Here is a 144,179-nt window from a genome sequence, read left to right as displayed (position 1 = left end):
TGTTGTTGTTCTAATCTTGGTTGTGCGTGGAGGTACAGTGCATCCACCTATGCCTCCATCTTGCCAGAAGTTCCGCTGGGTATAAATTTTATGTGGTATGACTATATTTATTTATTCATGTATTTCCTGTTAAGGGACCTTGGGTTGTTTCCAGTTTTAGACTCTTATAAATAAAACTTCTGGAAACATTAATGTATATGTCTTTTGGTGGACATATACACTCATGTCTCTTGGGTACCTAGCCAGGAGCCTTTAGAAAATGCTGCCAATTCAACAAAGAAGTTACCAACTTAAACTCCCACCAGCAATATAAGAGAGAGTTCCTGTTGCTTTACATTGTCACCTACTCTTGGTATTTCCCACTTACATTTTAGCCATTCTGAAGGTAGCAAATACTTATTCTTTATTTATTCAGATGGTCGCACAATTTTTCTCCTTTATTCTGGTAATGTGGGGAATTACACTGATTAATTTTCAAATATCAAGCCAACCTTGTATTCCAGGGATAAATTTCATTTGTCATAGTGTATTATGCAAATTCAACCTGCTAAATTTATTTAGGATTTTTCTGTATGTGTTCATTAGAACTATTAACCTATAACTTTCTTTTATCAAAATGTCCTTGTCAGGCTAAGGTGACAAAGTTGTGCTGGTAAATGTCACCAAGATGGCAGGATAGGAATCTTCTGACTTTGATTGTCAACAATTTGACTATTGTGTGTCTTGAGGTATTTTTTTGTTGTGGTTGTTCTGGTTTGGTTTTATTATCTTGGGATTTGCTGAACTTCTTGAATCTATGGGTTAATATTAATCTCTAATTTTAAAATAATCTTTGATCATTCTCTCTTTAGATATTGTTTTTGACCCATTCCCTCTCTCCTCTTTCTGAACTACTTGATTTACTATTTTTTTTGTTTCCATTTATCTATAACTTTAACTTTTTGTTCTCTTCTTTTTTACTCTCTTCATTTTAGTTTATATATTTTCTATTCATCTGCCTCCGGGGAACTAATCATGTCTTCTGCCATGCCAAGTCCTCTCTTACACCTGTGCAATGAGTTCTTAATTTCATGTATTTTAAAAATTTTGGGAATGATGATTTGATTCATTGTTTAATCAGTATCATTTTCTGGTTGTAATTCTTGAACTTTTTCCACTTTTGCCAACTTTGTCTCTATTTTCTTTACATTGTTATTTTGTTTTCTTAAAGTCCCTGAGAACTAATTCCAACGTCTCTATAACCCATGGATCTCCTTCTGTTGACTGCTTTTTTTCTTGATTACTGATCATTTTTTCCACCTCTTTGAATGACTTTTTTTAATGTTATGCTATACATTATGTATGAAAGAACAATAGAAAATAAACTTAATATTATTCCTTAGGGCGTTACCCTATTTGCACTTTCCTGTTAGGCAGACAGTGTAAGGAACTGATCACCTTAATTCAACAAAAAATTAGCTGATTTAGGGCTTAGTTAAACCTTTGTTTTGAGTTAGTTCATTCTGGTTTTCAACGTATTTGACTTTTTTTTTTTTTTTTGCATACTCCCCTTTCCATCAGGACTCTGTGTTCTAAGCATTGTGAAGATGAAGGAGAATTCACTCTATCTTTCCAGCCCAGTTTCTTGACCTCCCATGCAAATATCCTCTAGGCAAAAATGGCTACATGTTTGGGGTGCCTCTATAGTCCATTCTGTCACACAAACCTATGCAGCACGCAAAATTTCACTGTTTTTTCTTTCAACCAGTAGCATTTCTCTGTCTTGGCCAAGCTAAATCTTCAGTCTATTGCCAGACTCACCAAATGGCCTGTCAGGAAGACAGGCCAGCAATCTCTGCTTATTATAAAGGGCTCTTCTTCTCAGAAATTGTATTTCCTCTAGTCTAGTGTGGTACCCAGATCAGCAGCTACAGCAGCATCTGGGAACTGGTTAGAAATGAAAATTCTCTGGACCCAACTTATGCCAACTGAATCAGAACTCTGTAGAGTGGAAGCCAATAATCTGTTTTGACAAGCCTTCCAAGTGATCCCGAGGCATGTTAATGTTTAAGAAAAACTGACCTAGTCCTCTTTTTTTTTAATCAGCTTTCCAAAGTCTTTAAAAATAGTATTTGTATAATTTATCTACTCTTTTCCCTAATTGCTACTGGGAAGAACCATGAACTGCTGCTACCCACTACCAGAAACAAAAGTCCCTACATTTGTTCTTGTTACTCTGTTAGCAAGGTAAAAGACTAGAATATTGCTCTGTGATAATCAATATTATCTCACTGCTCTTTGAGGGCATCAAAGTTGGTTTTAGGAAATTGTTTCATCAACCACGTAGTTTGGGTGATTTAAACTTTATCTGCAAGTTCAGGAATGAACCCTGACTGGCAGAACCAATAAGATTATTTTGTCCATTCATCCATGGTAATTGGCTCAAGAGTGGACACATGAACTCATCAAATTCACTGATGCCTGACTATTACTAGAAGAGAGACACTTTCTCCACTGCCACTGTTTTTTTTTTTTTATGGAGTGAGGATACAAATTTTGAAGCTTGACTTCTTTTGACTAAAAATGAGGAGTATGAAACTATCAGTAGCCACTTTATAAAGCCTGAAAATACAGCCGACCCTAAGGTAGAGCTGAGAGGTATGATCCAAATGACATTATTTGAACCCTGAAGCAAGCCACTCCTGAACCCTACGCTACATATGAACTTCTCATATGCAAGTAGTATGACCAATCATTATAGTTTCCCTGGGGCTATGGGGTTTCCAAAGAAGAGGGGTTTTTAGTGCTAAAATATGCAAAGTACTGGACAAACTGGGGTGACCTAGTCCCTCTAGATGAAGAGGTATTTAAAGTTAAACTATCTTTATATGTTATCATTGGGAATAAGATGCGAACTATCACTACAAAAAGAAGAGTCTTTTGTGATGTAGTTTTTCTCACTAGTTTTTTGTTTTATTTTGTTTTATTTAAGCCTTAGAAAAGGTGATGCATTTTAAACTTAAGCCACAGCCTGTCCATTTTCTGTTTCAAAATTGCTACAGGGCCTTAAAGAGACTAAGCCATATATTAATCTAAATCCATTTATCAAAATGATGAATGAGTAGGAATGTATTTAAAACACATCATTAACAGTTTTATGAAAAAGTACTGGGCAAGTTCATTTCTCTAGGAAACTGTAAACTAAGAATGGTAAAAAAGAAAAAAACAAAGTTAATACTAACAATTTTAATTTGCATAATGTCTCATAAAAAGTGCTTTCAAAATGCCTTCAGAAATGTTTGTGAATTACATAGATGTAGTAGAAGCTTGACTGCTTGTTAAATTAAAGGCTAGGTATATAGTGTACAGCATAGGGAAATAGTCAATAATATCATAATAACTTTGTGTGGTGACAGATGGTTACTAGACTTATGGTGGTGATAACATCATAAGGAATAAAAATGCCAAAAATTACATTGTATACCTATAATAATATTGGACATCTACTATGGCTTAGTAACAAAAAAGGTTAGGGAATACAATTCCACTTTTTATTCTGTTGGCCCATGCGAGTTAACCTTTATCTGCGTTTATATCCTTAGATGTTCAGCAGCAAGAATGTCAATGACCTACTATATTTGGTCATGATGAGAAAAAGACTGAGACTGTGTACTCTAAAACACAAGATGAATATAAATTGCTAACTGATGAATAATGAATGTCTTTCAGCCACATTACTTGCCCTATCCTAACATCTGAGGTTTCCAAAACCACCTTGCAAGAGTTTTTTAGTTCCTTAAAAAGAAAAGACATGGCAAACTCAAAAATGAAGTTGTAACAGCCATTATTTTAAGAGCATGATCCTAACACAGTGGCACAAAATAAACCCTTACCTTAACTCTTCTGTGACACAGCTGTCATCTTAGCTTTTGACCGTGGCTGTTAATTTAGTCTGTGACTACTTCAGTTCCAGCTGAGCAAAAGAAATTGTAGTTCATTAAAATCCATTTCTCAATTCAAACAACTGCCAACCATACAAGCTGCCCCTGCAATTAAGGAAATGTAAAATGATCCCCCAGAGAGAGGAATGAAGTCAAGTCAGAAGCCAGGCCAACAAATCCTTTTCTCCTTACAGCTTCCCAGAAAAGCTCTGGCAGGGGACATGACCAGACCATGACCTAGAATAAGTAGATGAAGGTTTGCTTGTATCATGCCTCTATGTATTCATCACACGAAAGAACTTTTTCCCCTGGACTGCACTAGATTCTAGATCCTGTTCAGACTCTACATACTTTCAATAATTCTGCTGCAACCAAGTTTTATATTATTAAGAGATCTGAAGAGTTTTAAGAGTGATCACAATACTGGGTAGATCACATCTACACTATTTTCCTTCTGAACTCTCTTCATTATAAATTCAAATAAGCCTCAGGCAGCTATGATTCTACTTTTCAATGCATTCTCATAACTGAACTATGAATTTTTTTGCACTTGAAGTAATTCTTTTCTTGTCTTTCAGCATAAGAAAATATGAATTCTACACACAATTATGGCAGTGTTTATTCAAAATGTCATTCATCCTATGTCTTCTTAAAAACAAAATTATTTTACTAAACATCACACCGCTGTCCTTCTGATAGTATTTTTGTGTGTTCTTAATTCTAATGCGTGTTCTCTAGGTTGTTTGCTTGATTTGTTTTAGGGAAAACAGGAGAACCTGAATATAGTTCATTACCATAAATGATTCATTTTGAAACTTTGTTTAAATCAGATATTAATAATCAAATACAAAGTTATGCTCTATCAAGTGTGATGATTCAGAAGCTGCTTGGAACCTGTGGAGTCAATAGAGAAATAATTACAGTACAATACAGCATAATTATTGCATAAACCCCAAACAGTTTATCAGCTCACTGATTTCATCCCAATCCCCCCACAATTTCTCCCATCTTCATTGTCCTTCCTTACCCCACCCTCTTCCTGCCATAGACACCCCACACACACACACTTAGCTTTCATTTGACACACTTAAATCAAGCTAAGAAAAAAATCCTATGCAGAAAATTAAGTGGTTGATTTCTCCTTTCATCATACACACATCATCCTCCATCTTTGTAATAACTTTCAACTCTCTTCTGCAGAATTAATACAATAAACACATAGATGAATGAAATAAAACACAAATCCCCAAATAGATCCTACATGGATTTCTGTTTTCAAATAATTGAGAGAAACATCACAAAGGAAATTATAAACAGCTTGTATACACTAAAGCTCTTGTGTCCATTGGGAAGAGTGTGTGGGAAACCTACAGTTATAAGAGACACGAGAGAGGAAAAGAAATTGCAATGAAACCAATAAACAAAAGATAAACATCTCTACCAAAAACCCTTTAAATTTATAAAGAAAACATCAAGAATTCCATAGATTCAAACAATAAAAATTTTCATCTTAGTAATCAATATTAAGACAACTCTGAAGTACCATTTTACACCTACTAAATTAGTTTCAAAATGTTTTATAAATGCTGGTGAGGCTGGGGCAAAAAGGGTAACGTTAATAGCACTGAAAATTAGTATAAACTCCTGGAAAAGCAACATGATGAAAAATACAGCTAGAATTATTAAAACATTTGTACTCTTGAGCCCAGTAATATAATTTATTGATATTTATTCTAAAGAAATAATTCAGTAGAAGAAAAATTATCTGCTAAATGTGTTCACTTCAGAATTTTTTATACAATAATGGAACTGTGTAACTATAAATAACAATTCAGCAGGTAAAAATTATCTGCAGAAGTTGCTCACTGCATCCTAACTTATAAAAGTGCGGGCAGTCACAAGGATGCAAAACACAGCTTAGGGACTATGGTCAATAATATTGTAATAACTGTGTATGCTACCAGGTGGCAGGTGGGCACTAGACTCATCAGGGGGAACACTTTGTATGCTGTACAAATACTAACCACTATGCTGTACACCTAAAACTAATACAATATTGAATGTCAACCGTAAATGAAAAAAACAATTTTAAGAAGTGGGGGAAGCCCTGGAGAGGTAGCTCAGTTGGTTAGAGTGTTGTCCCTGCTCACCAAGGTTGCAGGTTTGATTTTTGGCCAGGGTGCATAAAGAATCAAACATGAATGCATAATTAAGTGGAACAACAATTCATGTCTCTCTCTCTCTCTCTCTCTCTCTCTCTCAAATCAGTAAACTTTTTTAAAAAAGAAAGCTGAGGGAAGGAAGCCTAGGATCAAATTAATATCCAAAAAGAAGAAATTATGTACATAATATAAGTTCCATGAAAAATGAGATGGCTACTTTAAATGATAATTACAATTGCTGTACATACATCTGAGAATGATATGAGTAAAATGATGTGACTACAAATATATTACAAAGTAGAATTATGGGCTTTTTTCCCTTCAAATTTTCTTTTTTTAAAGATTTTATTTATTTATTTTTAGAGAGAGGGAAAAGGGGAGAGAAAGAGACTGAGAGAAACATTCAATGTGAGAGAGAAACATCAGTTGGTTGCCTCTCGTACGCACCCCAACTGGGGATCGAACATGCAACCTAGGCATGTGCCCTGACTGGAATAGAACCTGTGAGCTTTCCTCACAGGAACTGTTCAAAATATTCTTGATTTTTATACTATTTTTTAAAAAATAAAAATGGGAGATCTTTTATAAATAGATACCAGTCCATTTTCACCTTATAGTAAAAGCAGATTTGTGGTATGTCTATTTCCCTTGAGAAATAAGGAAGTTCTTCACCACCTTGTTTCCTCTTCCACTGGGCACCAGCACCCTTCACTGCTTGCTTTGCATCTTTGAATAAGTTTTTGCCATGCAACATCCATGAATGCCACTGCCACACAGCCCATGAAAACTTCCCACATGCAAATCTGTGTCTCTTCTTCTCTGCTACCTTGACATAGACAATCACGCTGACCCTGAAAGTCATATGTGAAATATGGCACAGCCATAGGATAGAGGGAGCCCAATCACTAGAGTGAGCTGCATACCTGTCCATCTTTGACCACAGGGCGAGCTGCTGAGACTTCTGGATACATTGACATTGGTTAGACTAGCTAGCTTTACTCTACTGCCCCCCAACTTGCAATTTAATGATTTCCGAATAGCTTCAACAAGGAATTCAAGGAAACAAGCTAGAGCTCAGTCAGGCAAAAATTCCCAGTTAGAACTTGGTAGCTCCCACACAGATAACCCTGATTGTTTCTCTTTCAATAAAAACTATTTGTTCTCTCATCTGTCAGCCCCCTTTCTTCCTGTTTAGCCTTTATTTTTTCGCTGAAGCAAAACCTCATAATTTTGGTGTTGGATTATCATATCACTAAGCATTTGAAGACAGCCTACCTGATGCCACAAGGAGGAAGAAGCATAACAGCCCATTACATCAGGTGGGTGTGGGGTGGATATAAGCACAGCCGAAGATCCAACTGAAGACACAGAAGTCTTAGGGCTCATGGCCATGGGGACATGCAGATGGCAAAATTTTGTCCCTATGACTCTTAGGTTCAAAAGTTAATATGGTTACCAGAGTGTTGGTTCAGAAAATTTCTAAGATTCAAAGGCTTTGGCAAGAAAGTGAAGAAGAGTTGTCGAGTATCTTGCCACTGACAGCTGTGTGAGTTGTCAGAGTACATCCTCGTCATCGTTGAGAGCAGGACCTAGAGACACGGGCCAGCGTTGGCCATCTCGTGCCACGCAGGTATCACTCAAGATTTTGGCATTCCTTCCGGCCCATTCTGAATCCTGGGCATAGTGTCCTAGCAGCTGCTAACAAGCAATCAGTTGGTAGGTGACATTAGAGATTCTTGTCCTGTGACAAAGGCTGAGAATTTCTCTAAGGATCTTGCTATTGTAGTTCAAGGCTGTTTGCCCTCGGAGAGTGGGAGGGCCTTATGAAGCTGCCAAAAGCTGCCTTGGAAAAGGAGTGAAAAATCAGAAATATGGACTCTTCAACAGGAAAATGTACATATTTTTAAATCTTAAAAATCACAAACTGTACCATTAATTTCAATGATACAAATAAAACAAAAGTGAATAAATTTCAATCTATAATTATAAATCCAAATAATCTAATCAGAATCGAAGTGTGATCAGAGCCAAAGTTTTGTTTATTCTTAAACTTAACCTATATTACTTGAGGTTTATTTTTTACTTTTTAGAAAAATTACTATTAAATGACACCTGGCATTAAATGTGAATTTAAATAAGGCAACACATGTGCATTGTCAGACTCTCTCCGCCTGACAGATCCCTACTGTATTACAATGTGCCCCTACTGAAATGACCATCATACATTTTTTAGCCTCTTCTATTTTTTTTTATCTGGGCCCTGCCTGTAGCCTCTTCTTTCATCACTTTTTAGAATTTACCTTCTACACCAACCATGCAGAACTACTTGGAGTTTTCTACCACCAATTCCTCCAGAGCTGCCTGCCTCTGCTCAGGCAGTCCACACCTCTGCCCCCACATCCTGCCCCACCTTTTCCATTCACATGGATTTGCATAGTTCTTCAACTCTCACCTGCAGCTTGGCCTTCTTTGCAGAATCTTCTCTGAGTTAGCTGTCCCTCTTCTGTGTCCCCAGAACATAAATACAAAGCACTTGGCACATGCATTTTTAACTATAGGCTGACTTGTCTTTATTATTATTATTATTATTATTATTATTATTATTATTATTTGAACATACTATAAGCCCCTTGAAGTAAGAAACTACCTTTCATCTTTGCATGCCCAGAGCAGTGTTGGCATATAGGTAGCTGTTTAACAAATTTGTTATGTGATTGGGGGAGTGAATTCTGCAGTTTATAACTATTTGGAAAAAACTGCCAAGATCACTTAACCTAACCCCACATCTTAAAGCTTTTTAGTTTGCTAGAATGCAGATGAGTAGCATGGTTACTAAGGTATTGTAGAGATTATATTTGTTGAATCTAGGCTTTTTTGTTTTGTTTTGTTACAGTTTATAAATTGTTTACCAGAAATTCCTAACAAGCTGCTATCTGTCCATGTCAGTTGCTGTATTATAGGCATGCATCTACAATGGGAGCATGTAGTACGCACTTGGGAACTCAGCCTTCTGTGGATAGAAATCATTCATTTATTCATTCACTCATTCAATAATCATTTTAATGCTTACTCTATGTGAAGCCATTCTAGGTGTTGGAGATGCTGCAATAAAAGAAACTAAAAAGATCAATAAGCCTGCCCTCACTGAATTGACATTCCACACAGGGGGAGACACAACGTGTACAGATTGTATTTTGTCAAGTGTTGTGAAAAACAGTAGGTTGGAGTGTATGGATACAGAATGCAATGAAGGGAAGAGGGTTGCTACTACTTTCACAGGGTGGTCAAGGAACACCTCTCTGATAAAATGATATTTTGAACAAAAACTTTACAGGAAGAGAAGGGGTATTGTAAGTGCAGTAGCCCTGAAACCAAGTGGGGTTGGCATTCTCCAGGAACAGGAAGAAGTCAAGGGTGGCCAGAGCAAAAAGTATGAAAAAAAGGTAGAAGGCAACTGAGGAGGTGAGGGAGACAGGAGCTAATGCAGGACTTGTAGGAGACAGAGAGAGCTTTTATTCTAAGTGGAGAATTACTGGAAGATTTTGAGAAGACAAATGACATGATTCTACTTGTATTTTGAAGATTACTGTGCTGTTAAGAGTAGATGACAGGGATCCAGGCAGAAATTGGGGGAAATGGTTTGGGACTACTGCAATGAAACAGGCAAAACAAAACAGTGGCCAAACCCAGAACGATCTCAGCAATGGAGACATGAGATGTCTGTATTCTGGATGTGTTTGGAAGGTTAAGCCAACAAACTGTGTAGTATGAGAGGAAGGACACGTCAAGGACACCTGCAGGATGGGCAAGCAGAACAGACTCATCGTTCACTGAGGTGTGGGATTCATCAATGTGAGTCTGTGGGGAAAATGTGGATCGTGCTTCTGTATTTTCTTTTTCTGTTAGGTGAATCATATTTATAAGTTCTATGCTTAATTTTCTGATTATTGGAGTGTGTCCCTTCTCCTCTTCCCTTTTTTCCCAGTTACCAAACCTTGAAGTTTGTCCCTCAACACCTCAAGATGCCTCAGCCACCTTGACCCTTCCTCTCAAGCCCCCTCAGTTAAGGCTCTCAGGACTTCCTGTTTCAAACAACGCAGCCGCCTCCTAATTCATCTCCAGCCTTCAGTCTAGCATCTCCAGTCTCTCCCATGACAATGGAAGCACAGATGGAATTGTCCCCATCATGTTAAAAAATCGATGGCATTTGCACGCTGAACTGGGCAAGAATCCACAGTGTGCTTTTCTGGCCTTGCATCCCATGCCATGGCCCACCATCGTCCCTGGTTTCTGTTGTATATTCACCCGGCCTCCAAGTTCTATTGGTTTGCATGACTCCTTCTTCCAAAACCTGTCCCAGCGCCAAACTCACTTCTAACTGGGCTCGTTGGAATGTTTCCAATCCTTTAATATCCGTCATTCAAATGAAGCCTTCAAGCTTCATCTAGCAAGAACTCCCCTTTCCTCCTCTACATCCTCACACCCCTCGGGCTTCTGTAGTGTTTATTTATGTATATTTCTGTATCTCCTTTTGGACAGTAGCCTACTGTGTGAGAATGAAGAATTTGTTTTATTAACCATATCTCTACAGTTCTCAGCAGAGTACTGCTCAGAATAGACTGTCAATAAAGTCATAGTGGGTTTAAATAGCAAATTGCTGCTGCAAGAACAGCCTTAATTTTGAGATAGGATTTGCAGAATTTTGGGTTCTCACACAGAGCTAGCATGCACACACACAGACATTTTAAAGTGCATTTTCTTTTATAGGATATTATTATTATCATGGTCTGTTCAAAACAACAATTTCACCAAAACAATTATTTTAAAGGTCACATTCAAATAAATATAAACTCTATATTTAGAGTTTATAAATATAAACCTCTCTGGAGTAATATTTAGAAAACATTGTAAAATAAATTAGTTGTTTTGTTCCTCTGAAGCCAAGAACATTTTCATTTCTGTGTGCAAATAAAAAAAATATTGATTTTTCTCTCTTTCCTGAAAAAAAAAATCCTTTGAAACACACTAGGCAAACTGGATATGTGCTACAGAAAGCCAGATGTCTTAAGGGCACTGAAATAGGTTAGTATCTCATAACTTAAGGATGTCTTAAGGGAAAACTGATGAATGTTGTGATTTGGAAACTTGAGGCAAAATGGGTATTCTGCTTAATATCATGAGTGTCCCCAGAAGCCACTTCATTGCTGTGTATCAACATTGTTGGTATAAATGTCTTTTCCTACTAGACTGTTGTTGCCCTGGGAGTCACTTCATTCACCCCTGTGTATTAAAATTATTGATATAAATATATTTTTCTTCACTAGATTACAAATTCCTTGAAAGAATATCCCCTGAAGTTATTGGTACCTATAAGTGTGTTTTTTCCTCACGACTTCAGTTCCTGGAGGGCAGGAACTCTCTCCATTATGCCACCAGCTCTTACCATAGAGCTTCCTACAGAGCATTCACTCAGCAGGGGGAAACTCATGTTGCCCTTTGGCTAACTACATGTGTGACTTCCTTTCTTTGCTAAAGGACACTTCAGCCTATCCCTGATTTAGAATTCTGTATTACTTGTATTACAGGTTCAGAAGCTAGAAGCGAGATCCAAAAATTTAAACAGTCCAGGAGAAAGCTTCCTAAGACTTCCTCTTCAGTCTAGCCAACCTCTGAAGTTGGCCCTGGACCACAGTGTGTGGCTATGCAGAATGGCCACTACACCGCACCTCCGTGGGCCCAATCACACTGTGGTCTGCAGGCAGGGTGCTGCTGTGCTGGTCAGAGGTACAAGGGCTGTACAACTGTATTCAGCAGTCCTGCGGCTTCTCCATGGTGGTAGAGATTCTGACCCTTTATCCAACTGCCCCCTCTACCAAAATCCGTCATGATCCAGGATGGGTCCCTGCCACCACATCCACATTCTGTAAGAGCATGCTTGATAAGAGCATGCTTACTGAAAGCTGCATGTGTAACTTCCACTCACATTCCATTGTCTAGAACTTAGTCACACTGCGGCGCCCAGCTGTAAGGGAGACTGGAAAATTTCTTTATTCTCAGTGCCAACTTGTAACTCAAGGGCTCCATTACTGCAGAAGTGGAGAACAGATTTGGAAGACAACTAGAGATCTCTATTACAAACCAGAATGCCACCTTTCATTTTGTCACTTACATTTCTATGTCTGTAATTTTTATTACAACTTCCACTTCTTTATTCCTGGTAACCAGAAATACCCTATTTGTTTTCTAAATTTGTACAATATCATCTGTGAATAATGGCAGTTGTGTCTTTCTTTCTCATCCTTGTATACTACCCCCCCCCAACACCTGGCTGCCTTGTTTCACTAGCCAGGACCTCCTGAACAAAGTTCAACTGAAAATGTAATAGTGAACACACTTGTCATGTTATAACAAGGAAAACATGCACAGGACCACCCTGTAGTATGTCTGCTGTAGGCTCTTTGTAGATACTAGTTACTGCATTAAAGAAATCCCTTTTACTTTCCATATGAAGGACAAGGCACCTATAAGTAAGGGTTTTTGAGAGAATACCATATTTTCAGACCATAAGATGCACCTAAGTTTTAGAGGAAAATAGGAAAAAAATGTTGAAGCAAAAAATGTGGTAAAATATTTAATAACATAAAAAGCATAATAGTTCACCAATGTAAATGTAACCAGAACTCAAGAGCAGCTTTAACAACCACAATTCCTCCCAAATTTGGGAGGGGAAAAGTGCATCTCATAGTCTGAAAAACACAGTAAGTATCTTGAAAACAGTAGCATGACTTTCTTACCTGCTCTGAGTTTCCAGGTAATGAGCTGACATCACATGGAGGAAAACAAACAAACAAACAAAAAACAAAAAAACCCCTGTCTAGCTGAGCCCCATCAACTCAGAGATGGTGATGGAGAGTAAAATGACTGTTGTAAAGCCACTAAGTGTTGTGACAGTTTATTAACTCAGAAATATATTATAAAAAATACTTCCCATGTACATTACAATTCACTGCATGCAGTATTGCTTCTGCACCAACACTGCAAACAATCTGTTCCAGTAAAGCTCCTAATTTAACACACGACTGGGAAACCCATCAGACACCGTCCCATCCTTGTCCTACTGAAATTCCTGCCACAGTTGATTATTGACCACTCCTCCCTCTTAATAAACAAACAAATAAACAAAAATATGGCTATATAAAAAAGGACAATATTTCCACATGTTTCAAAATTAGAAAGTTTAAAATTGTCACCAGCAAAAAGTTTCTCCTCCATATTTCCATACATCTGATCAAGACCACTCACACATCTGCTCCCAATGGGTAAAAATTATCTCATTTTCTTAGCTATCTTTCTAGAGTTTCTATATATGCATACAAATATACATTTCTCCTCTTTGTACTATTTAAATAAAATATACATCTTATATTTTGTTCCACCCCTTTGGCTTTCCCCCATTAACAATATGTATTGGGGATTTCTATATTTAAGGAACTTAACTTTAAAACCATATCCCTTTAGAAAAAAATAACTGAGAGGCTGATGTGACCCTCAGTGAAAATGAGTTTGACACCCCTGCCCTAAAGGATTTCTACACGGCCCACTGAAAGTTAAGAAATTTTAGATTAAGAAATGGTCAAATATGCCATTCCTCATTGAAGTCTGCCCTAATAAGAAGAAAACTAATCAACATGTAGATCATAAACGGATTTTTCCTATTTCACCTTATAGCGTAAGTGCATCACAATTAGTTCTGACTCTAATGGAAGTGCATGACACTAAGTTTTTGATTGCCAAAGCGTCCATTTCAAAGACACCCTCTCGAATAAACACCCAGGACCAGCTACACAGTGTGGCCACCCCGCCCATGAAGTTCCCCTTTATAAAGTCCTGGGTAACCTAGATAACTGACCCTTTGACCTTCTCATGTTTTAATTCTGACTCTTGTTTTAAATTCACCAATAAAGCGTGCACCCTCAAAATCCTAGGGTTTTAGCCAGAACCCCTGATCTGGGCTCTCTCTCTTTACTCATGACCTCCCTGAGTGTCCTCTAGGACCTGCGAGGAATGAACTAGGTTTTATCAAACTTCCCTGATGGTTGTTGCTGAGGTGCATCTTGCAGTCATAATGATAACCACCTCACAGGCAGGTCCAACCACAACATCAGCCTCAGGCAGGGTACATTCGGCCCCAGGTGAGTGTCCCAGGCTTTCCAAGAGGCTAGCACTCCATAGGCTGTCACACGAAACATACCTTCAGCAAACAAATATTTCAGTTTCAAGAGACAGTAGATTCATGCTTGTACTAAAAGAGACTTGGATACAAAGAGTGGAGGAAAGAATGGGAAATGAAACACACAAATCACATACACATGTGACAAGTCCAAGAATCTTTTCCTTTGTCTCATAATAGCAATTGTATATTCAGGTAACATTGAAAGGAAAAGTTCCCCTGACACACACAAAGTGAAATAGGCAGCATTTCACTTCGCTGAGAGAAAGGCAGCCATCAGTGAATGCTGTTGGAATGGTATGGAATTCATGCAGCTAAAAATAAATAGTTTCCTACCCTACACCATAACCATCAAAATTTCAAATGAAAAAAAAAATACAACCTATAAAAATATAGAAGTAAAAAAATGTACTGAAGATTATGAAGTAGCTAAGTCTTTTTAAATAAACTGTAAAATCAAGGAAAAGACTGGCAGATTTTTACATAAAAATGTAAATCTCCTACAGGACAAAAACCATCACAAACAAAGGTAAACATAAGTACTTGTTGGGAACATATGACGAAGTATGCACATACATGAAGCAACTTATATGCAGCTACAAATCAATAAAAAAGATGAACAATTCCACAGAATAGTGGGTAAATAATATGAAAAGGCAATTCACAAAAAATACAAATAAACAATAAGCATAAGAAAATAGTCCAATATTAACAATCTCATAAATACAAATTAAAAAATAGTTTTAAGATCTACACAATTTAGTGTAACAGTGTAAGAAAACAGCTGCTCTCACCCTTGATGTTAGGATTGAATTGATATATCTTTTTGAAACACAACTTAGCAGCAACTACCAGAATGTAAAATGGATGTTCTCTTTCTCCTGACCATGTTACACCTGAAAATCTCTCTTATTAATGTATGCAAACATCTGTCCAACGGTATGGTATACTTGGGCCTGCTACTAACCTCTCCAAAATGAATTCTTTGCTAGTAAAATGTTTAATAGTGTATATTTTATTTGGTTATAAATCTTAAATGATAAATTAGCACATGGCCTGGTACATAACTGTCAATAAATATTATCTATCGATACTATTATCATTACCACTTTATTTTGACATGGTTATAATTATAGATTGTAAACAAAAATGTCCATCAATGGAGAAATACAAGACATAACATGTGCATATGTGTATGTGCATGAATCGCCAAGACATAGTGCAAGTCAAACCATATAAAGTACATACAAACTATTCCCATTTATTTAGCTCTGTGTGTGTGTGTAAAGGGGAAGAGAATGAATGAATGTTTGTTTTATAAAGGTCTGAAGATACCATGCTGTGATTAATGCCTGGAGTATTGAAACAAAGGGAATAAGTGAAGAGAAACTTACATTTTTTACCCTGTGTCATCCTATATTGTTTGAATTTGACCTTTCTGAGTGGCCCAAAGAAGTTGCAATGTTCCTTCTAAAACCAATGAACTTGCTGCATCTGAAACTATAACATTTGGACCATATATGACCTTAGTCAATTCTAGCTAAATCTGGCCATCTAGTTTTTCAAATTAAAAATGATAGAAGATAACTTATGATCTATATTTTGCACACCATTTAGGATAACAGAGATTTACATCTAATTTTTTAAATGAGGACATAAGATGAGCATACTTTTTTCATAAATCATCTTAGTGCTAATAATGCTAGATTAATGAGACATTTCTGAACAAAATTATTTCATCATATTCTGATTAAAGAATTCTTCATTTGAAAAACCTATAAATCTTTTATATTCTTCTATTAGTAGCACACATAAAAATTATGAATATTATGCTGACACAATAGAATTCTCTAAAAGGATCTCCTGTTGTAGCGATAGTGGTCACATCCTCCCATCCCTGACACTCCTGTCAGGGGGTCTAAGCCACCTCTTCCTTCACGCAAGCACTGCCCAGGGGCTAGGCTGGCTGGACAGCCTCTCGCCACAGCTTCTACCTTGTTTGAAACACTGTCAAGACACATGATCGTCAGGATACTACATATATCCTAAAGGAGACCAACTTACTGGCAGCTCCTTTCCACTATTCAACTACTAGATCAAACCTTAGCCTTCTGTTTCTAAGTCAAAATAAGAAAAATTGTTCAACATAAGCAATCTTTCAAACCAAAGCAAAAGAAAATGTAGCTATAGAAAATTATACTAATACAATTCTCTATATGTGATATTAAATTCTATCTAAGAAATAAATAGTATGACTTTAGAAACTGCACCTGGCGCAATACAGTTGTTATAAAACCAGTAAAAATATGCATGAACAGTGCGGTGATGCTGGGGAAGGAGGGGAATATACGGTGACTAAATGGTAATATGGGAAAAAAATACAACAAAGATTAAATTTAAAAAAAAAACATTAAAAGCAAAAAGTGTCATGAAGAGCTAACATTTTTTGAACATTTATATTTGCCAAGCTCTGTGCTGCACAGTTATAGATGTTACCTCATTTGCAACTCACACAACTTCTTGCCCCATGTTACAGATGGGGGCTCTGAAGCTGAAAAAAGTTAAGCACTTTTCCCAAATCCAGCACAGGTCTCACTCCCAGGCCCCAGGCCACATGTCACCATTGAAAGAACTATAACACATGTCAATTCCACCACTGAATGTGACTGATGAGGCAGAATTTTATTTGTGTCATCAGAGTCTAATAAAAATGATATCCTAAGATATGGTTTATCATTTTTATTTTGCTAGTGTTTGCCAATAAACAGATTATCTACTCTCTACTGCTAAAGAAATATTTATAGCTTTAATCTGTTTCATTCACTCTAAGCTGAAATTGGTACTAAACAGCTCAGCCTTATTTCCACAAAACTTTTGAATAAATGTGGTAATAATTTATTTTCTCTTAGGGTTTGTTTACCCAACAAAAACCATATGTTAGTCCTGGCTAGTGTGGCTCAGCTTGAATGCCCACCTGTGAACCAAAGAGTCACTAGTTTGATTCCCAGTCTAGGGCACATGCCTGGGTTGCAGACCAGGTTGCCAGTAGGGGACACACAAGAGGCAACTACACATTGATGTTTCTCTCTCTCTTTTTCTCCCTCCCTCCCCTTCTAAAAATAAATAAATAAAGTCTCAAAAAAAACATACATTAATGTAAGACAACTCAATGAGTGTTTGCAAAGTATATACATACCTAAGGTTAATTCACAGGAAGTATTTTTAAAATACTTTCCAAAACCTATGTGAATGCACTTACATAAAGCACTTAACTCCATAAGCAAAATAAATAATTAGAAATTTTCCAGGGCTCAAAATGCTTCAAAACTATGAACATGTACAACCTGTAAAATAACCAACATTTTCACAATATATTTTTAAAAGCCTTTCTTCTCTAGTTGCACCCATACCTGCCTTTTGCTACCTATCACACTGTAGTTAACACTGCTTACTCCAGATGATCTTGACTCCTCTGCAAAAAATATTCTGAACTTTCCAAAATTATAATTTTCATAAAGATATTTATACATTAAATGCTACAAATTTGATTTCTATATAAATTATCTCATACATGTTGGGAATTAAAACAAAAAATAACTCTGTATTTGGGGACAGACATACAAGATACAAATTAAGTTGTAGCTTTGAAAATAATTTAATATATGATGCTTAAAAATGTACACTCTCTCATCTGAAAATTGTTTTAAATTCTTTTTTTTCTTCTTGAGTACACTTAATGTAAATTGATCTTTCATTTCTTCAGTTCTTAAAATTAATTTGTTTCATAAAGGTCTTAATAAAGCTCAGTTAAAGTTTAACTCAATAAAATAGCTTCTGAATTTATCAATTTTGCTACAAATCTGTTTTCATCAGTAAAAATCATTGAGGCAAATTATAATTACTGTCATGCAGATTGCTCAAAAACTGGATCACTTATGTCTTCCATAATCTTGAATTTATTCCTAAAATATGTGTTTTATTTTAAAAAAAGACTAGAGGTTCTGTTCAGTTAACAATATTGACTAGTAACAACAATTACTACTAAAGAAAAATCTTTTAACATACTTGCTAACTATAACCCTATCCATTTATTTTACACCATTAAATTCGGCACAATAAAAAGCCTATTAATCTGGATTTTACTTCTATTATCTGTCTTATGCTCTACTTAAGTGAATAGACAGATCAATTGTTTGGCTATAAAATTGTGTTTTAAAAACACATACAAAATGTCTTACTACTTCATACTATGTAAATATCATGGATTTTTATCTTTATAAACTTAAAACTATGGTGCTCGTTCTGATTAGAATGAGGCAGGAATGGTGATTTTTCAGATGAACAACAATAACTGTGGCATCTGTAAGAAGTCATACCCTCCACCCTGATATTTCTCCAACAGGTGGTCAAATAACCTCGCTGCATGTATCAGGACTGCCCAGCACCTCGCCGAAAATGAAGATTCTTGGCCCCACAGCAACTGGTGCAAGTGCTCTCAGGGAGGAGCTCTGGGTTCTCCAACGGTTCTCACAGAAGCTGTGGTCTGAAACCGTCATCGTACAGTCATTGCCCTCAAGGCAACACCATGCAGAGTGTAAAGTGGATTTAAGAATAATTTTTAATTTTCAAATTGTACAAATTGCATTTTAAATATACAGGTAAGACAGTGTCATAAGTCAAAAAATAAAATGTATTTTTACAGCAATCTCAATCTTGCATTATATATCATTTTAGTAAAGTGGAATACCATGGTAAAGGCGTATAACATAGAACAGAATGCTATAGTTAGGAATTTTAAAGCAACATCAAAGTGTATTAATTACTCAAAAGTTTTACACCCTAGGGGCGTAAAAGCCAATATAAAGCTGAGGTAATAATATGCTTGAAAATTGCATGTGTAAAAAAATTTACTACTTTTTAAGCATATAAAAAGACATTCATCTCCATGTATCAAAGTACAGGCATATTTGGGTTAAAAAAAAATCCCAATACCTCATGTCAAAGCTAAACTCCAATGATTTAGACCAAAGGTGTGCTGTTAGCAAAATACCTATGTGTTACTCTGCAACCAAAATATTAAAAAGCAAACCCTAAAACATTGAAGTTAGCATCACCAGTACATGAAACAAATCAACATTTCTGCCCAGGAATGAATTAAATTTAATAATGAGGAAACATCAAACTAACCCAAATTGAGGGACTTTCTATAAAACACTTGTCCTGTCCTGTTGAAAATGTCAGTCACGAAACCTGAAGAAAAACCAAGGAACCATGCCAGACTAATGAGATGATGACTAAACATAATGCCTGAACCTGGATTGGATCTGGATGCAGAACATAGCCATGTTCGGAACCTCAGGCTAATGAGATTTGAATCAAGTCTGTGGTTCAGATAAAGGTATTCTATCAACATTAATATCCTGATTTTGATCACTGCAATGTGGCTATGTCTGTGAATTTCCTTGTTCTTAGGAAATACACACTTAAGTAGTTAGGGATTAATGTTTTCAACTCTCGATGATTCACAAAATATTATAAATATATATGGAGAGGAAGCAAATAGAAAAGAATGTTAACAAGTGGGGAATTTAAATGAAGGCTTTATACATTTTTGCAACTTCCCTGTAAGTCTGGAATTCTTTCCAATAAAAAAGTGATAAAAACATTGTTGAAAGCTGTAACAAGAACACTAAAAAAATCTCAATTTTTTAGAATACAGGGTCTACCAAAAGTAACACCTGCTTGAGTGTGGTTGGTACAGTAATATGGGTGTAATATAGTTTTAATTTGAACATTTCACCTAAAATGTCACGTGGTATGTTTGAGTGTGGTATTGTTATAGTGAAGTATTACATGCTTATGATTTTGTAATAAAAAGGGGGCATTATTTGTGTGGGACCCTGTATATTTTTAAGCTTCATATCTAGAACAATTAGTTATGTCTACTTAAGGTATGTAAATTTAGCCTAAAAAGATGAACAAACTGAACTTTCAATTCCAATTAATGCTCTAGTAGAAATTACATACCTGTGTTGCTCATACTTTTACCAGTTATATGTATATTTCAGAGCTACATGTGTTAAAAAATACATCTACATTTTGTGCTTTTGAAAAATATTTTAAATGTTGCTTTTTATAATTTAAATGATGCCTTAATGATTTATCAGTCTTCTATTAATAACTGATTTTCATTTCTTTGAAAGCAGTTTGAAATCAGAATGTTATCTATTTAGTGGTGCTCTGGTACACTTATACATATACAAGATAAGTAACAAAGAACTTTGCAACCATCAGATTACCAATGCACTGTGTTTTGTAAAAGCCAGATAATTATTTTTCTATGGGATTTCCTAACCAATTTAACCTAGTAATTGTCAAAGGTTTGGAGAGAGGTGTGATAGGAGCAAGACAGTCATTTCCCTGCAACAGTAATTGGCACACAGTAGGCCCTGACCCTTGTGGCTCAGTGGGTTGGGGGTTGTCCACAAGTGAAAGGGGGTGGATTTGCCCTGGTCAGGGCACATGCTTTGGTTGCCGGTTGAGATGCCGGTGGGGGCGCAGGCAGAAGGCAATGGATCAGTTTCTCTCTTACATTGATGTTTCTCTCCCTCTCTTTCTCCCCACTCCCCTTCTCTCTAAAAATAAATAAGATCCTTAAAAAATGATTTAAAGATAAGTTGAATGGAAGATAGTGAAAATAAACAAAACCTAAATGTATGCATTCTTTCAGTATCTTAATGTATGGAGGACCCCCAAATGCAGAATTTATTTATAAAAAAATTGTGTATTTATTCTTACATGTTTAAACTTCAGTCACCTTCAAAGTACTCTCTATCTGATACACCTATCAAGACATTTTTTGCACTGCTCAAAACAATGTTTGAACTCTTAAACTCGTTGATTTTGATGACTTTTAGTGCTTCTGCCAAAACATTTCCCATTGAGGACTTTTTTCATCTGGGGAAACAAAAAAAAAGTCATTTGGGGCAAGATGGGGTGAATAGGGAGGGTGGGACACAGAGGTCATGCTGTTCTTGGTCAAAAACTGCTGAACACTCAGTGTGCTGTGGGCAGGTGTGCTCATAGATCGCCCATCATAAAATGGGCAAATGCATTGAGTTTAAAGAAAAATTCCCCAAAGCTGAACACAGCCTCTCACACCAGCTGGTCCACTGATACAGATGGGTTCCTAGAACACTTACCTAGCATGGGGAAGCCTGTATGACAAGGGGCCCACCCTCCAAAAGGTAACTCTGTTTTTTGGGGGGTCCTCCTCACTAGTCACTGAATAATTTGATGTATTTTCACTTTTTTCACCATTCTGTAAGAATTTATTGAACAACATTTACACATATTGCAGTGTGGGGCATACAGACTTAGTGTGAGTCATTGTTCCAATCTGTGAGTTTGTACTTTTAGTTTTTAAATTATTTTTATTGACTTTATTGGGTGACATTGGTTAATAAAATTATATAGGTTTCAGGTGTACAAATCTGTAATACATCATCTGTACATTGTTTTCACCACCCCAACTCTCCTTTCATCAATCACTATTTATCTCCCCCTTTACCCTCTTCCTCCCACCACCTTTCCCTCTGGTAATCACCATACTGTTGTCTGTGTCTGAGGAATTTTTTTTGCTTAATGCCATTACATTTTTCACACAGCCCCCCAAATCCCCTCCCTCCTGACCGCTGTCAGTCTGTTCTCTGTATCTATGAGTCTCTTTCTGTTGTTATTTTGTTCATTAGACTCCACTTATAAGTGAATTCAACTAGCTTATTTCACTTAGCATAATATTCTCCAGGTCCACCTATGATATTGCAAAAAGTAAGACTTCCTTCTTTTTTATGGCTTAGTATTCTGTTGTGTAAATATATCACAGCTTTTTATCCACTCATTTACTGATGGGCACTTGGGCTGCTATCGCAAATAACATGGCAATAAACACAGGGGTGAATAAATTCTTTTGAATTAGTATTTCTGGTTTCTTTGGATATATTCCAGAAGTGAAATCACTGGGTCATAAGGCAACCCCATACTGTTTCCACAGTGGCTGCACCAGTCTGCATCCCCACCAACAGTGTACAGAGGGCATTTTCATGCTTCATTAAAGTTAATCACAATTCCTACTTCAAGATATTACACAACTAACTTAAGGGCAGGGGGAGAGAGTATTAGTAGAGCTGCTTAAAGAAAGTACAAGTTGAATTAATGCAAATTTCAGGAAAAGGATTTGAAATATATTTCTGAGGCCAGTATCTAACAAGATAAATATGTGAACATTTTATACTATGTTACCAAAGATAAAATTTCCCTGAAAATTTCTTCCATATAAAAATTCAAGATGAAAACAGGTCAAGCCATGTAAGAAGAGAATATACAACTGCACTTTCAGAATTAGTAACCTAATGCATACTGCTCATTAAAACATTTAGCTGCAGAGGAAACATTAAAATGTAATAAAAGTAGCACCTTTTAAAAATGAACTTAGGTAAAATGAAAGTTTGCAAAACTATTCTGAAGTACAAATGATGTGAAAACATTTGAAAAGGAGGTGATGACAAAATTTTGAAGTGCAATGTTACATGTTGATGTAAATGTAAACAATGTAGAGCAAATAAAGCCACAATTACACCTACATATTAGAGCAGGTACTAGTTCCTTTTCTTTTTAAGTCACATATCTAGTATTCTCTCTAAACTGGGTCAGTAAAAAGCAAACCTTAATATAAGGGGAAAATTCTTAAGGGATTACTTAAGAATTGAAACAGTATGAAGGTATACTTTCGGTGTATTTTTCTATTAAATATGTAGACAGGAGCTTTGTTGTAAGACTTCTGTTCTTCAGTGAAATTCAGATAAAAGGAGTCTGGTTTCAGACCATAGCCCAAAACTTCCTTGTATCTCAGCACCACAAAAAAATGATCATAACATGATTTCGATAGATAATTCCACGCTACAGAGCAGCCTTTCTCAGCCAGAGTTCTGAGTGTAACATTATAAACACAGCTAATGTCACCAGGTTGCCTCACCAAGTGAGGCAAAGTATATACTTATGTTGTTTCTAATTACTTAAAACCCTTGGATTTGAAGAGGTTATCCTTGAATGGCTAATTCAAATAAAGATAAATAGATAAAGATAAAGATGCTTAGTAGTATAAGTAATTTCAATGGCCTAGACATATTTCCAAAGTATATTTTCCAATTGTGACGTCTACATCTAAAGTCTCACAACAGCAATTATATCCATACTTCCAAAAATTGTTAGTAATCAAAATGCTCCCTTATAGCTTGAAAAAATAGATCTTAGGTTCAAGAAACACTAATACATTTATTAAGAAGTTATTATAATTCTGCATTTACTTTCATTTATAAATATCACAGGTTATCACAGCAGGCATATAATGTTAAATCACTAAACTAATTTCTAAATATTGATTTAAAAAGCTTTGAGCATATGTTGCAAAAAATTATAAAACTAAAAAAGAAAAAACAAAAGGTTTTTTAAGGTGCTATAAAATACCAATCATTTTCTTAATGATCATCACCTACCCAAAAGTTGATAAACATTTGTATAGTTCTTATAGAAAATGGACCTGGCACAATGTGAAGACAAATACTGACAAATACCACGTGTCTCAAGTTGTATTTGAAGAAATAATACAATCTGTAACTTTTCATGAAGTTGTTTATTCTTGTTATTAAAACTTGGACTCGAGTGATCCTGGTTGTTCTGGAAAAAGCACCATGTTTGTAGAAGTCATTCAATCATCCTTTTCTACAGTCACCTCTCCATGAAGCACCTTTCTTCTTTGACGTAACATGTGAAAATAGAGTTGTGGAAACACTTAATTGGAAAAAGAAAACAAAGAAAGATAAGCTATTGTTGGAAATTAGTTGTACTTGAAACATCTTAAAGGCAGCAAAGTTTCAGAGCAAGTACATCAGACACCACTGCTACCCCGTAATATTTACAGAGCTCAGGTAAGAATACAAATGGAGGTCCACATAATACCATCTGCTGTGCGGGATTTTAGCAAATTTAAATACCTTGATAAATATACCTTCCTAATAACCTGAGAGACCATTTTTGAATTTAGAATCCTGTAACAATTTGGAGTACTGTGCCAGAAAATTCCAGCATAAGGAAAGCTGCCCACCTGGTCCCCTTTTCTCCAGCCTATTGGCTGGCCTGGACCATGGGGAGTCTTGTGAATGTATGTGTGGAGATGCAAGCCCACACAACACACACCCCTCCCAAACAGCTGCCCTAGCCACCCCTTGATTTCAGGGCTGTGTGTATTGCTGACACGGTTAACCCTCAAGAGAGCAGATTGGGGAAGAAGTCTGAGCAGTATCTAGATGTACACTCAGTGCCACATGGGTGGCATGTCCCACGGTCCCTGGTTCCCAAAGTGTGATCTAGAATGCACAGGGCCTGTGTGGAGAATGACCAGAAGAGGGTCAGAATAGAGGATGGAGCAGAAGGCCCTCTTGGTTGGGTAAGGGCAGTCTGTCAAACACACAGATGTACATGTATCAGACCAGTTAGACACATAGTCACCTGCCCTATCCAATTTTGGAGAATTATTCTGAGTCTATTTGAATTAGTGCTTTAAATTACAGTATAAATGTTAGTGGATGAACAAATTCACATCAACTATCAACGATACAAATGTAAAAGCATCTCTGGAAGTGATAAATAGAACAGCCAAATCAGTGACTTTAATGACAAATAAGCCTTGACTATCTTGCTTAGGCAACTTCAGATAACTATTTTTATTTTACTTATTTTATTTTATTTATTTTTTGCAAGACTAGATAGTTTTTACTTAATCTCTTTTATCTTGCATCTATATAGAATTTGGAGAAAAAATGCACAACAGATTTTACTTTTTTTAATTTTAGTTACTATTCACCTTGATAAATGTAATGATCATATTATATCTAGGAGACTAAATATATTCAGGTCATACATACTTAAAGCTAACTGACCTAGTATTGCAAATGCTTCTCTAACATTCTGAATAGTTTAGTAAAAGTATCAGCTTGAGTTCAAATTCTGGCCTTATTTAATAGCTGGGTGATTTTTAATCCATCTATTTAACCTCTCTAATCTGTAAAGTTCTCATGATAAATGGGAATTAACAGTATTAAAATAAGTATTCAAAAAGTACTTTTACTTAGGAAAGAATTTAGTAAGCAAAGCAAAATTAGTTATTATTGCTAATATTAATAGTCAAGTCAAAAACATCCCCCCAGCTGACTGATCTTCTAGCAACTGGGCCTCTCAGGTAAACGTCAGCTTGATGAACTGAGAAGCTGCTACTGGCAGAGGACAGAGTCTATGTCTCCCAGAACACCTGAAAACACGCAGTCAAAAGTCACTAGTTGGCTGGTTTCACACCGTAACCCTCTGGGTCCTGGGTTTTTGTGCAGATGTCTCAGTGGTCATGAGGAAGAGAAGAACCCAACACCTGAACCTGCAACTATGTATGGCAGACACTGAAGCCAGGTGTGGCTCTGCTCAAGGGGTGTTGCCAAATCCTGGGTGTTGAGAAGCCAGGGGGTGGGTGGGTGGGTATAAACAAATGTTACAGGTGCCCCACCCCTTACCCTTCTGAACTGACTCTGGTGGAACTGTAAAGAGAGTCAGGCTGAAATACTACAAGAGGAGGGGATTAAAAACATTACTTGACCATCAAGTCAATTTTTATCTTGAAAAGCTTAAAAATTGGGGGCCTCCAGGTACTGGCCAAGTTTTACGCTTATCCCCTTTAGATTAAATATTTTATATTGTGGCAATGTAGATTTTAGATTTCATGAACTTTTCTTATTTCCTTTTCTTTTCCCCCATTGACATTAGTTTCTAATTTTAATGAGAGGGTAACTAACCACCTTGTTTTACATTATTCCCTGTTAGTGACTACCAAAATCTGACCTAAACATATACCACTGTTAGTACTTATATGAAGTGAGTAAAAGCCTCACTAATTTATTGCATCTACTGAAGGGTGATGAAAAATTAGTAAAGAGGCTGAATTATTCAATATATTTTAAGAAAAGTAGCTTCATTATTTTCTAGTGCACATAAGACTAAAAAGTACTCCTAGATGATTCTTCCAAGTATGTGCTTAATGAATAGATGAAAATGACCTGAAATCTTCCTGAATAAAATATTTCTATTAAGATCTATAATTCTAAATGCTTACCAATAGTTCAATGTTGCATGCTCTATCTTTTCTTTAAGAATGTATCATAGTAAGCTTGAGAAGGCAATCATTTGAGTATTTACTTACCTTTTGCCTCATAACTAGAAAAAGTCTTTTTTGATTCACTAGCTCTTCATTTATTTCAAATTAATGAAAATATGTGGGACTGAATAGAGGTTTTGATGTATTTGCAAACTGTTCTTTCTCCTTGCCTATTAAGCTAGCAATTATATCTTTACAAAACCTTTCATAGCATATGCTAAATCAAAGTACTAATAAATACATACTTACATGGTATATATGAAGCCATGATTATAAGAAGAAAATAATAGTAGTCAAAAGAGACATTGTATTTATTAGGAAGTCTTATTGAAAACATTCCAGTTTTCTTCACATATGGTAAGGCAGCATATATTGTGAGAAGTTCACCAGCAACTCCAACAGGATATAAGATGATAAAAAAATTGTATCTGCAAAAAGAAAAACCTTAGAGAATTATTTTCTAGAATAAGTATTGGATTGTATATAATGGCTCTTTTGCTACTACTACGTATGCTTGAACTTACAAATTCTCCTTCATATACATATTTACAATAACCTCACAAAAAAGATTTTTTCTACTCTAATCATTTGCTTATTAACTTAATTATCATCCTTTTTCTCACAGCACTTTCAACTTTAAATGAGAAAATTATACTAAAATAAGAAGTCAACTTACTTTAAAGTACTAAAATAACTATATACCATTTTAATGTATATGCAGTTTTTTAAGTATTTCACAGTATGTATGTATTATAAAGCATATGTAAGTATTGTGAAGGTAACTTCTCTGATTTTTTCCCCACTGCAGCTACACATTTATTGTTCAATGCTGTTCTTTAAAAGACTGGTTATGATCCTACTTTACATCTAAACCTTGAAATTACCAAAGTATTTCTTTGGGAGAAATTTAGAAAACTTTTTGTGGCTACTAATTAAATGGAATTAACATTCCAGAAAACTGATAATACTACCTAAAAGTATTAATAACTGCTGAAGAATACATTGTCTAAAACTACTTTCACAACAAAACAAGCCCTAAGACAAGTTGTTTCCTGAATTTCCCCATTAAATGATAGTTTAGCTTGCTTAAAATAGGGCTGTGAAAATTCTATTCAAAATCTGAAAATCACAATTAGTTCACTTAGACTATGGCCAGTTCTCCAACCTGAGCAGGCTGCATATCACCTAAGCCAGTCAGGGGACAGTCTCAGGTATGTACCGGGGCCCCACTCCAGATGCCTCAAGGACACAAAGCAATGACATTTTCCATTAAAGAAAATCATTCTTCTCCAAGTCAGTTACCATACAGCAGAAAATTAAGGTTAAAATTTTGGTGGACAAAAAAAGGATCTATATTTTATTTGATCATTTTGTTGACATTACGAAATATGTGTAAAGAGAAGTCAAATTTGTCAGTATGATAGAAGCTTGGAGACAACCTGAAAATCACCTTATTTCTACATGCCAAGGATACACAAAGATAAGAAATGGTGGATAAGGACAGAATTATTTGCCAAAATAGATTAACTGGTCAAGAAAGAAAAATGATCATTTTACAGCCCTGTGTAATTCTTCCTTTCCTTCAGTCTATCGCTGCTTTCTTTCCAGACTGTGTAGTTATTTGTGTATCAATTAACTCAATCTTTTGCAATATCAATTACTTATCTCAACTTAAAATCATGTAACTAAACATTCCTTTTGAAAGTAAAATGTTCAAACTTATTTAAGTAGTTTTTTTAACTTTATGTGACTCTCAGATATTTTTTGTAGCACTATTCTTTAACAGAAAAAGAGATCACTCCTAGAATAAATTAGTTTAAAGCCTTAAAGTGTGATTATTTTTACTGAAATGGGAATAAATTATATAATTTATTTGACTTCATTTGCATTTTAAAAAGATTACATGTCATCAACTCTCCAACTTCTGATGGCAGCATGATTTAACTACCATTCAAAAAATATATAATGTTCCTTGAAGATTCCTAATTGTCATCTAAAAGTTTTGGAAGGGAATGCCTTTTTGAAACTCAAATGGAAATCAGTATGAAAACAAAATAATACACAATCATCCATTTGGTGGACTTTCTAGGGATATTTCTGACACAAATAGAACCAAATTACATTCACACTGTCACAGTAGGTCAACTAGTTATAAATAAAAAGGCAGTTCTAAAGCAAAGCTTTATATGAGAACAATACCTTCAACATCTGGACATAAGTACAAATATAATTTTAGGTTATTTAAGAGGGTTGGCAAATTTATATAGGCAATTGAGATCTTTATGATTTTTGACATAAAATATATTATTCATGATTATAATGAACTGACATGATGTATTATGCTAACATGTGAATTTCAAAGTTGAAAATTTTATAGTACCTTGTTTAACATTAAGGTCATTGACAAAGGATTTCTAAAGAGCAAATTTTAACATGCAATGAGTGGCAGCATTGTGAACTTCTCCAGAAATTCAAGACATGCAAACGCATTCTAAAAGGCAGAATTAAAGACGATTATCTTCCACACAAATGTTACAAATACAGCAAATAAAAAGAAGGCTATGATCGTGAATTAGTATTTTCAAAGGTGTAGATGTCCAGAAGACAGATCATACAAAACGACACTGACAGCTTTCTAGAGTTAGTGATCAGCCACCTTCCAAACCACCGACCTCGTGAAAGGTCCGGTATCTGAAAGTAAGCTTTTGGGTGCATCAGGAATAAAGCCAACCACACACATATAAATGATAATGCAACCTTCTTAAGATGGACAATATGTTTAAGCTCAAATCATAATTTCAAGCATTTTATTACATACAAAGTGATAAGCCAAATATATTGAAAAAAGAACTAGAAAATATGTTGAGTCTAAATTATTATGTAACAACAGTGATTATCCTTGCTCAGGGAGAAAGTATAAAGAATGTAAAATGTTTTCTTTTTCTTCTTTTAGGTTTACTGGTTTATTCACATATTCTCACTTACTACATTGGAACATGCACAATACATGAGTTACAAACAAGAAATAATCACTGAAGAAAAATGGTGGGCTTTTAATATGAGTCAAAAACAAATTAGACACTAGTTATGGATTACCTTCAAACAAGTTAGGAATTTCTTAATAGGAATAGCAGAGTTTTTAAAAAGAACAGAACTATGGATATGGCAATATTTATAATATCAGAAAACTGAAAATGGTCTAAATTCTAGCAATAAGAGAACTGGGTCGGTCAGGCAGTCAGTTAGTCACACTATGAGCTAAGTCTGTATATACCTGTAGTGACTTAAAAAAAAAAAGCTCCCAAATAGAAACAAAAAGCAAATATAATGTCATCCTATCTATGCTTTTAAAAACTCACACCGTGTTCACATTTTTGTTAATAAGAAAAAGTCCAAATGGGTAAACTCCAAACATTTTCCCTCCAACAGGAAAGAAGTGGGTCAGATAAAAACACAAACTTTCTGTGTTTATTCTACAAACTTCTGTACTGTTTGAGCTTTTTGTAATGAAAATATATTATTTTTGTAGTTTAACAAAAAAAATCTAAAGAAACGGAAATATCATGGAACTCTTTTATCCTACTACCTGGGATAGATGTCTGTGAGATAGACACCCTCACCCTGCATCTCCTTGAACTTGACACACAGCACTTCATGTGGCTGTTAGTGGTTTTATTTTTGTCTTCTCTATCTTGAGAGAACAGAGATTTTCTTTGTTCATGCCTGCATCTCAGGTATGCAGTTGGTGCACAGCATATTAAGTTATTGTTATTGCTTTATTGCGACTATAAGTACTATATAGGGAATAAAATGAACAAATCTATGCTGGTCTGTGGTTTGTCCTCCAAAGAACAGTTTTGTTTTTATAATAATTTTGTAAAATATCAGTTGTTCAAAGAATTCAAACTTTGAAAAGAACAAAACATCTTTTGCTTTAAGAATTGTTGTTTTAGGATAGATATATTTAGAACCTCTGAAATATAAATTTTGTCCCCATTGCAAATAATACAATTTCAAAGAAGTGTGAATTTTTAAAAATTTCTGTCTCTGCTAATTAAAACAAACTTGACATTGTATGTATAAGAGATTTAAAAATTGTGGCTACTAGATTGAATATTAAAATAATTTAAATCGATCAGACAAAATGCTCTATTTTTAGCACAAAGTATACTTAATATAATTGCAAAAATATGTTGCTTTCATAGAAAAATGAATGACCAATTTAGAGATTAAGGAAACTAATATAATTTGTCTTATGTTGACTTCACTGAAAATATTTATTAATATGATTTCTCTCTCATCATTAAATTAAACCTTTAGAATGCAACTTATAACACTGTTAAATATGCAAAACAACAGCATCTGGCATCACAGAGCTGAAACACAAACTTGAATTCTCTAGAGTAAGCTCAGCAACAAAATACGCATGCATAGGACTGTGAGAAACTAAACTACAAGGCATCGCCACCTGGCCCATTTAATGAAGTATGGCAAGTGGTTCAGAAGACTGAATGTGTAGAAGGAATAGCGAGTAATCTCTGTCACAGTCCACGCGGCCAGAAAAAGCACCACACTCTCCTCATTCTGGATCTGCAGAATGACAGAGAAATCCAGTGTCGTTTAAGCTCGAAATTTTTTCTCCATGAAGATATTATATCTTAATTATTTACTGTGTGTCTTTCATTATATATAATGGAATGGTAGGGTTAAACAGATATAACACAGAAAAGTAATGCAGTCACCACTACATAATTCATTATAAAAACACAACGTAAATATGTCCATAGGACAGGAATGGTCACATTTCTGCTGATTCTCTCTCACCCTTCACTGCAGCCAATAACTATCCCAGGACAGCATTACCCCCTCAAAAGAGCACAGGAACCAGCTAAACCTCCAACTTTGTATCAGTCATCAAATCAGAGCCATTTTACTATAGAGCTAGGTATTGAATCTGCCCACTTGTCCTTGGCACTGCTGCCACCTATTTAATCCAGGGCCTTCTCATCTCTCACACGGATTATTGTAACAGCTTCCTAAAAAGTATCTCCACTATTTATTCACTTCATGGACAAAAGTTCTCTTAAAAGCAAAACAAAGAAGCAAACAAAAACGAAACCAGAGGCAGCTAGTCTTGTGATGTAAAAGCTTCAATGGGGGTCAAGATGGAGGCGTAGGTAAACGTGGCTTGCCTCCTTGCACAACCAGATCAAAATTATAGCTAAACAACAGAACAACTATCATTAAGAATCATCAGAAAATAGAGCTGTACGGAAGTCCTACAACTAAGGAATTTAAAAAATCACATTCATCCAGATAGGTAGGAGGGGTGGAGGGGCAAAGACGGTGCTGGCCCCAAACCCACATGTGGTAGATAAAAAGCAAAGGGATATCTATGGAGTAAGGGATCCCAGCCCACACCAGACCATCCATCCCGGGGTTCTAGTGCCAGGAAGAGAAGTCCCCATAACTTCTGGCTATAAAAACCAGTAAGGGTTGGGTCAGCAGGAAGAAACCCGGGCGTCTCCTCTTGGAGAATCAAACGCATGGACTTATTCAGACTCACTCCCTCTGGGCTCCAGCACAGGGGCAGTGCCTTGAAGGGTACCAGTGGCATACGGGAAAGGATGAAGTGTCTGGCATCAGGGCAAGAGCTGAGGGACAGCTTCCTCCCAGAGAGAACTACAGAGAACAGCCATTGTTCCTTTTCTGAGCCCTCCCCCACAGAGCCACAGTGCAGCAGCACCATATCTGATTCTCCATCAGCCTGACTCGCATACTTAGCCCCACCCTGATGGTTACCTAAGGCTCCACCCCATCCAACGTACAGACCCATCCAAGCTGGTAACAGTGGCTTTTCCATAGGAATGGCTGGGCTAGGTGCAGGCTCAGACCTTCCTAAATGTGTTCAAATAAGCAAGAGCTGGGCCCAGCCCCATACTTCTCCTTGAGTGGCCTGAGGCCTGGTACTAGCAGCAGCCATCTGCAGATCTCTTTATAGCTTATATCAAAGGGCCCATACAGAACAAGGTGGTGGCTGACCTTGGCCTGCACCTCCTGGGAAACCCCAGAGCCTGAACACCCAGTGGACAGTTACAGACCACTTCGGTGCACCACCACCCAATGACCTCCACAAGCCACAGAGGGAGGTGGTTGCGGGCCAGAGGTCATAGCCTGTCCTACCAGCTGTCTGGCCTGGTTAAATCTTTCCCATTGACCTGCTGACAGCAATCAAGACTCAACTACAAGAGGGTGTACTCAGCCCACACTAAGGGTGCACCTCGAGTACCCAGCTTAGGGGATAGGGGAGACTGTGCCAATGGACCCTACAGGACACCTGCTACATTAGGTCATACTACCAAGACATGGAGTCAAAACAGCTCTACCTAATACATAGAAACAAACACAGGGAGGCTGTCAACATGAGGAGACAAAGACACACGGCCCAAATGAAAGAACAGATCAAAACTCCAGAAAAAGAACTAAACAAAATGGAGGTAAGCAATCTATCAGATGCAGAGTCCAAAACACTGGTTATATGGATGCTCAAGGAGCTAAGTGAGCACTTCAACAGCATAAAAAGTCAGAAATGAAGGAGATACTAATTGAAATAAAGAACAGTTTACAGAAAATTAACAATGAAGTGGATGAAGCTGAGAATCAAATCAATGATTTGGAATATAAGGAAGAAAAGGCCATCCAATCAGTACAGCAAGAAGAAAAAAGAATCCAAAAAAATCGAGGATAGTATAAAGAGCCTCTGGGACAACTTCGAGCATCCCAATGTTCTCATCATAGGGGTGCCAGAAAGAGAAGAGAAAGAGCAAGAAATTGGAAACCTATTTGAAGAAAATAATAAAAGAAAAATTCCCTAATTTAGTGAAAGAAACAGACATTCAAGACCAGGAAGCACAGAGAGTCCCAAACTACATGGATGCAAAGAGGCCCACACCAAGACACATCATAATTAAAATGCCAAAGGTTAAACATGAAGAGGGAATCTTAAACGCAGCTGATTTCTCAAATGAAACTTTGCAGGCTGGAAGGGATTGGCAAGAAGTATTCAAAGTAATGAAAAACAAGTAACCTAGATTACTCTATCCAGCAAATCTATCATTTAGAATAGAAGGGCAAATAAAACACTTCCCAGACAAGGTAAAGTTAAAGGAGTTCATCATCACCAAACCTTTATTATATGAAATATTAAAGGGACTTATTTAAGAAAAAGAAGAAGGCCAAAACTATGAACATTAAATTGGCAGTAAATAAATATCAACAAATGAATCTAAAAAGGAACTAAACAAACAAGCAGAACAGAAACAGGATCATAAGTATAGGAAACATTGGGATGGTGGCCAGTGAGGATGGGGGTCTGGAGGAATGGGAGAAGAGGTGAAGGGATTAAGAAGTACAAATGGTAGGTACAGAATAGGCAGGGGGATATTAGGAGCAATTATAGGAAATAAAGTTGCCAGAGAACTTATATGCTTGACCCGTGGACATGAACAATGGTGTGGGGATTGCCTTAGGGACTGGGGGATGCTGGGTGGAGAGCAGCAAAGGGGGAAATTGGGACAACTGTAATAGCATAATCAATAAAATATAAAAATTAAAATAAATAACAAATTAAAAATATTCATTGGTGCCCCATTGCTTAACAAGAGGAAAGGATACAACTCTACCACCTGAGCAGAAAGTTCAAGGTTCTTTATAATCTGAACTCAGAAATCTCTCCAATTTCATCTTCAGTTACTTGACCCAACCCACCCCGACCCCCTGCTCTGCATTCCCAATACCTCTGTCTGGTGACACTAAACTTTGTATTATTTCCAAAATATGTTCTGAACATTTGTGCTATTCCCTCTAATGTGAATGCTGCTCCCATAGAAAATCCTTTCTCATCTCCAGAAAAAACATCACATCCTTTGGAAAACTTTTTCAAAGATCCAGCAAAAACACCACATCCTTTGGAAAACTTTTCCAAACCCTTCCTCTCAACCTGAGCAGTTATGCTCACCTTCTTTGTTCTCACAGTATTTTGTTCATATCTGTATTACAACACTTTCCAATTGTGTACTGAAATTGGTCTGCCTGACTCTTGTATACCTGTCCATGCTTGGCTTATACAGGGAGCCTTCCTTCACTCCCTAGCTCAGGCTAAGTCCCCAAGTACACTGCAGTACCTGCTGGTCCCTTGTTTCAAAGCACTAACACTAAAATAATGAAACAATTATTTGTACAACAATTTCTTTAGTATCTCTCCCAATTACAGGCTCTACAAGGCAGGAACTACATTTGTATTACTAACAGCCAGATCCCCAGCACGGGGCCAAGCTCAGAGCAGGTGCATACTAATGTATTTGCTGAATGACTCAACATCTGTATGGCTGCCCCTCCTGGGTCTACAAGAGCCAGGGCACATGTCAGCAGATTGCCTTATTCATTTTGTAAATCCACAAATTAACACACGGCCAGGTGTATAGAATGCATTCAATAAATGTCAGTTGAATTAATTAAAGAGTGGTGAAAAGGTGCCAGTGGAAGCTAATGTTGAATAAAATTAAGTAATAACATGAAGGCAGAGATCCTCTGGAGGATAAAAAAATCAAGCAGATGGCTCTTTTTTCACTTGGGGACTAGTCACCTTGTAGATTGTTTTTATTTTATCTTTTTATGTTTTAACTTTATTTTCATTGTTGACACTATTGCAGATGTCCCCATTCCCCACCCTGCCACTTTGCCTACCTCTGCCCAGCCCCTACCACCACCCTTCCTTCCGGCAGTCACCACACTGTTGTCTGTGCCTATGGGCTACACATACACGTTCTTTGTCTAATCCCTTCAGCTTCTTTCATCCAGTCCCCCCATCCCCTCTCCTCTGACAGCTGTCAGTCTGCTCCATGTGTCCACACCTGTGTTTCTATTTTGTGTGTCAGTTTATTTTGTTCATTAGATTCCACATATAAATAAGATCACAGCTCATTTTTAAATTATATTCTCCAGTTACTGTTAGCCACCCTATCTTTTATTTCTTCTTCCTCAGTCTTCAGACTCTTTGTGGTCCTGGCCCAGCTATAATATTCATTCACTGTTCAGAATAGTCTTTATTTTACTCTGTTAATGTTGGACTCCTGCTTTTAAACTACATGGCAATCTGAATTAAAAGTCTGTCTCCCCACGTGGTATGCACAGATTGCTATCTGTATAGCAGTCCTTGGTTAGGGACCAGGTGGATTAAGCAAGTTGAATGAAAGATAGTAGTCAAGAGAGCTGAACTGTAGAGTAATAAAAGGGCAGAGGGTCAGCAATCTGTCCCCACAAAGACAGGAGGCCAGTGAGTCTTGTAGGCAGTGGGAGGGAGGTTAGGTATCATCCCAAGCAGAAGAGACAAGAAAGGCATCTGAGGAATGGAAAGGAGGCCAGAGATCTGTCCTCAAGTAGACAGGAGACTCCAGAGGCTGTCAAGAAGGTCAGAAGGGCCAATCTGGGAAATGCTTCTGTCATGGGTTTAAAAGCCCTGATGTCTTGACATAGCAAGAATGTGTTTGTTTGCCTAAAAGGGTTTAAGCCATTAGCTAGATTCAGGTCTGCCTCCTGTCACGCCTCAACAAATATTGTGCTTATTTTTCCCTAAGTTCCTTAACCCTTCCAACTTTTAGTCTTTGCCATTTGTTTAGCTCTCCAGAGTTACATTTCCATTTTATGTCTGTTGCTACAACACTCAATGCTAAATGAGGAAAAATAAACTTACACTGACAACTTCAATTATATAAACAAAGACAATACTAATAACTTCAGTAGAAAATAAAATTTTCCGTTAACCAGTTGATAGAGAATATGAATATTAATTTTTAAGATTGGAAAACACTAGAAGACACTATACCATGAATATAAAATGCCAACATTTGGTTTTGCTTGTGTTTCAACGTTCTGCTAATTCATTGAGCCAATGGACAATCACACTTAAATCCAAACCCAACCCCTTTTTGTCTGCTGGTTCTACTTCCTGACACGCTCCAGTGCTAACAGTTTAGATTCCTATTACTACAAAAGCTCTCCCTGCAGGCTCAAGTAGAGGACGCATTTATGCCACTTACTGGTTTTATACTGTGAGTAATGAGCCACACCATAAAGATTCTGGAACTCACTTGGACCCCAGCCACAATCACAGAAGTAGGTACAATTCCTGAATGAGAAAATCAAGTCAACCACTGTCTTCAAGGCAATTCATACCAAAAATAAAACTTAAATAAAAAACTCACCAATTAAACAGTGGACTACCTATAAGCAAATAAAAACAAAATTCACAAGTCAGTAGCACACAACACAAAATAAATTCCCGATAACTTTGGTTTTAAATGAGTCTGTAGGTGTTATATAATCAGTAAAATTGCTTTTGCTCAATGAATATGTTTTCGAATAAATATTACAATCGCAGAAAAATAGCATTATTAAAAACTTACCTCAAGCAAGGCAAATGTCTGGAAAAATTTAAGTGTCTTCTGAATACTTTTATATAAACCTTTGTGTGTTCCTTTTTCCATATAAAAACGTACCATGGCAATAGCTAGAACCAACCACCTAGAGAAAATAGAAGTATTTTATAAAGTTTGATCAAAATGAATACCACTAACCTTCCTAAAAAGAATGTCATAATTTATATATTAAGAGCATGCATATTTTATTATGCTCTCAGGTCATTATTCCATTTTTAAAAACCTCAGGAAAAAATGACAGACATTATTTTACGTTGACGCTTCAAGGGGATAAACAGAACATTCGAGACCAACTACACACCAATGTCAAGCGATGTCCACTCTGTCTTTGGTTTCAGCAGGTAAGTTGACAGACTGGAAAAGTCAGGTTTATTACCCCCCAAAAATGATGCCTTTATAAAGCATTTACTAATTATATAGTGATTTCTTAAGGTAAAAAGTTGTGCGTATGTAAATAGGTACTTTATAAAAGTACATAGTATATAACTATACGTAATTATAAGTAAAATCTTCAATAAGAATCGATTCATATTTTTGTAATTTTCATTGAATAATTGCTGTGCCACAGAAGGGATACACATAGGTTAGGCATGGGCCCACTTTCACAGAGTTTATTTTAAAAAGAATAAAAACCTATGTCTTCCCTTTTTAACTTGTATTTGCACATCGAATATAGATTCGGTACTATGAATTCACAGAACACAAAATACAAACTGCATCTGGGGAGACCAGCTTTCTCACCCTGCTACTCGACCTCCTACAGTCACAATTACAAAGGCACAAATACGTTTTAAAAAGTTCCACTATCTGTGTAGCTTTTTTAAACATTCAATGATATAACCATGGAAATGAGTGGGTACCCCAGGCTTTTAAATCAGTGGTCTCCAAAGTGTCCAGTTAAATGGATTTATGGATTCTAAAATTACTTTTAAAAATAAAACAAAAATATAATCAGATTCATTTGGAACCACAAAAGACCTCGAACAGCCAAAGCAATCCTGTGAAAAAAGAACACAGCCACAGGTATCACACTCCCTGACTTCAAGTCCTACGTGGTATTGTAGGAGGATGCAGCCAAAGGGTCCCCAAAAGAAGGATTTGGAATAGGGTCCAAAACTCAAGGTGTCCAGGTGATTTTAAGATGTCCTCACCCCCACCGCCCCCTAAGTGTGGGTTGAGGGAAGGGACAAGTGAAGCAGGGCCTTTGAGAGCTGTTTCGCAAAGCAATAGCCTTGCAGCTACCCTCTGGTGTAGTCATTTAACATATCTATAACCTTTAACTGGTTGCATAGATATGCTAAATAGCTGTGACCAGCTCTGAGCCAGGGAAATGGAAGTAACTTCCCCGCCAAGATGTAACTAGGGGGCAGGTGCCCCGAGTTACCGCGCCTGCGTGGGAGTTCAGAGAAGACTGGCTCCATGACATGGGGCCACGCCTGCCCAGACTCATGGTGGCAGCCCAGTAAAGCTGGAAAGATATGAGTTCTGGCATGTGAGGCCAAGTGTGGAAGGAGTTGGAAATGGGGCTGCAGAGGAAAATTGACACGGAGATTTAAACCCAGACGTGGCAGCCATTGGAGGGAGAACCATGCAGCTGTGGCAGTGCAGGGGGGACCGCAGCCACTGAGGAGACAGAACCATGCGGCTTTAGCAGAGTGGGGACTCCCACAGCTGCAGAGACACCGTCCTCAATGCAGCCACCTGCGACTCCTCTGCCACCTGGCTCCAAGCCCCAGCCTCCTCTGCAGCCGCAGCCACAAGAAGGGGCCACCAGTAAGTGACTCGGGAGCACCAGGTCACTGCCCGGCCACCGCAGCCACCGCTAGGCCTCAGCACGCTGCGCCCACGCTCTCACAGCTTGGGCTCTCGGAGCCTCAGGCCAACCTTGCAGCCACCTGCCCTGGACCTGGGGCCAGGACTCGATGAGCTCCGCGCTAGCCCTATCCACGCTGCTGCTGTTGCTGCCACCGTCGCTTTCCTAGAAAGGGGGATCACCACTCCCCTCCAACCCCAGGCATGAGAAGAATCACCACGCTGCTTTAGCTGGAGATCCTGGCAACACAACCAATGGTGCTGGGAACTAATGAAGGCCTGCCAGCTGAACACAAATTACTAGGAAAAACCGAGAGCTGCCTAAGCCATGGACTTCTATTTCTTTTCCTGAGATACAGTACCCCAGACTGGGCAAAGGGCGGAAGGAAGGAAGGACTGTGTGTTTGTGGGTGTTTCAAGGGACTTTGGGATTTTGACAAAGACATTAAGTCATTACTTTTAGTCTGTGTAACTTGAATAAATAACTCTTTTCTTTTTCACCAATCTCTAGCATGGAGAGCTATAATTCTCTGGCTTAGGGAAAGGTGAACCTAGTACAGGGGGACCCCAGGAGAAACGGGGGTCAATTCCGTAGCATTGTGGGACTCTCTTCCCTGGTGGCCAGTCGGGGAGGATCATGGGAAACCACATGCACAGTAGCTTTAAAGTAATGCAACTACTTGTGTATACTCAGTAAAAGTCCACTAAAACTAGCCAGGAAGGATCCACCCTATAAGAATAAAGTCCCTCTAGCCCATGAGGTCAATCTCTGCTTGGAGTTGGCCTACTCCCATGTTCTCTTCTATGAACTCTGGGTGTTCGGTTCAATTCTTTGACCCCATCACTAAGAACCTGGTTACCTGTGCCCACCTATGACAGTTTTGGCAGAAAAACAGACACAAAGACCAACGGTATAGAATTAAGAGCCCAGAAGTAAACCCACATGTATATGGGCAAGTGACTTTTGATAAAGGGGCCAAAAACATGCAATGGAGAAGAGAACATTTCTTCAATAAATGGGAAAATTGGAAAGCCACATGCAAAAGAATGAAACTAGATTATAGTTTGTCCCCATGTATAAAAATTATTTCAAAATGGATCAAAGACCTAAATATAAAATCTGAAACAATGAATTATATAAAACAAAACATAGGAACAAAATTTATGGACCTTGGTCTTAAAGAAGATTTTATGAACTTGACCTGAAAGGCAAGGGAAGTAGAGGCAAAAATAGATTAATGGAATTATATCAAAGTAAAAAGCTTCTGCACAGCAAAACAAACCACCACCACCACCATCCCCCCCCAAAAAATGAGGCAACCAACCAAAGACGCGATGGTATTTGAAAACGAGGCAGAGGCCCTGAACAGATACTTCTGCCAAGAAGACATACGAATGGCCAACAGATACATGAAAAGATGTTCAACTTCACTAGCTATTAGGGAAATGCAAACGAAAACTACAATACAAGTAATAACAAGTGTTGTTGAGGATGTGAAGAAAAGGAAACCCTCATTCACTGCTAGTAGGAATATAAACTGGTAGGGCTGCTATGGAAAACAGTATGGAGGCTCCTCAAATAATTTAGAATAGTTACCATATGACCCAGCAATCCCTCCTCTGGCTATCTACCCAAAAAAACTTGAAAACATTTATTCACAAAGATATATGCACCCCTGTGCTTACTGTAGCATTACTCACAGTGGCCAAGACACAGAAACAAAGTGTCCTTTGATAGATGACTGAACAAAGAAGATGTGGTCCATATATACAATGGGATACTGCTCAGCCATAAGAAAAGATGACATACCACCATTTGCAACAACATGGATAGATCTTGAGAATATCATGCTAAGCAAAACGATGATTTCACTCATATGTGGGATATAAAACAAAGCAACAAATGAACAAAGAAGAAAAACAAGCAAAAATGCATAGACACAGACAACAGTACAATGGTTACCAGAGGGAAGGTGGGTGAGGAGTAGCAAAGGGGGAAGGAGGTTAAATATATGGTGATGGAAGAAAATTTGACACTGGGTGCTGGACACACAACGCAATATACAGATGACGTGCTACAGAACTGTACACTTATTTTCCAATATCACCTCAATAAATTTAATTAAAAAGAAAAAATTATGTAGTTTTAACTTTTTAAAGAACAGTCACAAATGGACAAATGGCTTTATGACTCCTACAAATAAACTACTGATTGAATAAGATGAAAATGCAAGCTCAATAGAACAGTAAGAAAATGGCAGAATGACATTTTTACTCTTGGAACTTTTATTCCACTTCAGCACATGATGGGGGAAAACACCAGGACTGTCTCATGAGATATGACAAGAGGTCAAATAAATGTCTGGAACTATCACAAAGGCCTTTGCAATGTGGAAATATGAATGATAACAACAGTAACAATATACACTCAGACTGCTTCCCATGTTCTAGACGCTATTCTAAATACATATTTAACACATTACTATTTCACCCTCACACAACCCTATGAGGAAGCAACTACTATCACCCCACCTTACTGCTGTGGAAATAGGCGGAACGGGTCACATAACCACTGAGCTGGGACCTAAACCCACCACTGAGCTCAGAGTCCATGCTCTTGAACCACTATGCTGTACCGGTCTGGTCCTAAGTACTATGCATACTGTGCCTTGAGATATTTGCTAATTGTAGTAATTCATGTATGTAAATTATAAGTAAATTTAAAAGTCATGTGGAGAGTTATGCTCAAATATTATAACTGATAATAATGTCCTATCAAAAAAGTTTGAAGGCCTCTGTTTTATGAGACAATCACCATGCAGAGACGTCATGTATGTGACTTATCCGAAATCTAGAGTAAGTTATGGTCAAGTCTGAAATGCAGCCCTAGAGCACCCCAACCCCAGTGCTGTTCCCTTTGCACGGGAACTCAGCTGATAGTGTCGCCTCCAGATGGGGGCCACACTGAATTCCGTGCTGGGCCAGCCTGACACCACTGATCGGCACAGTGTTTTTGGTACCTTCCAGGTCAACATATTACTTCAATACCCCAATTCCAAGTCTCTATACTACTTCTAATAAGAAAACAAAAAATTTAGTAAGATGTTTTAATTCAAATTTTCCATACATTTGCCTTTTTAAGGCTTTCAGATTTTTATAGATCAATTTGAGAGGTAATTATTAACCTCCCAAAGAATTCATCACAGAATTCATTTAAAGGATAAGTTTTAAGCCCTGGCTGGCATAGCTCAGTGGATTGAGCACGGGCTGGGAACCAAAGTGTCCCAGGTTCAATTCCCAGCCAGGGTACATTCCTGGGTTACAGGCCATAACCTCCAGCAACCGCACATTGATGTTTCTCTCCCTCCCTCTCTAAAAATAAATAAAATCTTTAAAAAATAAAAAAATTTAAAAAATAAATAAAGGATAAGTTTTATTTATTTTTACATAGCATGATATAAAAATCCATGTATTGTTAACATTATAACAAACTTTACTGTTGCTCCATAGGTGGCAGTGTTGTACCAACTGGTATAGTATTATAATACGAAACACTAACCTGTTTAAAATAAAAGATATTAACACTGTGGGATTAGAAAGAGCCACCCATCCATCTATGCTAACCTGTCATCTGTTTTTCAGTAAACATGGCCAGGAACTCACCTGAACTAGTAAGTGCTCACTTCCTAACCTCCAATCACAAAGTTTCTCCCAAGAGACTGATGTTTACCTAACTTTAGATTTCCTACACCCTAAAACAATTCCAAAAACAATGAGAACTTCTGCATTTAGAAATTCTTTTCTGAAAAGTTCAATGTGTTTAAGAGTATGCCAGAGCCATTGATTAACCAAATGTGCACCCAAACAGACACACTCAGTCTTTGACTAAATACTCTCTGGGAAAAATATAAACATGTGTTCCATTTGCAGAAGTTTCCTTGCTTACTTGCTTAATTCATTTGTTTAGTCATTCATCTTTAGGTTCAACATTTATTTCTAAGCCAGATAGTGTGCTAGATGCTGGGGAATTAGAGGTAAGCAGGGCAGTACTTATTCAAGGAACTAAATTAGTAAGTGGAGGTAACAGAACAGAACAGTGTGGTAACAGGAGATATATGCCATCACTTGCTAAACACAGGGCCTTCTTCTCATGCCAGTACAGCTATAATGACCTGAAAAACCCTATAGAGAGCTTTCCTCTAGCTGTCTTCTCATGCTTCTTTTTCTCCTGAGACTTCTTGGAGACCCCCTGCTCCCTGAAGAACTTGGTTATCTATATTTCCTTTTTTTAAAAAAATTCAATGCTGCTTTTTAAATTTTTATTACCAACAATTTCAAACACATACAAAGATATAAAGAAGGTAAGATGTGCCCATTGCCCGCCTTCAACTGTTAGCTTATGGGCAATCTTGTTTCATTCAAACCTCTATTCACTTCTCTCCATTGTCTCCTCCCCTCATTATTTTGAATCAAATCATACATCCTATAACTCATACATGCTTAATTATGCATCTCTAAAAACATTATTTTAATAAACACAACCATAATACCACTGTCCCACTTTTAAAAATTGACAATAACTTCTTAAATCATAAAACGGTCAGAATATAAATTCCCTCAATTGTCTCTTAATTTTTTTACATCATGATTGAAATAAAAATCATACATTGTAATGAGTTGCTGTGTCTGTTATGCCTCTTTTAATCTCTAGGTTTCCCCTCACTCCCTCCATTTGCTTTTCTCTTACAATTTTCCTGCTGACGATGCTGAGTGGTTTGTCTTGCAGAGTTACCCTCAATCAGGTTTGTGCTAATCGAACACCCACATGTAATATATTATGTTCTTCTGCCTCTTGATCTAGGGGCTTGCTCATATAGGTTCACATTCCAGGTACTTCATAGGCTGTGCCGTGTACTTCTCTAGAGCATACATAACTCCTGGCTGTCCCTCTTGTCTGTGATATTAGCCATCATTGATAATTATTGTCCAGTATAATAATTTTAGGTTATTAAAAATGATATTCTAATTTTATCATTTCTTCTTTATACTGCACCTCCTTTAAAGTAACCATTCGGAGGCTTGTACCGCGATGGTCTTTGACATTCATACCATCTGCAGTTTCATGTATTGTTCATCGGCACCTTTAAATCTCCTTTCCTAGACTAAACTGAAACTTTCATTTAGCAGCCAATGAATGTTTTAACTTATTGTACATAACACACTCATGCCAACAGTTATGCTAAAAGGTTCATAAAAGAAAAAAAAGATAATCTGGACTTTATTAAGACCATCTGCTCTTTGAGAGACACTGAGGAGAATGAAAAGCCAAGCCACAATGTGGACAAAATATTGACAGATCACATAATCTGATAAAGGACTTGTATCCAGATTATATGAAGTACCCTCAAAACTAACAGAAAATGAAACAACCCCATAAAATATGGACAAAAAGATTTGAAGACACTGTACCAAAAAAGATAAACAATTGGTAAGTAACCACATGAAAAGATGCTGTTATTAATTCCTAAGGAAATGTAAATTTAAAGTCAGAATGACCCTGGCTAGTGTACTCAGTGGATTGAGCACCAGCCTGTGAACTGAAAGGTCACCTGTTCGATTCCTGGTCAGGGCACATGCAGGCCAAGGCCCTGGGAACCTGAGAGAGGCAGCCAATTGATGTTTCTCTTGCACATCAATGTTTGTCTCTTTCTCCCTCTCTTTCCCTCCCTCTAAAAATAAAGTCTCTTAAAAACAGAAATGTTCTAAGAAGTAAAAATTAAAAAGAATTAAATCACAATGAGGTAACACACCTATTAGAACATGAGACTATGCAGCAACTGGAACTCTCATTCACTAACTGTTGCACTGGAAAATGGTACAACCACTTTGGGAAAGTTTGGCAGTTTCTTAAGAAATCAAGAATGTGACTACCGTGACTACCATATGACCCAGCCACTTCACTCATAGGCACTTACCCAAGAAAAATGAAAGTGTGTGTCCATATAAAAACCTGTACATGAATGTTCATAGCTTTATTTGCCATAGTCCCAAATGAGAAAGAACCCAAATGTCGGTCAACAGATGAATGGATAAGCAAGTTGTGGCAGATGCATGCATGAATCTGCCCTCCTCAGGAATAAAATACGTATACTTAACATTTTGGGAAACATATACAGGGTGGGGCAAAAGTAGGTTTATAGTTGTGAATATGCAAAACAGAGTTTATTCTTTTTTTATTTATTTGAGAGAGACAGAGACAGGAAACGAGAGGAATGAAGAGAGACAGAAATGTCACCTTGTTGTTCACCTATTCATTAACCAATGTTAATGTGCCCTGTATGTGCCCTGTATGTGCCCTGACAGGGGATTGAACCCACAACTTTGGTGTAATGGGATGATCGAACAAACTGAGCTAGCTGGCCAGTATCAGAGTTTATTCTTGTATTATTATTTATTAATAACTGGATTATTTTCAATATGAGAAACTGTAAACCTACATTTGCCCCGCCCTGTATGCTTGAACCTTAGGTTTGGTCCTCTGATAACTCACACTATGTACACTGTGAAACTACCTTAGTTGCTCTTTCTGCAAGAAGTGCATGTTTAAATTAACCACTATGACTAGGAATTATGATTTTTGAACATTCTCTGTGTGTCAGGAACCCTGCTGGACACTTTATATGCATAATCTGTTTATTCCTTGTAATAATTTAGCAAAGCTTTGTTCCAATTTTACAGATGAGAAAACTCAGGGTCACAGAGGTTAAGTAACTTATCTGAGGTTACTCAGCTAAAAAAGGAGTGAAGTATAACCTTTCATGGACACCTTCCTGCAGTATTTACAAATTAAACCCAAACATTTCAGCAAGGCATTTCAAGCATTTGCTGTGGCCCAAGCCACCCGTCCATCCCCATTTCCCTCCCTACACTTCAGCCCATTTGTTGTTTCCTCATCAGCAGGTCCAGCAATGCCCACCTCTGTGCCCTAACTCATGCCATTTCCCTATCATGCCTATTAAATCCTACTCATCCTTCGATGCCCAGTTGAAATACTATGGTCTGCCCACAGAGCTTTCTCTAGTTCTCCCTACCTGTCTGACCTGGCATCTCTGCAGACAGGTGTTCTATAACATGTTCTATTTCATTTGTCTCTTACAGCCATATATAAATGCTCCAGGTTACACTTCCTCAAGGATAGGGCCTAAAATATTTACCTTATGTCACTTACTTAACTTAGGACAATGTACTTAACAGTCTCAATGGCTTTTTGTTGAAAAGTGGGGGGAGAGGAAAAAAAGCCCTGGCCAGGTAGTTCAGTTGGCTAGAGTGTTGTCCCAATATGCCAAGGTTGCAGGTTAATCCCTGATCAGGGCGTACACAAAAGCAACCAATGAATGCATAAATAAGTGGAACAACAAATGGATATTTCTCTCTCTTTTTCTCTCTCCCTCCCTCCCTCTCCCCCGTTAAAATCAATTTTTTAAAAAAGTACCATAAAAATCCTTTAAATGTGTAATGCTAGTTCTGAGAATTCATCCTAAGCAACTAATTCAACAGAAACAAAAGTAAAATGTCATTAGTGCATGATTTAATCTGTTATTGTATATTAAATCTATATTTTCTTATGTTAACCATGAGTGTATTTATGAAAATTATATAGAAATATTTGACAGAATAGTAAGTGAAAACAGAATATACAATAGAGCAGATACTATAACTACAATGCTCTTTAATATGAACTAACTCACAATAAAATTTCCTGAGTGCTTCACTGAGCTTGCGCTCCAATAGGGGACGATTGACAATAAGCAACACGACAAATTAGTAAAATACATTGGATAGTTATATGGCAATAAGTGGGGTGCAGCAAAGCAGGCAAGGGCAATAGGAAGTATTTGGGTGGGGTTGCTCTTTGAATCAGATAGCCAGGGAAGGCTCCCCTAAGAATGGAGATTTGAATAAAAACCTGGACATTATACTCATACAAAAGGAAAAATTAAAGGTCATGCTAAGCTTATAGAATTAGGCAAGTTCTCTTTTATATTTATGTAAAATTTTTATTTCTTAAACATTATTTTATTGTTTTCTAAACTAAGACCCTCGGCTAACTCTCTGCTATCCACCCCATTAAAATGTACACTTTGGTGTCCTATTTCCAACACAACTTCTCCAAATTTATTTGCCACTATTTGTCAACCTTCCAATTAAATCAAGAGAATATACTAAGCTTTCTTACATCTTGTTGGGGACCGCCCTGCCTGGTATCAGAAGCTGTAACCCCCACCAAGGCTAAGGCTGAGGGAGTGGCCTTGGACCATAAGCCAGCAAGGAGACAGCTTATTTCCCTGGCAGGAGCGCTGCTTCTGCTGCTTTATTCATAACTGAACCCCAAAGCTTGGTCGGTTAGCCAATGACGGGTAAGATTCCCTAAGGGGGGAACGACCTAAGACAGGCACGATCTAAGACAGGCACGATCATGTGGGAGACCCCCAAGAAAGGACTTTGGTGGCTATAGCAAAAGGGGGTGATGGACCCTCGCTCCTCGGCTTTGACATAGCCTGAGTCCTCATCATCTGGGAGAAAATCTCCTTATCTCTTGGGTGCCTTAGATCCCTTGCTCCACCTAAGCCTGAAACAATGACAGGGTGGTGCAGCTGTGTGCTGAAAAGGGCGGGTTCCCCAGGTAATCAGGCCTAAGAAAGAATATGTAAAATCCTGTGAAACCTGCTTTGTTTAGAATGCTCTCAGTTGAATGATCAGGGTCCAAGGAAGAAGTAAGTTTGTTCTTTAAAGTTTTACAGCTCTTTGACCTTGACTCAAAATAGGCCCTTAGACTTCCTTGTTATCTATTGTTTGATCCTTACTTCCTAGCAATGAGTAATGAGCTTTTACCTAAATTCTTATTCAAAGGAAACCAATAAAAAGCCTCTCTGAAGGGGGAATAAGGCGCTCCCCACGTGAGGAGTGGCCCTTCTGTTCCTATTCCCCCACATGACCTGGTTGTCTCTGTGTATGTTTTTGCATATTTCGATGAACATCCGCAGCCGAGATGGATCTTGCTGGCCAGTATCCTTTACAACACCTCATGCATATTTACAGAATTTATCTCACTTGAAATGTCTACCCTCTACATGTGCAAATCCTATTCCTTCTTCAAATCTCAATGGCCCTAGAAAACCTCCACAGAATTAGTTATCTAGATTATTCAATTCGTTATCCTTGCCTTTAAAAAGAGATGAGTGACAAAAAGCTTTCTCACTATAGTTACAGAGACAGACAAGTTTCAGATAAGCAGTAATTTGCTGGGGGAGATAGGAAGGAGATGAATGAAGTGTGAGAACACTAAGGAGAGAGCATTTAACTCTGCTTCAGGTCAGGTCAGAGACCTAGAAAGCTTCAAAGAGGGTAGCTTGGTTAGAAGTCATGGAAGGTACATGGAGAATATTATACAAAGAGAGGACAGTCTGAGCAAAGATGAAGAGAGCCGTGAAAATTAAAATGCATGGTGCTTTGAGGGCATAATGCTTTAGGGGGATTGCAAATGCAATAAAACTGGAAACGGGCATCTGGAAGCGTACTGAGAATGGCCTTCAATGACACACAGCCTAAATCCCAATTATGGTGAAGGTAATAGTGAGTCAATGAAGGCTGTAAACCAGAGTTATGCACTGACTTTTATATTTTAGAGGGTAACTTAGGGTTCTAAAGAAAGGCTGGACTGAAAAGAGAAGGTACAGCAGACCAGTTAATAAATGGCGGGTGTTCTGAAAACGTTTTTTGATTGGATAAGACTACCACAAAGGAGAGAGAATTCTTTCAGCCTCCACTGCATCTAAAGGTATCAGCACATAGAGGGTGCTCAATTGTTCTCCAGATGGTTTGAACACATGAGTTCTCTGCTTTCGAGACCATAAAAGTAAGTAAAGCAGAAAGGCGAGGAAGAAACATGGCTCTGGAGTCAGACTGTCTGGGCTGAAGACCAAGTCTGACAGTAGCTGGTTGTGTGATCTGGAGCAAGCTACTTAACTTCTTTGTGCGTTAGTTTCCCAATCTATCAACTATATCACGTACCCCTCACAGGATAGCAGAGGGCTAAAAATGAGACGGTACCTACACAGTGCCTGACACACAGTAATCCTCAATAAATATTATATTTCTTATGAACTGCGTTTGGTATTCAGGATTGTACACTAAGCTCAGTACTGTGTCAAATCATTTATTAAATCTTCTCCAATCACATTTTTCTAAGCTTTCTATAAAAGCTTCTTAAGCTTTCCCCACATTTATATAGGTTAGTTAACTCAGGCCATATCGATAATTACTTTTTAAAGGCAATGCAATTCAGAAACAGCTTTTAAAACGCAGCCTACACATAAGTCACTTTGACAGCTCTTAAGAGCGATAGTCATTGTGTAACCTTATGTGTAACTCAAACTTAATGCCAGAAGTAAAAGTACAGGGTATCAGTAATGAAGCAAGGGACCATAAGGATACTGGACACGGGCGACACGCTCTAATAAGTTTTTTTTTTTTTTTTTAAATCTTCCCGAGTAAGAAGCTCTAGGACGTACTATTGCTTAAAAAATTGTGGTGACATTAACAGTTAAGAAAACTCTGCCAAGAGATCTGCCACACGAGGAAATGCACGCTAGGGGTCGGCGACCGGGAAACCAGGTTTGGGACACTGGCGGGACAGCTCCGCGATGGCTGGAGCCAGGCGTTTCTTCAACTGCAGGAGCAGCAGCGGCACCCAGGACTGTGAGGCCGAAGCGGCCTCCCCCGCGGGTCGGCCCCGCATTCCTGCCCGGGTCTATACTTAACCTCCGGCCCGCGCTCCGAGGCCGCCGCGACACGCCGTGCACCGTATTAGGCAATGCCGGGTGAACAGGACCGGATCCCCACCCCGTTCCACTCCATTCAACTAGCCGGCGGCGGCGCCCCTCCCCCACGGCCTCTGCCCGCGTCCCGTGAGCTGAGACCACCGCGCTTCCCGGCCCCGCAAGCACCTCCGCGGGCCCCACCCGGGCGCCCCCCCCCCCGCCCCAGCCAGCGCTCCAGGCTCGCAGTATCGGGGAACAGCACCGCGGGGAGGGCCTGAGGCAGAGCCAGGGCTCTTAGGGCGCACGTACCCCGCGGTCATGGCAATGTTGTAGAAGGTGAGCCAGGCGGTAGCCGCCCAGCCTAGGCGCCTTCTCTTGCTAGGGGCCTCCCTCTCCTCGCCGGTCTCCGAGGCGCCGCCGTTGGTGCCGTCCTCCTCGCTGGACGCCATGGTGGCCGTGCAGCTGGGGTAGGTGGCCGAGAGGGGAAGGGGAGTGGGCGGGGACCCTGCAGAGCTCGCAGCTGAAGCTCGGCTGTCCGCTACCGCCGCCTCAGTCAGGCGCCCCATGTGCCGCGGCGCACAGGGGGCTCGGCGCCGCCAGCTCGCGCAGGGAGGAGCAGGCGCCCCCAACCGCCGCCCCGCCCCTGGCCCGGGAGCGCGCGCGAGGGGGAGACTGGGCTGACTGTCCCGGAGTGCGGGAGCTCCTGTTCTCCGAGTCCCCGGGTACGATTTGGAAACTCCCACGTAAAAGCTGTCTACTTCTCTGGCTAAGGGAACCTCATCCCCCAAAATGAGCCAAACGTCGTGTGTCTTGCAACAGGCGCCTTACTAATGCATTCCGTTGGGACAGACAGAACTCACCTGGGCTTAGAGTGGCTCTGCCACACCCAGCTTTTCATAAAGTTGTTTCTGGATACCGAGACAAGTACTGGGATCTTCCCACCAAAGACACATTAAGATATTTTGGGGAAGAAGTCTACTTCACCCCGTTTCACTTTTATTGGCCTGTGGGACATGAATGGTGGGAATACAACAGGATTGGCCCACTTTGTTAATTTCATGGAGCCACGTGTTCTAGGGGCATAATTTCAAGGCAGTGCAGAATGGTGAGTGTTAGAGGGAAGCTGGAGGAAAGAGCACGTGGCAAGATGCCAAGGGAGAAAAGTTTGAACAGATATAAGCAATCCACAGATGTAGGGCTAACAGAACTCTTCCCTACGGGAAAGATAGTATCCCACTGTTCTCCATGCTATCTCTTTGCTTTTTTTTTGTTTGTTTGTTTTGAATCTTCCTCCAAATACGCAAGCTTTCTCCTAATAGGTCTTGCCTATTTCCCCTTAAAGAACACAATTAAGACAGCAGGCTCTGGAGTCAGAGTACTGAAATTCAAACTGCAAATTTCTGGCTCCACCAGTCTTATTTACTATGTGAACGTGAATTTCCTCAATGGAAAAAATTTTAAAACATCATGAGATTATTGTGAGACTTAAGTGAAAGCATCCACGTAAACCACTCACAAGTGTGAAACACCTTGAGTCACCCCAAATCAGCATGTTAGCACTCTCCTGGCGATTCTGGAACTCCAGCTCAAGAAATTCTGCGCAGGCCAACAGAAGCCATCAGCTTGTTAGGCCTTACTCCTGGAACATAAGCCTGGCCCCAGTGGGGACAACCAAGTGAAAATTACAGAGACTCTGGTCTGAGGTCATTCTCTTGCGTCGGAGAGGGTTGGAGAGTGCACCAAAGCGAGAAAACAACCTGGCCCACGTGGTCTCAATCCAGGCTCTTGGCCCATCGCCCAGGCAGCACTAGCAGCCTGCACCAGAGAATTTAGATAATTTTGAGGAAGACATTCCAAAAGGGAAAGGGGGGGAGGGAGAAAAGCTGGAAGGGGGATAGGGAATTTAAGGTACGCCTGGGGAAGAAATAATGGCTCAAAATTGTTCACATTTGATGAACACTATGAACAACTATTTTTAAAAGGCATTTAAATTGAGAAGAAAGAAGTTAAACTACTTGCAATTCACAATATTGTGTAATTAGAAAATCCTAAGGGATCTACAAAAAAGTTACTGGAGCTTGTTGCAGTATACAAGGTCAATGTAACAAAAATCAATCATTTTCTACATACTGGAAAAGAACAACTGGAAATTGAAATTCAAAATAAAACTATATAACGCACATCAGCATCCTAAAACATGAAATGCATAGAGGTGAATTTAAGAACACATGTACAAGACCTGTATGGTGAGCCCTATAAATCAGTGCCAAAGAGAAATTGAAGACCTAAATAAATAGCTACTCCAATGTTCATGAATTAGAAGACCCTGGATTGTTAAAATTGTCAGTTATCCCCAAATACCAGAACAGTTTTTAATTTGACAAGATGTCTCGAATTTATATGGAAATGCATAGGAGGAACAAAGTTGGAACACATTGCATACCTATTTCCAAACCTTAGTATAAAACCAGTTTATAGAATAGTGTGGTAGGTAGCCATAAGGATAGACATATAGGTCAATGAATACAGTCCAGACCCATATGTCAACTGACTTTCAATAGATGTCAAGGAAAGTGTTTTCAACAAATATTGCTGAAACAACTGGATATCCACAGGGGGAAAAAAAAAGTATGATATCCTTAACTTACACCACATGCAAGTATTAATTTGATATGAATCATATACTTTATCCTAAAAGCTAAAACTATAAAATTCTAGAGAAAAATATAATTTTTGTGACCTTGAGGAAGGCAGAGATTTCTTACATACAATTAAAAAAAAGGCATTAATCAGAAAAGACAGATGTAACTTCATCAAAATGTAGAACCTCTGTTATTCCAAAGACACCATTTAAAAAGAGAAAATATTCACTGTGTATCTGACAAGGAACTCATATCCAGGATACCATATATATAAAGAATCCTTACAACTTAGTAATACAACCCAATTTTTTAAATGAGTGAAAGATTTTAATAGACACTTCACAAAGAAGATATAGAAATAAAAATAGAACATGCAAAGATGCTCAGTAGTATTAGGTATTGAAGAAATGCAAATTAAATGCACGATGAGGTATCACTGCATCAAATATTTTTAATTTTATTAATTTTAAATATGTTTATTGATCTTTAAATGATTTTTATTGTATTTTTCCATTACCATTTGGTCCCCTTATACCCTCATGTTCCCTCCTGCAGACACCACACTGTTGTCCATGTTCATGAGTCCTTTACCTTTTTGTTCAATCCCTCCACCCCCATTCTTCCCTCCAGCTTTTATCCTGTTCTCTGTCTATGAGTCTGTCTCTATTCTACCTGTTAGTTCAGTTTGTTCTTTAGATTCCACATATGACTGATATCATATGGTATTTGTCTTTCTCTAACTGGCTTACTTCACTTAGCATAATGTTCTCCAGGTCCATCTGTACTGTTGCAAAGGGTACAGCTTTCTTCTTTTTCTCTGGCCAAGTAATGTTCCATTATGTAAATGTCCCATATTTGGGGCTGCTTCACCAACTGATGGACACTTGGGCTGCTTCCATAGGTTGGTAATGGTAAATAATGCTACAATAAACATATGGACGCTTATGTTCTTTCCAATTAGTGTTCTGGGTTTCTTCGAATATATTCCCAGAAGTGGGATCACTGGGTCAAAAGGCAGATTCATTTTTAATTTTTGAGGTACCTCCACACTGCTTTCCATGGTGGCTGCACAAATTTGCATTCCCACCAACAGCGCAAAAAGTTTCCCTTTCTCCACATCCTCGCCTGCACTTGTTTGTTGATTTATTGATGATAGCCATTCTGACAGGTGTGAGATGGTATCTCATTGTGGTTTTAATTTGCATTTCTCTGATGATTAGTGACATTGAGCATCTTTTCATATATCTATTGGCCATCTGTATGTCCTCTTTAGAGCAGTGTATATTCAGGTCCTTTGCCCATTTTTTAATTGGGCTACTTTTTTTGGTGTTGAGTTTTATAAGTTTGTTATAAATTTTGGATATTAACCCCTTACCAGATATATCTGCAAATATGTTCTCCCATTTTGTGGGTTGTCTTTTTATTTTGTTGATGTTTTCCTTTGTTGTGCAATATCTTTTTAGTTTGATGTAGTCCAATTTGTTTATTTTTTTCTTTTGTCTCCCTTGCCTGGGGAGATATATCAGATAAAATATTGCTACGAGCTATATCTGAGACTTTGCTGCTTCTATTTTAGGATTTTTATGGTTTTAGGTCTAACATTTTTGTCTTTAATCCATTTTGAACTTATTCTTCTGTGTGGTGTAATTCTTCTAGTTTCATTTTTCTGCACACATCTGTCCAATTTTCCCAACACCATTATTGAAAAACTATCTTTAGCCCACTGTATGTGCTTGCTTCCACTGTCGAATACTAATTGACTATAAAGGTGTGGGTTTATTTCTGAGCTCTCTATTCTGTTCCATTGATCTTTGTGTCTGTTTTTATGCCAGTGCCAGGCTATTATGATTACTGTGGACTTATAATATAGTTTGATAATAGGTAGCGTGACTCCTCCAACTTTGTTCTTCTTTCTTAGGATGGCAGTTGCTATGCGGGGCCTTTTGCGTTTCTATATAAAATTTTGAAATATTTGTTCTAGTTTTGTGAGATATGTCTTTGGAATCTCGTTAGAATTGCATTGAATCTATAGATTGCTTTGGGTAGTGTGAACATTTTAATGATGTTAATTCTTTCTATCCATGAACACAGTATTTGCTTCTACATATTTGTACCTTCAGTTTCTTTCTTCAGTGTCTTATAATTGTCTGAGTATGGGTCTTTTAGATCCTTGCTTAGATTTATTCCTGGATACTTTATTCTTTTTGAAGCAGTTGTAAATGGGATTGTGTGCTGCAATTATTCAAGGCCCGACAGGTTCACATGGGATTTGGGCAGAAGGAAGAATATACATGGAGCTGTGGGAATGCCTGGCATGCCTTTATTTAAGGGTGGGGCAATCCATGCATGCAGCAAACCGAGTGTGGGCTGTGTGTCTCCCAATGGGGAAGTCCTGACCCCCTTATATACTAAGTGCACACAAAGCCGGCAGAGGTGCTAAGATACTATATAACAAAGTATGTTTCTGCCCATGCAGGCCGTTCTCAAGGCTATGGGAGTACTGCTTGTTGGGCCCAGTGAGGGACACTGACTGACTCCATTTCCCCTACAGATTGTTTTTTTAACTTCCTTTTCTGTTAGTTCATTATTGGCATATAAAAATGCAACTGATTTCTGGATATTAATTTTGTATCCTACTACTTTGTTGAATTCATTTATCAGTTGTGGTACTTGCTTGGTGGAATCTTTGGGATTCTCTGTGTACAGTATCATGTCATCTGTAAGTAAAGACAGTTTTACTTCTTCCTTTCCAATTTCGATGCCTTTTATTTCTTCTTCTTGTCTGACTTCTGTGGCTAGGACTTCCCGTGAGGTGAAAGTGGACATCCCTGTCTTGTTCCTGATCTTAAGGGGCACAGTCATAGTTTTTGTCCATTGAGTATAATGCTGACAGTGGGTTTGTCATATATGGCTTTTATTATATTTTGGTATGCTCCCTCTGTTCCCACTTTGCTGAGAGTTTTTATCATAAATGGGTGCTGGTTTTTATCAAATGCCTTTTCTGTATCTATTGTTATGATTATGTGGTTTGTATCCTTTATTTTGTTTATGTTTTGAATCACATTTATTGATTTGTGAATATAGTGCAAACCTTGCTTTCCTGTAATAAATGCCACTTGATTATGGTGTATGATCTTTCTGATGCATTGCTGCATTTGGTTTGCTTACATTTTCTTGTGGATTTTAGCATCTGTGTTCATCAGGCCTGTAGTTTTCTCTTTTTTTGTAGTGTGTTTATCTGGTTTTAGAATTAGGAAAATGCTCGTGTTGTAAGATGAACTAGGGAGGCTTCCCTTCTCTTAAATTTTTTGAAATACTTTGAGGAGAGGTGTTAGTTCTTCTCAGAATATTTGGTAAAATTCACCTGTGAAGCCATCTAGTCCAGGGCTTTTGTTTGTAGAGAGTTCTTTGATTAATGCTTCAATTTCATTTGGTGTAATCCATCTTTTCAGATTCTCTGATTCCTCCTGATTTAGCTTTGGAAGATTGTATGTTTCTAGGAATTTATACATTTAATGCAGGTTTTCCAGTTTGTTGGCATATAATTGTCCATAATATTTTCTTACAATCCTTTGTATTTCTTTGATGTTAATTGCTATTTCTCCTCTTTCATTTCTGATTTTATTTATTTGCCTCCTTTCTCTTTTTTATAACAGTAAATCCTTTTCTTCTTTTTTTTAAAGATTTTATTTATTTATTTTTAGAAAGGGAAGGGAAGGAGAAAGAGAGAGAGAGAGAAACATCAATATGTGGTTGCTGGGGGTCATGGCCTGCAACCCAGGCATGTACCCTGACTGGGAATCGAACCTGCGACACTTTGGTTTGCAGCCCGCGCTCAGTTCACTGAGCTACGCCAGCCAGGGGCTCCTCTCTCTTTTTTACTTGATGAATCTGGTTAAAAGTTTGTCAGTCTTTTCAAAGAATGAGTTCTTGGATTCATTGATCTTTTGTATCATTTTTTAAACTGTATTTCACTTATTTCTGCTATGATCTTTATTGTTTCCTTCCTTCTACTCATTTGGGGTTTTGTTTGCTGTTCTTTTTCAAGTTCCTTTAAGTGGAAAGTTAGAATTTTTATTCAAGTTTTTTCTCGTTTTTTGAGGTAGGCTTGTAATACTATGAATTTCCCTCTTACGATTGCTTTCACTGTGTCCCACAGATTTTGGATTGTTGTGTTCTCATTTTAATTTGTTTCGGGTATCTTTTGATTTCTTCCTTGATCCCATTGCTGACCTACTCATTATTTAATAACATGTTATTTAGCGTCTATGTCTTTCTGTGCTTTTCAGTGTTTTTTCTTGTCATTGATTTGTAGTTTCATAGCATTGTGGTCAGAGAAGGTGCTTGATATGATTTCAGTCTCCTTAAATTTGTTGAGACTTGTTTTGTGTCCTAACACGTGGTCTATCATAGAGACTGTACCATGTGCACTTGAAAAGTATGTATATTCTGCTGCCTTGGCATGAGATGCTGTGAAGATATCAGTTAAATCCATTTGAACTAGTCAGTTGTTTAAGCCCTGTCTCCTTGTTGACTTTCTGCCTGCAATATCCAGCCATTGAAGTCAAAGGGATGTTAAAATCCCAAACTGACTGTATTTCTGTGGATCTCTCTCTTTATGTCCATCAAGATTTGTTTTACATATTTAGGTGTTCCTATGTTGGGTGCATAAGCATTTATTAGGGTTATATCATCTTATTGGGTGGTTCCCTTGTGGTTATATAGTATCCTATCCCTCTTTGTCTCTTACTATAGTATTTACTTTCAAGTCTATTTTGTCAGATATAAATATTGCTACTCCAGCTTTTTTCCTTTCCATTTGCATGAAATATCTTCCATCCCTTTACTTTTAGTCTGTGTGTACCTTTCAATCTGAGGTAGGTCTATTGGAGGCAGCATATATATGGGTCATGTGTTCTTATCCATTCAGTTGCCCTGTGTCTTTTGGTTGGAGAATTTAAGCCATTTACATTTAAGGTGATTATTGACAAATACATATTTAGTGCCATTTTATTGTTAGACAATTTTCCTCTGTTGTCTTTTCTTTCTCCTTCTCCTCCTTTTACTCCTCCTCCTCCTGCTTCTCCCCCTCCTCTCCATCACCCTCCTCCTCCTCCTTCTCCTCTTTCTCTTTGTCCTTCTTCTAGCAAGCCCTCTAACATTTGTTGCAGCATTGGTTTGGTGTTAACAAATTCCTTTAGCTTTTTCTTGTCTGGGAAGTGCCTTATTTCTCCTTCAATTTTAAATGATAGCCTTCTTGGGTAAAGTAGCTTTGGTTATGGATCCTTGCTTTTCATCACCTTGAATATTTCATGCTACTCTCTTCTGGCATGAAATATTTCTGTTGAGAAATCAGATGACATCTGATTGGTGCTTCCTTGGATATAAATACCTGCTTTTCTCTTGTAGCTTTTAGGACCCTCTACTTGTCTTTAAGTCTTGCCATTTTGGTTATAATATGTATTGATTGGTGTAGGCCTCTTTGGGTACAACTATCTTGGGTCTCTCTGAGCTTCCTGGACTTGTGTGTCTTTTTCCTTCACCCAATTAGGGAAGTTTTCAGTCATTATTTCTTCAAAAAGTTTCTCAATCCCTTGCTCACTCCCCTCTCCTCCCTGGCAGACAGAAACCTTGGGGCTCTTCACAGCCATATATTATTTAAATTTCTTTCACAGCTCTGGTGCTATCGGTTGGGGAGCCCAGCTTGAGGTTTAGACCCCACACTTCTCAGAGGGAACCCTCAGGCCGCTGAAATATCCCTCTGGAACTTGAGCTGCTGCCTGGAGGTGCCCAGCGTGCTCTCTTGCACCTCCTCTGTATTCCCTACCAGTCTCATTATGGTAATGTGGCTTGTTCCATCTGTCCATGGTTATAAGGCTTCTCCCCAGCTAGTGTTCAGTTGGTTATTCAGGATGATTTCTCTATGATTTACTTGTAACTCCAGTTTGGTCCTAGGAGGAAGTTAGTGAACTTACTCCTCCACTGTCTTGGATCCTGTTTATTGATTTTAAAGAGCAAAAGGGAGCCCTGGCTGGTGTTGTTCAGTGGATTAAGCACTGACCTGAGAACCAAAGGGTCTCAGGTTTGATTCTCAGTCAGGAAACATGCCTGGGTTGCAGGCCAGTTCTCCAGTAGGGTGTGTGTGAGAGGCATCCATACATTGATGTTTCTCTTCCTCTCTTTCTCCCTCCCTTACCATCTGTCTAAAAAATAAATAAAGTCTTTAAAAAATAAATACAGAGAGAAAGGGATAGTGAGAATGAAACATGTGAGAGAGAACTATTGGTTAGCTGCCTCCCATACATACCCCTACAGAGTATCGATCCCACCACCCAGGTATGTTCCCTGACCAGGAATCAAACTGCCAGTCTTTTGGTGTAAGGGATGATGCCCTAACCAACTGAACCATATAAGCAAGGACTACATCTAATATTTATAAATTTTGGCATTCATGTGGAGTAACTGGCATTTTAATACATGTCTAAAGAGATGCAAATTTGGACAACAATTTGGTTATTTCTTAAAAACATCATCACTTACCATATGACTGAGAAATTTCATTCCTAGGTATTTATTCAAGAGAAGGAAAAGATCCACACAAAAACATGAACACAAATGTTCACAATAGCTTTATTCATAGTATAACTCCAAACTGAAAATAACCCATCAAGATGTGAATGAATAAACAAATTGTAGTATACTCATGCCATGGAATATTACTCAGCAATGAAAAAGAGCATTACCATACATGCAACATCAATGAATCTCGTATACTTTAGCTGAGCAAAAAAGGCAGACAGGTAAGATTACATAGCATATGATTACATTTATACAAAACTTCAGAAAAGGAAAATTTATGATGACAAAATAAAAACCCCAGAAAAGTTGATTCCTGGGGCTGGAGATGTGTGTGTAGGTAGAACAAACTGGGAACAGACACAGGAATCCTTTTGGAGTAATGTAAATGTAACATTCATCAATTGTGGTGTTATACATGCATAAACATTTGTCAAAACTCATTGTACTAAACACATAAAACAGATGCATTTCTTTGTGTATAAATTATTACTTAAAGTTGATTTTAAAGTATCATGAATAATAAATATTTTAAATTATAAAATTTACAATATTATTGGATTTTAGCATAAAATCCAAATACTGTGGCAGAATTACCTTATAGGTTACAGTTAATAGTTTCTCTTTCAATTATTTCTTTAAACCTTTGATGATGTGAAATGTAACTTATTTTCACAATGTTTTTTACAAAATTGAATGTGACATTTTGAAAAGAACTTTTAGTGACTTCCGGCCAAGATGAAGGCGTAGGTAGACACACTGTGCCTCCTCGCACAACCAAAACTAAGGACAACAAAAATTTAGAAACAAAAAAACAACCCTGTTCTCATTTCAGAACAGAGAGAAATGAACTGTATGGAAATCTGACAACCATTCAACCAGACCGGTAAGAGGGGCGGAGTCAGAAGCCTACGGAAAGGGGTTGAGGGGTCCCAGCAGGAAAAAGCGGTGGCTGGCAGATGCAGGCACGCAGGGCGGAGGTGGCAGTTGGCGGACCCCAGACACTCAGCTGACGGACATGGTGACAGACCCTGGGCGTGGGAGGCAATGAGCAGAGCCACTGAGGCCCGCAAGGCAGCCGACTGTCCATAGTCGCACATTCACACACAGATATGCCAGGAGAAAACAGGCAGTGACACAGACCATGCAACCCAGGGCCACAGTGCCGGGAAATAAAGCCTAAAAGCACCGATGGAAAACACCTGTGGAGGTTGAGGTGCTGAGAGAATCTCCCAGCCTCACAGGAGAGTTCCTTGGGGAGATCCACAGAGTCCTAGAATGTACATAAGATCATCCGCCTGAGAGCCAGCACCAGAAGGGCCCAATCTGCTTGTGGGAAGTGGCAGATGGATCTGAAGTCCTAGAAAGAGCGGAGCAAGCGCCATTGTTCCTTCTCTGACCCCACCCACACATACAACATCACAACCCAGCATTGGGGTTGCCCCGCTTTGGTGAACACCTAAGGCTCCGCCCCTCAATATGTTAACAGACGTGACCAGACCAAAAAAAAAAAAAAAAAAAAAGGCTCAGACAGAACAAATCAAAGCCTCACAACCAATACTTTTAAGCGACCAAGAGATAGCCAACCTATCAGATACACAGTCCAAAGCACTGGTGATCAGGATGCTCACAGAATTGGTTGATTTTGGTCATAAATTAGATGAACAAATGAAGGCTACAATAAGTGAAATGAAGAAAAATACACACGGAACCAATAGTGATGGGAAGAAAACTCGGTTTCATATCAATGGAGTGGACCAGAAGGAAGAAAGAAATAATCAAACAGAAAAGAATGAAGAAGCAAAAATTCAAAAAAATGAGGAGAGGCTTAGGAACCTCCAGGACATCTTTAAACATTCCAACATCCGAATTACAGGGGTACCAGAAGGAGAAGAGGAAGAGCAACAAGTGGAAAAGTTATATGAACAAATAATAAAGGAGAACTTCCCCAATCTGGCAAAGGAAATAGACTTCCAGGAAATCCAGGAAGCTCAGAGAGTCCCAAAGAGGTTGGACCCAAGGAGGAACATGCCAAGGCACATCATAATTACATTAGCCAAGATTAAAATGAAGGAGAGAATTCTAGAAGCAGCTAGAGATAAGGAAACAGTCACCTACAAAGGAGTTCCCATCAGAGTGTCAGCTGATTTCTCAAAAGAGACCTTGCAGACAAGAAGGGGCTAGAAAGAAGTATTCCAAGTCATGAAAGGCAAGGACCGACATCCAAGATTGCTCTATCCAGCTAAGCTTTCATTTAGAATGGAAGGGCAGATAAAGTTCTTCTCAGATAAGGTCAAACTAAAGGAGTTCATCATCACCAAGCCCTTATTATATGAAATGTTAAAGGGACTTATCTAAGAAAAAGAAGGTAAAAAATATGAACAGTAAAAAAAGACATCAAACTCACAGTTATTAACAAGCACACATAAAACAAAAGCAAACTAAGCAAACAAATAGAACAGGAACAGAATCACAAAAATGGAGATCACATGGAGGGTTAGCAACAGGGAAATGGGAGGAGGAGAGGGGGTCAAAGGAACAGAGAATAAGTAGCATAGACGGTAGGTAGAAAATAGACAGGGGGAGGGTAAGAATAGTATGGGAAATGTAGAAGCTAAAGAACTTATGACACAGGGACATGAACTAAAGCAAGGGGGAATGTGGGTGGGAGGGGGTGGGCAGGGTGGAGGGGAGTGAAGGGGGAAAATGGGACAACTGTAATAGCATAATCAATAAAATATTAAAAAAGAAAGAACTTTTAAATATTTTAATAACAGGCATGCTAACAGACTTGTAAAACCTCTTTAAAAGTAAATAAATTAGTTTGTACAGTGTTCGCAGAGATGATACCAAACTGAATAAAAAAATGGTGGTTGTCCTCATGAAGTTAATACTACTTTGTAATGGATAACAAAGTCATGCAAATAAATATGTTCCAAAATATGTTAGTAGCATACCACTTCTCCTATGCCAGGTACTTCAGCTGATTTAATCCACACAACACTCTTTACATGTAGGTATTAATATTCACATTTCACAAATGGGATAATTGAAGTCTAGAGATATTAAGAAACTTGCCCAAGGTCAGAAACTAATAGGTAGTACTTTTGAAGTTCTGCCTTACTCCAAAGTCCATGTTCTATTATCAAATGCAGAATAAAATAAATTGTAAAAGTGAATGGCAAAGTATTGTGGGATTAAACAGCTATCAGAAAGTGTAACTGGTTTGGAGGCTCAGAAAGGCTTCCCTCATACAGGACATCACTTGAATACGAGTACTTGAAGGATGAGTATGATTCCAACAGACACACTGCAAGAAGTTACTGCAGGCTAAGGGCTTGCCATGAATATGGGAACAGGAAAACGAATAGTTTTAAGGAACACAACATTGTGCAGTTTGACCTCATCTGAAAAGTATTGGGGGAAAAACAATAGAAATAAGTTGAGAACTACTTTATTTATTTATTTATGAAAAGTTTTTAATTCACAAAATTTGAGTATGAGATATGAAACCAGTGTTCATTAATATTTATATCAGTTAGGAATGTGCTCTTCTGAAATCAGAAGAAAACTTATCAGACAATGGCATACAAATAAGGGGTTGATTTTTTTTTTTCATACTAGGTCCAGAAATCATTCAGTAGGACTCTGATACCATCAGGGATCATGTTTCTTTTACCTTGCAGCTATGTTAAAAGGCAGTGGTAAACTTCTGAAGACTTGTGGGAAAGAAAATCATTAAAGAAACCTCTTTTCAAAGGTTTGGCAATGGTGCGTTGATAGATTGGCATGGATGGGGTGGGGGAGCAACGTAGAAAATGAGTTCAGTAGTTTAGGAGAGAATAAAGGCCAGAACTAGGTTGGCGTTCAGTTTTAGTATAAAGAGGGAAATGAATAAAAAGTTATCTTGAAACACAACAGAGTCAAAAATATGTTTTTATTTATTTGCTGAAGCAAAGGTGTCATGAGATAGGGAGAGATTGTCTACGTGAAATAGTCTATTTTATGAAGGAACATCCCTCTGACTGTGGAAGAGTAAAAGATTAGAAAGATAGAGTGGAGAAATTAGGTTTCAAAAAAAAAGACACTTTTTTGGATAGGAATAAAGGAACTGGAGAGATATTTTGAGGTAGAGAAAAGAAAATTGATATAGCTAACCTAATTGAAGGCAAAGAGGGTTTGACTTCTGAAAACATCTTTTATCAATCTATATGTACCAACCCTCACATTTAGGATAAAAACTGATTACTTAGCTTTACCTTCTGGGCTCTCTACTATAACTCGAGCCCAGGGGAGCCAATAGAACATTATTTCTTAGTATGTACTTGTCACTAAAATACTATGATCCAATCAATGAGGTCTGTTCATTGTCCTTGAACTAATCCAATTCTCCATTTTTACCACCCTACCCAAACTGCTATTTTTGCCTTCTTTCTTGTGTGTGTAAGTCTCATTCACTCTTCAGGGCTGCATACAATACCAGATCTTTCAAATGGCTTTCCCTAGCCACCCAAGTTCATCCTGGTTGCTTTTCCCCCCAACTAAAACAGTTTGTATTGATAAAATGGTATTCATTTTAGCAGTTCAGTATAGATTGTCTTCTGTTTTTACTTAACTTACACTTGTGTATGTCATGTCAGACATAGTGAACTGTGTTTTTAAAAATAATTCTCAAAGGTCAGTTAGCTTTGCGATTTTAAGAGTTTTATTGAGGTATAGTTGACATACAGTAAAATGTATGTATTTTAAGTGCATAAGTTTGTAAGTTAGGATGTATGTATCATCTCTAAAAAATTCACCACAAAGTAGTGAACATATCCATTATCCCCAAAAGTTTACCTGTGCTACTTTTTAATCCCTTTTTCCGACCCCATCCCATCCTCTGAGTGTCTCCAGGCAATCAATGATCAGCTTTTCATCACTACAGATTAGTTTGCAGTTTCAATAATTTTATATAAATGAAGTCACAGAACATATACTCTTTTATGTATGGCTTATTTCACTCAATGTAATTATTTTGAGCAGGTTCAGCTTTGTGCATGGCATGGAAGCTGTGCAGTTTCACAGGATCGTCTGCCTAAAAGGGCCTGACACTTAGTTTAATGCTGTCTTGTCACTGTTTTGAAATTCTTAATAATTTATGAGCAAGGGGACCCATATGTTCATTTTGCACTGTCTCACAAATTATGGAGCTGGTATAGAATTAGAGATTCATCCACACCATGGTGTATATCAACAATTCACTCTTATTGCTGATCAGTAAGTACCCCATTGTACAGATATGCCACAATTTGTTTATCCACTCACTACATAATTTGCTTATCCATTCATATTTAGACATTTGAGTTTTTTTTCCAATTACAAATAAAGCATCTGAACATTTGTTGACAAATCTTTGTATAAAGGTATGCTTTCATTTTTCTTAGATAAACACTTAGGAGTGAAATGACTGGGTCACATGGTAGGTAGGTATATGTATGAGTTTTTTAAGAAACTGCCAAAGTGTTCTCCAAAGTGATTGTACCCGTTTTACATTCTCACCAGCTATATATGAGAGTTTCAGTCATTCCACATCTGGGCCAAGAGTTGGTATGGTCAGTCTTTGAAACTTTACATATTCTAGTAAGTATGTTGTACTATCTTACTGTCGTTTTAATTTTCATCTAATGACTAATGATGCTGAGCTTCTTTTCATGTGTTTATTTATCAACTGTATATTTTCTTTGCTTTAGAGACTGTTCAAATCTCTCACCAATTTTCTTAGTGTACAATTGTGTTATTAGGTTTTGAGAGTACTTTATATATTCAGGGTACACATCCTGTATCAGATATATGATTGGCAAATATTTTTTCTCAGTTTGTGGGTGGCTTTTCATTCTTTTAATGGTGTCTTTCGAAAAGTAGAAGGTCTTAATTTTTCTGAACTTCTAGTTACCAGTTTTCTTTGACAGGTTGTATTTTTAATGTCATATCTAAGTACGTTTGCCTAACCCAAGGTCACAAAATATTTTGTCCAGTTTTTTTTTGGTGAAAGATTAATAATTTGAAGTTCTACATTTAGGCCTGTCATCCATTTGAGTTAATTTTTATGTTTAACTATTACAAAAGGTATGATATGCAGACCAAAGTTCTTTTTTTGCTCACACTTATCCAAGTGTTCCAACATCATTTGTTGAAAACCCATCATTTCTCTACTGAGTTACTTTTGTACCTTTGTCAAATATCAGTGTCTGTATATGCATAGATGTAGTCCTGAGATATCTACTCTGCTCCATTCATCTATTCATCTATCTTTACACCAGTACCATCCTACATGGATTATCATAGTGTTATGATAAATCTTGAAATCAGTTTGTGTTAATGACTTGTGTTAGTGATAGTGTTAGTGCCAGTGTTAGTGATGTTAGTGATATGTAATTTATATTTTTAGCACAAGGGAATAACACTTGACTAGTAAAAGCAATAATAACATTAGTGCAAAGTAATACCATTAAGAGAAAAAAATAATTTTAAGCAGTTTTTCTATTTGTCAGTATCACAATTGGGATGAATGTGAAAGAGAAGATAACTGGTGGATTTGTGAGGAGAGTGTGAAATGCAGCAGAAGTAAGTAATGGAAGTACAATTGAAAGTAAACACAAAGCCGCAGCTGGTGTGACTCAGTGGATTCAGTGTCTGCCTGCAAACCACAGGGTCATTAGTTTGATTTTCAGCCAGGGCACATGCCTGGGTTGCTAGCCAGGTTCCTCTGCGTGGGGCTTGTGAGAAGCAACCAAACATTAATGTTTTTCTCCCTCTCTTCTCCTCTCTCTAAAAATAAATAAAAAATATTTTTTAAATCTGCAGTAAAGTATATATAACATAAAAATTTTTAACAAAATAAACACAAAGAAAGGTAATGAGAACTGAAATATGAAGATTGAGAAACCCCTAAATACAGGGGCATTAATCTACAAAATTGAGCACTGTGGTTTGGAAGGAAGCGTGGCATTAATTTAATTTCTCATTGATGTGAAAACAGCGGTACAGTGACATCCTCACCTAGAGTTTATCTAAAATCTCCTCTAAAACAGATAAATCTATACAAATTTGGTTCTAGTTTGCCAGTTGAAAGTCAAATCTTTGTGAGTAAAATATTTCGAATCTGTAGATGTGTTATAAATAAGAACTTCATTCCTGAAGAACCATTTTACACCTTACAAAACTGATCATGAAAATGAAACAAAACATATACATATGCTATCATAAACATCAATTATGTTAGGCTAATCACAATACAAAAAAATAGTATTTAAAATGCTTCTTTGGGGAGCATTTTCTGCATAGACACATACAGTTGTCCTTCGTGGATTTTTTAAAAAACTCACAATACAGTGAAGCCGCAATGAGTGCACCGAGACACAGCGAGGGACAACTGTATACTTCACTGGTGAGTGCCCATATAGAATTTATATGTTGTTAAAATTACATAGGTTTAAGAGTGTAGAAAGTGTTTATGAGCACATGAAGTGTTTATAAGAGTGTGGGAAAGGTTTATAGGAGTGTGGGAAGAGTTTATAAGGCCTTAAAATATGTATAAATAGTAAAATATAACGCCGCTACCTCTCAGATTTCCACCTATAGCGGGGGTCTCTGGAACATAAGTCCCACGATAGATGAGGGATCATTGTATACAGTACAGGTACTTGAGAATGAAGATGTCTTTTTTTTTCTTGTGACTTTTCCTACAGTAAGCACACACATTTTTAATTGTGTCCAGAAACTTTGAATTACCTTCAAAACTGGAGCTACTTGTTTTGAAAATCTGTGGCTTATTTTAAAATCCACGAGAGCCTCTGAAAAGTCTTTGATTGGTAAATGCTGCAGAGGACCAGATTCCTTGGTGAGGTCTTCATTTCCAAAGATCCTTCAGGCTACACCAGCTGCAAACTGAGTCAGCAGAATCACCCTAAACCCTGATGTGCTGGTGAGTGTCACTAGTCCATTTACCCCGTCTTTGGCAGTTGTTAGGTTAAAGAAGATATATGATCATTAAGATAGGAAAGAAGGCAAAAGTGGAAGTCACGGGTTAGCTATAATAAATCAAGGAAATGATGTTTATTGTAAAACTATCATCTGTTGTGGGAGGGCTATTTATAGATCCTGGCATCATGCAGATTTGTCCAACCTGCTCAACAGAAGATGTTACACCAAGTTCATCAGGAGAGTCAGCTGATCCAGAATTGTCTATTAGGAAAGGCTGGTGCGGTAAAGCAGTCTCGTCACTGTGGAAAGGGCCGAGACTGTTGTTTTCAAATATTTTTATGTTCACTCATATTTTTCAGTAATGATCAAAGATTTTTCATTAAATCTATACACTGTTGCAAAGGATATGTTATGATTATTTTAACAGCTCTGTTAAGATATGATTGACACACAATAATCTGCACGTGTTTAAATTGTACAATTTGATGAGTATTGACATAGATAGATATGTCCATGAACTACCACCACTGTCAAAATAATGAAGAGAGCCCATCAACACACCCCACCCACCCACCCCTGCCCAGGGTTATCATACTTCTTTGTAATCTCAAGAAAATCCATGAAGGCTGGAAGTTAATTTTGTTGAAGGTATTTTAAAAGAAATTACATGTGTTTAACAGAAATAGAATTATTCAACTTAAATATGTCTTTCATGAGCTTTAGTGGTTTTGTGCCTTTCAAGGAATTTGCCATTTCCATTAACTTATCCAACTTATAGGTATAAAGGGAATAGGTATAATATTCCCTTATTATCCTTTTAGTATCTGTAGCACCTGTAGTGATAAAACTTCTTTCATTCTTGAAATTGGTAATTTCTATCTTTTCCTCATCAGTCTGACTATATAATTTTATAAAATTTCTTCCCTCAGAAAACTTTTAGTTTTGTTTATGTTTTATTTTTTATCACTTTCCTCTCTGATGTTTATTATATCCTATTTTCTGCTTACTATGGGTTTCATTTGCTATTTTTCTAGATTCTTAAAATAAAAGCTGAGGTAATTGATTTGATCCCTTTCTTCTTTATTAGTATATATGATATGTTATATTATATTATATTATATTATATTACATTATAAATATCCCTCTATCCCTGATCTATATGGCTCAGTTGGTTGGGTGTTGTTCCATAAAGTGAAGGGTCACTGGTTCCATTCCTGGTCAGGGCACATGCCTAAGTTGCTGGTTTGGTCCTAGCCAGGACAAGTGCAAGAGGCAACAGATTGATGTTTCTCTCTCACATCAATGTTTCTCTCCTTCTCTTCTCATCTCTCTAAAAACAAATAAATAAAATTTTAAAAAGTCCCTCTAAAATTGATTTAACTGTTTCCCATACATTTTGATATGTTGTGTTTTCATTTTCATGCCATTCAAAATACTTTCTAATTTATATTTTTGTTTCTCCTTTGACCAATGGGTGATTTAGAAGTGTGTGTGTGTGTGTGTGTGTGTGTGTGTGTGTGTGTGGTTTCCAGGTATTTGGGGCCTTTTAAATATCATTCTGCGTTTATTTTTAGTTTAATTCTGTTGTAGTCAGAGGACATACTTTATATGACTCGAATCCTTTTAAATTTATTGAGATTTGTGTAATGGCCTAGAATATTTTCTATCTATCTATCTATATATATATATACACACACACACACCATGTGACTTGAAAAGAATATGTGCTCATTTTTATTGGATGTAGTAATTTATCAATTTCTTTTTTTTAACGTTATGTTTAATTTTTTTTATTTTAATCATTGTTCAAGTACAGTTTTCTCCCCCCTACTCCCATTCTATCAATTTCAATTAAAGGTTAATAGTATTGTTAAAGTCTTCTACAGCCTTAATGATTTTCTTTCTACTTGTTCCATCACTATTGAGAGAGGAGAGTTGAAATTTCCAACTATAAACATGGAATCATCGATTTTTCCTTAAAGTTCCATCAGTTTTTGTTTCATGTTCTTTGATGTTCTGTTCCTATGTGCAAAACCACATAGATGTGTCATGTGCTTTGGATGATGTGACCCTGTTTTCATTGTGTAGTAACATTCTGTACCCTGGTAATATTCTTTTATCTCAAGCCTATTTTGATATTCATATAGCTATTCTGGATCACTTTTGATTACTGTTATCATGACAAATCTTTATATACCATAATGAAATTTCATATTTAAAGTGGGTTTTTTTTGTGTGTGTGGATAGCCTGGTCATGTTTTATTGGACATCAGACATTGTATATTGTCTTGTCTTAGGTGATGGATACTTTTGTGTTCCAGCATGTCTCTAGTACTCTGCCCTGAAAACTCTAACTGCCTTGGTCCCTGTGGACTCCCAGCTCTGTTTCCTCATCTCAAGGAGACTGATGACACACAATACCATGGCCTGGAAAATCTATCCAGGCAGTAAATCAGGGCACTCATGAGGCTCACTTCAGTTTTGTCCCATCTTTAAATGATCACTGTCCTTCATGGGCTGATGCCCAGTGTTATGACACAGGTTATTTAGAATTGTGTTGTTTAATCTTTACATAAGATGGAATTTTCCATGTATATGTATATGTGTGTGTGTGTGTGTGTGTGTATTTCTGTTACCTCTCTAAATTCTGTTTTAGTCAAGGAACAAAATCTATGATTTTATCCTTTACATTTTATTAAGAATCATTTTAAGGCCCAGCCTACTATCTTTGTTACAGTGTCCTGTGTCCACTTGATAAGAATGTTTACCTTGCAGTGTTTGGATGGCCTATCATAAAGGTCAGGTCGAGATGGCTGATAGTGTTCTCTCAGTCTTCTATATAATTACTGATTTCCTATTTGTACTATCTTTACCTGAGAGAGAAGTGTTAAAATAGCCAGCAAAACTGTATATGTAGATTTCTCCTTTCAGTTTTATAAGTTTTGCTTCCTTTTTTTAAATTCTGTCATTAGGTTGTTACACACTTCATATTATTATGTTTTCTTGATAAATTGCCTCTTTTATCATCACAAAATGTCACTCATTGTCCCTGGAAAGTTTTCTGGGGTTTTTTGTTTGTTTTGTTTTGTTTATTTTGTTTGATAGTAATATAGCTAGTCACTTTCTTTAAATTGGTGTTCTCAAAGTATATCTTTTTCCATCTATTTACTTTTAACCTATCTTTGTCTTTTTTTTAAACAAGTTTCTTATACACATAATATAGTTGGGTCATCTTTTTAAAAAATCTAGTTTGACAATCTCTACTTTTAATTGGAATGTTTAGACCTTTTGTATTTAATGTAGTTATTAATATGTTTGGATTTAAATCTATCCCTTACTATTTGTTTTCTATGTGTTGCATTAGTTCTTTTTTAAACATTCTATTTATTTCCACCACTATTTATCACTTTTGTTTGACTTTCTTTTTGAGGGAGACTATTGCTCTAGGGCTTACAGAATACATTTTTAACTTATTAGTCTACTTTCAAATAATGTTTATATCACTTTATAAACAAGAACTCTTCCACATAAGAACTCTTCCAACAATACATTTTTATTTTCTTTCTCCCATCCTTTGTGTTATTGTTTTTCCTGTATTTTACTTCTTCCTATGTTATCAGCCTCATCATATACAGTTAATATTTTTGTTTTTAAAGAAGTTTAGCCCTGGCTGATATGGCTCAGTGGACTGAGTGCTGATCTGTTCGTCAGTTCCATTCCCTGTCAGGGCACATGCCTGGGTTGTGGGTCAGGTCCCCAGCAGGGGGTGTGTGAGAGGCAACCAATGGATATATCTCTCACATTGACGTTTCTCTCCCTCTCTTTCTTCCTCTCTTCCCCTCTCTCTAAAAATAAATTAATAAAATCTTTTAAAAAAAGAAATTTTAAAAAGAGTAGAAATGCATGATCATTTTGATGCTCTTCACAACTATGTGGGGATTAAAATCATGGATACCATAGTCCTGTCTGAAGAAGTTACTTTTGTTCATTTGTATGTTTGAACATTTCTTATTGTATAGGTCTGCTGGCAATGATATTTTTCATATGTAATTCATGATTTCACCTTTACCTTTTCCCCCCAAGTGTCCAGGGCATGAACCTGGCATGCGCACAGACCCAAAGCCAAGCTGGGATAAACAGGAGTTACTTTGTCCCTGGCTGATATGAGACAAGCACCACCAAACCAGGTGGCACTCTTCCCAGAACAGGGACATCACTTTCATTTTCAAAATTCATTTTGCTGACAGAAAATTCTAGGTGGACAATTTTTCAGTTCAGGTCTTTAGAGGTAATGTTCCACTGTTATTTTTTATTTTGCATAGTTTGATTAGAAGTCTACTGAAATTTGTATTTTTATAATGTCTTTTTGTTTTCTGAATCCTTTTAAGACTTTGTCTTTATTAGGGATTTTCAGCAATTTGACCATGATGTGCTTTGATGTCTTTTTTATTGTTGTTGTTGTTGTTGTTGTTGTTAATTTTGGTTAGGATTCATTTATGTTCTCAGATCTGTGGGAATATAGTTTTCATTAAATTTGGGAAAGTTTGGGCATTTAAAAATATGTTTACTTCCCTGTTTTTTCACTGACTGTGAAACTCCATCCACATGTTACACTGTTTTATATTTTTCTACATGTCCTGTTAATTTTTTAAAATTTTTTTCTTCTGTGTGTTTGTTTGTAGACATCCTATTGCTATATGTTCAAGTTCATTTATCTTTTGCAGTGTCTAATCTATTAATCCTATCTAGTGTAAGTTTCATCTTAGATATTGTATTTTCATCTCTAGAATTTTCATTTGCTTTTTTCCTATTCTTTATTTCTGTTCATTTGTTTGTACTTTTCTTGAGCAGTTAACTATAGTTAAACATTCTTATGTGTTAGTTCAATTATCTCTTCACTTTCTGAGTTTATTTCTAAGGACTGATTTCCCATCTGGTTATTGGTCACATTTTCCTGGCACTTCATGTGTTCAATAACTTTTTATTGTAGTCTAGTCATTGTAGAATTTTACACTTTTGAGTGCCATTTTTTTTTCAGCAAGAGAGTGTTCTTTTTAAATTTCATACTTTGTTCTGATTTTCATATAAGTTACTTATGTGTTATGTATCTTGATCTTAAGAGTAACTTTTTAAATCCTTTTTTTAAGAAGATCTAGAGTGGCTTTTTCTCTCAGGCTACTCCTCACTGCTAAAACATTACTCTTTGTGGGTATTTACTAAACACTCAGGATATTCTATTAGGTATCTTCCCTCTGGAAGAAGGAACTCGATTAGAGAACTCAAATGATTTCCACACTTGAAGGAATTCTTGGGACTTTTCAGATTTTGCTTCCTCAGTAAAACCTCTTACCCTCAAAGTTCTTTACTCAGACTGGCAGAGTTTTACCCTATCCATGACTAGGTTAGCATTCAGCCATAGTCTCAAAGGAACTCCTGGGCAGATTTTTGGAGCGCTTTCTCTGGATGGCAGCACCTTCCTAGTGTTCTATCCTCCAAATTCTAGCCCTTTGTCTTTCCCAAACTCTGATTTTTATTTCATTATTTTTTTTACATGAAGTCTATATAACATCTTGTCTCATAGAGGAGAAACCACCTCAATAGTTTAGATTTTGTTGCTATAGCAAGCTCAAACTGTGTCAGACAGTTCTGATCATCTGCCACAGAGTGTTGCTTGCAGCCCAAACCCTGACTTTTTTATCTTTTCATACAGTAGGACCTTCTGGTTACTTTTGAGTTTCCCATCCATTTGGCATAGTCCAGAAATCGACTCTAGACATGATACAGCAATCATAGGGTTTATTGCATCTTTCTTTTCTCCTTGGGATCACAGTCTGTTGTCCCATGTTTGATATTGTCTTATGTATTTTTCCCAGTGTTCTATTTAGTTATGGTAAAAAGATAAATCCAGATCTTGTACTCACATATGGCTGGTAATGATAGTATCCCATTTTAATCATGTCATATTTATTTACTACATTTAACAAAAATTTATGGAATACCTACTTTGGAAAGCCCAGAAATGTAGAGATAAATGAGTCATGGACTAAAAGTTACAGTATTGCGGTAGCTTTCAGGTATGGTTCTCAAATTCTTTACTATTCCTTCCACAAAGAGGTGAGATTTCGTTCTTTTCCTTGAGTGTAGACACTGTGACTCCCTGACACTATGACTGAATGATGCTGTGCCCTTTTCCTAGCTCAAATCTTAGGAAAATAGTAGTTTCCTTTTCCTGTCTCTTGAAATGCTCAGTCCAATATGCTGGGAGGAACCAAGTAGACCATAGGAGGTCTCATGTGGTTGTTCTGGCTGACGACCCCAGTGATCCAGCTACCTGCCAGCATCAATTGCCAGACCTGTTAAGTATGTGAGTTTTCAAAAGACTGCAGCCCCAGGTGTAGTCATCCCAGTCTTTGAGCCACTCCTGCTGACACTGTGGAAGAGAGGCAAGTTGTGCTTGGAGAGCTCTGAGCACATTTCTGATCTGTAAGCAAAATTATTATTACTGTTACCCTAAAATACCAAGTTCAGAGTGAATTTTATGTGGTAAAAGGCACCTGGAACAAATATAATGCCATTAAGTCTGTGATAGAGATGACCAGTAATCAAGATTTAACAAATATTTATTACATGACTACTGGTCAGACACTGGGACAGGGAAGGCTTTTGAAAAATGAAATGTGAGTGTAGGTTTAGAGAAGGTATAGAATCAGAACAGGAAAGGCAGAAAGACATGCTTGCTTGAAGCCATTGAAAATATGGGGACATCATAAAATGTGATGGAGGTATAGTTAGAAACCCTTTGCTTCCTCACACAACCAAAAGGCAGATAACAACCAATCTAAAATCAATAAAAAACCAGAAGTGCCAGTAAATCCAACTGCATGGAACTCCTACAACCACAGAATTAAAGAAACCGTCAAACAGAACAACCAGACCTGTAAGGTGGTGGATAGAGAGAAATCACAGTGAGGTGGAGGACTGTGGGGGCAGTGCTGGCTATGGAGAGGTGGCAGGCTGCACAGGAGGGGCTGACTTAAGGGGAAACTGAGAGCCAGAGCTGGCTGTGGACTATAGTGGTTGGCACAGTGGGAGACTCTTCCAGTCTCAAAGGAGAGTTCGCTGGAAAGTGTGCTAGAGTTGAGCAGGGAGCCACATTGTTCCCTATCTTGTGCCTTCCCCACAGGAAGTGACACAGCACAGCAAGGAGGGTTGCCCTGCCCAAGTGAATACCCCTTACAACTTAACAGGACCCCCCAAAGAAAGAAATAGGGCCCAAATAAAACAACAGAGCAAAACCTCAGAAAGCGAGCTAAGCAATGAGGAGATAGCTAACCTATATGATGGAGAATTTAAAGCCCTGGTAACCAAAATGCTCACAGAACTGATTGAACTTGGTTGAAAAATGAAAAGACAAATGAAAGATACCCAAAATGAAATAAAGCAAAATATTCAGGGAACAACAGTGACAGGAAGGAAACCAGGACTCAAAGCAACAGTTTGGAACAAAAGGGAAAAAATAAACATCCAACAGGAACAGAATGAAGAAACAAGAATTTGAAAAAATGAAGAGACTTACAAACCTCTGGGACAAGCTGAAACTTTCCAATACCCGGATTATAGGGGTGCCAGAAGGAGAAGAACAACAGCAAGAAATTGAAAACTTATTTGAACAAATCATGAAGGAACACATCCCCAATCTGATGAAGGAAATAGATGTCCAGGAACTCCAGGAAGCCCAGAGAGCCCCAAAGAAGTTGGACCCAAAGAGGAACACACCAAGGCACGTCATAATTACATTACCCAAGACTAAAAATAAACAGAGAATCTTAAAAGCAGCAAGTGAAAAGGGAAGAGTTACCTATAGAGGAGTGCCCATAAGGCTATCAGCTGATCTCTCAAAAGAAATCTTGCAGACAAGAAGGGGCTGGAAAGAAGTATTTGAAGTCCTGAAAGGCAAGGGCCTACATCCAAGAATACTCTTTCCAGCAAAGCTATCATTTAGAATGGAAGGGCAGATAAAGTGCTTCCAAGATAAGGTCAAGTTAAAGGAGTTCACCATCACCAAGCCCTTATTCTATGAAATGTTAAAGGGACTTATCTAAGAAAAGGAAGATAAAAACTATGAACAGTAAATGACAACAAACTCACAACTATCAATAAATGAATCTAAAATAATAAAAGAAAGAAAAACAATGAAACAAAAATTAAGCAAACAACTAGAACAGGAACAGAATTAGAGAAATGGACATCACATTGAGGGTTTTCAGTGGGGAAGAGGAGAGGAGGAATGGGGTGGGGAAGGTAGAGGGAAGAAGCAGCATAGTTGGCGGGCATTAAATAGACAGGGAGAGGTCAAAAATGGCATAGGAAACAGAACTCAAAGAACTTGTATGTACAACCCATGGAAATTAACTAAAGGGGGATGCTGGAGGGTTGAGGGGTGCAGGGTGGAGGGAGGATAAAGAGGGAAAATTGGGAAAACTGTAATAGTATAATCAATAAAATATAATTAAAAATATGGGGACATCAGAAAAACTAAAGTATGGAGAAAGATTGTGAGGAGATGAGGTACTCAGGGGCCAGTTCAGTAAGGATATAATACTAAAGAATTAGAATTTAACCTTGAAGGCAGGAGACTAATTTGCATACTTTTAAGCATGCAGTTAATTTAATTATTTATTTAATGGATGTATTTCCCATAGTCTATACTCCAAAGAAGCTTATCTTGCATAGAGCTTTTATTCCCTGTTATGTTTCCAGCACCCAGAGTGGTGGTACCTGGTGCACTTAAACAATTTATAAATATGTATTGATGACTGATTGACTGACTGATTGACTGACTGAAGAACCATGTGAAAATTTCATAGGAATGACATGATCAGATTTATGTGCTAGAAAAATAATTCCAGCAGAGGTTTGTAGAATGGCTGGAAGACAGGTAGGTGGATCACTCAGTTTGGCTGCCATAAAATATGGTAATAGACTGTGTGGCTTAAATAACAGAAATTTCTTTCCTTTATAGTTATAGAGGCTGGATCCCAGATCAGGGTGCCTGCATGGTTAGGTTCTGGTGATAACTCGTCCTGGCTTGCAGGCATAGCTGGCTTCTCACTGTGTGCTCACATGGCAGAGAGAAAGAGAGAGAGGGAGAGAGAGAGAGAGGGAGGGAGGGAGAGAGAGTGAAGGAGAGAGATTAAGCCCCTTGGTATTTCTCCCTATGAGGGCACTAATCCCCTCATGAGGGCCCTACCCCGAATGCTCTCATCTAAACCTAATTACTTAATTATCCACCAAAGGCCCCATCTCCAAATATTACCACATTGATATTATTAATATTAATATATGAATTTTGGGAGGACACAATTCAGTCCATAACAGTAAGAAAGGAGAAAAACATAGTAGGAGGTGAATGTAATCATTCATCTTAGAGATGATGAGGGTGTGAACTAAAGTAGTGTTAATAATCTTCCTAGGACATTTTCCCCCTAAAACTTAAAATTATGTATATTTCTTAGAGTACCTCCATTTACATGTTTCTATCTTTTTTAACGTGTATGAATTTCCAAAATCAAACTAAAAGAAGGGATGCATTTTAAAATTAACCACAGAATTTGGTTATGAACACATATTATAGAAACATTTGAATCTGAAATTGATATGTAGTACCCACAGTGTTTTCAAAATGATGGAAATACTAAAAGTGAAACTTCTGCAGTTTCAATGTTTTATTTTTTAAATTTTATTTAAATCATTGTTCAAGTAGTTTTCTGTCCTTTACTCCCATCCCAGCCAACCCTCCCATCCCTCCCCACCTCCCTGCCATTTCCACACCCCCTAGTTTTTGTCCATGTGTTCTTTATACTTGTTCCTGTAAACCCTTCCCCTTTTCCCCTGAAATTCCCCTGAAATTTCCTCCCCTCTCCCCTCGGTCACTGTCAGCCTGTTCTCTATTTCAGTGTCTTTGGTGATATTTTGCTTGTTTGTTTGTTTTGTTGTTTAGGTTCCTGTTAAAGGTGAGATCATATGGTATTTATCTTTCACCACCTGGCTTAGCAGAAGGAAGGAAGGAACTCCTACCCTTTGCAACAGCATGGATAGAACTGGAAAGCATTATGCTAAGAGAAATAAGCCAGTTGCAACGTTTTAAAGGATAATGAAAAGCGAACCTCAAGATACGAACCCATTTCACTTTTTATATTTGGCTTTTATATTAAACATAACAATAATGTTAAATTTTTTACATTTAAAAATGTTTATTATTCATAGCATTTAATTGTAAAGGTCTCAAATAACTAAATTCATCCTTCCTGGTCAAAATATATAGATAATGTAATCAAGACTGATAGTTGTTATTCATTCAGTTTCCAGTGCTCACATATTGATAATCGAGGCTTGAACAGTTTGATCAATAGCTTATTGCTGGCAACAGAATAATATAGTCTCATTACTGAAGTACAAAGCACATCCAAATGCCTTTCCATAAACATTTGGCTGTGTTACAGGGTGATTATAAAAATGTCCCCCTGACTCTGCTCAGGAACTTGAAGTGGATGAGTTGTCACCTGATTCTTTCAGCCTAGTCATCAAGAACCGGTTTTGGGAAGAGAATGTTCTGGTTCACAGACCAACAGTGATGTTTTGGGAGAATTTTATATTGTCATAATGAAACACAAACAAGTTTTTAGTACTGGCTTCTCAAAATGATAAAAATCAGTAGTACAAACATCGCTTTTTTTTTTTTACATTGTTGTGTGCCTACTTTTCCTGCTTTTGAAAGATAATATGCTTATCATTAAAATATTTGGAAAACATAAAGTGCATAAAGAACTAATACCTTTCTCCAATCTTACTACCGAGAGAGGATCATGTCATATTCTTATGTATTTCCTCTCATACTTTGAAAATCTGGGTCATTTTGTAATTCTGCATGTTTTTTTCTTATCACCTTTGAAAATTTTACATATTTAGATCTATGCAAATATAAATATATATTATTACCTTTAATAGCTGTGGAGTTTTTACATTGTGTGTACTGTAATTTACTTGACCAATACTATTATAACTATTGCTTATACTTATTTATTGCTTACTATATGCTAGGCACCTGAGGTTTTCACTAGTATTAATACATTTGATCTTCACAACACTGTTGTTTCTTCTGTTTCTCACAAAAGAGGAAACTGGGACACCATGAAATCAAGTAATTTGTTCAATCTCTTAAATGTTGGACATTTTAGTGATTAACAGTGCTTTGATAATTTAAGCAATGTTACTGTGAATTACCTCTCTTCATGTTCTTAAGGAATGTCTTTAGGATAAATTCCAAAAAAGTACACGTCCTGGGTCTAAAGGTGTTCACATTTTTAAAAGCTTTTGTTACATACTTCCAAATATTTATTTTAGGAAGAATATAGTAATTTACATTTAATTCAACAGTGTGATTGTATGATTCCCCACACTCCTGATTCCTAACATTCTTTGTGACACAAATGTATCCATATGCTATTTTAATGCATTTTTACTTTTAGAAATGGAACTTCAATCCTAATGGACTTTTGTAAGCACGCTTTGTATACCACTAATATTATTAATACTGTTGTCTATACTTTGGAAATATTTATTTGCATTCTACTTTTGGAAGTACTGGTTTTGGCCATAATTTACCTAACTTCTATTCACATGCAAGATGCTGTGGTCCAAGTGGGTCGCAAAATCCAAGATGCTCCTTAAAATTTCTATGTGACAGTTTTTATTTGTTAAATAAACATAAGTAAAATTACGAAATAAACATTTTAAGTGATTAGAAGTCACTAATCAATTTCTAGCTCCATTTTTCAGGGGTTTTGTTGTTGTTGTTGTTCACTTTAGTGGGTATTTCTTGGGTTGTGAAACTTACTTTCCAACCAACACAACTGCTCAGTGACTGCACAGTTAGTCACTACTAACCAACGCCCAACTAGCAAAGCTTTCCAGATTCTGAAGCCCGGCGTTCAGACTCTCCCTTCCAGCTCGCTCCAAGGGAGCGCGCCCCCTGACACTCCCCTCGTCCGGGATTCGAGCCAATCGGTTCAGCTCACATGACTTCATCCAAGCAAGTTTCTTGTCATCTTAGACAGCAAATTACTCATAGCCTTTTTTTACCTAGATAACTACAAATGAAGGATGTCCTATCCCCCTGCACAGGGACTACAAATGTATGACAACCAACAGAGAGAGGGGAAAACGGGGTCCCACTCAACAACAAACGCGACCCTTTCTCTTAGTCGTCTGATTCACTCTTGGAATTGGTAGTCGGCTTCGGCGCGCCTTCAGGTCCCGTCCTCCGGAGACTGCCGGCCTTGGCAAAAGCAGAAAACACGGGCATTACCGCTACTCTCCTGTGTGACTAACCAAATAAGGAGTATGGAGGAGGGGGCTTTTTGGTTGGGCCTGTTTTGGTAGGGCAGGTTTTTGGCACATTCTGGTCAGGCAGCGCTGAGGTCGCACAGATTCCCGATAGGCTCCACGCAGGGGGCCTTCTCGGCTCCCTTGCTGTGGCTGCCGCCGCTGCCGCGGTTGCTGCGGTTTGGTGAGGCGAGAACCTGTCGTGGACCTTGTCGAGTACTTATCTGTTGTCGTTTTTTACCTGAGGAGTCATCCTTCCTCCGTCGCACCCTGACTCCTGTGGTGTCGACGGGGAGTCCCTGCAGACACCTCGGCACGCCGTGGAGATGCCTCTCTTTGCCACCAATCCTTTCGATCAGGATGTTGGTAAGTGCTTCAGCCTTTCCCTGTGCACCCGCCCCCGAGCTGCAAGTCTGCTCTGCCGTCTCTCTGCGTACCTTCTGGACTGCCGGGCCTGGGACAAGCTGTTTCCTTTTATTGAGGCTCCAACCTTAAGAGTCCGGAGTTGGTTGCGGGCTTCGAGCATCCTCTTTGAAAGAAATGGGACTCAGACTGCGAAATGGGCTTTGAGCTGGAACCGTGGGTTAGGGAGGAACTGCCTAAAGGGTTGCTGTAGGGAGCTTCAGAGGAACAGCTGGTGTAGCATCTGGTGCTGGGACAGTGCTTCTGGAAAAGCAGAGCCGAGGGCTGACTGGCATCTCGACTGGGATAGGATTGTAAGCCTTATGATAAAATGTTTCCCTGGACAGATGTTAAACATCTGGAACTAGGAGAATGTTTTAGGTTAGGTTCCTTACAGGATTTGAAAATGTACTTTGTACCTAACGGGAGGAGAAAGCTTCTGTTTAAGGGTAGACTCTTAAAAACGTCGGGAGAGCTGAAAATGGAATACTTGGCAACCGCTGAGACCGAATAGAAGACCTGAGCCACTGGGCTTGCCTGTCTTAGAGTAGGTCCCTGTACTTTAAGAAGCGTGAATGAGGACCTTGAATCTGAAAATGCTGATTTGTTTTGAATTTGAAATGCTTTTTTCTTTTTCTCTGAATCATTGGTACTAGATAGTGATCAGACTAATTCAACAGGTTAGATTTTTATCTTTTTCTGGTTTAAGGGTAACAACTACCAGGACTTTGGGTTTCCAGGAAGAGAATTGAGGGTTGATTTGAATGCAGTTAAGGAACTACCTTGGCCCACAGGTGTGGAATGGAAAGCAAGCCAAATACCATGTCCAAATTCCTTAAGGCAGAATTTACTAATTACTGTAGTAAAGAAATATAAGGACAGCTTTAGAGTTGTGCATATGTATGTAATTATTATTTTTGGCTTGTGTATTTTAATTGTGAATGGTAGCTGTCAGATATTGCTTTTTTTTAAGATTTATTTTTAGACAGAGGGAAAGAGAGGGAGAAAGAGAAAGAAACATCTGTTTGTGGTTGCCTCCCACATACCCCCCACCTGGGACTGGCCCGCAACCCAGGCATGTGCCCCGACTGGGAATCGAACCGTAGACTCTTTGGTTCGCAGGCCAGCACTCAGTCCACTGAGCCACATCAGCCAGGGCCTAAAACAATTTTTTAATACCTGCTTCTTTGGTCCCAGTACCTTGATCCAGTTTTTATATAATCTGGCTTCCAACTACCTAGTCACTTTTGTATTCTGCTGACTTTTACAATGCATATTTCCACTGAGTTCAAATAAATTTCCTAATGTCAAACCCTTTCTCAGTACCTACAACATTCAGTTCAAAGCAGGTTCCTTCTTGCCTTTATATGTTTGCTTCTATTATTTTTTCTACCTTTTTACATATCCTCATGATTAAAGGCCAACTCAGAATCCAACTCACTATGCCTGAATGATTTCCTGATTACTGTAGCCTAGAGTTATTCAGTAGCATTGCTCTTAATGGTATGGACCAGATAAATGTCTTTGTTGCGGGGGGAGTAGTCTGAGCTGTCCAATGGAAGGTATTTAGCAGCATCCCTGACATACACCCACTAGATGCCAGTGGCATCCCCCACCCCCAGTCATAAGTTAAAAGGTTTCCAAAAACTTATTAAATGCCCCCTAGGCCTTCAGAATAGTTCTCAGTTGAAAACCATTGCTCTAGATAACCATAATCTGGATCCACTCTTTTCAAAACTGGAACATGTTTTGTCATTAACAAATTATGTAGCACTAAAGGTAGTTATATCCTGTGTTATGTTCCTTAATTATTTTATTGGTTGCTACATAACAGGTGCTTAATAAATATTTGTTGAATTGAGAATGTGTCACTTGAGCCTGCTAAATAGTATCTTGAGTGTAGGAACATTGTTTTGCTCCAGAAGAGCTTACTTTTTAAAGTTAGGTTTGGGTACTTGAATCAATTCTCACTTCAAGACCCATATATCAAAATATCATGAATGGTTATCTAAGAAAACCTATGAAGACTCCCAGTAAATAATCCTTGGAAAAAGTCCAGTAGACTACCATGTTAAATTTTTTTACTAGGAGACCATGTAGAATATAGTATGTAGAATACATTATCATTATTCCTTCTTTCTTTGTCCATCAGTGAGTATTTCAGTGATATTGAAGAGCTCCCACTAAATCACCTAAATCACTTGATACAATTATTTGCCATTATTTACCATTTAACATTAGCACACATTTGTACTTTTTCAAAATTATCTTCCACTTTATTCATAAGCTGAAATGGTTAATCAGAAATTCATGAACTGATTTATGTAATACAACATTTCAAATAAAGAATCAAGATACTGGCAGTAGTTTTTCCATTGAAGAAATGACCAAACATGTGACTACAATGTGAGCTCCACGAGGACAGGGTTTTTTTGTTTGGTTTGTTCAGTATGATAGTCCCAGATGTAGTGTGTCTGACACTAATAAACTTTCAGTAAGCATTTATTGAATAAATGAATCTTGTTTTGGATGTCACATTTCTTGCCAAATTTCAACTCTTGAATTATAAAATAACTCATCCCCTGAAGCTTTTATTTCAAAATCCCTAGCGATGTCCATCTTGCCAAATCCAATGGTCAATTTCTAGTCTATTTCTTTGTTGCTCTGTTAGCATTCCTCTTTGATGTACGTTATTCACTTGTTTTCCAGGGCACTGAACTTTTTCAATTTTCTGCTTAAGCCCTTTTTTAGTTTTTTTGGCCTTTCCTTTTTGTGCTTTCCAATTGTTGGACTGAGCCTGGAGCTTAGACTTAGAACTTCTTCAAAATTTTTTTCCCTTAGAGTCTTAGGAGACAATTTAGCTTAGCTTTAATAATTCATTTTTTAAAAAATTAAATTTATTAGGGTGATATTTGGTTAATAGGATTATGTAGATATCAAGTATAAATTTTCTATGGTACATGATCAGTATATTGCATTGTGTGCCCACCACCCAAAGTCAGATCATCTTCTGTCACCATATATTTGGCTCCCTTTACCTTTTACTACCCTCCCATCCCCACCCTCTTTTCCTCTGGTAATTGTATACTGTTGTTGTCTGTGTCTGAATTTCAGTTTTATATCCCACACATGTAAATGAAATCATATGGTTCTTAGCTTTTTTCTGACTGACTTATTTAGCTTAGCATAATATTCTCAAGGTGGGCCCATGTTGCAAATGCCAGTATTTCATCTTTTCTTATGGCTGAATAGTAGTCCATTTTATATATGTACCACATCTTCTTTATCCAGTCATCTAGTACAGGACTCTTCTGTTGGTTCCATGTCGTGGTCACTATGAATAGTGCTGCAATGAACACACAGGTACAAATATCTTTGTGAATAAATGTTTTCAAGTTTTTCAGGTAGATACTCAGAAGAGAGATTGTGGGTCATACGATAATTCCGTTCTTAATTTTTTGAGGAGCCTTCACACTGTTTTCCATAGCGGCTGTACCAGTTTACATTCCCACCAGCAGTGTATAAGAGTTCCTTTTTCTCCACATCCTCAACAACACTTGTTGCTTGTCTTGTTGATAATAGCCATTTTAACAGGTATAAGGTGATATCTCATTATAGTTTTAATTTGCATTTCCCTAATAGCTAATTAAGTTGAGCATCTTTTCATATATCTGTTGCCCATTTGTATACATTTTTGGGAGAAGTGTCTCTTCAGGTCCCCTGCTTATTTTTAAATTATATTATTTGAGCTTTTTTGGTATTGAGTTGTATGAGTATTTAAAATATATTTTGGTAGCTGTTGTTTCCAAATATCATCCCCTATTTGGTTGGCTGCATTTTTTGTGTTGGTGCTAGTTTCTTTTGCTGTGCAGAAGCTTTTGAGTTTGGTATAGTCTCATTCATTTATTTTTGCCTTTACTTCCCTTGCCTTTGGGATCAAGTTCATAAACTCTTTTCTAAGATTGAGGTCCATGAGTTTAGTAACTATGTTTTCTTCTATATAATTTATTGTTTCAGATGTTATATTTAGGTCTTTGGTCTATTTTGAATTAATTCATGTGGACAAACTATAGTTTCATTCTTTTGCTTGTGGCTTTCCAATTTTCCAAGCACCATTTACTTAAGAGGCTTTCTTTACTCCATTGTTGGCTTTTGGCTCCCTTGTCAAAAATTATTTGCTCATATACATGTGGGTTTATTTCTGGTCTCTCAATTTTGTTCCATTGATCTGTGTGTCTGTTCTCCTGCAGTACTATGCTGTTTTGATTATCATAGCTCTGTTGTATAATTTGAAGTTAAGGAGTGTGGTACTTCTGGCTTCATTCGTTTTTCTCAGGATTGCTTTGGCTATTCCGGGTCTTTTGTGGTTCCACACCAATGTGATAATTTTTTTTTGTTCTATTTCTTTAAAAAATGACATTAGGAGTTTGGTAGGTATGACATTACATCTGTATATTGCTGTAGGTAATATGAGCATTTTAACTATGTTGATTCTTCCAATCCACGAACATGGAATATCTTTCCATTTTATTATCTTGTGGTTTTCAGTGTATAGGTCCTTTACATCCTTTGTTAAGTTTGTTCCTGGGTATTTTACTCTATGTTGCAATTGCAAAAAAAAATTTTTTCATTTCTTTTTCTGAAATTTCACTTGTTAATATTTAGGAATGCAGTGGATTTTTGTACCTAGATTTTGTATCCTGCAACTTTACTGTATTTGTTGTTTCTAATAGTTTTTTGATGGAGTCTTTAGAGTTTTCTGTACATAAAATTATGCCATCTGCAAAAACATGACACTTCTTCATTCCCAGTTTGGATACATTTTATTTCTTTCTATTGTCTGATTGCTCTGGCTAGGACTTCCAAAGCTATGTTGAGTAAGAGTGGTGAAAGTGGACATTTTTGTTTCATTTCTCATTTTAGAGGAAAAGCTTCAGTTTTTTTACCCCGAGTATGATATTAGCTGAGGGTTTGTCATATATGGCCTTTATTATGTTGTAAAGCTTCTATACCCATTTTATTGAGTATTTTAATCATAAATGGATGTTATATCTTATCCAGTGCTTTTTCTGCCTGTTTATACATGTTTATATAGAAATAGAAATATATTTGCATTTACAAATATGTAAATATTCTGCATCTACTTATAGATACATATTTATAAATAGATGCAGAAAATTATATGATTTTTATTCTTTGTTTTGTTTTTGAGGTGCATTACACTGATCGATTTGTGTATGTTGAACCTTCCTTGTGCTCCTGGAATGAAACCCACTTGATCCTGATGTATAATTTTTAAAATATATTGTTGTATTTGATTTGCTAGTGTTTTGTTTAGAATTTTTGCATCAGTAGTCATCAAAGAGACTGCTCTGTAGTTTTCTTTTTGTGTGTTAACCTTGCCAGGTTTTGGTATCAGGGTTTTGTTGGCCTTATAAAATGTGTTAGAAAGTATTGCCCCTTCTTCAATATTTTGGAAGTTAGAGAAGGATCAGTATCAAAAATGTTTGCTAAAATTTGCAAATGAAGCTATCTAGTCCTGGACTTTTATGTTTGGGAGGTTTTGATAGTTTTCTCACTGTTGAGATTTTTAGATTTTCTAATTCTTCATGATTTGGTCTAGGAAGGTTATCTATTTCTAGGAACTTACCCATTTCTTCCAGGTTACTGAATTTGTTACTGAATTCAGATTCTGGAGCTACATTTCCTGAATTCATAACTCAGGTTTCCTACTTACTGGCACTATGACCTTGGTCTAGTTGCTTAGATACTCTGTGCCTCAGTTTTCTTACCTTTAATATGGAACATAGAGATAGTAATGGTTCTTTGTTTCTTTCCCCAAACCTGCTCATTCCTTCATCATTACCTATTTCAGCAGGTGGCACCATTGATATTTTCTGTCACTCATCTCTATTGTCTAGGAATCATCACTGATTCTTCTTTTTCCTTCTTTCTCCACATCCATTCTATCAGGAAGATATTTTGGCTCTACCTTAAAAATATGGGAGTTCTGGCCAAGATGGAGGTTTAGGTAGAAACCCTTCACTTTCTTCAACAACCAAAAGGAGGATAACAACCAATTTAAAATCAACAAACAACCAGAAGTACCAGAAAATCAAACTGCATGGAACTCCCACAACCAAGGAATTAAAGAAACAGTCAACCAAACCAACCAGACCTGTAAGACAGAAGACAGAGAGGCAGTGGACTGCATGGGTGGGGCTGACTGAACGGGAAACTGAGACTCAGAGTTGACTGTGGACTACAGTGGTTGCTGTGGTGGGAGAAACTCCCAGTCTCACATGAGTTTGTTGGAAAGTGGGCTAGAGACAGGCAGGCAAGCTGCACTGTTCCCTCTCTGGCCCCTCCCCAACAAGCAGTGCCGCAGCACAGCAAGGAGGGTTGCCCTACCCATGAAAACCTAAGGCCCCTCCCCCTTACAATTTAACAAGTGCGAGGAGACAAAGAAATATGGCCCAAATGAAAGAACAGAACAAAACTCCAGAAAGACAGGTAAGCAATGGGGAGATAGCCAACCTATCTGATGGAGAATTTAAAGCCCTGGTAATCAAAATGCTCACAGAACTTGTTGAGCTTGGTCAAAAAGTGAAAGAACAAATGAAAGATAACCCAAAATGGAATAAAACAAAATATTCAGGGAACAACAGTGACAGGAAGGAAACCAGGACTCAAAGCAACAGTTTGGAACAAAAGGAAAAAAATAAACATCCAACAGGAACAGAATGAAGAAACAAGAACTTGAAAAAATGAAGAGACTTATAAACCTCTGGGACAACCTGAAACTTTCCAATACCCGAATTATAGGGGTGCCAGAAGGAGAAGAACAACAGCAAGAAATTGAAAACTTATTTGAACAAATAATGAAGGAAAATTTCCCCAATCTGGTGAAGGAAATAGATGTCCAGGAAGTCCAGAGAGTCCCAAAGAAGTTGGACCCAAAGAGGAACACACCAAGGCACATCATCATTAAGTTACTCAAGACTAAAGATAAGAGAGAATCTTAAAAGCAGCAAGTGGAAAGGAGTTACCTACCAAGGAGTACCAATAAGGCTATTAGCTGATAGTTCTTTCTATTTCTCAAAAGAAATCTTGTAGGCAAGAAGGGGCTGGAAAGAAGTATTTGAAGTCCTGAAAGGCAAGGACCTACATTCAAGATTACTCTATCCAGCAAAGCTGTCATTTAGAATGGAATGGCAGATAAAGTGCTTCCCAGATAAGGTCACGTTAAAGGAGTTCACATCACCAAGGCCTTATTATATGAAATGTTAAAGGGACTTATCTAAGAAAAAGAAAAATATCAAAACTATGAACAGTAAAATGACAACAAACACAACTATCAACAACTGAACCTAAAAAAACCCACCAAAAACAAATAGTAAGGAAACAATTAGAACAGGAACAGAATTGGAAAAATGGACATCACATGGAGGGTTTTCAGTGGGGAGGCGGAAGGGAGGAATAGTGGGGGGGAGGGAAATACAGGGAAGAAGAAGCATAGTTGGTAGGCATAAAATAGATGTGGAGAGGTAAAAAATGGTATAGGAAACAGAGAACTCAAGAGAACTTATATGTATAACCTATGGAGATGAACTAAGCAGGGAGATGTTGGAGGGTTGGGGGATGCGGGGTGAAGGAGAATTAAAGGAGAAAATCGGGAAAACTAACAGCGCAATCAATAAAATATACCTAAAAAACACATATAGAATGTCATCACTTCTCACCTCATCATTATTATCTTATTCTGGTCATCATTAACTCTTAGACTATGGCAAAAACCTTTTGTTAGGCTTCTTTGCTACCACTCTTGCTGCCTATAGTCAGTTCTCATCTACAAAGGTCAGTGATTTTTGAAAAATGTCAGATAATGTCACCTGCTCAGCACCCTCCAGTACCTTCCTATTCCACTTACAGGGAAATGCAAATGTCTTATTGTGTTGCACAGTCTGGCCCCTTCTTGGGTCTCTGATGTGATTATGATCCCTAGTCACTCTCATTCTAAGCCTTTTGGATCTGAAGACTCCAAGATCACTCCTGCCTATGTATCTATATTATGCTGTTTTCTTTGCCAGTGATATTCTTCCCTTAGGCATTTGAAAGTCTTCCCATGACATCATTCAAGACTGTTCAAATCAGTTTTTAAGAGAGACTTTCCCTAATCAACTTCTGTAAAAATAAAAAATTCATCTTTACCCAGTCACTGTTACCTTGTTTTTATTTTTCTTTGTAGTATTCAGAGATATGCTGCATTGATTGATTGATTGACTGACTGTGTAGAATATAAACTCCATAAGGATAAGAACTTTTTATTTTTATCCTCCCTAGCACTGTAGGGACAGTGCCTGGTACGTAGTAAAGACTCAATAAGTATTTAGCAAAGATGAATTATTGATACTTTTCTAGATCTCCATTCTTGTATTTCTGTCTGATGTTCTGTTATAACCTAAAAAAAAAATCAGTCTATCAAAAAACTGACCTTGTCTTTTCCAGCTTGGAACTTCCTTCATTATTTGGTAATTTTACAGTGTTCTAGTTATTTTGACTTGAAACCTGAGGGGCATTTTGAGTCATTTCCCTGCCCCTGCTAAAGCATCAAGTTTTGTTTTATAATAGTAAATTTGCATTCCTAGTCATATTATTTTGGGCCAGTTTGTATCCTACAGAGTTGGACATGTTTTTCCTTTGTCTATTCAGTATCATAAACTACAGCCAGATTAATCTTCATAAATGTTAATGTCCCACTATTCTCCTGGAGTATGGTGTGATGGAAGCTACCTTGGGCTTTGGGTATGAATTGCAGCTGCAGCAATTGCTCTTAGTAAGTGGACAAAGTATGGAGTTGGGCAAGTATAGAACCCCTTTGAGTTCACTTCCCACCTTTCTCCATTACCCATTTTTTAAAAAATATATTTTATTGATTATCCTATTACATTTGTCCCATTTTTTTCTCCCCTCTGCCCTGTACCCGTCCCTTTCACCATCATTCCCCACCTTAGTTCATGTCCATGGGTCATACATATAAGTTCTTTGGCTTCTCCATTTCCCATACTATTCTTGACCTTCCCAACTATTTTGTACCTACCATTTATGCTTCTTATTCCCTGTACCTTTTCCCTCATTGTCCCCCTGCCCCTTCCCCACTGATAACCCTTCATGTGATCTCTGTTTCTGTGAATCTGTTCCTATTCTAGTTGTTTGCTTAGTTCGTTTTTGGGGTTGTGTTTTTTTTAGGTTCTTTTTGTTTTTTGTGTTTTTTAGGTTCAGTTGTTGATAGTTGTGAGTTTGTTGTCATTTTACTGTCCATAGTTTAGATATTTTTCTTTTTCTTAGATAAGCCCCTTTAACATTTTATATAATAAGGACTTGGTAATGATGAACTCCTTCAACTTGACCTTATCTGAGAAGCACTTTATCTGCCCTTCCATTCTAAATGATAGCTTTGCTGGATAGAGTAATCTTGAATGTAGGTCCTTGCCTTTCAGGACTTCAAATACTTCTTTCCAGCCCCTTCTTGCCTGCAAGGTTTCTTTTGAGAAATCGGCTGTTAATCTTACGGGAATTCCTCTTTCTTGCTGCTTTTAGGATTCTCTCCTTATCTTTACTCTTGGGTATTGTAATTATTATGTGCCTTGGTGTGTGCTTCCTTGGATCCAACTTCTTTGGAACTCTCTGAGCTTCTTGGACTTCCTGGAAGTCTATTTCATTTGCCAGATTAGGGAAGTTCTCCATTATGTTTTCAAGTAAGTTTTCAATTTCTTGCTCTTCCTCATCTCCTTCTGTCACCTTTGTGATTTGGATGTCAGAAGGTTTAAAGTTGTCCTGAAGGCTCTTTTCATTTTTTGAATTCTTATTTCTTCGTTCTGTTCTGGCTTAATGTTTATTTCTTCCTTCTGCTCCAAACCATTGATTTGAGTCCCAGTCTCCTTCCCTTCACTGTTGGTTCCTTTATTTCGCTTTTCATAGCCTTCGCTTTTTCCTCTATTTTGTGACCATACTCAACCATTTCTGTGAGGATCCCGATTACCAGTGTTCTGAACTCTTCATCTAATAGGTTGGCTACCTCTTCATTGCTTAGTTGTATGTTTTTCTGGAGCTTTGATCTGTCCTTTCATTTGAGCCAAAACTTCTTTTTTTTTTTCCTTTTTTTCTTTTTTTTTTTGCGCATCTCTTACATAGTAAGGGGCAGAGCCTTAGGTATTCAACAGGGTGGGGCAACCTGTGTCACTACTTTGTGGCTCTGTATGTGGGGGAGGGGTCCATGAGGGAAAAATGCCGCTTGCTCAGCTCTTGGTGGGCTCTCAGTCATGTCTCCTGCTACCCACAAGCAAATTGGGCCCTTCTGATGCTGATTCCTGGTGGGTGGGTTTGTGTATGTTCTAGGACCCTGTGAGTCTCTCCAACAAACTCTCCTGTGAGGCTGGGAGTTTCTCCTGCTGCCTCAATCCCCACATGTTTTTTCAGTCCGAGATTTTGAGTCTTCATTTCCCCAAGCTGGAACCCTGGGTTGTGCCATCTGTCTGGTTCCTCGGTTGTTCCTTCCAGTTTATCCACAGACAAATGTGGGACCTTCCATTTTGGCAGCTGCTGCCTCGCCTGTCCCCATTCCTCCAGCACCCACCTTGCCATGAGCCCTCATTCCCCTGGCTGCAGGTCTCTGCCTCTCCTACCTGTCTGAATGGATGTTTCTTATTTAACTCCTTGGTTGTCGGACTTCCATACAGTTCCATTTTCTGACAGTTCTAGTTATTATTTTAAATTTGTTGTTGTCCCTCTTTTGGTTGTGTGAGTAGGTAAAGTGTATCTACCTACTCCTCCATCTTGCCTGGAAGTCTCTCCATTGCCCATCTTTTGATGAGCGTCTCTAAGTTGATTGAATGACAGTCTTTCCTGTAGCCTAAACGTGGTGGGCCATGATCCTGTCAGCATTTCTCACCTCCCTAAATCTTTGACAGTCATACATTTTGAGAAGATCAAAAGAAGCTGCTTATCAGAAAAAGTTCCCCAATCCATTGAGGTTACTGATATTTAAATGAGGGTATGTGTGTCATTTTCTGGGTATTGCTAGGCAAATTTATCAATCTCTTTTGTTCACTATTTGTATAAGGATAATATGAGGATGAAATTAGTTCATTAAGAGGCTTTTAATTCTTTAGAAGCAAATTTTTTTTATTTTTTTCACTTTTCCTTTTTCTACAAACCCTGTTTTTGTCTTAGAAAGTAAATAGTTTTGATTTCATTGGTTATTCACAAAACCATGTTGAACTGCTGCTAGTAATAGTTTATATTCTTATTTAAAAGATACTTGTTTTATAACTTGACAATTCCACAATTGTGTTTGTTGATTTTGGGGCATCATTAATAAATGATGTGAATAGTTTTAGAGTTCTGAATAGATTGCATTTCTGATACTGACCCTGTTTATGCATAGGAAGATAACCAAGGTAGTTCATGAGTGTTCAGCATAGTATCCGCTCATGGCTGTACCAGACACTCCTGGGTGCGACTTAATTCAGGAACTGTAAGATCATACTTAGTTATAATATAGGCAATTTATATTTGATCCCACATAAGCCTGCTATTTCCAGTTAACGATTAACATTTTAATGTTAAATTTTAATAAGCGTAACTATTATGCTTTAAGGTGATAGGTTTTAAGATTTAAGTGTGTTCTTTTAAAAAAAAAAAGCACTATGCTCTTAAAAAAGGCTGCTTGGCTACCAGTCAGTAGGATGATAAATTAATTATTTAAAGGCACTACTAGATCAAAGTAATAACTTGCTTTCCTTTTCTAAGAAGTAAATACCCCTGGAGGGTATTGCTCAGGATGACTCACTCAATCTTGCTGGGCTTCAGAGGGGTTGAGAGGCAAAGGGGTAAGGCTATGAGATTCCTCTGTTAAATAGTTCCGCTTGAAATTGCTTTACATATTTCTAAAGATAAGATTTCCCATTAAAAGAGAGTGCTAAATAATAAAGAATAGTCTGTGCTCCTTGTTTCCTGGGAGGGAGCCTCTAAATCCCTGGAATTTCCTGAGGGATAGGAACATCTTTCTTATTCACTTTGGGTTCCTGATAGTATACCTTAGTTTAGGTATACTGAGCATGGGAGCTGGCCACTCCAGAAGGAATAATCTTGTGATTAGATAGTTGGGGCTTTTGAGTCACATATCAGCCCCACTGGGAAGCAGGAAAGGGACTGCAGGTAGAATTTCAGAAGATGGTTAATCATGCCTTTAATAAGCAAACTCTTAATAAAAACTCTGGAAACCGAAGTTCAGTTGAGCTTCCTGGTTGGTGATTTTAGTGGCAGAATGGAACTAGTTCAACAAACTTGGCACGTCTGGTTTTGCTGCTTTCCTGGGCCTGGAGCTGAAACACAGCTGAGTCCTAAATGCCATCTCTAGTTGGAATAAAACTCTGTCTCTGTGGTCAGCAGACCCAAGGCTTTGTTCTTAAGATTATTTGATGTGGGCCAGAACCTCACTGTCCTGAGGACTTAATGCCTAAGGGAGTAGTTGTACAAAGGCTTGAATAAGAGTCATGTGAGGCTATTCTCTGGCCTCCTTATTCCTTCTCTAAGGGTGGGGCTGGGGGTCTACTCTTACTGAACAGCAAGTGGGGTCCTGCTGCCCACTGCAACCCTCTAGGCAAAATTTGTAGGAGAGGTTTGTTAAAAAAGAAAAGGAGTCTTTATTCAAAAGCTACACAATTTTGGAGTAACAGCTTTCCACAAGCATTAGTCACTTACTCCTATCAACTAAGGCTGAAATCTTTAGCCAATCAGGTAAGGGTAGAATCTTTAACTCTGGAGTTTCCCTATCATTCCCCCTGCTAGTTTTTAATTACCTTATTTATGTAAGATTAGCTTACAAACTAAAACAACATGATATATAAAAGCTGCAGAATTTTGGAAGAATGGCAGGCTTCTGCCTCAGAGCCTGTCCCCTCTAGAACACCCAAAGGAAAATAACCCTGCCACCCTTTGCCATGCCAGAGCAATCCTAAGCTGTGCCCAGAGTTCGTTCTCCCATTTAAAACACTGTCCTAAGTGAAACAAGCCAGTCAGAGAAAAACAAATACCATATGATTTCACTCATATGTGGAATCTAATGTACTAACTGAACTAACAAGGAAAATGGGGACATTCACAGGTGGAGAGCAGGTTGACAGCTAGTGGGAGGGAAGTGAGAGGATAGAGGGATTGAGCGAAAAGGAAAAAGAACTCATGGGCATGGAAAACAGTGTGGTGATTACTAGGGGGAGGGGGATATAGGGTTCTAAATGGTAATGGGAAAATACAATAAAGATTAAATAAATAAAATAGTTGACAGACTTGACTATAAAAACACATTTTCTGATTCCTTTTGGAACAGGGTTTTTCTTTGGCCCTTTGCTCTCGTATTTTGATTTTTTTATATTATTCGGATGAAGGTGTAAGAAATCCAGTAAAATATATAATGGCCAAGAAAATGTAACTCAGATGTTAAAGTGCTGGTAAATGCTTATCAGAACTCTTTCAATTGTGTAAATAAATGAGGGTGAGAGTACTTGAGCCCCAAGAACTGCCTAACCATCTCCTCTTTCTTCCTCCTTTCCTTCCATAGCATAATTCTTTTTACTTTTAGCTTTAGTTAGATAACTGCTACTACTACAGTATCATATTAAAAATTTCAACAATAAAGGTGAAAAGAATATTTTTTGAGCTACAAGATCCCACTTTTCTCTCAAAAAAAAAATCCTTTGAGAAAGACAGCTACAGTATGATCATCCAGGCATTCTCGAGAAAAACAGAGAGAGACGGTCACTGCCTTCCTTCTGTTTAAATCTTCCTGCCCATAACTCCACACACACTGGAGGCATTCAGCTTCTAGGTCAATCTCATCCTAGACTGTTTACTGTTAGGGCGGTCAGCAATATGGACTCTGAAAGAATTCATATAGAGAAGAAAATGCAAAAAGCCAAGTTTTTTCTTTTACTTGCCCAAGAGGGGGAAAGGGATAGGTGTGGAGATATGTACCAGCATTGAGGGGTGGGGGCTGTGAGCTTTTACTGGATTATAATTGGACAAAAAACGCCAGGGGGAGTGCTGATGTTCGGCCTCTAGGCTGTTGGGGACATTGTAACACAGGAGATTTTGGGTAGTTTTGAATTTCGGGTAGGTTTTCTGCAATTTGAATATGATATGCTTAGGTGTTGTTATTTTGACATTTATTCCATTTGGTATCCCCAGAGCTTCTAGGACCTGTGGTTTGGTGTCTGACATTAATTTGGTGAAGTTCTTAGTCATTATTGTTTCAAATATTTCTTTTTTTTCTTTATTCTCTGGTATTCCAATTATGTATATATTGCACCTTTTGTAGTTTCCCACAGTTCTTGGATAATCTGTTAATTTTTTTTTGTCTTTTTTGTCCTTGCTTTTTAGTTTTGGACGTTTCTGTTGATGTATCCTCAAGCTTAGAGATTCTGTTCTCATTCATGTTCAGTCTACTGTAGAGTTCATCAATGGCATTCTTCATTTTTTAGTATTTTTGATTGCTGGTATTTCTTTGATTCTTTTTAAAAATTTCCATCTCTGTTTACATTGCCTTTTTGTTTTTACAGGATGTGTCATTTTTTTTTCATTAGAATTCTTACTATATTATCATAGTTTTAAAAATTCCTGGTTTGATAATTCCAACCATCGTGCCATGTCTGAGTCTGGTTCTGATGCTTGCTCATTCTCTTTAGACTGTTTTTTACCTTACACATGTGCCTTGCTGAAAGTTAGACACAATGTATTAGATTAATGGAACACCAGTCTTTAGTGGCCTGATGGTAAGGCATTGGTGGAGGAGGACTCTGGATTCCTATGATTATGTCTTAGACTCCCAGTGAACCTCTGCCACTGAAGTGTGAATTACTCACATGCATATCAGTACCTCCTACACCCCTTAGCTGGAACATGGTGGCCAGAGTGGTTTGGAGTTGAGTATTTCACTTACCTAGGTGGGTTAATCTCAGGTAAAACCCTAGTTGGTTGGGAGCTGGTAAATAGTTTCGTTTGAGAATGGTGGGCCTTGTTAAGAAAAAAATGCTCTTGTATCTTCCAAAATGGTTCCTGTTGTTTACCCCTCTGCTGGGAAAGCAAGAAAACTTTTCTCCTATAAAACTCACAAAAGTGTGGGACATCCCTATGACTGGACCCCTCTAGAATGTTGACTCTCAGACTTGTATACACATAGCTTCCAATAGTTTTTTTAAAACTTTTTTTTATTGATTTGAGAGACAGAGAGACATGCAGACTCAATTCGTTGTTTGTTCATCCATGCATTCTTTGGTTGATTCTGGTACCTTTCCTGACAGATGATTAAACTCACAATCTTGGGTTGCAGCAAGATGACGCTCTAACCAACTGAGCTATCCAGCCAGGGCAATTCATTACAGTTTAAGTTTTCATGTCTTCACCCTGTTTTCTGGTCATGTTTCTGCTTCTGGGTTTCTGCTTTAAGTTGTGATTCTGTATGTCCACCTGTCTGTGTCTCTAATTTTGGGGATAGTGATTTTTGCCCTGTGACCTCACTTCTAAGGGATCTAAGAAAGTTGTCAATTTTTCACTTTTTTGGTGTTTCACTTGTTAGAATGGAATGATGATTTCTAAGCACCTTACATGCTGGATTGGAAACTGGAAGTAATTCATTATTTTTGATGCCTATGTCTCAATGAAGTCTGGTGCCTTCTTGTCTAGAAAAACTTTGCTTTAACCTCCAGAAAACAAGTCTTCACTTACTTTCTTAGGTGAAGGCGAGGTGGTTGCTAGAGCCCTTGAATAAGGAAAGCAAAGAGGGGACCTACCTATATTTCAAACAGCATTAACCCAATCTACCTAACGTGAAGTCTTCTGTATTCTTCACTCTCAATTGCAGACTTCCCAATACTTGAATTTTCTTGAGAATTCAGAAGTGTAAAAAGGGCTGGTTCTTAGGCTTTTTTTCTTGCTATCAATATACAATTCACCTTTCTTGTCTCTTTTGAGTGGTTCACCATGTATATACATTGTTATATAAATTCTGAGGTATCGTTGCTGTTGCTTCTCATGTTTCCCCTCTCTTTATATCTTTAATTTCTCAAGTTTTTAATTAAGAACATATTTAGTTAAAGCTTGTTTTTCTTTTGTTCATTTCCCCATTGTCAGAACCCAGAATCAAATCTAGATAATTCGTTTAATTACCCGAAACATTTTATAGAGATCTATTCCTAGTCATGTTCCTTCACTGGCAAGTAAAGCTAAGAATTATTTAATGATGAAAATATTTCTTATTTTTGTCTTTTTATGTGCAGAGATAGACCTATATGTATTTTTAATAAAGAATAACCAATGGCTTATTTTTTAAAAAATTTTATTTTAGTCATTGTTCAAGTATAGTTTTCTCCCTTCTACAAAATATGGAACACTTCACAAATTTGCGTGTCATCCTTGCACAGGGGCCGTGGTAATCTTCTCTGTATTATTCCAATTTTAGTATATGTGCTGCCGAAGCGAGCACACCAATAACTTATTTTTTATACTAAGTAACAAGCAAGTGTAATGTGAATGGGAGAAATAATTGTGATAGGTAATAAAGGGGTCCTTCTTGCCTTTTAAGGGTGGACTTGAACATATTTTTAATCAGACTGCAGGCAGTTATTGTAATTTATTGTTGTGTTTTGATTATACTATAATTTGATTATTTGAATTTGATTATTTACCTCTTACTAATTTTTAAAAAGTAATAGTCCTGCAATTTCTTTTTATAATATACAGAGAAAGCAACCAGTGAGATGAATACTGCTGAAGATTGGGGCCTCATTTTGGATATTTGTGATAAAGTCGGTCAGTCTCGCACTGGGTAAGTGTTGCAGAGTTTCAAAGGATTTTTATTCATTTTTCCTTTTTATTAATATGAATAAAACAAGAGTCAGAAGGTAGAATATACTATAATTCTAACTTATTTATTTTTAGGTTTTATTTTATTTTATCCTCACCTGAGAGCATTTTTTTTTTTCATTGCTTTTAGAGAGAGAGTTGGGGGGGAGAAACATCAGTGTGAGATCAACATTGATTGGTTGCCTTCCCTACAGTCCCAGACTGAGGATCTTTTGCACCTTGACCGGGAATCGAACACACAACCTTTGGGTTACAGAATGATGCTCTAACCAAATGAGTGATATAACCAGCCAGGGCCAATTATAATTTATTTTAAAAAGAGAATGTTTTTCCTAGAAAAATTTGAAGAATCCTATTTAGGTTACTTCTTATAACCACTTAGGGTAGCATGACTAATAAAAATGTTACTAATCTCTTTCCTCCTGAAATCTAGCCTTTTCCTCTTAATAAAGTCATCAGGGATTTCTCAGTTGCAAACTGTGGCTGTCGTTTCTGAGTTTTTCTTTGTCATATCTGCAACATTCTACCCAGCTGATCTGTGATTACTGAAAGAGGCACTTGGGGGAAATAGAATATTAAACTTTTTGGCATATGGACTTTCGGGAAATGCAGAGCTTTCTAAACAGTTCAGTGAATCGATTGGCTGATAGATTAAAGATTCCTTTAATTCCTGGGCTAATAATGCCCAGCTATTAGCAACCTTCTTTATGCCTTCATGCTCCACACGTGTTGTCTTACTCTTGTACTTTCAGGTGAACAAATGTTAGGGAGCACTGCTGCATTATATTTGATTCTTCTGGTGGTGATCTTAACCTCTGATATACCTTCTTTGGTTATTCTTTGTTCCCTTGTAAATACAGATAGTTTCTTAAACTTTTTTTGATCCATTTTTCCCCTAATACTTTTTTCTTTTCTTATACCTTTTCTTTTGAAATCTGACAATTTCCAGGTATCTTTATGTAAGTAACATATGTATTTTCAGCTCTAACTTTTCTCACCCAAGCATTAGTCCTGTGGATATAGCATTATTTCTGGATAACCACACTGTGTAAGCCTTAATCTCCATCTCTAAAGTGGAACTCCTGTCTCTTTTATCTTTAAACCTACTTTCTCTCCTTTGTCCCGTTTCTGTTAATGAAGATTATTCTTTCATTTACACTTAAAACCTCAGTCATTGCTATGTTTATTTTGTTACCAAATTCTGTTAGTCTGCTTCCATAATACCATTTAGAATGTTGATGCTACAAAGTGTCTTTAGTTAAGTTATTGAACATGGCCAAACCAGGTTGGAGCAGTTTGTCTTCAGGTCACGTTAGCGGTTTTTGCCCTTAATGTTCTCCTCTGTTAGGTTCCCAAAAATGTGGCCTCCAAATGTGGCCTTAGCCATCCCTTTTGTTGTCTTAGTATTGTAATATACTAAGTCTTGTTCTTCTGATCTTGTTAGTTCCTTAATATAATCAAAACTTGAGTAGCTACTGTATACTACTTATCTATTCCTTTTTCTATATTTCTATTGCTCCCTAACCCCTTTACTTGAAACATTCTGTACCATGCATGGATTTGTGGATTGACTTTCTGTCATTTCTTTCCACTTCATCTCTTTTATCCAGTTGCCATACAAAAACTGTGACCATGTTACTCTCCTTCCTTCTGTATTGAATTGTCTAACTTCCTTAAGCCTCAGAATCATTTCTTTTCCATTTATTTCTCATTCTTTTCAGCTCAAGCATTTGAGTTGTTAGTGCTCTTCTACCTAATTCAGTGTTGCTGGTCATTCTATTCATTCAGTACAGAGTATTTTCTTCTATCATTTCCTATCTGCCTCATATCCTTCCAGTCCCAATATAGATATTTCTTCCAGAAAGCCTTTCCTTGTCCCCTTTATTAAAAATCATATAGTCCTCTGAACCCTTAAAGCATTATACCAAAACTATTCTTACTTGTTTTATCTTTTATAATAGTAATTGATGTCTATTTAGTAGACTTGGACTTGTAGAGTAAAAGGTCCATGAATTTTTGTTGTACAGAGGAAAGATGCAAGTAGCTTAGTGGTTGAGAGGACAGACCCTGGAGTGAGACTGCCTGGGTTCAAATCCTAGCTGTTACTCCCTGACTACTTACATTGGGTGAGTAACTTACCTCTCCAGTTTGCTATTCAGTTTGAATGAAAATAGTATCTTCTTCATAAGGGGCTTGATTTGAGTAGTACCTGGCACATGGCTGAACAGGTGCACCTCTGCCTCTTTTTGATTAAAGTCATATTTTGTGACAGTTTGTTGAGAAGTGAATATAGATCTAGCTGCATCCCTGTGTATTTTAGAGATAAAACTTTTATCTAACATTTCAGTTGCAAAGTTCCTCCTCTCTTTTTTTTTATCTTTATTTTGGTGTTCTTCATTTTGCAGATGACTGTTCTGATAATTTGGTTAATTGACATAAAAAGACAAAACTGCCTTTCATTACTAGAAATAGTCCATATTTTTCTAGTTAAAAATAAATTTGTAATTCATGTGAAATTTTGTATGATGTGTAATGATGATGAAGAGATGAATTTGTTTTTCTTCATGTTAACATTATTATACTGGAAACATTTGTATTTTCCCCTAGTTTTTCTTGTGATGAGAACTTTTAAGATCTCTACCCTTAGTAACTTTCAAATATATAATAAAGTATTGTAACTGTAGTCATCATGCCATACATTACATCCCCAGAACTTATTTATCTTGTAATTAGAAGTTTGTACCTTTTGACCACATTCACCATTCTGTCCCCCACACCCCAAGCTGTTCTCTGTTTTTATGAGTTGTTTTATATTCCACATAATCAGTGAGATAATAACAATATTTGTCTTTGTTGATTCATTTCATGTAGTATCAGTGGCCTCAAGGTTCATCCTTGTTGACCACATATATTTAAGATATACTCATCTTCCTTTGGGGATTTTAATTAACATTGTGCTAAATCTGTAAACTTACTTAGGATGTATTTTCAACTTTGCCAATTTAAATAATGAGGGGTGGTTTTATTTGTCTTTTTAATCAATATTATTTCCCCTTCCTCTTTTCTTCTCTTTGTTTTTTTTTCCTTCCACTTATTTTCCCCCCCTCTCTTGTCAGTATGGCTCCCTAGTTCCTTTAAATTTTTATTAAATTAATTTCTAAGCATTTGTTTATTTGTATAAATTCAATTATTTCTTTATAGCATTTGTTGATAAAGAATTGTTTGAAAGGATTAAATAATTTGTATCATTCTAATATTGAAGTTTTTTTAAATGTCAAACATTCCATATTTATTCTTATGCATGATTTCTTTTCAAAAATGTTTTACATTAGCATCAGACCACATGATTCTCATGGACAGTTGGTACCTTTGACTTCCTGAATTCCTTTCTCCATAAAAATATATATATATATATTTTATAATTGCATTATTGTAAAGACAAGTATATTATACATTAAAACATTTTCTTTTACCAAAAAGTTGTGTTTTTTTTAAAATTTTAAAACAGTTAAAACATTTTTGTGGACCCCTAAAATAATTGTGAGTCCTAGGCATTGTGCCTATGTGCCTAAGGATAGTATTACAGAATTGAGTTATATATTATCAGGTCAACTTAATAATAGAAAATGATTAAAGTTTTTTTTTAGGTGAGCAATAAACTGTGGAATACATATGTAGGAGTTCCTAATATGTCATTTATTTGTTGGTTGGTTGATGGATTGACTGACTGATTAGAGAGAGAGAGAGAAAGAGAGAGAGAGAGAGATGTAAGAGAGAAACATGGACTGGTTGCCTCCTGTACTTGCCCTGATTGGGGATCGAACCTGAAACCTAGGTATGTGCCCTGACCAGGAATCAAACTTACAACCTTTTGGTGCATGGGAGGATGCTCAAACCAACTGAGCCACCCATAAAGAGCCATCTCTAGAACTTTCGATCATCCCCAACTGAATCTCTCCACCTGTTAAACAACTTTCCATTCTACCCTCCCCCAATGCCTTGAAAAACACAATTTGTTTTAATCTTTAAATCCTTTTATAGTTAGTATATATGGAAAACTGAATGGAGATCTCTCTGGTTTGTGTTATCTGGGAACCTAGATACATATGTTTAGATATGGGTTGCTGATGATAGCATAAGAATATTGAACAATATTGGAGGTTGTCGGTGAGCTATTCTAGATACCTGGTATGCTTTAGAGAAGACTGAGACATGTTATTGGTGTGAGAGAGGAAAATGGGACATGTGTTTTCATGAGACAAATTTAGACAGGGTAGGTTAATGTAGAGAGAAGTTAGGGATTAGAATGCAGTTTGTGAGGTTATTTTTATACTAGGCAATAGTCTAGATTTTTTTTAATATATTACCATTTCAGTGTTAATCTGTAATTTTGTAAAATGTACAGATCTATTTAAGAAGGCTGATTTAGGGTGGTGAAGGGAACTTTAGGAAAAACATTTCTCTTTCAGTAAAGTATTTTTTTTTAAGTCAAGATGATTTGTAACCAGCAATATATTATTTAATACATAAGTAAAATAACTTATATTAAATCTTTCTTCCCTAAGGAAATAATTTCTTTTTTCTTTTGTTGTTACTATCACTTGTTTGAGTTCCGGTAGTTTGGAAAATATTCTCAAGTTTTAAAAGGAAAAAAAGTCATTATTGTGAAATTTTCTTTAGTTAGAACTGTGACCCAGAAACATGGCTCCCAGTGGTGATTTGAAAATCCTTCCTTAATTCTTCCTCTTTTTAAAAAAGCTGACTGCTCTGTTCTTTAAATTGCATGTGTGTATGTGTGTCTTTGTTGATTTAAAAATGTAATATTTTTATGTAGCAAAAATGTACTTTTTTGTTTTAAAAATAGACATATATTCACATGGCTCAAAATTAGAACAGTTTAAAAAGATGAACATTGACAAACCTAACTCCTGTCCCTGTTTCCCTTCCCCTTCCTCTGTAGGTAACCACCTATGTTTCCTTTATATCTTTTCATTGTTTCCTTACACAGTTATGAATATAGACAACAGACATATTGTATACAGTATATTACAGCCTTAGAAATGTATTTCTTTTAATGCCTATTAAAATAGTAGTACATTGGTTATAAAAATTGACAAATTTAGAAATAATTTTCTAGTTTAGCATTAGTTTTTATTAGTGGCATGTCAAATATTTAACATAAATTTAATAGTTACTAATTAAAATTATTCAATAATTTCAAATAATTACATCAATTTTAGGGAACCTAGTAGATATAATTCCTGTTTGCTTTATATAGGTTTTCAGGTTTTGTATTTTTTTCTTTTGCCTGAAATGTTTGAATATGCTGGACTTAAAACTTGAGAAATATTCTTAAAATATTTTTCTGACTTCGTAATATGAATATGATTTTTAGTGTGCCGTTCCAGTGTATGAGTAAGTACTGAAAAATGCCTAGCCAGTGAGGTCATATGATAGACTGAAAAGTCTGTTTGTTTTATAAACAAACTTTCAGAATGATAGTAGCAGTTTTCTTTAACATGTTTCCACATCAGAAAATATATTTTTGTCTTTGTCTTTTGATTAATTCATTTATATAATATGTAAAAAATGTGAGTGTGACATTATTGCTTATTCACAACAAAGTTAAAGTTCTATAATCGACATCCAGCATAATTTGTGATTTTATTTTTTGTTTTACTATTTATTGTATTATTTTTCCATTACTATTTAGTTCCCTTACACCCCTCTCCCCCCAATCACCACACTGTTTTCCATGCCCATTAGTCCTTTTTCCTTTTTGCTCAATCTCTCCACTCTCTAAACACCCGCCTTCACTAGTTGTCATCTGCTTTCCATCTATGAGTCTGTCTCTCTCTTGCTTGTTAGTTCAGTTCATTAGATTCCACATATGAGTGAAATGATATGGTATTTGTCTTTCTCTGACCAGCTTATTTCACTTAGCATAATGTTCTCCAGATCTATACATAATGTTGCAAAGGGTGAAATTTTCTTTTGTATGCCCGAGTAGTATTCTATTGTGTAAATGTGCCATAGTTGTCTTATCCATTCATCTACTGATGGACACTTCAGCTACTTCCCTATCTTGGCAATTGTAAATAATGCTTCAGTGGACATGGGGGTGCATATATTCTTTCAAATAATTCAGATTTTTTTTAGATACATTTGTATCTTGCCGTGTATAATGCACATTTTTTTGCCCAAATTTTTGAGGGAAAAATAAGAATGTGCATAATATAGGTGGGTAGTACTAATTCTGTATTTATATAAATGTTTTTAATTATTTTATTCATGCTTATGCAGTAAAAGTGTAGCTTTAGAAAGCAATAACAATATCTCTATGCAAAATAATACCCTGGAATACAATAACTGGTTTTGTTGAACATACAACAAACTTGGAACAAAAGCACTTTTGGCCAACAATTCAACAAAATGAAACAAAGAATGAAGAGCCACGTAATTGTTATTCACAGAGTAAAACAAATGATGACGATTGTTATGCCCTTGATAAAATAATGATGCTGATTGTTAACTTGATAAGATAGGTGATGCCTACTTTGTTACCATAGGGTAAACTCGCAATATTTCTCTTTGGGTGGGAGAAATTATTTGAAAATCCCTTGGAAAATGTCAAAACAGTTTTCATACATTGCAAGCATTAAGCTAAAAGTTATTAAATATGCTAAAAAGCATAGCAACAGAGCTGCGGAGAGACACCTTGGACCACCTCCCATAGAGACTGTCATCAGATTGTGGAAAAACAGGAAGAAAAGCTTCTTCAGATGCCAAGACAGAAGAAGGCAATTCAAGGGAAACCTCCAAAGTGGCCAGAGGTGGAGCAGGAGGTAGAGACCTGGATTCTGGAGCAGCGTCAAACTGAGATCTCTTTTTCAACCAAGAAGATACAAGAAGGTAAAAGGATTATATGAGAAAAAAACATTGCTGATTTTTCAGGGACACCTAAATGGTGCTTTAACTTAATGAAGAGAGAAGGTTTGAACATGAGAAACATGAATGAAACTTGCCCCCAAACTTCCAGCAGCCTCTGAGAACCAAGTTTTGGAATTTTATTCCTATGTTATCAATCTTTGAAAGACTTAACAATTTTGAGCTGTCCTAAATCGCCAGTATGGGTGAGGTCCTGCTCACATTTGATGTGCCGCCAACAGAACTGTTGATGTCAAAGGAGCAAAGACTGTGGCTGTTAGAACTAGTGGTCATGAGAAAACCCATTTCACTGTTCTAGCCTGTTTTGCAATGGGACAAAGCTACCGCCTATGATCATATTTAAAAGAAAAATGTTTCTTTTCCTAAAGAAAAGATTCCAAGTGGAGTTATTGCCCACATGCATGAAAAAGGATGGATGAATGAAGATTGCATGAAAATCTGGTTTAACAACATCTGGTCACGAAGGCCTTGGAGGATTACTTTAAAAAACAGCTTCACTTGTTTTTGATCATTTCAAAGCCCATGTTACACAAATTGCAAAAGCAATTGCAGTGGACTTGAAACCCAACTTGCTGTGATACCTGTTGGGTAACCAGCCAACCATAGCCCCTGATGGTGAGTAAATAAGTCCTTTAAGGCACTAATGAAGGAGTGGACATCATGGGTGCAGTCTGCTGGTAATGATTTAACACCTGCAGGTAGGATTAAGAAAGTGTCCATCACCCAGGTTTGTGATTAGATCCTAAGATCATGGAATGGTGTCGAGAAGGAAGTGATTGTGAAATCATTTAAGAAATGCAGCATCGGCAATGCTGTGGATGGAACTGAGGACAATGAAATTTACTGGGATGAGGAAAGTGACTCTTAGAATATACCAGTAATGTAGAAATTGAAGAAGATGATACTTCTGAATTGACAGTGACTAAGAGTTCTTGGCCTTCTGTGATGTGTAAATATCATAAATTTGTTACTGGTACTTAAAGTTTTTTATACCTTATATCTGTTCTTGTGTTGCATTGTTATTTGTTATATAAAATTTCTTGTACAGTAATATATTCAAAAATAAATGCTAAAATTTATTTATAATACAAAAAAATATCTAAATATAAATAAAGATTGAATTAAAAATGAAACTTTTTTTTTCTGAGAGTTTAGGCCAAAAATATGGTGTGCATTATACACGTGAGTGCATTATACATGGCAAAATACAGTATTCCCAGAAATAGAATCACTGGGTTCTTTAAATAGCCAGGTAACATTGTCTGTTATATTCATGTTCCATTAACTGTCACATGAGAAATGGCGACTTTACAAACTTGAAATTGAGAATTTCAGATTTGTACTCAGTGTTTCGCAGACTGTTTTTTATGTAATGTGTATTACAAATCAACTAATCATTTCAAATATTCCATTGAAAATATAGTTATTATTCATCCCTGTTCTCATTTCTTTCACATTGTGTATTAGAGTTTCCTTACAGTTACATATGTGTGTATAGTTACTTCATTCAGCAAAGGTGTGAGTTCTCATATACAGTGTTTGTGTGTACTATGTAGTAGCATATAAGACCAATAAAAACTATGCATACACATATGCATATACCCTTCCTTCCTCCACAATATGGTATACATATATTTTTGAATGGTAAGTTGTATTTTTTTAGCATGTCAGATGAAAATGTAAAATTTAAATCACTCTAAAATAACTTGGAAAGCTAAAATGGTAAAAGTAACTTTATAGAAGAATAAGACATGTTTGTGCTTTCTAAAACTAACATTGTTGAATGTCTCGAAGTCCCTGACACCCTTCTGCCATTGTAATAACATACTGATAAAGAAGCATTAGAATTCCCTATTATAAAGAGGTCTGTCAAACTACAGATCTTGTTCTACTGTTTTACAGTGCTGCTTTTGTCTAGCAGTGGCTCTCAGCCCTGGAGCAAGGGATGCTTTATTAGGGATGCTCTACTAGGGATGGTTTTGGTTGTCACACTGACAAGAGGTTACCACTGGTATTGATTAGATGGGGACCAGGGGGTGTGACACACCAGATAGTCTTACTCTAGGAATAATTTTTCTGCCCTGAACAACCAGCTGTGCTCCTATTTAGAAACATATTGCTAGTATCTTTGTATTTTTTCAGTTCTGTTTCATAGGTGATTAAAACTACTCAAGCACATTTATTTATAATACTGAGCTTAATATTATTATCACTATTAATATATATTTTACTGTTCTTCTTTTATGTTTGTAATACTTGAAGAAAAATCCTCTTATTCTTCTTTAAGTTCGCTTGAGGGAGATAATGAAGAGGTGACACCTTTGTTTAGAAAAGTTGATGGATCTACCCTGGCCAATGTAGCTCTGTGGATTGAGTGCCAGCCTGGGAACCAAGGGGTCATTGGTTTGATTCCCCAGTTAGGGCACATGCCTGGGTTGCAGGGCAGGTCCCCACTAGGCAGTGCACAAGAGTCAACCACACATTGATGTTTCTCTTCCTCTTTCTCCCTCCCTTCCCCTCTCTATGTGTAGTTGCCGCTGGTTGTCTCTTGCACATTCCCAGCTGGTCATGTGCTCTGACTGGGAATCGAACTAGCTACCCTTTGGTTCTCAGGTCAGCACTCAGTCCACTGAGCCACAACAACCAGGGCTCCTTCTCTAAAAATAAATAAAATAAAATCTTACAAAAAAAAGTTGATAGGTCTAAAGTACTTGATTGATTAGTAATAGATGCAATAATTAGAATTGAAATTTACTGTCTTTTTAATGGTAATAATTTTCATAAGAGTATATAAAATAACATTTTTATCACAGCTTAACCTATTATTCTTATGATACAAAATACTTTTCAAATGGGTTGTAGAGATGAGATAATTTGAAATGAGACTTTAAAAAAGTTGTATAAAGCATAAGATGTCTTAAAACCTTGACTTTTTTATCTGACAAAATCCTTAAATATTTTTGGCTTTCTTCATATGTTTTAATGGAAAGATCTTTTCAGGTATCTCACTAACTGGTGACTGTAGTAGTTTATCTATCCTGACTGTACAACAACATAGGTATAAGTGGGTAGACGTTTATCAATAATTTTGGAAATTTATTCAGCTATTCAAAAAGATTTGAAATTTTATTTTTCTTGGAAAAGAGAATTGCAGGACTGCAAAAATTACTTTTAATTTTCCTTGGTCCTGACAATAGATTTGAGCTTCATCATATGCATGCTTAACTTACTGAATTTAACAGTATTCTTTTGCAGCCCCTCAAAATGTACTTTTCCTAAACACTTGTCCCTGCTGTTCATTTAGGAGTTTGTATGTGCTGTCTCACAATTAAAATTCCCATTTCCCTTATAGACTGTGAATATCTCACTGTACTGAGTGTGATTCTTACACAGAATATGCATGTTTTAAACAGCATGGCCCTATATGCAAACTAATGTCTTCAGCTGGTGCTCGAAGTAATATTTTGCTTTAATAATTGAGTAAAACTTGCCTGTATTGAGTTTATTTGAGAGAAGGCAGAGTATGTTCTCTAACAGGTAACTCCCTAATCAAGAAAAATTGATGAACTGCAATTTTTCCCTCATAACCTTGACTTTGCAAACAAACCCAAGGGAATGGTTCTATTCAGTTACATTTAACAATGGTGTGATTTGTACTGTGGTCATTTATCACCTGAAATAGTTATTTTGGGGGTTGGAAAAGTGAGAGAGATAAGAGATAATTCTCCTTTCCCATTTTTTTTGTTCCTACCCCTGACCTCTATTTTCTTGTTTTCTCATCTCAAGATAAGAAAGAGAGGATGTGTCTCACAAAAAGTTTTTAGATACCAAAATGGGGTTTTAAGAAGTTTTTGTGAGAGTTGAGGATTTGACTATCCTTACAAAAGTGATAGAAACCATTGGTCGACTCCCAAAAGCACATGCAGATTTTATCTTAGCATGCATTTTACAAAATACTTCATTTGTATTCATTACTATCAGCCTGTTTCCTCGCATTCTCTGCTCCTTCCAGTACTACTTACTGTGCACTTTCCCCTTGTGTTTTTTTTAATAATTCTGAGAAATAAATTTTATGAAAATATGTACATTTTCAGGTAAATAGCTTTATAAGGGAAATTATTGAATTCTAAATACCAATTATACAACAGTAAAAAGTAGTGTTTTCTATATTTAACTTAACTGTGTTTTATTGAGCATCTACCTTGCTGATGGCACTATTCTGGGTAACATTCAGAATGAAAGTGTATCACCTTCAGTCACCAGGAGCAACAGCAGTTGCTAAATAATTCTTATTTTTATTCTCTCAAATTTCCTTTGAAAATTTATGTGTCATGGCTAGCAAGCAGGGAGCCAAGGATGAGCAGTGTCCCTGGACGCTGTCTTGAGGAACCCTCAAGATGGGGAGATAAACAGTTGAGGAAATTTTATTTTAAAAAATAGATGAAAAGAAATAATTCTAAGTAATACAAGTTATTACTGTTTAAGGCTGACATCTGTCAGCATACTTTGTTAGAGGCTATTCTAGTTATCTACTGCTATATAACAAACCGTGCTAAGACTCAGAGGCTGAAAAGAGTAACTTACTATCTTTATGGTTCTGTGAATTAGTTAATAGCTGGGGACTTCTTACTTGGGGTCTCATGAAGTTGCAGTCAGACAGTGGCTGGGACTGGAGTCATCTGAAGGCCTGACGGGATGGATGCTTAAAATGGTTAGCAGTTGATGGTTGGCTGTCAGCCAAGCCAGGTGGGGCTGTCAATTGCATGTGTCTTGAGTTTCTCACAGAAAGGTGGCTGGATTCCTAGAGGGAGCATCCTAATAGCACATGTTCTACCTAGGTATACTCTACATGACTTCTTATGAACCGTCCTTCTCAAGACATCATTTCTATTATATTTGATTGGTCAAGCAAGTCACTGAGTTTAGCCCAGAATCATGGTGAGGTTAGACATTACCTCTCGATTCCTGAAAATTTTATTTTCTATTTCATCTGTGCCTTGAGAAGACAGCATTAGAAGCCACAACTCATGAAAGTACTGCCCCTGTTTTTCTAACCCTCTCATGAATTAACTGCATGCCCCAGGTTTATGCATAAAAAGATAATTTTGCAGATGAACATAGTTTTTCCTGGAGTGCCCATATACCCAGTTTGCCTTGGATAATTCCAGCTTGTCTTCTGTTCCTGTACTGCGTCCACTTGCACCCCCTTTTGTTCTCAGAAGGTTACTTACTTTGGATGAAAATTACACAGGCACTATGTTTTCAATGTTCTTTTGTCATTGAGAGGATAATAGCCATAGTATACCTTCTTTAAATTCATGTATTATTCTTAAACTTTTTAAAAATTATTTTATTGTTGTTCAGTTACAGTTGTCTGCCTTTTCCTCCCACCACTCCCCTGATTACTCTTAAACCTTTTAAAATATACTATTTTGATCATAATTTTTCATTAAATTGTAGGATTTCTCAAAATAATAGTCATACTATGTGTTTTATCATCTTGTGGAAATACTAAAAAACTGAATTAAAAAATGCACAGAGTAGAATGAGATAGTTAATACTAAATTTTTGTGGGCCACTCCTGTTGTTGAATGCTACCAGTTTTATACACAGTTCTGAATTGATTTTTTTTTTTTTTAGCTTATATTTAAGAAGATACTGCTGTGTTGGAATACATAAAGTGTTCATCAGCACTTACAATCATTCTGATTGACTTTGCAGCTCTGTACTTTTTATGGCTCAGTAGCCAAGCTTGTTTTGGTGCCAGAGATATCTTTGCCTTGGTTTTAACAATTCTTGTGGTAAGCACTGGCCAAGTAGTTTAGTTGGTTAGAGTATCATCCCAATATGCTAAGGTTGCCAGTTTGATCTGCCAGAGCACATACAAGAAGCAATCAATGAGTGCATAAATTAGTAGAAGAAGAAGTCAATGTTTCTATCTCTTTCTCTCATTCCCTCTCTCGCAAGAAAAAAAAAGAAAAGAGGAAGGATCAGCTGTGGTAAAATGTCCAAATAATATCAATGAAATACAAAGTGAAAGTTCCAGTTCAGATCCCCTTTTTCCAGATCCTTTCCAGAAGTCACCACAAGTTTAGATGCTTACTTTAAAAAAAGTGGTTTACATCCTGGCTGGGTAACATAGACTGTCATCCCAATACTCCAGGGTTGTGGGTTTGATCTCTGGTCAGGGTACAAAGAAGAATCAACTGATAAATGCATAAATGAATGGAATAACAAATCGATCTTTCTCCTTTCCCCCCTCTCTATAAAATCAGTAAAAAATAAAAATAAAAAAGTGATTTACAACCAATATACCAGAAGTTTTACTTAAAAATGTGATGGTAAAGCAAGTATAAATTTCTAAAATGTTCATTCACTGAGTTAAACCATCATTGGGTTATTAATTTAATGATTTTAATAGTAGTATTCACATAATTCTCTTTATATATGGCCTTCACCAGTGCTTTAAAATGTTAGTTTTGGGTTTTTTATGTCAACACAGTTTTCCTAACTGTATATATTAGCATGGTGTCACAGACTCTGGCTAGTAAAATATGTTCAACTGTGAAAAAGGCAAAATCTAAATACTAGTGTTATAGTATATAAGCATTGTGAAAATTACTGTTTTAACCATTTTTAAGTGTACAATTTAGTGGCATTCAGTACATTTACCATGTTGTGCAACCATCACTGCTACCCATTTCTAAAACTTTTTCGTCATTCCAAACAGAAACTGTGTGCATTAATAAGAGCTCTTCATTCCCCTCTCCTCCCAGCCACTGGTGACTGCTATTCTACTTTCTGTTCCTATATATTCTCTTGTTTTAGGTTGTTCATATAAGTGGAGTCAAGCAACATTTGTCCTTTTGTGCATTTGGCTCTTCAGAATATAGCTTTCAGTTTTTGCCCAGCCTTGTGGAGCTTTTTCCCACAGCAGACCTAAGTGGACTCCCAATCCCAGTATATAGAGCTCTTTCTTCATATAGTTCCTTCTACTCTGTGCTACAAATTTTAGTTCCCTCAGCCTTCTGAATTCTGATTTCTGTCTGCTCAATTCAGAGAGATCATTGTTCTCTTCTTGAGATCTTCTAGCCACTGAGATCCAGAACTGCCTTTAGGCAGAAAGTCTGTATTGCTATCTGGAAGTGCCTTTAGGTAGAAGTTGAGGCAAAGATCTGGTTTATCTAATTTGTATTCCTTCCTAGAGATTATCATTATGCACTAAACAGTTACTTCAATATACAGGGGTGGGCAAAAGTAGGTTTACAATTGTGAGTATGCAAACCACAGTTTATTCTTGTATTATTATTTATTAATTATTGTATTATTTATTTGTATTACATCTGTAAACATACTTTTGCCAATCCCTGTAAATTTGGCTTATAGTTTTCTAGTTTTATAATTATTTATAGCAGGAATATAAGTCTGGTTCCAGTTATTCCACCATGACTAGAAGTGGAAGTTTGGTCTGCCATTTTATTTTCAAAACTTTTTTCACACAGAATCAGCCTAAAGTACCTAATTTGTGATTGCTAAAGAAGAGAGTCTGTTAATCTTGTTTGAAAATTTAAAGGAACTTGTCAGTGTAGTTTTTCAATTGTGTTGTTAATGAAAATTAAACTTCTTTACCATATTCTTCCTTTTATATAGTAGTCTATTGCCTATTAAGGGTTGGGGGAAGCTGGATGCATTACTAATTGGTTGTTACATTTCTTATTTTTTAGACCTAAAGATTGTCTTCGGTCTATTATGAGGAGGGTGAACCATAAAGATCCTCATGTTGCTATGCAGGCTCTGACTGTGAGTGATATGACTTTAGGTTCTACCACAAAATTACCTGCTGAAATTGAGCCCTTTTAACTTTGGAATTTATGCTTTTAGCTTCTAGGGGCATGTGTATCAAACTGTGGCAAAATTTTTCACTTAGAAGTGTGTTCAAGAGATTTTGCTAGTGAAGTAAGCAACGTATTAAACAAGGTAAGGAATGTTATTTCCAGAAATGAATTAAGACAGTCTTTTTTCTTCATACATTTTATTGTTCAGTTCCTCACATTTTAAATCACAAAGGACTAGTCTGTGCTTTTTTAAAAAAAAATAACTCTTTCTAGGCTATGTCTATCTAATATATATGTAAATGTTATGTTTTACCGATGGCTACAAATTTACATAGTGAGAACTGTTTTTTTCAAGCCAAATTAGAGTATGTTTAACTTCTTTTCTTTATCATTCCTTTCATCTAATAGGTAAATATATGTTTATTTCTGATTAAATAATACCAGTCAATTTTTAGGCAGTTTTTGTAATAATTTTTGTAGTCACAGAAATTATTTTCCTAATGTAGAAGTGTTCAGAAATGCTGCCAATATATGGCACTGTTGAGTTTCATCTTGATATGAATAAGGCCACTACCTGACCACTACTCGATTTTAATACTACACTGTCTACCTAACTACATGTGGAATAAAGAATTCAAATCGTGCAATTTAAGGACTTTAAAACATTTAAATTCTAAGTAATATGTGAGTTTTCCCAGTAAAAAAAAGTGCATTCTAAAGGTAAGTATTTCTGGCTTTTTTTGAGGAGGAGGGATGATTTTGTGTCAAGCAAAATTTTAAAGTGTTAAATGGGAAAAGTGCCTTTTCTAAAAAAAAATTAGTATATTAGGTTTTCATAGAGAACAGTACAGAAATAACATAAGAATTTAAAATTCTGTGCTTATTTTCAAACACGATTACATAATTTCTTTCTTGTTCTGCTTTAAAGTTAAATTATATTGTGTTGGCCAAAATGTTTATTTTTTTCCACAAGATGGCTGTAGTAGCACTTACTTGTCTTTAACTTCACTCGAAACAGTTTTGTTAGATTGTATTGTGACAGCTGTCATATCAGCATGCATTAAAAAACTTATCAAAATTGGTAAATTTTTGTGAAGCCATCGCAATATTGAAGATGGGAGAAAATATACAGCATTTTTGGCATATTATGCTTTATTATTTCAAGAAAGGTAAAAACCCATCTGAAACACAAATAAAGGTTTGTGTAGTATTTGGAGAAGGTGCTATGACTGATACAGAGAAGGTGCTGTGACTGATTGAATATGTCAGAAGTGGTTTGTGAAGTTGTGTGCCAGAGATTTCTTGCTGGACAATGCTCCACAGTTGGGTAGACCAGTTGAGGTTGATAGTGATCAAATCAAGACATTAATTGAGAATAATTAACCTTATATCATGTGGAAGATAGCTAACATACTCGAAATATCCAAATCATTAAAGTTATTGAAAATGCAAAATCTGTCTTTTATTTTATGGAAAAAAACTAGACAAACTTTTTGGCCAACCCAAAATATTTAGCTATTTTCTACTAGTTAATAATCATTCTTTTAATATCCTAAATATTCACCACAATGTACCACTGTTTATGAAAACATGATAATGTTTTCTATAATTCAATTGAAGATATAGTAATCAAACTTGTACTTAGTAACATGAACAAGTATTTTGAAAAACAGCTATGTACGGGAGAAAGGACTTCTCTTTATGTCCAAATATTTTATATCCAAATATTTTAGAATATACTGGATTCATACTTTAGGTGAGGTATTATTTTGAAGAAATACAGTTTCTAGGGATAATGTCATGCACTGAACCTCAAATCAGATCTTAAATAATTAAGCAACTTGGGAAAAACACATGGTAATGCACATTAAAAGTCAGGAACTAGGAATAAGGGAGTGCACCATTTATTGTTCCCAACTTATTTTTATAATATTGGTCTACAAAGAACAAAACAATTTTCTTTATCTTGCTGATGCATAAAGCTTGTCTAGTTGCAAAATACTATCAAAATTTCTGTCTTTCTGATCTCCAAAATAAGTTATTACATATTTAATCAGTTTGAATTTGATGTGAGGTATTTATGATGGTATCTTCTCTTGTTTGTTCATAGTGAGAAAATAAAATTAGTTTATTTTTTAATAACCAACTATAGTTACTTATATATATATTGTCTATACATAAGTTGTGATTTTAAAGGAGATCTATAATACTTCATAATTTTTATATTTAAGATATCTATATTAAATCACTGGCCAGGAAATCAGTACTTTTTGTATTATTTTTTTTATTTCTTGGTGTGAAAAACTTTAATGAAAACATTAGTCATGCAAAAATTAGAGAACCATATAAATGACCTAAAATTCAAACAGATTTGGCTTACTGATATTTCTCTATCAGCTTATTTTCATAAGAATTGATGATTTCCAGATAAACCTTACTAATTTTTTTCTTTATTTTTAGGGTCATCCTAAAGTGTGTGAAAAATTAAAGGCCCTTATGGTTGAATGGACAGATGAATTTAAGAATGATCCACAGCTTAGCCTAATATCAGCAATGATTAAGAATCTTAAAGAACAAGGAGTTACATTTCCAGCTATTGGTTCTCAGGTATTTTGTAAAGTTGTGTGTGTGCTACAGTTTATTTTTCTAAAGTAGACATGTTTATTTGAGTTGTTTTTCCCTCCAAACCCAGGTAGCTTTGGAATTTTTCTTCTTCTTCTTCTTCTTCTTCTTCTTCTTCTTCATCATCATCATCATCATCGTCTCACATTTAGAGGTGCCAGAAAAATATAGGGGAATATTAACATCTCCCAACTTCTACTTTCCCACTATTTCTCCTTCTTTATAAATGAATTGAGTTAACATCTTGTAATTAAAATTTTAAAATTTAGTTTTAATAACATAGACAAAATTACTTTATTATACTGGGTAGTACAGTCTTGTTAAATGCTTTTAATACTGACATTTTATATACAAAGAAAGACAGTTCAAAAATCAGGATATCCTTAAAATTGAAGGATGAGTATAGAGGTTCTTTGGACTATGAAATTTCTGAGTAACTATATTAAAAGTGGGAAGGAGATATAAGGAGTTAGTGGGAAGAGAAGCACATGTAGCATCTTTTCCCTTAATAAAAACATCTTTTTTCCCTTCTCCTAATAAATATGATTGACTGTAAGCTTAACTTTCCTTTTAAAAAAATTATGTTATGGACCAATCTCTAATTTATGTCATGAAAAATGAAAAGGTATGTCTTGTTCTTTTTCTGTTATGGATAACTATCCTTCAAGATACACAGCTAATCAAGGTGGATTAAAATATGTGGTAATTTACTATACTGTCTTTCCCCACTGTGTGGATTGAGTAGTATAAAAACATGAGCAGAAAACTCAGTTGGAGGGTTCCCTTCATCCAGACTTACGTAGACTTTCTTCCCAAGGTGCTTCTAATCTGTGTACTCTTAAACTGTGAAGAGCCAGGAATATACTTGGGAGAACAAAGAAGGAAGGCTGTTTTTCTTTTTACTTGAAAAAATTAGACTTATGAATAGCTTTGTAACAATAAATGATATCGTTTAGAAGTATTTACATATAATTGACAGCTGGCTTTTACTACTCAGAATAATTTCTAAAATTTGTATAATTAAGGGATAATTTTATGCAGAATAATACAATAGTCTTATAATAAGTCTCTTGACAAAAAAGTAGTGTTCATTTATCAAAGTACATTCACCACAGAGAACCAAAGAATATAGATGCTTAGTGGAATTGCCGTTTCTATACACAGAGAACCTATTCTAGAGCTTGTTACTCAAAATGTGGTTCATTGACCATCATCATCATCACCATCTAGAAGCTTGTTAGAAATACAGCATCTGAGTTGCCGTTCCAGACCCTTGGATTTATTATCTTCACTTTAAGAAGATTCCTGGATGATTCTGTATGCACATTGAAGTTTGAGAAACAGTGTTCTAGAGTACAGCTTTCAATGCTGTGAAAACTGCATATCCGTCCACCCAAAGGACTTATTTCTGTAAGAGAAGAAAGAAGAATTAATGATCTGTTTGATATATAGCATTGTTCGGTTAACCCAGAATCTCAAGTAGTTGTGAGAACAACTTTAGGGACTCTCTAATATAATCCCCTGATTTTACAGATGAGGAAACTGAGACCCAGAATGATTAAGTGACTTGCCCAGGGCCACAGCTAGTAGTTGACAGAGCTGGAAGTAGAACACAGGCTTCCCAACTCTCAGTCCAGTGTTCTTTCCACTACATGATCCTGCCTTCCATTTGATAAAGAGGTTAGTAGATATTTGTCTGTCTGGACTAGGCTTCTAAGGACAAGAAGTGAAGTGAACACTGGCAAGAGCATTAATTTATTGATTGGTGTAGAAGTTAGGTTACTCTCCTGTTCAAAAGATTTAGGACATAGATCAGTAACAGTGAAGTGAAGAGTTACTTTTCTTGTTTTTGTCAAGATGTCATAAAATATGTAAAAGCTAATTCTGTTACAGTTGCTATCTTTTAGCCACAAGAAATATATAAAATACATACAAAGTAAAATATGAGGTAGAATGGTGATTTTTTTTATAGTAGAAATGGTTTCTACTATAGTAGAAAATGGTGATTTTTCTGAAAAGTGTATCGTTGAAAACTCTGTTTGTAGAGAACTTCATGTTTAATAAAAAAATGTATCATCTAGGTTCAACTGTAGAAGTCCCTGTAAATTTTGAAGTCACTTAGTTGTTTGTCCTTAAATTTAGTCAGACTAGGCCTTTGTTGACATACTTAACAGAAGCCTTTGAAAATATAAAGATTTTTAAAGTATATTTTTTATCCATGTACAGAAAAAATATAAAAATATTAAGAAAAGTCATGTTAGTCACTGAATTACTTTTATGCTGCTGTGTTTTTTATAGCAGTAATTTTTGACATAAAGTAATGCTATACTGTTACTGTATTTGGCTAGTTAATAAGACAAGTATCACTACTACACTTAGAACCTATTGATAGAAAGGAACTTTAAAAAGTGTACAATTTAGGGATGCAGGCCTTTTAATGCACCTTGTTCTGCACTGCCATCTGGACCAATAGAGTTTTCTTTATAGATCAGAAAAGATCAGTGTCTGTTTTATGAAATGCATCAAAGTGTGAAAAAAAATGTTTACATCATGAAAAAGGTTGCCCCTGACCAAGAGTACTTTCAGTTTTCAGAGTCACATAATGATTAAAGTACTACAACAAGAGGTGGATCAGAATTGAAAGTGCTTCAAGTTCAATTCAGTGAACTATAAAAAGCTTTTTTCTAATCAGCTTTCTAAAAATAAATGTCTTGTGCATTTGTTTGACATTATAAAATACACAAAGTAAAATACAGAACTGTATTTTATTGTCATATTTGGCCTTTCATTTACTCAACAGTTATTTAAAAATTAGCATTCCATTTATTGTATTATATAATGTAAAATGTAGAAACCCTGCAACAGTATAGGGTTTACCTACTCCCCACTTCAGTATCTTATATTCATCTTATGTATGCCATCTATTTTTACATACATTATAAATCCTGGGAGACAGTGTTACACTTTTTGTTTTAAATCCCAAATGACCTTCATCTTATCTGATATCGAAAGCTGCATGTGTTAATTTAGTCCTCCTAATATCCTATAGTGTTGTAGCTGCTGCTGTTGTACTCATTTTGTAGGTGAGGACCTTGAGGGACAAAGAGGTCAATGTACCCAAGGCTATACATTAGAATGTGGTGGATTTGGCATTTACTCTCATGTTTGCTGACTCCAGAACCTTAACTACCCATATCACAGTACCTTGTCTGAAAGTGTTACCAGAGAAATACAGAGGAGGAAATGCTTAATTAAGGGGCTTATGGATGTTTCACTGAAAAGGTGATATGTTAGCTGTTTACTGGCGAGTTGAAACTGGACAGGGAAAAATGTGGGTGGAGTAAAAGGGGTCAGAGGGGAGGACATTTTAAGTACAGGCAAATGTGTGTCAGAAGTATAAAAAGTACCAGTATATATGTATGTTATGTATGTATATGTGTGTACATATGTAGGTGTGTATTGCATATATGTGATATACATTGTGTGATGCATCTATGTGATACACACACACACACACACAGTTTCTGGTAACTGATAGAATGGTTGAATATAAAACTGTAAGATTGGCTAGAATCTTATTTGCCTTGATTGCCCCAGAAAAACTTAAGAGGTCAGTGAGGCTTATCATTTTCATTTCATAAGCATGAATCAATTTATGTATTTATTTACTGGTATACTACATTATTTACAAAATATGTTTAAGCTGGACAGTAATATATTCCCAGAATTAATTTTCTGTATTTTGGTTTACCAAATAGTATAATTTTATGGACATTTATATTATATATAAATCTCAGTCCCTAAAGATAACATCCTGACTTTTGACCTGAAAACAAGTAATAAAATACAACTCTTAAATACATATTTAAACTTTTTAAAAACGATGTGTTTTTTAAATAGTCATCTACCTCCCTCTGTCAGCTCCTTTTCTTGTTTTAGAAGTTTTCTAGAAATTTTAAAGTCTCTAGTCTTTCTTTTTGGTTTGTGTATTGTCTGCTTTTAGTTTTAACATCTTTACACAAATCTGTGACACTGTTATTAGGCTGTTGGCTCTAAATATGCAGTCACTCTGAGTCTGTTTTCTCCAGTGCTAATTCCTGCCCTTTTCACGCTGCTCCAGTTGGATGTCTTTATTCTTCAGAAGTTTGTTTTGGATTGACAAGAAGGTTCTTACTCCTTTGTAGACTAGATGGGGTAGGGATATTTGAGATCAACCCTCAAATATGGTGTTTCTTTTTTTGTGTTAGGCTGCAGAACAAGCAAAAGCCAGCCCAGCTCTGGTAGCCAAGGATCCTGGTACTGTGGCTAACAAAAAAGAAGAGGAAGACTTAGCAAAAGGTATGTCTTTAAGTCCCTGATGGTAGCAAGAAGATAGGTCTCTTACTTGATATTTTTTCCCTGAGATATTTTAAAATAAAAGAAATAGGACTTGACAGCTAAAGCTGAAGTCTACTTTGTTCTCCTCCTCAGTATCACTTCTTTCTTCTCCCCAGGCGACTGCTATCATGTATGTCATTTCAGTCAATATTTTTACTGCACAATTTACTCATAAATATCCTAAACAGTACCAAATACATTTGTGTCCCACAAAATTTTTTTTCATAAACAAAACAGTATATTCTAGGTACCATCTACCTATAGCCTGCTTTCATGTGCAACATTTGGGGTCTGTTCATGATTAGACATATAAACCAAGTTTATTTGTTTTAACTGCTGTATAATATTCTAGCATACTAACAAAAACAGTATAATTTAGCTGCCTACTGATAGACATTGTGTTTTCTGGTTTTTATTATTTTCTATAACAAAAATGGTATGCTGCATTGAGTTTCCTTGTACATGTTTGTGTGGCGGGGAGCAGGAGGCTATTTTGTGTGACTAAAAGTGAAGTATTATTGGCTTGTGGAGAAGGCACATCTTCAACTTGGCTAAATAGTTTTATTTACTCTTCCATCAGCAGTATATGAAAGCTATTATTATGCTTAACCTACTGACAACATTTGAGATTGTCAGAGTTTAAGTTTTATGAATCTGATAGGTTTGAAATGATGTCCCATTATTTTAAATTTTATTTCCTTTATTTCTAGTGAGGTTAAGTTCTTTTGTATGTTTATTAGCTGTTTTGACTGTCTCTTTTTCTGTTGAGTCTCTTTTAAAATAACATGATGATATGTAGAAACTCTTTATATTGGATGCAGATCTTTTGCCTGTTATAGTAGATATCTACCCTTGATTTTTGGCTTATACTTTAACTTTGATAATGGTGTGTTTTATCAAACAAGTTTTAAATTTTGATGTAGTCAAATTTTTGCTTTTGTGTTATTTTTGCTTTTTTATGTCTTAAGATATTTTTTCTACCCCAAGATCCTAAAAGATATTTTTCTGTATTTTTTAATAATAGTTTTAAAAGCCCTGGCTGGCATAGCTCAGTGGATTGAGTGCGGGTTGCGAACCAAAGTGTCGCAAGTTCGATTCCCAGCCAGGGTACATGCCTGGGTTGCAGGCTATAACCCCCAGCAACCGCACATTGATGTTTCTCTCTTTCTCTCTATCTCCCTCCCTTCCCTCTCTAAAAATAAATAAATAAAATCTTAAAAAAAAATTAAAAAATAATAATAATAATAGTTTTAAGATTTTGTTTTCTCAATAAGCCTTTTATTGATCTAGAACAGAGGTAAAGGTAAGAAGGGGTTAAGGGTTGATTTAAAAGCAGGGTAATCAGTCCCTTAAGATTACACTGCAGAGCCTGAGTGACACGTGGTGATGTGATGGCTTGCACTGGGGAAGGAGTGGCAGAGATGGAGGAGGTACATTTGAAATCTATTTTCAGGAATTCATTAGTTGAGACTTTATTGTAGTTATTCTAAATTCCAATTCCTACGGTGATTATGTAAGAATTATCTTTGGAGCAATAAAATACCAGCTCTCAGCCACTACCTTTGAGGCTCTTAGTAACTTTCCAGTGAGGCTTGAGACTCTTTACTTCCCAAGTGATTTTGATTATCTTTTTGGGAACTTAAGCAATAGGAATACATTAAAAAGATAAAAGAAAATATAGCTGCAGATAAAATTTTTAAAATGGATTTAAGAGTTTATGAGCTTTTATTACCCAGAATTATTTAAATTGTATTCAGTCAGCAAAAATTGTCATCATGCTGTTCAGTTTTTTAGTTTATTTTTTTTTGAACTTTCGGTAGTGAATGAATGAATAAAATAAATGAAATGATTTTTGTTTAGTATATTATGTCAGGATATGTCCTAGTTTCCAGTTACACTATTGAGAGAATACTTTTTTACCTTCAGATATCTTTTGTACTTTATTGGATTATTGGTTATATTAACATTTTGGGTCTTTTTAAACCTATTGTTTTCTAGCCATTGAGTTGTCCTTGAAGGAACAAAGGCAGCAGTCCACCACCCTTTCCACTTTGTATCCAAGCACATCAAATCTCTTAGCTAACCACCACCATGAAGGCCGAAAAGTTCGTGCTATATATGACTTTGAAGCTGCTGAAGATAATGAACTTACTTTTAAAGCTGGGGAAATTATTACAGTTCTTGATGACAGGTGATGGAACATTCATATGAAAATATGTAACATGTTACTTCTGCATTTCATTATATTCCTGCTGGATACTGTCACCAAATGCCATGAAAAAATGTTGATCCATCTCTTTTCTTTGTATGATAGTTGGTTGCTTTGCTTATGTCATACTAGCTTCATTCTTATTTTGTAGTTTAATTTTTTCTATCTATAATATTTAAATAGTTCTAATTTTTTGGAACTATTTTTAGAAAGTTTGTCAAGATTTTTAGAAAGTATGTCAAGTATGTATATGTATTTACGAAATTTGTAAGATACAGAATATAGTGAATGTATTTATCATTTAGTGTATTGTTTGGAACAAATTCATTTTAGACGGAGTTTAATACCTTTACATTGTCATAGGGGAGGAGATTCAATGCATCTGTCTTTTACTACAGCTTTATGTTTATGTGAAAATCATTATTAATAATGAAGTACTAAATTACTAAATTTTGCAGATGGCTTTTAAAAAGAAATTCAGATAGATTTAAGGTTATTTCTGTAATACCACTCTATAATATAATTTCTTGAGTGGAAGAAAATGAAGTTACATTTGAGCTGTTTTGCTGGAAATTGCAGAAAACCTTGATGATTCATTCATTTAAATTATTTATTGAGAGTTTGCTAGCTTTTCTTATACCACACACTGGGTTACAGTGAAGAACATGAGTATGTACCTTCAAGTGTGTTCCTTGTGAACATTTTGTGCTATAAACAGTGTTATCTGTCATATGTTTTTTCTTATGGATAAAAATTGGCCGATATTAACTAGATAGAGCACTGATTTAAGAATGGACACCTTGATTAAGATCCTTCCACATATCTTATTAACCAAAGATTCTTGCATTGGAGAGCCCATGAACCACCTGAAGTTGACAGTTCTTAAGTGCGGGGACATCTTTTTTGGGGGAGAGAGTTCAGAGCTTATACTAGATCCTCAAAGCCTTCATCAGCCTTCTTAATGCTAAAGAGCTGTGTGTTTAATAATTTTTTTTTCTCTGAGGCCTCATCTGTTATTTATAATAATGGTACATTCACTTCACTCTTCACTGGATTGTTGTGGGATTTAAATCTGGTTAATAATGTAAGTTGAATGTTATAAAAGGGGAAGATTTATAGAAATAAATAGACTTTTTAGAACAACTTTTTTGTTGTTGTTCCTCATAGTGATCCTAACTGGTGGAAAGGTGAAACTCATCAAGGCATGGGGTTATTTCCCTCTAATTTTGTGACTGCAGATCTCACTGCTGAACCAGAAATGAGTAAGTATTTTCTAGTCTGTCAGTGGATGATAATCAATAATCCCCTTCTTAATGAAAATTGAGTAAATTAGACTTTCTGGAGCAGGGACTTTCAAATGTTAGTGCCTTCAAGGTGTTCATTATACATGCATCTTCCTGGTCAGTAGATTATTTACCAGAAATCATCTAAATATTGTAAGCGTCTGTCTACCCAGATTATCTTTAGAGAGACTATGAGCTTTTTCTTAGGAAAGAAAACATATATATCTATGTACACACATATATATGTCCATAGTGCTATTATAAAAATGCACATTAAAAAGTGTTAATGGAATTTATGTATTAGGTATTTTCATTATCATCAGTTGATAAAAGTGTGACAAATTCAGTGTAACCCCATAGAGAATTCTTCCTATTTAAGGGTAAGACCATTTCTCTGATGTTCTAGCCTCAAACTTGGAAGCTGTGGCCTCTGGGCAACAATAATGACTATAGTAAACCCTAATGTCAAATATTCAGAAGTGGCCATAACTAATCATAAAGTTTTGTGTTTGATTTCCAAATCTTTGCCCACTAGGAGAAGTAAAGTAGAAAAGTGGGGCTAAGGAAGAAGTGTGTTACTGACAGGCATGGTAGTTGCAGGAGATGTAACTGGTGGTAGCCTATCAAACATTGGTAGATAGTTGACTGCACTTCTCCATAATCCTGTACTTGAATGGATCTTCATAAATAATGTTTGAGTCATCGAGATTAAGTAGTAACCTTCCTCTGTTTAAGGAAACAAACATGTTTTTGTCTAGAAAGATTGCTCTAAGTGATTGAAATGTTTAGAATTTCCAGAGAATTTTTGTATTAAGTCGGTAAGCTACAGTTAATGGCAGAATATCTTAGCTTACCTCATCTGTCTATACAATGACAGGTAGAAGAAATCAAAGTTATAGATTGTAAGATGCTTAGGTCTTTTTTAGTTTACAAAAATTTTAAAAAGAGATCTTTGTGTTAGTCATCTTTTCATTTCCAATAACACAAGTACTGAATCTTATCCAGAATGCAAACTATATATGTAAATAGTTATAAATTATAAGTAAGTATATATAAAGAGATATAGATAGGTCAACAATAAAGACATACTTTTCTTTAGAAACATAAAAACACCTCTCTTTTAAGAGAAGGCTTTTACAGCAAGCCAGGCATTACGAATCTTTGATAAAACAATGCCCTCTTACAGTTACTGCCAGGTTGTTTTTTGACATTTTTATAGAGACAGATTTCTGATACCCATTCCTGTTTAATGGAGTTCTTTATCATTAGAACTCAAAGAAACATGTTGTAGAAGCTTTTTAAAAATGGCAGTGTGTACTATGCTGATTTTTAGCATGGGTTGATGGTGGTGCTTATTTTTGTTTGTTTTGGGGGGTTTGGGTTTTCTTGTCCTAAATCAACTGTTGGAAAGAGAATTGTTCTGTACTTCTGTTCAGGATGAGATCCAAGAGTTCACATAGATCATCTAGCCATCTCTTCTTTTTTCTATTATATAGCATTGCAGCTTCAAAATTAGTATTACACTTCACCTCACGTGTTTCACTCTGAAACACCTAGGAGAGAAACAGGAGCAGCAGAGCTTAGGTAATTGTTTTAGTTCTTGAGTTTGGTAAAATGAGTGCTAGAGTAATCCTTGTAGCATCACTTTTTATGAGGAAACAGAAATCTACTTCACTAATGTGTCAGGTAGAAACACCTGGACTTCTTAGCTTGTTTTGGTTTTGGAGATACAGTTAGATGTTGCAAAAGCACTTTATTTTTTACATAAGTAAATATAATATTTTATATATGTACAGATAATGTGCACATACACATGTGCACATAGCAATAGTATTAGTTCCTATGAGGAAAAAAAACACTGCAAATTTGTGTATGGTTAACTGTTAGGATATGAAGTCTACCTTGTAGACTGTCTCTTGTGGGTAGCAGACAGTAGAGTGTTCTCCCAGCTTTCTACTCGTTACTTGTTAATAGCTCAGGATATAAAAAGCAATATGTATAGCAGATGTCTCTTTATTCCCCCATGGGAAAATGAAATGAGCTGAAACTCCTTTTTGTATGTAGAATTTTGCTTTATGGTTACTTGGAAGGGGTGAATTACACTATTTCCATTATATGGGGAATCACACAACACAGAATATATAACTGATGTGACTTCTTGTTCTCAGAGTAAAATCACAAGCCAAATTCTGGTACTGTGGGCTAGTAGAGCCAGATGGATTGGCATTCAAGTCCAGGCTTTGCCGTTCATTAGATTTCACCTGTGCAAGAATTGATACTCTTTCTAAGCCACTGTTAAACCTCATTTATGGAATGAGCACATCTCATGATATTGTATTATGGATTTGTTGGAGGAAATACATGTATTCCATTAAGCACATTTAATAATTTAATAGATATTATTTCCCTTCCTTAATTCTATCCTGTGCCCGCCCCCCTTTTATCTTGATTCTTAAGAATTTTATGAATACTGACTGACGGTGTTGATGCAAGGATGAAAAATTCAGAGAGGAAATTCATTTTGTTTGAGCTGTATTATGCCTGGGGATTCTTTTGGAGAAGGTTAATTGCTATGTTAATTATATCCTTATGTGTACTAATTAATGTTATATTGATTAGATTTTTAAAGTGTGCTGTGTTGAACAAAGGAAATACGTGTTTCTGGTCAGTGGTTTTTGGACCCATTAGTAATCATTTTTTCATTGCAAAGCATAATGTAACTTAAACACAAGATGATATAATGGAAAATTCAGATCCTTGCCAAGGCCACTCGTCAAGTCCTCCTTTGTCTTGGACGTCATTCTCTTAGTAAGTCATGGTGGCATGCTGGAAAACATACACCTAACTTCCCCCAGTTCATTGCATTGAAATAGCATGGTCTGTCTATCAAATGAGATTTTCCTTTGAAAACATGGGTAATTTAAAAAGAGGTTTTATTTAAAGTTACATTGTTCATTTATGCCATTGTAAAACTTTGCTTTTTGTTCAGCAATTTACTAAACTCTCTTGTATAGTAGGTGATTAATCTTTTTTTTTCTTTCAGAAATATATGTCTTATTTTTTGTTAAGTGTCTTCTATGGAAAATGTAAAATATTTAGAAGAAAATTTAAAAAATCTTGACATGAAGTAATGTTCTGTCATTATTGCCTAAATCAGCTACCTAATTATTCTTTAAATTGAGTCTCTCAGCTTAAGAGAAGTAGTTAAAAAACTCATATCCTCTCTTGAAACTTAAAGTGTTTTCAAATAGAACTTTAAATTTGTTATAAGGAAAAGGTAAATATTGCATGTTTTACAGTAAAAACGGAGAAGAAGACGGTACAATTTAGTGATGATGTTCAGGTAGAAACAATAGAGCCAGAACCGGAACAAGCCTTTATTGATGAAGTAAGTGATTTCTTCCATAAGAGTAGTTTGTACTTGGTATTGAAGTTGAAATATTTTTCTTGTCTTCTTTCAAAAAATTATTAATGCATGTATTTTGTTATAAGAATATAAACAATAGTCCTGTTCTTACCATGGCAACATGTACAGTTGTACCTCATTACTTTAAATTTCTGCTTAATATTTTATACAATGGATATATCATGATTTGATTATTCTCTTGTTGACACTAAGGTTGTTTTCAGGTTTTTTTTTTTGTGGTGTTTTTTGCTATTACAAAGTACTGTTGTGAGATTTTGGGGGGATGTATTTCAAAGAAAGTATAACTTTTATTTTACACTATCCATATTTAAAGCTCTGGAAATTATATTCTTGGTAACATTTTAAACTTATGATGAAAAATGAGATATTATTTAAAGTCTGTTATGGGATTTATAGATTTTCAGCTTTCTTTTAGGGGAGTCAGAAGCAGAATGCTAGAAGAGTTCTTTTTTAGAGAAATAGATTGTAGAAAACTGATAGGAGCCACAGAATCCAGTTGAGTCAGGGAAAGTTAATTAGCATAAGAAAATGCATGTAGGATCAGTTTAGGAGTCTGTGTAGATACCTTATTTTTCTGATAGTAGGTAATTTCTGTAGGGTGTAGTACTCTGTAAACAATAAAAGTTATTCACATATTAGTTGTTCTTTCGTTTTGCAAACCTTCTCTACTTTTTTTTTGTTGTAGGCAAACTTTTCTGACATGTGCCTTCTCTTTTAGACTACTTAAATGAAAATTGCGGTTCTTTTACTTAGAAAGTAACTTTGTACCCATTTCAAAACATAAAATTCTTTTGACTTCAGAAGTTTTCTTAGACACTGTGTCACTCTTGCTCTAGTAATTCATCTCTCAAACTGTTCTTTTATTATAATACAGAGTTTTTGTTTTGGGTTAAGTAACTACTTTGCTTGAATTGGTAGTTTTTACTTTATTTACCTAATGTATATATGTTTAATAGCATTACCATGTAAAAATCATGGAGAAATTTTGTAATTATTACAGTAGTATCTTTTGGTATGTGAGATTTGTATTTTGACTTAAAAACCTACATATAAATACTGTGTATTTATATAACTTATAGAGATATTTATATAATGATGGTTTCATTAGTCCCATTGGTTATTACAACAAAAGATTCTGAAATAGATCTAAGTCATTGCCTCGAGATGCCTCCCAGCCTTTCTCACATAGGAGAATAGAGAAACCACACACTGAAACATTGGTGGAAAGAAAATGTAGACTAAGCCCCAATGACCCCACATAGAAAGAAAACAGCTGTACTGTAGCTGAGCTATGCGTCAGTAAAATAGCTGTTGTATTCACACTGGGAGAGAAGAAATAATGGAGTTGTTAGTCATAAGTAATGCCATCTTGAGAGAGAAGTTACACCTGTTAGCATGTCAAGGCCACAACTACTTCAAAACAAAGTGCAGTTAACTACCATGACATGAGAGATTGAAGAATTCACATGCTGTAACTTTAAATGTAGTTCTATTTCTTCTCATTTAAGAGAATTTCTATAAGCAGTTCCAAAAACAAGTAGGTAGAACTTGCAAGGTTCTAACTTCACATATACTTAAATACCAAGTACATAAAACCAAAATTTGAGTATCCATATCTGTGAATTACGAAAGTTCTGTCTCCATTTTCTAATTTACAAAGTGAGAACCTATTGTTGCATAACGATTTGTTGCTTTTTATACTAACCATTTAATTCCTGTAGGATAAAATGGACCAATTGCTACAAATGTTGCAAAGTACAGATCCCAGTGATGATCAGCCAGATCTTCCAGAGTTACTTCATCTTGAAGGTAAACCTTGTTTTTCATTTACCTTGCAAATAAGGATAATTAGTTTATATCTACTGTTATATATAGAATGCTTTATATTTCAATAAAATTGAGAATAACATAAAAATATTAACATTTCTCACTCTTCTATGACCCAGTCTCACATTTATAAGCCATTTAAACTTAACTGTGGTAGTATTCACATGCTTACACTTTTGTATCCACATTAAATATTTTATTCAAAATATCCATATATTTTATTCATTATTTTAGAATGTTGTAAAATAAATATTGGTATTTTAATATTTTTGAGATTAAGAAAATCAATTCTGGCTTCTCTGGTCTATGATTTATTAATCCAATTTTTATTACTCTAAGTTATATCTTGTATTTATTGACTATGTGAATACTCATCAGATATTTGCATTTTTTCCTATGTTTTCTTATATTTCTTCAAATCTTGTTATCTAAGCAATGTGTCACCAGATGGGACCTCTCATTGATGAAAAGCTGGAAGATATTGATAGGTAAAAGAGCATGTGCCCTCTCTATAGTATGTACCTTTTTCCCTGAAGTTCTCTGTAAATTGCATACTGAGACAGAGCCACCATTTTATTTTACTTTATTAATATTTTTGTGTATTTATTTTATTTTACTTCTTCATTTTTCTATTCTATTTGATTTACTTTATTTTGATTTTTTTATGTTTATTATTTTTATGTGCCAAAGGAATCAGTTCTCATTTACTTGTTTTCTGCTAGATGTGGGAATTAGAATTAGACTCATCTCTTCCTTTATTTTCTAAGTGAGGATTTATTAGACCTTCACTATATTAGTCTTTTTAAAAAATAAAGGTTAACTATTATAATCATGTTTGCTATAAGTATCTTTACCAAAGCCCAAATGGCCCATCTGTTATTATCTAGGGAACCCTAGACATTTCAAAGTAAAGTCGTATACAATAAGCTCTCCCAGCCTAGTACCTAAATCTTAATTTTGATTGCCTTGCAGCTAAAATACAGGATGTTTTCTGGCACAAGGTTAAATTTTTAATAATGTCTGTTTATACCACTTTTTGCTGTTTTTTAATGTGTTGGGTTTTTTTTAAGATTTTTTGTCCATTTATTTTTAGACAGGGGAAGGGAAGGACAAAGGGAGGGAGAGAAACATCAGTGTGTGGTTGCCTCTTACATGCCCCCTACTGGGGACTCGGTCTGCAACCTGAGCTTTTACCCTGACTGGGAATTGAACCGGCAACCCTTTGGTTTGTAGGATGGCACTCAGTCTACTGAACCACACCAGTCAGGGAGCTATTTTACCTATTTTGTTGTGTCTTATTATTTAGAACATTGTATTATTTAAATAGCAATATGTTTCAAATTATTGTATAATATTTCAGAAAACATTCAGAACTCTCAGAGCTTAACGTTAAAGTGATGGAGGCACTTTCACTGTATACCAAGTTAATGAATGAAGACCCAATGTATTCCATGTATGCAAAATTACAGAATCAGCAGTATTATATGCAATCATCTGGTGTTTCTGCTTCTCAGGTAAGCCTTTAAAAACTTGAGTATATCATTTTAAATTCTCAAAATGAGAAACTTTCTACAGTTAATGTTTAAAATAAAAATAAATTTTAAAAGAATTTTTTACTTGACAAATACGATGTATAATATATAATTATATCAATAGTTCTTTTTCAAAAAAGTTATTTTTCTGCAGGGGTACACATCAGACTCATTCATCAAGTTTTTTGAAAAAAATACAGATGCTTGGTGCTACCCCAGACCTGTTTGAATCAAAATCCTCAGGAGGGAGACCCAAACATCTGTATATTTTTAAAACTTTATATGTAATAATCTGGTTAAGAACTGTAGTTTTTGTCTAAAATTTCTAATTATAAATTCTTCTGAGTGTCTACTGTTTTCAGTTTTATAGGAAGCTACTTTAATCTAATTTTACCGTCTTTGTTTATGTAACACATGTAATGCTATCCAGAGCCCTTTCCCTCTCTTCATCTCCAGCAACTGTTTGAAGAGCTCCTTTCCCACAAACTCAGTAATGCCAGGGCATAGGGAGCAATTAGTCAGGCACTCTATTTTATCCATGTACAGTGGCACAAACATTGAATAGATTAATTTTCTCTGAAATGAGAGTCCAGAACCCTGGAGATGAGCAGTCAGGCCCGAGTAACATGTGGCCAGATGACACTTATTCAGGGGCCTTGATGATCAGTTTGAGCCAAAAAACAAAAACCCTTCATGTTCAATTTGCAAAGTACAAAAATAATGCATTTATGAGGACTGGAATAGCTGTGTTTACAATGAAGACCTTTTGGATTCTGATGTATAGTGAGTCTCTTAGGCTTTAACCGAAGTACTAAGATGATTGTTGTCTTGTCTCTTGATGATCTTGTTACCATCGTAACAACTGGTAAGGGCCTTACTGCATAGATAGCAGAGTTCTGTTTTCAAACATGTGAAACAGAAGCTCTAATGAATACTACAGAAAACTAGAACATTATGCGTATTTTAAAACATAAGGCTCCTTAGATTTAAACAAGCAGTTTTTATTTTTATTTAATCCTCACTTAAGGATATGTTTATTGATTTGAGAGAGAGAGGGGAAGGGAGACAGAAAGAGAAACATTGATTGATTGCCTCCTGTACAGGTCCTGACTGGGGATCAAACCCTGTAACCTTTTGATGTACAGAAGGACACTCCAACCAACTGAGCCACCTGGGCAGGGCACACATATAGTTTTTAGATATAGGAGTAGGCAGACAATGAGCCAAGGGCCAAATCCAGTCTTCCATCTGTTTAAATAAACTTTTACTGGAATATAGCCATTCTCTTTCATTTATGAATCGTTTCTGGCTGCTTTCTATATGGGTCAAGTTCAGTAGTTGTGACAGAGACCATATGGCCCACAAAGCCTAAAATATTTACTCTCTGGACCTTTACAAAAAAGTTTGCTGACTTACCCCTGCTTTGGAAAGTTTGTTCTGTGTTCAATAAACAGTAATTTAAGAAATCTAAATTGTATTTATAAATAATCCCTTAAACATCCTTTGGGATTCCTTTTAGAGAAGTACTAAAAATATCAATATGAAAAAAGAGTAATATTAGTATAAAGTTTCAAGATAATTTCCTTTACTGCTTCTGAATAGAGATGCATACGAGTTTAGCTAGTGTTTACCTAAGAATAAAATCATCAGAAACCAACTTCACTAGAAAATTTTTTTTAAATGCCTGTTAACAGGAGTAACTATAAAAAAGATTTCAGGGATGCAGCTGTTCTTTTTGTAACTGAATACCTCTACAAAGAGTTTGGCATACGTATTAAAATCTTAGAAACATCTAATGTGTGTTACCATGAACTGTTCTAGGTATATCCAGGTCCTCCTCAAAGTGGTGCTTACCTGGTTGCAGGGAATGCCCAGATGAGCCATCTCCAGAGCTACAGTCTTCCCCCAGAGCAGCTGTCTTCTCTCAGCCAAGGAGCACTTCCACCGTCTGCAAACCCAGCGCTTCCTAGTCAACAGACTCAGGCTTCTTATGCTAAGTAATTTCATTATTGACTGTTATTTGAAGTTAGTCTTATTAAAATTCTTAAGTGCCCCTGATCATTTGTAACCATAAGAAAAATCTAAGAAAACTGCATAATAGATGTTATCACTGATGCCAGACAGTTAGCACTGTTTGTGGTCATGAGTGGGTTCTACAGGAACCCCTGCAGTGTTGCCGCCCTAGCCAGCAAGCTAGTCCTGTCTTACTCATTGAACTGTTGATTCTGGTTTTAACTCTGTCATAATTTGTTTTTGCTTTCATTTGAGTCTATGATGGTATTTGCTAAGGACTTCAATGAAACTTTTAATAACTATAATGTTTTCTACAAATTTCATAAAAAATCAAAATGTTTTTGTTATCATTGTTTCAGAATTTATGGTTCTGGGTTGTCTCTGAAAGACAAATGTTTCCTTTTTTGCCCTGTGTTGGAATTTAGTATATATCACTGCAAGATAAATCATTTGAAAAGAGACAGTTAAAGAAGTTAGTTGCCCCTGTGGTTCATAGGGCAGGTATCTGAATGTAGTAGTGAGCCTGTTAGGCCTTAACTGAAGTGCTGAAATGACTTTTGTCCCCTCTCTTGCTGATTGTGTTACTATCTGAACAGCAGGTAAGAAAGAACCTTATTACTACTTAGATAGTATAATGCCCCCTATGACGTAGTTAAATGATTTTATACTATGTAAAATAAACGCCTTTTCTGCTTCATTGTGAATCTTAGCTGAAGTCTTTCCCTCAAAACAAAAGATAGGCTTTAGTGTGTAATTCTAGAAGTTGTGATATTCTGACTCAAATAGGAGTTTCTTGGTGGCACAGATGCAATTTCTAGAAACCCTTTCTTCAATATTGGAGTTGCCCTGGAATGGTCCTGTACTGACCTTACTGTTATTTTATTCCTCCTCAAAAGAGTCACACTCTAGCCCTGGCTGGTGTTGCTTAGTAGATTGAGCGCTGGCCTGTGAACCAAAGGGTTGCCAATTCAATTCCCAGTCAGGGCAAATGCCTGGGTTACAGGCCAGGTCCCCAGTAGGGGGTGTGCAAGAGGCAACCACACATTGATGTTTCCCTTTCTCCCTCCCATCCCCCTCTCTAAAAATAAATAAATAAATAAATAAAATCTTCAAAAAAGAAAAAAAAGTCACATTCTAGGGATGCTTAGAGATTTGCAAATATTTTGTGGTTACATCTAGTATTGTGCAGTGACCTTAAGAAGGAGGGTAATAAGGAGGCCTGTTATGACAACAAAAAACAGGGTACACCCTACTAAGTAACTCAGGAAAAAAAAATGTTAGGTGTAGCTCTTTTGTCCCAGAACTTTTTCTTAAGTTGAAATTTGGTGAAAATGAATATCCTTATATAGAAAAGAAGTAAACAAGGAACAGCTATTAGAAGAGTAGCATGCTTTCTTAAAAACCAGATACAAAGTGAGTAGAGGTAGGTGCTGAAAAATCAGCCAGTGTGCATGAGTTATGTAGGAACCTCTTAGATAACTTAGTGTCATCCAGAAATGCTGCCTTTTTCCCAGCTAGTCTTCTGTTACTATGTCACATTCTGCTCTAGCTACCTTGTTCCTGGAGATTATTTGAGATCTTTCTTAGTTCAGGGCCTTGAGAAATTTCCTTGTAAATGATAGAATCATTTGCTGGGTGTTTAACCATGCCATGCCATAGAGCTGTAACACCTGGTTGCTCTGTTGTGGGTGGTTTTCTGTCTGCTTTTGCAGTCTGGATGTGAAATCTCTGGCGCCTGCAGTGTATTCCCTACTCTGACTCTACTGATGCACTGTAGCTGTTAATATCTCTCAAACATGTGTGCACTTCAGTAGTTACTTGTGTAGGTAGAGAGCATTTCCTTGAAATCTTTAGCTCCCTTTGGCTAATTTCCTATTTATTTGTTCATAGCTTTGTTTTTACTAGGACACTTTTCCACCACTCCAGCCCTGTTCTGGCTCTTACTATCACAGGACCCCAACACACTGTGTACTGTCTTTTAATCACCTTTAGACTTACCTGTATCTGCACTAAGCTGTTGGTATCATGAGAGCTGGAATTGAGTCTCTTTTACCTTTATATCTATGCTGTGTAGCACAGGGTTTTACACCTGGTAGGAACTCAGTATTTGATAAATAAATGTTTAAGATGGGAATTTCAAGTGCTGTGTTAGGCCAGTAGGATATACTTTTAAATTGTTTACAAAGGCTTCACAAAAGGCTTTGAGGCAGTTTTTAAAAAGATATAAATGTATAACGTAATATGTAAGAACATTTACACAGGTTGGGCAAGAGTAGGTTTATAGTTGTAAGTACATGGAACAGTTTATTCTTACACTATTATTTATTAATTAGTTTATTGTTTTCCATGTAAACAACTGTATTTAATTCAAACTTTCTAATTGCAAATCAAGGTCAATGGGGATTTCTTTTTCTGTTTTTGGTGGGAGATTTTTTTGTGGCCCTACTTCATATATAGAAGGTAATTCCTTATTTTTTTACATATAATTTTGGTGCTAGGGTTATCACTTTTCCAGACCCTGTCACCCTAGGATGATCTTACTGATTAATTGGGAAAAGTAATATGGATGCAGTTTCCTCAGACCACCCGTAGTGATGGTGGTGTTGATAGTACTCAGGCAACCAAAGCCACGTACATATTTGTCTATTATTTCAAGTTACTCTGTTGAACAGATGTTTATTGAACATTTAGTGCATGCCACACTTATGCTAGACACTTGACATACAAGTATGAGTCCCCCCCCAACTCCAGCTTTATTGAGACATAACTGACATACAACATTAGGTAGGCTTAAGGTATAAGACTTGATTCAATACATTTATATGTTGCAAAATGATTACCACCATAGCATTAGCTAACAACTCCATCCCATCACATAATTACCTTTTTTTAATGGTGAGGACATTTACTCAGCAATATTCAAGTACATGATAACAGTATTATTAGGTAAAATCACCATGCTATACATTAGATTCTTAACTTGTTTGCCTTACAAATGGAAGTTTGTACCCATTGTCTAATAGCTCCCCATTTCTCCCTTTCCCCAACCCTTGGTAAGCACCTCTCTACTCTGTCTTGGTTTGACTTTTTTAGATTCCACATATATTCATGAGGTCATACAGTATTCATCTTTCTCTGTCTTACTTATTTTACTTAGTGTAATGCCCTCAAGTCTCATCCAAGTTGTTACAAGTGGCAGAAGTTCCTTTTTCTCATGGTTAAATAATATTCCATTGTGTGTGTGTGTGAAATGTATATGTGCACACATACACTGTGTCATTTGTTCCCATTCGTCTGTTGATGGATGCTTCAGTTGTTTCCATATTTTGGTTGTTTTGAATAATACTGCAGTGAACACAGGGATGAAAATCTCCTTATAAGATCCTGATTTCAGTTCTTTGCGATACATAGTCAGAAGCAAAACTGCTGGATCATATATGGTAGTTTAATATTTAATTTTTTGAGGAACTTCCACACTGTTTTCCAAGTGGATGCACTAATTTACATTCCCACCAGCACTGCTCAGGGTTCCCTTTTTTCCATATTCTTGCCAACACACAAATACTTGTTACCACTGGTCTTTGATAACCATTCCGACAGGTGTGAGGTAATGTCTCATTGTGGTTTTGATTTGCATTTCTCTTATGATTAGTGAGTGATATTGAGCATTTTTCTTGTCCCATAGCCTTTTTGTCTTCTTTGGAAAATGGTATATTCAGTTCCTCTGCCTCTTTTTTAATGTGGTTATTAGTTCCTTTACTATTGAATTGTGTGAGCCCTTTTTATATTTGGATATTAATCCCTCACTAGATACATGATTGGCAAATATTTTCGCCTATTCCATAGGTTGTATTTTAATTTTGTTGCTCTTTTCTTTTACTCATCAGAGCTTTTTAGTTTGATGCAGTCCCAATTGTTGATTTTTGCTGCTGTTGCTTGTTCTGTCACATCCAGGAAATTGCTGCTGAGATCAATGTCAAGGAGTCCTTTCCCTGTGTTTTCTTCTAGGGGCTTTATGGTTTCAGGTCTTAGATTTAAGCCTTTAATTCATTTCAGGTTCCTTTTTCTGTGAGTGGTGTAAGACAGGGATCCAGTTTCATACTTCTGCATATGGTTATCCAGCTCTCCCAACACCATTTATGGAAGAGACTGTGCATTTCCCATTGAGTATTCTTGGCTCCATGGTCATATTAATTGACCATTGATTTAGAATTTCTTACCTCCATGTGCTTACTGGCTAGTAGAAGAAACCATACAAATAAATTGTAATTATAATATAAATTACAAATAAAGGTACATGCAGGGTACTTTAGGAGCCTAGGGGTTCAGGGCAGCTTCCTGAGAGAATAAGCTCAAGCTGTGTTATTCTTAAACCTAGAAGAAAAAAGTAAGAAAGATTTTCTATCATGAGCAAATACATGGCAGTATGAAATGGTGTGGTCCCTATGGGGAACTATGAAAAAGCATGTTACCAAAGGGTTAAAGTCTGTGGTGGGAGAAATGAGAGATATACTTGGAGTTATTGACAAAGATAATGAATGGTCCTAGGTATCATGTTAAGGATCTGGGGTCTTCTCTTGGAAAGCCCAAAAAGGCCTTTAAATGACATTAACGTAAGCGAATTCATAGTTTCTAGATTAGAAGCTGGGAGATTATATTAGACAAGAAATTATGAGTGTCTAATTGCAAGATATAATGATAGAGATGGAAAAAGAGTTGCTTAGGAGATTAGCAAATAATATCACGTGGGTGACAAGGTAGGGACATAGTGCAGAGCAGATATGAGAGAGAAATTATTGAGTGAATTGCTGGGTTTTACCCTTGGGCAACTGGGTGAATGAATGGTGGAATTATAAATTGAGATAAGGAATATAGTACAAAGTGCAAATAATTACAGTAATAGCTAACATATTGTGGTATTCAGTAAGTGCTAAGCACCGTACTATAAGCTTTACACATTAACTCATTTATTCTAATAATCTGTGAAGAAGTAGGTACACAGTTATCACATGTTATAGATGAGAAAACTGAGGTATGGAGGGCGGACTAAGGTTCCACTTAACTAAGATACGAAACCAGGCATTTTGGCTCCCAGAGCTTTAGCACTTAACCCCAATTTGATATAGCAGTATTGTGGCCCTTACTGATGAAAATAATTTCATGAAATCTGACTTCTTGTAATACTTTTATCTCATAAATCAGCACATGTGGAATGGTAATGCCTTTAAGCATAACTTAAGTGGCTGCAGTAGTTGGTATAATGTAGGACTTCAGTTATAATGATGAATAGTTTAATTTGTGCAGAGTGCTAGAACATTGAGTTCACCAGCGATTGATTTATAAACATTCTAGCAATTGAATAAAAGTTTAGAAATAAGCAATATTTTGAAAATAGCCCATTGTGTAGTTTTACATTTTTAATAGAAATGTGGGGAAAATCTCAGTGTTCAAGCTGTTAGTACTTCTCTTGATATAGCTAAATTAGTGTCTTATACATGGTAAAAAAACTCAACTATCAGGCTGGGAATGGGGAGGAAAGCAGAGACAGTGAACAAAGACAACTCGGAAGGAATTTTTTTGGTGAAGTGGGAGCAGTGTACCAGTGGAGGGCGCCTTGCATGGGAGCACTGGCAGCCGATGAATTGTAGCCCAGGGAAGGCACAGCGCGGAAATGGGTGCAGGAAAAGATGGTTGATAAAACATGGTGGGAGTAGATGGAAGGTCTCTTTTATTTGCCTCTGTATTTTCAGGGAAATAAGAAAAACAAGGTAAGATGAAAAACAGACTTTCATCTCCCCTAGTCCACCAGGATTGCTCTTGTGAAGGACTGGTGATTTCCATATTGCCAGATCAAATGGTCACTTCCTTTTTGAAATTCTTGGCTATGACCATTTCTCTTAGTTTTTCTTCCACTTATTGTCACTTTTTAGTCTTCTTTGCCTAGTGCTTCTCTATTTTCCTGACTTCTAGGTGTAGGGCTCTAATATGGGCTGCTTTTTTCTCTGTAGTCATTCCCTGGGGGATCTTCTTCAGCCCCACAACTCTGAATACCAGGTGTATGCTGATGACTCCCAAATATATATTTCTAGTCCTAATTCCTCCCTGGTCTCCGGACTTGAATAGCTGACCATCTGTTCATTATCTTTTCTTGTACACTTCCTAGATATCTCACTTGACGTGTCCAAAAACTGCTGATTATCCTTCCCCAAACTTACTGTAATCCTTATCTGCCATCTGTAGTCTTTTTCAGCAAATGACCACTCCTACCAGTTATTTGTACCAGTAATGTAGTTCTAAAACCTCAGGCATTCTTGACCACTAGCAGATTTGATGGCACTGCCTTCAAAATCTTACCCTTTCTTCCCTTCTTCACCAAGTCCACCATGGCCCTAGCCACCTGTCAGCTCTTACCTGGACACTTATAACAGCCTCCAGTCAGATATCCTCACTTCTGTCCTTTGCCCACAGTGAACCTGTTAAAACCTCAGTGAAGCACATCATTTTTCTGTCCAGAAAAATCAACTAGTGTCTTTGCATCTCACTCAAATGCAATCCAGAATCCTTGCTGTGGTCTGTACAGCACTGTATATTCTAAGGCTTCTTTCCCCTTTAATCGGCCACTTTAGTGTACACTACCCTCCTTGCTCACTCTGCTTTGGCCATCATGGCCTTCTTTCTGGTCCTTGAACATGCCTGGTATTTTCATGAAGGTTTCTGTGCTTGCTGTTCTCTTTGCTTGATCAGCTGGTTTTCCTATGTAGTGGACATGACTCCCTCTCTCACTTTTTTCAGGTCTCTGCCTAAATTTTTCTCCTTATCTGAAATGCCTTCTCCCACCACACTGTATATAAGGCAGAATCTCTTGTCTTAGGAGCTCTTGGTCCTCCTACTATGCTTTATTTTTCTTCATATCAGTTATTACCACATGACATATTATAAATTTGTGTATTTTTTTTCCTCCTACTAGAATGTGTCATGACAGTGGGGACTTTTTTTCCTTCTGATTTTTTACTATCCCAGTGCCTAAAATAACAATGTTTGACTTATTATGGGTATTTGATAAATATTTATTTATTGAATGGATTGAATGAATGTTTAATGAATACCTTCTCCTGTTTATCGTTAAATGGGTATGTAAGTCAATATTGATCTAACTGTTTTTTCCCTTCCGCAGCACAATGGTCAGTTCTGTTCAAGGAAATACATATCCCAGCCAGGCTTCAGTGTACAGTCCTCCTCCTGCTGCTGCTGCTGCTGATGTCACTATATACCAGAATGCAGGAACTAATATGTCCCATGTGCCAAACTATAACTTAACATCCTCAGCGCTGCCTCAACCAGGAGGCAGTCAACAGCCACCTCAGCCACAGCAACCATATTCTCAGAAGGCTCTGCTATAGGATTTGGGATTCCTCTTTGATCTGCTAAATGCCGCTGAAAATGTTACGCGATTCTTTGATATCTTAAGGTTTGTTTATCCGCAGCTTATAGGAATCTGTCTTGGTCAACAAGTTCAAATATTCAAGACATTAGAACTCTCTTCAATTTGCACTGACTTTTTAGAGGTTTTCCCCTCCCCCTCCCCAGAGGAATGAAAACTACTTACAACATTTAATTCCTTTCATAATATGAAAGAATTGATAAAAGATTATTTGTCCATAAAATTACCTGGTCTGCAAAAAGTCAAACTTACAACAGTTGTTGTGGCAAATGTTATGTACATATATTGCTATATAAGTTCATTAGTGGCCATTTTGAATCACAATGGTGATCATGTGAATATATTTAACACTTAAATTAATTTACATTGCTATTTTATTTTAATCATGAACAACTACCATGTTTCGTAATGTTTTGTGTAAATTTAAGATAATTACACTATCCTTTTAAACTGCAAGAGAACAAAGCTGTAACATAATTACATGAAGGTATTATGTTGTCAAATGTTTTTGTTTTTACATGAAACTGAACTTTCCTTTGATTGTGAGATAAACATATGTACATTATGTCCTTCTGTAGCCTCTGCATACTACTAGCTGTCATCACACCAGCATACAGTAGCTAAATTTTTGGTGCAGTTATAGCAAATGATGTTCCCTTTTAAACTTACACATTTTGGCATGATATTTCAGAGGATTGTGGGACCATGAGACAAAATAAGTGGGATCATGTTCTTTATATCTTATTTTTAAAGAAATAATGTTGATTTACTTTTTTCCTTGTTGAAGATAGTAATTAGATTTATAAACTGTATACTGTGTCTATTGGTGGCAGTGACACCAAAGATAGAGGCAATGGACAGAAATTTTTAAACTGGAAAGAAACCATGAATAACACTACATTTTCAAAGTCTCTTGTAATTAGTTAGGATATTAAAAAAATGATTCATTTGTCTTATTCCACTATTAGTCTTTTAAATATGTCTTTAACACATTGTATCCTTTAATTCTTCATTAAAATCAATATAAGCAGATGTTTCAAAGTAATCAATATTCCTGGCTTTGCTTAACAGTTTGTACATTTATTCTTATCTTTCAAACTGGATGGGGCTGTTCTCTCTCATTTTAAAGTTCTGATGGAATTAAGTTGGCTTCCTATTCAGGAGTATTTTTCAATGAATGCCTTTTTTTTTTAATGTACATGAATTGTTTTCCACTGACATTTTAATCTTCTTAAATATTTATAATTTTCCTGGTTGTGCTATACTATCAGCTGAAAAGTTGAGCATCACATTAAATGGATTTAACAGATTTCACACCATAAATGAAAATTTAATTTCCATTTTCTAAGACTGTTATAATCAGATAACACTTTTCCTTCCCTTTTGACAAATGGTTCCATCTTTACAAGGAATCTTAATGGTGACTGAATCATAGTTTCAGATTTAAAGCACCATCTTCAATGTAAGTGTTTTACCCTGGTGTTGTGTTTTCCAATTTTAGAATATGCTGCCCTCAAATAGAAATTTTTAAATTTGAATTCAAAATTTACATTTAAAAAATTGTAATGTGTAGTTCTTTTGATAAACATGTCAAACAGGTCATAATCTTTATTCCAATTTGAATATTCTGGTTTCACTGATACACTTTTTTCCCATTATAGTGTATTTTTCTGTCTGTCTTTTTGATAAATTTCTGTTTATCATTGGTGAGTGTATCATTTCCCCATTTTATCTTCATGCTTCCTTTATGCTAATATACTTCAATTACATATTCTCTTACTTGCTTTGTACTACACAAAAGTCAAAGAACGGTAAAAATGAAAAAAGCTACCCTTATTAACTATTACTATTGGTTTACTTACCAACTGTACTAATTATATATATATATACACACATACACATTTTTAAACTTACTATATTAGTGTGTTTATAAAGGTATTAATGATGAATACTTAATACTGATACCATATGAGTTTGTGCTTTTCATTTGTTAACTGTAAAAATGCCAGGTGGAAAAATTCTAATGAAAAGAAACCACTGGATTTTCTGTATGTTAGATGACATGGTGAGGACAGAAATAGCAAAGGACCAGTTAGGAGCACAGTGATTTTGTCTGAGCCCAGTGTTGCATGTGTTGTACTTAAAAAACAAAATCTCTAAAATATAACAATCTTTTTTTTTAAAAGAATGGTTTATAAAATGAACTAACTATAATGTGAATTTCTGTGAAGCAAATTTTACTTAATTTATTTTGTGTATAAAGTTTTAAGTGTGTAGCCATAAACCAGTTACATCTAAATAAAAAAATTAAGTTCCGTTACTACCTAGCATAAATAGCCAACACACCCCGTGGCCAAGGATGTAATAGCAGTGCCCTAAACCTACTGGAAGCAGTATGTAGTGTGTCACATACTCTGACTTGACAGTGTTTCCTGACACTGCGACCCTCTTCACTGTTACCGATCTCTCCTCAGCAAGGGACCTCTTTATACTAAAAATTCCTGGAGCTTTGTTTCTATACCTCTTAATTTTTGTACTTAAAATGCTTAATAGACCACTAGTAGTCTTTTTTGATACAGTTTTCATATATGATATGTATAATTCAGCTTGCAAATATTTTTAGTCCAAAGTTTCAAGTTTACATAAGACAAATTAATACCCTTTATGATAAACTATGCAACTATAAAAACTATAAATTACTTGTTAAAATGAAGTCCATTGATGTAATTTGGCCATATTTTTATCTGTTTAGTACAGAAAGAGCAGTTTTCTTTTTCTCATACAGATTTCCTTGGTTTACTTACCAACTGTACTAATTATAGTTTCCTGTTACATCACTTTTAAAATATTTAATGCTATAGCTTAATTTTTTCATTATTGTGTTATTTTCTAATATTTTTATTTTTGTTGATTAACTGCTTATACCCCTTAGAATAAAATACAAAGAGGAAAACTACCTAAATAGGTTGTAAAGACCTTTGTCTAGTTATCATTTGTTTCAGAACAGTGTTTTGATGCAGTGCTCCTGCCAGGTGCCTAGATTCCTTTCTGTACTGTGTGTAGAGACATGTGCCCCAGGTTTTTAAGCAAAGTTGTCTGAGTTTTATGTATTCTTTTTTTCATATGATCTTCCTTTAAAATTATAAAACTTAGTAATTTTTTCTAAAGTTTTCCTAGTTTCAACAATATTTTTTATGATGTTCTAGAGCATTTTAAGTCTCAGTGTTTAAAATCTTAGGTTTTCTTGCTCAAAAAAATTGAACAGTTTATTAGTGATAACTTAGGGTCATGCTGAACTTAGATGTGTCTATCTTCGGACTCGAGCTAATGCTAATACTTTCCACTGCCATCATTGTCTGTTTGCTGCTTCTCATAGACACAGAATTTCTGATAAGGATTGCATGTTAAAGTAATAAGAGTCAATGGCCCCTGGACAAAAGTAAAAGGTACTAGTTTTAATGATCTTTTTGGTGGTCAGAGACTTAAAAAAAAGTTTTGTGATACCTCCATCAGTAACAAATATTTTTGAGTATATAGCTTCAAAATATGTATGTGTATGTTTTTACAAGCTGTATAAGTTCTGCGTATTGTAATATGTATTGTACATTTTAAAACATACAAAAAAATAGAAGTCTTAAAAGAGGGTGAGTGAAAAAATTGTTAATGGAAAAATCAAATATTTTTTCCCATATCTCTGGTTCCCTTAGTCAATGCCCTAAGATGTGTGTATACCCTATTTGGAGACCACTGTTTTAGATGTGAAAATTAAACAGAGAAAGGGAGTAGGATATTAACTGAGTTGGCCCGTTGAAGTATCTGATACTGTGTAAGTTGTACTTTCCCCAGCAACTTTTTATGTTGAAGATTTTCAGACCTGCAGAAAGATTGAAAGAACAGCATATCGCATACCCACATATTCTTTGTCTAGATTCACTGGTCATGAATATATTGTCACATTTGCTTTCTTTATGCATGTTTATATATACATAGGTACATGTTTATGTATGTAGTTACACCTATCTATGTATACACACATACTTAATTGTGTGAATAGGCAAGTTCTAGACATTGTAAAGTACTAAGTATTTTCATTATATATTTTATAAGGATAAGTACATTCTCCTTAGGGTAGGTATTGGGTTGGCCAAAAAGTCTGTATGGTTTTTTTCCATAAAGTAAAACACACAGTTTTCATTTTCACAAATAGCTATTGATTTGGATATTTGAGTATGTCTGCTATCTCTTGCATGGTAGAATGCTGATTGTTTTCATTTACTGTCTTGATTTGATCGCTATCAACTTCACCTGGTCTACCCAACTGTGGAGCATTGTCCAGTGAGAAATCTCTTCATAAACCACTATTGACACATTTGATGAGTCACAGCACCTTCTCCATACACTGCATAAACCTTTTTTTGCGTTTTAGCTACATTTCTACCTTTCTTGAAATAAGGCATATGTTTTATAATAATAATATAAAATGTGTGTTTTGTTCCATCTTCAGTATTAAAATGACCATACAAAAATTCACCAATTTTGATAAGTTTTTTAAAAATGCATTCGATAGGACAGTGGTCACAACACAATCTGACAAAATTGTTTTAAATGAAGTTAAAGATAACTAATGCTACTAGAGCCATCTTACATAAAAAAAACAAACAAACTTTTTGGCCAACCCAGTACATACTCTCGTATGTCGTAATGGAAAATCATCAGGAAAATTGTTTTCAAAATATTAAGCCAAAGAGGATAGATTAATAGCTAAAGAAGCTGAGCTTAGGTAATACATTTTAGCAGTTTTTTTCAAAAGGAAACATTTTGAGATTAAAAACTCTGAAGTGATATTTTCCATTTTTGACTAAGAGCTATGTATTACTAAATTAAAGTAGCCTCATCTAAGTTACTGTGTTTAATATCTTTTGAAAGTGGTATTTCCTTATATTCTTTTAATTTAGTAATTTACAGCTTTTTATTCAAATGCTGCTCATAACTCATTTTTTCTTGACATTTATTCCAAGAGCTACTGTGTGAGAAATGAAAATTCTATAGAGGATGCTTACAGTCAACATAAGATAAACCCGAATGTTGCCAGTGGTTTCTAGCAGATAACTCTTGCATATAGGACTTGAATTATAAATTGATGAACTGGAGCTCGTAGTAGAATACAGTGAATTCTGCTGTGATGCACACCCGTGTTGTAAATGTCACTGTGCTGAACGTAATTGTGAAATAAAAAGCCCGAGGGCTTATGGCAAGAGTGGGTTTAGAGGCACAACACCAACACTTCAGCAATGACACACTTAAGAATAAAGATGGGAACCTAATAAAATGCACGGTTTTACACGTTACATGGCTCATGAACAAATGAGTATTACAATAAATATGACACTTTACCTTGAAAAAAAGACCTGAAGTGTGCCTAAGGAAGTGGGTGTTGGAAAGGTTGTATCTTATGAGTTACTGTGAAGGTGGAAGGAAGGACTGCTGAAATTGGAGGTCAAGTTGTGACACTGGATGTGGGTGAGTTTAATTCAGGCTTGGCAGGGAACCTCGCCAAGGTTGCTGCAGGTGGTGTGAGGGCTGGGGGAGGTGGGGCAGGGTGTATGTGTTGTGTGTTCCCGTGTAGCTCAGTTCAGTTGGGTGTAGTTTTCTACATTTTACCTAATGTTTGTCCTGGACAAAATCATGCAAAAAAAACAAACAAATACGTGTTTGCTGATACTGTTTCCTAGTATTTCAGTCTCCTGCAACATGTTTGTGTTTTCCAAACCATTCTTATATCAGAATTGACTCTTTGGAGATGGAGAATGAATGGCTACTCATCATTTCTAACTTTAGAAAAATACATTTTATATTTAAGCAATTGATGAGAATGAAGGACATCTAGTATACAAAACTTTCTTCCCTCTTATCAGACCTGAAAGTATCCCAAATAAACATGAGCACATTCAAAGAATTACATATTTTGCTTAAACTCAGTCTACGAGAAATTACACGCCCTACAATCCTGCCCCCTCCCTGGCCCCGCAAAAAAGGAAAAAGAAGAGGAAAATAAAGGATAATAATTTTCTGAGTAAAAT

The 144,179-nt window shown here is 36.4% G+C and overlaps 2 protein-coding genes, 2 long non-coding RNA genes and 3 other non-coding genes across 9 annotated transcripts; 2 read left to right on the top strand and 5 right to left on the bottom strand.

Annotated features, from left to right (window-relative positions):
• Positions 1-22,844: 22,844 nt before the first annotated feature.
• On the bottom strand, positions 22,845-50,333 carry HACD1 (3-hydroxyacyl-CoA dehydratase 1). The gene is made up of 7 exons (XM_028508075.2): positions 50,006-50,333; positions 37,032-37,149; positions 36,831-36,849; positions 36,666-36,754; positions 31,037-31,158; positions 26,818-26,996; positions 22,845-24,161 (listed from the first exon to the last, which is right to left on the bottom strand). The coding sequence occupies exons 1-7, from the start codon at positions 50,260-50,262 to the stop codon at positions 24,079-24,081; spliced, it is 867 nt and encodes a 288-aa protein (XP_028363876.1). The 5' UTR covers positions 50,263-50,333; the 3' UTR covers positions 22,845-24,078.
• LOC118500154 lies at positions 46,362-49,993 on the bottom strand. The gene is made up of 2 exons (XR_004902688.1): positions 47,959-49,993; positions 46,362-47,114 (listed from the first exon to the last, which is right to left on the bottom strand). It is a non-coding gene; the product is annotated as an uncharacterized LOC118500154 (long non-coding RNA).
• A 9,264-nt stretch (positions 50,334-59,597) lies between the features above and the next one.
• Positions 59,598-73,792, top strand: LOC118499723. The gene is made up of 2 exons (XR_004902243.1): positions 59,598-59,664; positions 73,668-73,792. It is a non-coding gene; the product is annotated as an uncharacterized LOC118499723 (long non-coding RNA).
• LOC114493713 lies at positions 70,958-71,092 on the bottom strand. Its single transcript, XR_003684318.1, has one exon. It is a non-coding gene; the product is annotated as a small nucleolar RNA SNORA48 (small nucleolar RNA).
• On the bottom strand, positions 72,427-72,552 carry LOC114493675. The gene has a single exon (XR_003684287.1). It is a non-coding gene; the product is annotated as a small nucleolar RNA SNORA28 (small nucleolar RNA).
• A 5,581-nt stretch (positions 73,793-79,373) lies between the features above and the next one.
• Positions 79,374-141,765, top strand: STAM (signal transducing adaptor molecule). Of its 3 annotated transcripts, none has more exons than XM_036023733.1 (14): positions 79,376-79,629; positions 96,463-96,547; positions 111,258-111,333; positions 111,415-111,510; positions 113,829-113,978; positions 118,238-118,328; positions 120,366-120,558; positions 121,744-121,838; positions 125,159-125,247; positions 127,008-127,095; positions 127,547-127,601; positions 128,474-128,627; positions 130,467-130,642; positions 137,833-139,793. In XM_036023733.1, the coding sequence occupies exons 1-14, from the start codon at positions 79,590-79,592 to the stop codon at positions 138,056-138,058; spliced, it is 1,614 nt and encodes a 537-aa protein (XP_035879626.1). In that variant the 5' UTR covers positions 79,376-79,589; the 3' UTR covers positions 138,059-139,793. The 3 variants fall into 3 exon arrangements, with proteins under 3 accessions (XP_035879637.1, XP_035879626.1, XP_028361656.1); XM_028505855.2 differs by having other exon boundaries at positions 79,377-79,629; positions 113,829-113,975; positions 137,833-141,765; XM_036023744.1 differs by lacking the exon at positions 130,467-130,642 and having other exon boundaries at positions 79,374-79,629; positions 137,833-139,148.
• On the bottom strand, positions 96,099-96,205 carry LOC114493551. The gene has a single exon (XR_003684188.1). It is a non-coding gene; the product is annotated as a U6 spliceosomal RNA (small nuclear RNA).
• Positions 141,766-144,179: the final 2,414 nt, after the last annotated feature.

This window comes from Phyllostomus discolor, chromosome 1, assembly GCF_004126475.2.
Source record: "Phyllostomus discolor isolate MPI-MPIP mPhyDis1 chromosome 1, mPhyDis1.pri.v3, whole genome shotgun sequence".
NCBI classification, from domain to species: Eukaryota; Metazoa; Chordata; class Mammalia; order Chiroptera; family Phyllostomidae; genus Phyllostomus; species Phyllostomus discolor.
The sequence above is the reverse complement of the archived record's forward strand: the minus strand, read 5'-3'. Positions and strand labels throughout refer to the sequence as shown.

Excerpts from the sequence above, each read along its gene's own strand:
- HACD1 (XM_028508075.2), bottom strand. The coding sequence starts at position 50,262 with ATGGGGCGCCTGACTGAGGCGGCGGTAGCGGACAGCCGAGCTTCAGCT. Across the intron at positions 31,159-36,665 it reads TTACTCACAGTATAAAACCA|ATCCAGAATGAGGAGAGTGT; the intron begins GTAAGTGGCATA and ends GTCATTCTGCAG. Across the intron at positions 26,997-31,036 it reads TACTTCATTAAATGGGCCAG|ATACAATTTTTTTATCATCT; the intron begins GTGGCGATGCCT and ends TTCTTTTTGCAG.
- STAM (XM_036023733.1), top strand. The coding sequence starts at position 79,590 with ATGCCTCTCTTTGCCACCAATCCTTTCGATCAGGATGTTG. Across the intron at positions 118,329-120,365 it reads AGAGGAAGACTTAGCAAAAG|CCATTGAGTTGTCCTTGAAG; the intron begins GTATGTCTTTAA and ends ATTGTTTTCTAG. Across the intron at positions 127,602-128,473 it reads AAGCTGGAAGATATTGATAG|AAAACATTCAGAACTCTCAG; the intron begins GTAAAAGAGCAT and ends ATAATATTTCAG.